Consider the following 144,179-nt stretch of genomic DNA (forward strand, 5'->3'; position numbering starts at 1 on the left):
CATAGGCAAGTCACTTAACCCCCATTGCCTAGCCCTTACTGCTCTTCTGCCTTAGAACCAATACACAGTATTGATTCCAAGATGGAAGGTAAAGGTTTAAAATAAATAAATAAATACATTAATTAATTAAAATTCCATGAGTTTCCCAAAATGTCTCAGATGCAATCTCCACTTAGAGTATAATGCCCACAGTCAACTGCTGCAAGGGTTCTTTTAGCCTATCCTCAGCCCAGTGATGATCACTTAAATAATTGGAAATAGGCAAAGTGTCTATATGCATGAATAAGTTTCTTAGTAGGTCCACAATTGGTACCCTCAAGGAAAACAGAAAGTATCCATGAATGTTCCAAATGGGGGAAACGTGTTCCATTTAGAGGAGGAAGAAAAGTTACTGGCAGCTAAAGGGATCAGGAATGACTTTCTTTAGAAGGTAACATTTAAGTAGTCTTGATGAAAATTTGAAATTCTAAAATTTTGAGGTGAAGAGGCATGGGATTCTAAGCATACAAGACAGAAAGGACAATGATGAGAGATAGAAAGTTGAACAGCAAGAGTAGTTTTGCTAGCCTGTCAAGGCAGTGCTTTGTGACAAGACTGGAAAGGTAGATTTTGACATGTTGTGAAAGACTAAATGACAAAAAATGATTATATTTAATCCAAAATGTAAGAGAAAAGCACTGAAATTTAGCATGTAAGAGAATGACATGGTTATATTTCTGCTTTAAGAATATTCTGTGTGGAGTTTTATAGGGGATAATCTATACTGAGTAGAGAAGATGGGGAAACCAGTTCTATAGTTAATGCAATATATGGGTGATAAGCCTGAACTAGAGTGGTGGCTATAAGAGTGGGAAATGAATCAGAAAAGAAGAAGAGATATTATGGTTGGATTTTGCAATAGATTGGTTATATGTGATGAGATTGAGTGACCAGACATGTCACAAAGTAAACTGGAGTACCTGGAAGGATGATGTTCTCAGAAGAACAAGGTAAGTTCTGACTAGGAGTACATTTTTGGGGGGTTTAGGATAATAACTTATACTTTGAACATAAATTAAAATTAGTTCATGTTCAGTAATCAGTTGGTGTTGGAAGAGAGCTATAATTTGTTTTGTCCTTCCTCGGTTGATATTCTCCATATTCATTTTTTTGTTACAACAAAAAAAGATCTGCTATAAATATTTTTGAATGTATTCATATTTTCCTTTTGGATCTCTTTGGTTAGTCAGTTTTATTTTAGAAATTTGGCTGTAAGAAAAGAGATATATTGCAAATAACTTACCTTTTCAGTTAAAAAAGTAACACATTTTTCCTCCATTCCAAATGTAAAACAAATATTAAAAATAGAATTCAGAGGAAGCCAGCATTTTAAATGGCCACAAGGAAAAATATATATTATTATATCTTATCTAGCAACTGGAAATTCCTCTAAAAATGACTGTTGAAGGACAGTAAAGTAGAGCTTGGCCGGGTTTGATTCTTTTCAGTTTGTTGATTAACTTGAGGTACTTTTCTGGGCTATTGGGACTTGAGAGTCATTTGCTTTGAAGGAGCAAAACCTAAGGGGTTAAGAGTGTTCCTGTGGATAAACCTCAGAGTTCAAAGCTTCAGAGCAGAAAATCTGCCCTGTGATTTGTACCTAAATCTCAGTGCTGAGATTCTTTACAATTCAGTCATTTCCAATATTTTGGCACCTTTCCTTTATAAACGTGTTTCTCCCTGATAGCTGTGGATAGACTATTTCTTTTTCCAATGTTTCTTTGTCACAGAACAGAACATAGTGGGTTTATTGAAAGGTTTTATTCTATTTTAGGACATCTGTGCTTTCCAGGGGCCATTGCTATATAATCATTAATATTAAAATAGCAATTTTTAAAGATTTTATTAAGTGAAGTAATTTATACTCCATCTATAACTATAAAATGTGAGCAGGAACTTATATTCTGGGCTAAAATGATCAAGCCTTTGAATTGGCCTCTCACCAAGTTGGAAAATTCTTGTTATATTAGTATATTATTAGAATATGATTGAGATAACTGTACTAAAAATAAAAAAGTTTAAAGGGAACATTGAAGTTAAAATATCAGAATGCCTAGGACATTAAAAGGGACAAACTAAAACAAATGGGAGGATTTGTTTCATATTGATTCATATAGAATGAAAAGACTTGACCATGCAAGTTATCATGGAGTTAGTTTGGAAGAAAATAAAACTGGTAGGGAAGGTCCTTTTTGAATGAATTCTTTTACCATCTTATTGGAGTCTGTATATACTAGATGTAAAAAAGCAAAATCTATATAAACAGCTGCCTGGGCCATTCAAGATTTCTGTTACTCATGTTAACATGAGGATTTATAAATGGTGACAGATGAAGCTAAAGGGATTTTCCACACTGAATATATAACAAATATGAGTAACCACAAGACTCCGAGTGACAATCAAATTCCTTGATGTTTGGAGTTGATTATGAATCAGGGGACATTAATGAAATCATCTAAACTCATGGTAGTATAGTGAATGGCTATCACCATGGTTCTGCTGACAATTTTTGTAGTTCATTCAATCCATCTCTCCTTACCCTTTTTGATGTTGCCTAAGAAATGCCAGGTGATTCTCTTATATTTTCAATTACTTTAGAATCTGACTCAGACTTTTTTTTTCACCTTCCCATTTTCTGTTGCATTAATCAAGGATTTCAATATTTATATTTATGCTGCTTCTCTCAGATTGATTTCTTAATTTCTCAACTATAACATTTCCCACAATCCATTTCAGCCACACTCCAATATGATTAAGCAGTAGAGGTCTGAATTGCACTGTCTTTGGGATTGGTAGTTGCATTTCCACTCACAATTAAATACACCTTCATATCTTCCAATCTCACTCATTCACATTTATACTATTTCCATGACCTTCAGGATTTTGATCCATACCATCCATTTCTGCCCTTTTCCCTCATTCCTGCTGCCCTTATTTTTGTACCCAACGTTGACATTGACTAGCCTTACTGTTATTATACACTTAAGGCCCAGCCATGGAGACTTTCTATAATCTCTTACTTCCTGTTCTCTTTAAATTCATGGGTTTAATTATCATCTCTACCCAGGTGACTAATTGCCCAGGACTTTTTCCAGAGCTCCACTCCAAATACCTTTTGTTTATTTAAAACCATGACCCAAACACATTTCAAGCTAAACTTTTCCACTAGAGAGTTAACATTTTTCCCAAACTCTCACCTTTCTTTGGAACTTCAATATTTCTCTCTAGGAAACAATCCTCTTCCCAATCTCCCATGTTCTCAAATGTGGCAGTTTCCCTGCCTCAAGTCTCTCTTCACTCTAGTCTATCCTCTGAACAGCTTAAAAAGTGATTTTCCCCAAATAAAGGCCAGATCATGTCACTCTCTTACCTAATAGTGTGAAGATGAATTTGACTCTCCCCTTGTCTACTTTTAAATTTAATCAACCAAAGTGAAGGCATTCCTACATAACCATAAGTAGGGGAGGTTCACAAACTACTTACTAAAGTGGTTTCTACCTCCAGAAGTGACTGACTGCCCCCTGTGCAGTGCTAAGCAAATTAAAAAGACTAATTGGTCCCCATAAAGTGGAGGAAGGGACAAGAAGTGACATGGAAAAATGGTTATAAAATCCCTGAACTTCCTGGCCAAACACACTTTCTCCTTCAGACATTGCCTTGGAGGAGCTTCTGCTTGGGGCTTTGGCTTGAACTGGGATTCTCACTCTTGGACTGCTTCTGGTAAGGCTGCTCTTGGATCTTCTCCCTTTGGATTATGGATTTGGTGAGTGAAAAAAGCTGACCCTCCTTTTCTGGCTTCTGGAGATATTAGCATCCAGAGGGACCTCCATCTTGGAGGAGACCATGTGAGTGAAACCCTTGCTTAATTCACCACTGGGCCCTCTGGCTGAGATTTCTAGAACCCTGACAGAGTAGAACCAGGCACCAGAGAAAATATTTTAGTGTGTTAGATTACATATTTTCTCTACCCTCTTTTACATTTCTCTATTTTCATTCTTTCCCTCCTTTTGTAAATAAAGCTGCTAAAAAGTCATTTTGACTTGAGCTCCATTAATTTTTTTTAAATCGGTGACCACATTCTTATATTTAGTCCAACCATAAATTTAATCCCTACACCCTACACTAGTTATTGGTAACTCCCTGTTGCCTATAGGATAAAATTTCGATTCTTCTTTTTTAGCATTTAAAGCAAAAAAATTTAGAATTTTAGTGTTGGAAAAGACTTTAGTAACTATCTAGTTCAATCCAGGTACATAGAGGAATCCTCCCTATGAGGCCTAAAGTGACTCTTCAACTTGTGCTTGAATGAACTCACCACCATTTGAGGCAATTCTACTTTTGAATAGCTCTTAGAATTTTATTTTAACTGATATCTAGCCCAGATTTGAGTATTTCCATTTTCTACCCATTGCTTATCTCTGGTATCAAATTGAACAAGTCTAATCCTTCTTCTTCATGATAAACCTTCAAAGATGTGAAGATAATGATCATATTCCTCCAATAAACATCTCTATTTCCTTCATATACACTTCAGCTGACACAGACATAAATCCCTTCATTATTCTGGTGGCACACAACTGAGTATTCTCCAGTTTATAAAAGTATTTCTAAAACTTTGGTAAAAAGGAGTCTGATGAGGGCAATGGATAGGGAAAACAACCAACCAACAAACAAACATTACCTATCCAATCTGGGAAGCTATAACTCTTATGTCAGCTATTCCTCCCATATCTAAAAATTGTTTTTTTACAAAGTTAAAAAGCATTGATATTTAACATAGATCTTTGGGGCACTGCACTGGAGATATTTTGTCACACTGAAATAGAACTATTATCAACTAATCATTGAGCTGCTCCATCAAACCAATTCTGAATTCACTTAATTCTATTGCCAGCTAGTTCTTCATTATTTGTCTCCACAAGAATAATAGGAGAAACATTATAAAAATTTATTTTAAATCTTCAAAGTCTATATTTCTAGAGGCAGCTAGGTAGCACAATGGATAGAGTTCAAGGCCTAAAGTCAAGGAGCCTCATCTTCCTGTGTTCAAATCTGGCCTCAGATACATACTAACTGTGTGAAATTTGACAAGTCATTTAACCTTCTTTGCCTCAGATTCCTCATCTGTAAAATGAATTGGGAAAGTGAAAGACAAAGAAAGCACTCTAATATCTTTGCCAAGAAAATTATGAATGGACTCAGAGTCAAACATGACAAAAATGATGGAACCACTACAACTCTAAAATTTCTTTCATCTATTATTTCATTAATCCTGACAAAAAAAGGTAACAATTTAAGTCTGAATGGCTTTTTTTTTAAGATTGGATTCATAATAAAATGTATATTGGCTCCCTCTCCTTTCATTGAATGAAATTATCATTAAAGAAAGTTTAAAACTTACCTGTTCTGCCTTTTTCCACGTGAGAGCTCCAACAGATGTCAAGACAGTCGATATCTACCATCATCACTATATTATTTCCTTTATGGAAAAATTTGTAAATTATTTTCTTAATTTTCCACTTAATTTATTTTCTAATATCCACAAATTATGTGGTATTTACCAATGAAAAAATAATTTCAATTTCTCCTTTCACTGAACTTTACAAAAATATTCTGTCATGTCTGTTTTCTGTCTCCTTGATTTTCTTATATTTATTCTTTAATATATAATGCTAAACTTGTATTCCTTACCATTTACATGTGATATTTTTAAAATAAAATATCTAGTCATGTTTAGCTCATGAATTCCATCTTACCAGTCAAAAGTTTATTAATAAAGTCAACTTTTATACTCCAAAGAAATAATAAGGAAAAAGATGTGTACAAAAATATTTATAGTCACACTCTTTGTGGTGGCAAAAAATTGGAAAATTGCAGGATGCCCTTCTATTGGGGAATGGTTGAACAAATTGTGGTATATGTTGGTGATGGAATACTATTGTGCTGAAAGGAATAATGAACTGGAGAAATTCCATGTGAATTGGAATGACCTTGGGGAATTGATGCAGAGTGAAAGAAGTAGAACCAGGAGAGCATTATGCACAGAGACGGATACACTAAGGCACAAACAAATGTAGTCGAATTCTCTACTAGCAGCAATGCAGTGATTCAGGACAATTCTGAAGGGCTTAAGTGAAAGAACACTATCCATATTCAGAGGATAAAATGTGGGAGTGGAAACAGAATAAAAACAGCTCCTTGATCACATGGGTTGAGGGGATATGATTGGGGATGTAGATTCTAAAAGATCACCCTAGTGCAAATATCAATAATATGGAAATAGGTCTTGAACAATGGCACATATAAAACCTAGTGGAATTGTGCATTGGCTATGGGAGGGGTTTGGGAGTATAAAAATAAATTGTTTTTAGTTTCAATATTTTCTCCCTGGATGTAGCTAAGTCTCAGTACCCTGTAAAAGAGTTATATTCCCAATCAGGATTCTCAGTTGGTCATTTGGCAATTTGGGGGTTATTATTAGTGTCCTGTATAATCTGCTGTGTCTCCCTTTTTGTTAATAATTCATCCATAAGAATGTCAAAGTCCAAACAAGAAGGATTCATATGATGGAGTATTCATCTTAAAACTGTCTATTTCAGCCTGTGTAAACTTTTTGTGGCACATGAGATTCACTATACCATGCTCTGGGGACACGATATGAGGGAACATATGAGCTTGTTTGCTTTCTATTGCTTCAGTTTCAATTTCTAATTTAGTTGCATCATGTCCTTTAGTTTCTGCCATTGTCCCTTTAGCCTTGAACAATTCCTCATATTGAGTTTGCATTCTATCTAGTTTAGTCTCTAGATAATTCACTTTTAACATTAGATCTCTCTTTGCAGTAGCTTGCTTGACACTTAATTTTAATTGTTTAAACACAAGTGCCAAATATTTGATCATCATGTAAAAGCACATGATAAAAAATAGTAGCACATGGACATAAGAGATTAGTTGTAGGAGTGTTGATGAGAGTAATGGCATTAGAAAGTCATAAGCAAGTATATTTTGTATATATTCTGGTATAATAGTGAAAATGAGAGAAGTCATATCTAACAGAGCAAATCCCATGGTGATTTTATGTAGCTAATTCACCAGGTTTTCTGAGAGTACAGAGTCTTTATATCAAGTTAACTGGGTTTTGTATGTATGATGGGTTTTGTATCCAGCTATAGTTCAGCTGACTGTTACCACAGCTCACAGGGAAACTGTCAACTCTAGCTTCTTCCATATACCCCTTGCTGAGATAACAGTTCCAACTGCCCAAATTGACAGTTGGACCCTTAAAATCAGACAGTTATGTTCTTTGTCCTATTTAGCTCGCCAAACTGTGAAAATAACTTGGTGAGTTATAAAAATAAAATATTTAGATGTAAAAACTGTTCAATATAGGTTCAAAACTGTTCGGATACTTTGGATAGAGGTATCTTCAGTGATGAAATGAAGCTCAAATATGAACTTCACTTCAGGGCCAGGCACAAGGATGCTAAAGGGACTCTTATGAAAATAAAATATTTATTGAGTTATATATTTAAGGATAAAGAAGGATCTCTAATTCTAAGGGATTCTAAATCCAACCAAATAAACTCCCTGGTTCTGCAAGGAACTGCTTCTCCTGTGTTTCACTGGCTACACTAATCCTCCTTGATCTGACTAACCCAAATTTATCCTATCTAAATAAAAAACTACCACTATTATCCTTATAAATCTTAACTTTGCCTTCAAATTATAAAATGGCAAAGGCTAACTGGTTGAGTCTCAACAAGAATCAAGTTAGGACTCTGAGTTTTTTAATACTTAACAGACTCAGAGTCCAAACCAAAGACCAGGTTTTTCTTTGGTCTTCTCAGAGTTAAACAACCTATAAAAACCACAATAGATAGTCAATAGTGTTTCCCAAGTTGAGAAAGGAAAACACTGAGCTCCTTCACATCTTTCCCTCAGAATAGAGAGAAGCAAAGATGTTACCTCTTCCATCCCTGAGAGAGTCCCTGTGAGTGTGTCTCTGCCAACTACCAGAGAGTAATTGACATAGAAAAATGGTTATAACTATCAACATCTGAAATCAACATGCTCTCTCAGCTCTGCTTCAAACTCCAGTTCTTTTCTCAAGCCAGACACTTTACTTCTTATCTCTAAAGTAATAAAAAAATATTTATTTTCTAATATCATCCTTATAGGAGGAGGAGAGAGAAAGAATATGAATCATGGAATCATGGAAAAATATTCTAAATTAATTAATTAAATAAAATAAAACCAAATAAAAAATAAAGTCAACTTTGCCTTCTTGTTTCATGTAAAAAGAAATGCTGATCATTTATGTGTATTTATTTAATATCTCATTATTTTATTGAAGTTGCTAATTGTTTCTACATTTTCTAGCATTCTCTGAACAGGCCAGGCCATTATAAAATTTAAAGAAATTAGAAATTTGTTTCTTCTTTATGGATTGCTTCTGCTTTATTTTTTCTATTCTCATTATTATAGATAACATTCCTAGAAATATATATTTGTATATATATAATATAAATATAATATATGAAACATGTTTGTCTATTTCATATTTATATATATAAATGTAAATATATGTATATATGTATATATATATATATATATATATATATATAGAGAGAGAGAGAGAGAGAGAGAGAAAAATATATAGTCAAAGAAACAGAGACACAGAAACACAGAGAGATACCTGTCAATAAGGACAGGGGTAAACCAAGGATATCCATTTCTTACACACACATAGCCCTAACATTTCCATTTACTAAATATAGGAACAATTCAATTACCCCTGACATTTATATCTTCAACAGAAATTGATGTTGTATTTTATCAAAAGCTTTTTCAGCCTCTACTGAAATAGTCATGTGATTTTAATCTGGTCACTTCCCTTACAACCATCTTGTTTGTTGGCCTTATATCCCCAGTACTTTACATCATGCTTTACTAATAATAACTACTTATTAAAAGTTCACTATTTATTATTTTATAAATATTAATTAATATTGTATTATAGTTATGCTAATATTGAATCACCCTGCATTCATCATACGAATTCAATCTGGTCATTTTGCAAAAAAATATTGTTGATATGCTGCTCTTTGATATCTTGAACTTTAGGAAATATCAATTATAGTTATGAGACTATAATTCTATACCTCTACTTTATTTTTCCCTGTTTTCATTATCAAGATCATATTCTTTCAATAGAAGGAATTTGTTGGTATCCTTGCCCCTTCCACCATTCACTCAAGTCAGCTTATGGTATTGAGCTTCCTTCATTTTAAAAAACAAATATTCAGTAACATGGTCACCTTTTAAATTTGATCTTTCACATTTTAATGTCTATATACATCATTAAAGCACAGCTATTGATTTAAGTCATTTGCTGAACGATTATCTTAAGGAATTGGATAAGGCTGTTTCTTATAGTTCCGTTGCAAAATTTCCTAGCAGAGACATCTAGGTTTCCTGTTATGTTTACTTGCTTGGTTCTATTAGTAAATTAAACTGGATCCATTATACATCCTTGCTACTTCAATAGCAAGAGATAAGGAAAGGAAAACAAATGCTGTCAATTGTGATAATCAGCAGGGAATACTATCAACTCTGAAACAAGTATCAGTAATGATATAGCAAGCTAAAGATTTAGGTGATTTTAGTGAGGCCTTGAAGCCTACTTAGAATTGAGGCTTGCTGATGTTATCAAACATTTTCAATGACATTCTTTACTGATAACTTTTTAATATAAAAATGAAGTACCAAAAATCAGAATGAAATTTGTGGAGTATTATCTTTGGGATCTGCCATGTGGTTGCTGGGGAACCTCTCCCCCAAATCAAAATGAAACAAACAAAAATATTGCTTGGATATTCCTCTCAAGTAGTGGAAAACAATATAAAACCGACATTAAGGCCATTATTGACTTTTTTTCTTACATTTTAAAAAATGTTAATAGCTATTTTATTTAAAAACCTAGATAGTAGGGAATATTCAAAGTTTTGGTAGTTTATGAGCACTTACTTACTATCTAATTTATAATTTGCAGTATAGTAGAGTGTTGGGACAGAAACATAATTAGAATATAAAAGCCCTTCTGACTTCTCCTGATTTGGACTCACACCTACCTATTCTTAGGTGTGGGATTATCCTCTTTCGGTTTATAGAGAATTCTATGCATCTCCTAGCACTAAAGCTTATATACCCTCACTGGTATAATTCATATTAAAATCAGTCAATATACATAATTAGCTCCTAGGAAACGTTTTTCCATGATAGTATTTTAGGAACAGAAATTACAGAGCATTCTGTTTTTTTCCTACCAAAACCATGGAAGGAGAACCCACCCATCAACACATTCTTGTGGAAGAATGATCACAAATATAAAGTATACTACTATTGGAGTGCACATACTGGTGAACATGTGGCCAAAGTAAGTCATAATTCTGGAACTACAGGACATACAGATCCTACCTCTCCTGTGCAGTTCTCAAAAACTTCATTCTTGACAGAGTGACTCAACTGATCTCCTTAGTCTATTCCTCTCCATTGTTTGATATTCAGCTGCCCAGACAAGACCTCTCTGGGGGTCACTTCTGGCTCCTTTATCTGCTGCCAGAGATTAAGCTCCTAAAATTTTCTTCCTTGAGAAGGTCTCCCTTGGCAAATTTCCTCTTTAGGCATTTGCTTTCTCAAAAAAGTTAGTCATTTGGATTAAATGTTCTCTAAATTTCTTGCCAACTTTAAAGACATTCTGTTACAGCAAAAATATTTTTTTTAGTCATAATTTCTTTTAGAATGTTTTATTGAAGATCTCTTCTCTTGAATATCACTTCCTAATGACTGCTCTTTCCCCCACTAAAGACCCTCCTTGTTACAATTAAGTACCATCCAATCTCAAAAATTGTTGTGAAATTACTGCTAAATAACCAAAAAATTGCTGAAATGTTTAAATAAAATAATGAAAAGTAATTTTAATATTGAATGTTTATTGAGGTGAGAATTAGAAAAGAGATTTAAGATAATTGCTTGATATGGCCAGATCATGGGACTGAAAGTTGGGGTCAAGGTATTTTCTTTAAGAATTAGACTGAGATCAATGTGGAAAGCAATAAATCCTTTAGTAGTCATATTTAAGAGAAGAATTCTGTGGCTTAAGAAGTAATGCCAAGGGCTGGGAGGACATAAGGGACAAAGGGACACCAAGAAACCACCTTAAAGCTTCATTTCTCCCTCTTTCCCACTTTACTACTAACCACAGCATTCTAAACTGAGGAAATAATAATCTCTCAAGCTAGGCAAGCAGATAGTATTTCTGATTCTGGATATGTAATTTTAGAACATCAATAAGACCAGGGATGAGAGTCCTCGGGCATGAGAGATGAAATCTATCATAATATTGTCAGATTATCCTTTCAAAAAGGCTGATTGTTTCTCCCAATTTTTTTAAAACCCTTATATATACCATCTTGGAATCAATACTATGTATTGGTTCTAAGGCAAAAGAGTTGTAAAGGCTGGGCAATGGTAGTTAGGTGACTTTTCCAGGGTCACACAGCTAGAAAGTGTCTGAGGTCAAATTTGTATCTAGGATCTACTGTCACTGCGCATGGCTTTCTTTTCACTGAGGTACCTAGATGTTCCTGTTTTGCTGTTTTTGACAGGACACTGGAGTTCAATGTGTGGCACCCCCTTGGTCAATATATCCTTTTCATATTAGAATACTCCAGGTCCGCAAAATAAGTTCAAGTATTTTATAGGTAGGAGCAAGACATCCTTTAATCATGTTTGATAGATTTTTTTTTTATCTTTGATGCACTAGAAAGTTATTAATTAGTGAAATCTTATGAGATTTAATATTTCAAGCATGGAAGATTCCTGACAGATTTTGTGAAAATGTAAGGGTATGCCAGGCAAAAACCAAGGCAGCCTGTCAAAAGAAAGACATGCACATCACAAAGACTTTTCCAATTACAATAATACTAAAGAGAATGGAATCAATATGCAAATTGTATTCATGACTCAGAAAAGGTCCTGGATGTGTTTTCTGTACAATTAAGAAATTTTGTAATTAGAAAAAGACCTTGGTCTATGAGAGCTATGGAAATCTGGTGAAAATTTTTTTTTTGTTTTTGTTGCATTTTTGTTGTGGTGGTTACCCCTCCCCCCCATAAAAGTTGAATGGGTATATGCTATTGATATATATTGGAACCATCCCAAGGTTCTAGGAGATTATATCAGCTCTGTTCATGGTCACAAAATATTTTCTCCTGATAGCTTCTGACTTGCCAGGTTTTGAAGTCCTGTCCCTTTGTGGGTCTTTCAAGGGCTCTCTTTCTAGCTTTTCATGCATTCTTTTTGCATGTTGATTTCTCACATTGGAATGTCTGAGAATTGAAATTAATATACAATAACTCAAGTATTATATTTATAAGATTTATTAAAATAAAAACAAAAGTTAAAAGGGAGTGAATTTCAACCATGGTCTAGATAAAGAAGATAAAGAGGGAGGAGCAACAGAAATTTATAATCAATAATTATAAAGACTCACATAAATGGAGGGAAAAGGATGATGGGAAATACAAAAGGAATTCTGGGGAACATACCCCTGGGGTTCAAAATTTTCCAACTATTTATTTGTGATCCTTCAGGGAGACAAGTATCCCCAAAGGGATCATTTTAAACATAACTAACTTATAAATTGCAATAATTTGTGGATAAGAGAAAAAGAGAACCAAACCAATGATTGCTATGTTGACAAAGATACCTTTGGCATAAGAGTATACATTCAAAATAAATGCATTTAACATCCCAAAGTTCAATTTAGCACATTCCAAAGTTTACTCTGGATCTTCTGGTGCAGTTTGTGGTTTCTCCATGCATATTCATGGCACCTTCTCAGAAAAGTTTCACCTTCTGGATTCTGGGAGGTGGGAGGTAGCAAGTTTCTTATCCTAAATTAGGCTCAAATTCAAATCAAAGTTCACAATAATAACATAGTCTTCCTCCTTGAGGAGGATAGTAACAAACACAGGGCTCAGTCAGAGATGCATGGCTGAGTTATGAGGTATTTGAATCAATTGGCAAAATAAAAAAAAAAAAACATCAAAAAATCCAAATAAAAGAGAAAAAATAACTTCTGGATGAAATACCAAATATCAAAGTTTTATGTCTAAAAATATAAATAAAGAAAAAAAACCCTATAATAAGTTCTTGATTCAGGGCCCAATTAAAATGATTTAAGCAATTATGCACTTACCCAATCAGTAGCTAGGACTACAGAAAATTTGCCATACTATGAAAGACAGAAAAGGGATTAGATTATGGGAGCCAGGTAAGAGCCAAAGGGAGGTACTTGTTATAATGTAGGACAAGATAGACCTGCCTCTGACATATGTCAAAGTACTGCAATTGAGAACCCAAGTAAGTTCAAGTCCTCTTGTCTTGGCTCAAAATTTTATTAGTCCTACTGGGATTGGTTGATTGCTTTGACCTTGTGCTCAATAGACACTATGCAGATTGCTTTATGCTTCTTTGGCACTATGCAGTGGCTCTTTTTGTATTTCCTTCTCCTGGAATTAGACAGAATCATTAAGCAAAGTCCCATAATTTTTTAAACAATCATTGTCATTATTTTTATAATCTAAAGCTTTTGGGGTATGCACTGACATTAGGGCAAACATATTTTATACTTATATTACAGCAGAATAAAAAAAGGTAAAGAAAATCTTCTCAATACTGGAGACATATGATTCAAATACAAAAAGGAGAGAAGAAACGAAACTCAAATATTATATTTCACATGCAAGGAAAATAATAATAAATATATATATATATGTGTGTGTGTGTATATATATATATATAAAGCTTACAATTAATGACACATTGTGTCAGCCAAGGATAGGTAGAATACAAAAGTTCCTCACCAAAAATGAGATCGAGTTCCTTTGAGACTTGGCCACGAACCATTGTGTGAGTGCAAATGATTTTCATGAAGTAACAGATTTATAAAACAGTAGTACAGTAGAAAATGTACATTTAAAGAAAGTGCCAAAAATCCTCCAAATTTACAATAGCCCAGTTAGTGACAATATCAAAGAAACACAATATCATATAGAATTCATATGGGTTTCTGTATAGCCACTTGCTATGACATTTAAAAAACCTATGAACTGATGGATGCTTATCACAAGTTTTACAGGTATAGCAAATCTTTCAACCTTCACAAAGATATTTTTAACAAAGTCTATTACTACCATTATTCCAAAATTTGGCAGAAGAGCCTAGAAAAACAAAACAAAACAAAACAACAACACAAAGCTCTAAACTGCTAATGAAAGTATTTTGGGGGATAAAACATCACCATAAAATCTAGATCGTTCTGGTGGAAGTAGATTAAACTGAAGATTTAAAAAAAACATGCAGAAGCTTACTTTGCCTTCATGTTCTATATAAAACTTTTATTGCAGGAATTTCTATTTTGTTCTCTACCTTTTAATTCAACATTGCTTTATATATAAATACATACACACACACACACACACACATATATATATATATATATATATATATATATATACCATCCATCTAGAAGCTACTAGTTATCTAAAAATCATTTCTGAAGACTCCTTAAAATTAATTTAAAATTTTAGCTCATTAAAATCTACAAAAGTTGTATACAGTTTGTAACAAGTTTTTTTGATGAAGTCCATTCATCATTATCTATGTGACAATTTAACAAAGGCAAAAAGGAAGAAAAGGCTGTTTAGGCAACATGTGACCTTGATGGATAAGGTGCCAAATGCAGTATCCCTAAGGAGTTATGTTTTTGCTACTGAAAAAGGTGTTTATGGGCTTGTACAATGATATTTTGTTCAGTACAGTCATAGGGGAAAGGTACAAATGAAAAACAATGTACTAGAATATATCTAATAGCCAAAACACAGTAGATTTAAATGATTCAGTGTAACAGAGAGATATTTATTAGATTGATATATGACCTTAAAACAATCAGCAAAATATAATAAGCATTGACAGGGTACAGGCAGCGAATTCAAAAATCCTTTTCTCCAGTTCCAATAGATTTGTTCACTATTATGGAGGTGAGTGAACTCAAAATAGTTAGCAAGCAATAAACTTCCATATATCTTTAATATTCATTAATATTCCCAGTATCTATCATCCATTTGCATTTCTTTTGTCACCCCTCTGGAGTTCCTCATACAGGCACTGGGCAGAATCTCCATTCTGCATGTTGAGAGTATTTAAAATTTTCAAAACTTTGTCAAAATATTGCAGTTTGGTCTAGTATTTAAGCAGCCTATCTTGTTGCTGGATATTCTTAAGGGGAAGTAAATAAAGTGGGAAATATTCAATGAAAATAAAAACTGCAAGTAAAAGAATTAAACAGCATTAGTGTAAGCTTTTCAGCTCTTCCAACTCAAACTGTTGTTTCAGAGTTTCAAGCATTCTTCCTAATAGTATTATTCCTCAAAAAAAAAAAAAAAGAAAGCAGAATGCATTTTATTTGCAGGGAAAACAAGCTAGGAGACTTGGAAAAGTATTGTATTTTTTTTTCCCTCCTCCCTAGACTCATAACTTTGAGGGAAAAGAATAGCATATTTGCATATGAGAGAAAGCATACTCCTTGGTGTTTTGGGTCATGAGAAAAAAAATCAGACTTATTCCCCAAAATTCTGACTTTAAATCCACCCATTTGGGCTAACTGCCCTCCCTGTGGGGAAAAAAAAATTCAGTAACAGCCTCATAAACTAGGGGCCCAGAGTCAGCTTAAAAAAAAAATCTGCTTGAAAACTAGATGGTGGTTGGGCTGAATAGAGAGGGTTTGCTTTTCCCCCAGCTGAAAAATGGTTAGGACAGGTATAAAACCCATGTGGGTTGGGGGTGAGGGGTAGGGATTGATACTTCACCTAGTTCTTAAGAATTTCCAGACTGTGTGTTGAAAAGACACAGTCCAGTCTCACTGCAAAGGGGTCTGGTCATGGACCAACAGAGGCTACAGACTATACAGGCTGTGTTTGGGGTGGCAGGAACAGTGGGGCCAGGAGGCAGGAAAAGCAGCAGCAGTGGCAGATAGAGAGTTGGCTCAAGCAATGGGAGTGAAAAGCAGCAGGAGAGAAAATGTGGCTTTCCAAAATTTATCTAAGTCATCTTAAAAATATTTGAGAATTCTGTACCTTTGTGATAAGCCAAATTGTGAGAATTAAAATTAATATACAATAACACAAGTATTATATTTATAACATTTATGAAAATAAAAAATAGAATTAAAAGGAAGCTAAATAACTCTAGCTGTGATCTCAATAAAGAAGAGAAAGAGGTAGGAGCTACAGAAACTTTTAACCAATAATATAAAAATACATGTAAACAAAGGAAAAAGGATGCTGGGAAATGCAAAAGGAATTCTGGAGAATGTAGTCATGGAGTTCAAGATTTTCCAACTATAAAATCATTGTTCTTTGAGGTCAAGTACAATCTTTCTTTATGCTTCTATTTGTATCCATAGTGCTTAGGATATCCCCTGGCACATATTAATGCATTGATTTGAATATTATTATTATAGTCATTTAAAATAAATTGTTCAACTCTGATAATGGAATTGAAATAGAAGAAAATGAGAGTGTAATTTAATTTGAAATATTAGTCATGAAAATGTAAAATGTTGAATGTCTACAGATCTTTATTTCACTGCAGCTGGCTTTAAAAGCATGTCTTAAGGATATTCTTTTAGAAATCCATGGTTATATGGGACATATAAAGAAAAAAAGGTAGAATATAATTTAGAAATGGTCAAAGCCATCAACAATTTAAATTAATCCCAGGTAAGGTAGAACAAGGGACAGACTAACAGCAATAATATTACATTGAATAAAAAGAAGTATGTAAGAACAATGGCTTTTAAAAAAAATTGAATTATCTGAGCAGAACCATAAAATAACCATGAGCTGGAATATTTAAAAGAGGTTAAAACAAGCATTTTTGTCACCGAGATTTCAACACAAAAAAACAAATTCTCCAATAGATAAAAAAGTCTTCTGGTCTATGCTTTCTCCTATAATTGACAGTTTATTTATCACCAACAACCATAACTAATGTAAATATCACCCCAAATCAACTAGGGCTTCCAACATTTCCAAAAAATGACATGGTGAATACTTAATCATTCTTTCCACAAGCATATGTGAAGAACAGTCAATGTGGAACATGCTGACTTGATGTTTGAGTAAGGTAGAGATAAAATAAATAAAAATGATCTCTACCCTAGGGGAGTTAACAATCTAGAAGAGGAAACTCAGATATAAAACTGGAAATACACATTTTGTGCATTAGAATATGCATAAGTGCATAAGTATGCATATGTACAATATGCATAAGTAAAGTACAGTGAGAGTGAGGAAAAAATAATGAAGGTAATAATGAATTTCCATAATCAGTCACCTGAGCCCCTCATTTTGAGGGGGTCTTGAAAAGCATTTAAGTGAATAAGAATTGTTCAAAAGGAAAGCATACACAGTTGACCATAGATTCATGGCTTTCTTTGAAGTCCCTCTCAGTAAGATGTATACAATGAAATGATAGTAGTAATAACAAGCATTTCAGGAGCACTTCAAAGTCTGAAAACCACTTTCCAATTTGTTATCTTATGTGAGTATCACAACTACTCTGCAAAATACATACTATATCTATGATTATTCTTGGTCTAAATAAATGAAAATGAGGAAAAGAGGAGAAATTACTTTTTTGGAACCAAAAGCTACCAAGAGGCAGATGAACTGAATGTCAAGTACTATACCATGCTATCTTCCCTAGAAATAAACTTACAGAACTTCAGAAACATAAGTCAATCAATCTATTAGTGATGGTAATAATAGACTTTGTTAAAAATATCTTTGCCAAAGTTGAAAGATTGGCTAAATCTGTAGAACTTGTGACAAGTATTCATGATTTCAAAGATTTTTTTTAATGTCATAAAGGAAGTACAGAAACTCATATAAATCCTAATGATAGTGGGTATTTTTGCTATTACCTTTAAATAGGGTTTTATAATTTTGGGGATTTTTGGAACTTTTTAGAATTTTTTTGGTACTTTTAGTAAACATCAGACATTATATACCTTTTTCTCCACAGGACATAGAGAGATTAAAAAAACTTCCCTCATTTGACAATGAGTCTATATTGTTAATAAATAGAGTTGAGAACATTTTTTTGTACATATAACCCCACATGGGTTGATGTAGACGATTTGCTCCAGGCCTTGCTAACAGAAAGGGAAAGAAATAAGATTCTTTCTCTTGTTAATAAGGCTTAGGGTGAGGGAACAACTATTTGGCCAACTGAAGATCCCAAATGGGACCCAAATTCAGAGTGAGGCCTGGTGCATGGAATAAATTTCAAAATATTTAGCAAGAAGAAAATGAAAATTCCTCCCAGTTTGTGGATAAACTTATTGAGGTGGGTGGCAGATTTATTGAGCTTGAGCTTGATAGGGAATGGTCCCTAAGACAAATCAGAATACAATTTATGAAAAACAGTTGTAAGATAGTTAGGAATTATTTTATGACTAGTTATCCAAATTGGCCTATGATGGACATTGAAGACATAAAAATAGTGGCAGTTTATGTTTTTGAGGGACATAAGGAAAAGGAGAACACTGATTTAGTGGAAGCATTAAGGAATGAAATAAAGGAATTGACTGCTAAACAGGGAGTAAAGGATAAAGAAAAAATTACTTTAGTAGTGACATTGAGGAAGGAAATAAAAGAATTAAGTGAAACATTTGGAAATGTTAAAGCAAGGAGAGATCATAGCTCACTTACAATAATCCACAATACAACCATTAACATGTTATTTTTGTGGAAAAGTAGATCATGTACTTACAAATTGTAAGAAGAGAAATCAGGAAAATAGAAATAGAAGATTCAGGAATAGTAATATTGATAGGAAGAAAAGTTATTATAATGAGGCAAATCAAAACTCACACCCAAATATCTGTATTCTGTGTGGGAACTCCCCTCAGTGTGGGGGACCCCAGAGGTGTGGACAAAGGGATTATGATGACTGATGGTACTTGGGAGGGAAAGGAACCTCAAAAAGTCTGGAAGTGATTTTTAAGCCTTGTCAGACTCCATTGCCTTATTGATGTTAACTGTTTCAGTTTATTCCCCTTCCCATAATGAAGTCTCTGTAACAAAATTCTATATACATGATGTCTATAATTAACTGTTAATCATTGTAAAAGCTATTAAAATTGAAATATTATGTTACATTGTCTTAATTTGTACCTCCCCTATGATTGTACTGAAGAATATCTTTGTAAAAAGTGTATAAACAGTATTTTGTTCCTTTTTTTTGCCTTTGTTAATTGTCACATATATGATAATGGATGGACTCCATCACATTGGTTTCAACTGGTATACGAGTTTTGGGAATTTAATTATCTAATAATTTAAATTGATTTTAATAAGTCTTCAAAAGTGATTTTTAGATATCTGGGAATATCCCTACCTCTAATCATTTGTTTGCCTGCCTCTGAGTTTTTTGAAAAAAGAGGTAAGGGTCTATTTGTAGTTGAAGTAGAGTGCAATGACATTGTTGTATTTTCCCATCTCTGCATTTATTGTAATTGTAATGGATGACATATCTGTAGTGATTTTCACTTTTTAGTCCTTGGATCCACATGAAAATGGTTGGGACATATTGGAGACATTTCTGTTACACTGTAACAGTCTCATACCAAGAGGGAGCGAGATTCCCAAGTGTCTTAGTTAACCTGTGATGTGTTACAGTCTCATCCGGAAGGTGGGAATGATTTTTTCTCTGAAACCTAGTAGCTTCGAAATGGATTTCTTATATTTGTAATTCTTCATCAGTACTACTGAGGTTTTTCTGAGTTTCTCTCCCACAAAATTTTGGAACAGTGGTAATAATAGACTTTGTTAAAAATATCTTTGCCAAAGTTGGAAGATTGGCTAAATATATAAAAGTTGTGACAAGTATTCATGATTTTTACATGTCACATAGCAAGTCATGTGAATCCTACTGATAGTGGGTTTGTTTGCAGTTATCCTTAAATGGACTCTCATAATTTTGGGGATTTTGGTACTTCTTAGCATCTGTATTATTTGTTGTACTACTGTTTTTTTAACATTATTTTATTTGGTCATTTACAAACTTTATTCATTGGAGACAAAGACCATTTTCTTTACCCGCTCCCCCCCCCCCCATAGCCAACATGCGATTCAACTGGGATCCACACATGTGTTCTTGATTTGAACCCATTTCCATGTTGTTGGTATTTGCATTAGAGTGTTCATTTAGAGTCTATCCTCAGACATGTCCCCTCAACTCCTGTAGTCAAGCAGCTGCTTTTCCTCAGTGTTTTTTACTACCACAGTTTGTCCTCTACTTGCAGATAGTGTTTTTTCTCCTAGATCCCTGCAGATTGTTTAAGGACATTGCATTGACACTAATGGAGAATTCCATTATGTTTGATTATACCACAGTGTATCAGTCTCTGGGTACAATGTTTTCCTGGTTCTGCTCCTTTTGCTCAGCATCACTTCCTGGAGGTTGTTCCAGTCTCCATGGAATTCCTCCACTTTATTATTCCTTTTAACACAATAGTATCCCATCACCAACATATACCACAATTTGTTCAGCCATTCTTTAATTGAAGGGCATCCCCTCATTTTCCAATTTTTGGCCACCACAAAGAGCGCAGCTATGAATATTCTTGTACAAGTCTTTTTCCTTATTCTCTTTAGGTTACAAACCCAGCAGTGCTATGGCTGGATCAAAGGTCAGACAGTCTTTTATTGCCCTTTGGGCATAGTTCCAAATTGCCCTCCAGAATGGTTGGATCAATTCACAACCCCAGGATCAATTCACAAGGAGTCTCAGGACAGGCTCAGCCTGGACTGGGCCTGTCAGCCACAGATAGCCTTTCCAAAGTTTATTCTTCTGATATTGGTCCTACATTGTGACATCTAATCCCATCCCCCCAAGAAACCTACAATTATTTTATGGGCAATGCACAATGTCTCTGGCTATGGTTGATCAGACCAATAAGAGCTCAGAAGACTCCTCCAGAGGTCAGACATAAATAGCACCTATGATTTGGGAATGGTGATGTCTTTAAATCTGTGCACCCCACATTTCTTTTTAACTATTAAAATCCTCTTTTGATCACAGAGCATAGCTCCTTCTTTGATGTGGGCACACCATGCAGGATAATACTGTGGCAATGTCTCCTATATATCACAATGGATCCCAAAGTTCTTCAGGGCCATTTTAAGATTGTCCTTTTGTTGCTTTTTCTGATCTCTGTTTAAGTGATTGCCTTGTTTAAGTTCTCCTTTTTTTAGGCAAATGTTTATTGGGCATTCAAACAATGTCAACAGTATATTAGAATTTTGTTCTCTATAGTAGTCTGCCAAAAGCATTTTGCTGAGGTATGGCCAAAAAGCATATTATAGCTTGTTGGAGCCACAGGTGAGAGCTGATCAGAAGGCAGACACCAAAGAAGGAAAGAAGTCATGAAAAAATGGCTTATCAAACCCTAACATCAGAAGTATTTGTCTTCCCCAAACAATCTGTAAACACAAAATAATTAGGAAATAATTAACAGAGGGAGAGTAGTAGAGTTAAGCAGGGTTGAGGAAAGGTCTTCAGTAAAATATGGGAATTTATTAGGGACTTGAAGTCAAGGAAGTCAGTAGGTAGAATTAAGGAAGGAGAACACTTTAGATATGAGGAATAGTAAAAGAAGAATTCCTGGCACTGATAGATGGAATGAACTTTTCATGGGACAGCCAGTAGGTCAGTGTCACTGGATCAAAGAGTAAGGGGTAAGAAATAAGATAAAGGAAAACTGGAAAGGTATAGGAAGGACATGATATGAGAGGCTTTGAATGTCAAATGGAGAATTTTGTCTTTCATTTTTGAGGTGATAAGGAGCCCCTAGAGCGGTGGTTCTCAACCTTTCTAATGCCATGACCCCGCAATACAGTTCCTCATGTTGCAGTGACCCCAAACCAAAAAATTATTTTGGTGGCTACTTCAAAACTGTAATTTTGCCACAGTTATGATTTGGAATGTAAATACCTGATATGCATTATGTATTCTCATTGCTACAAATTGAGAGGTTAAGAACCACTACCCTAGAGCTTATTGAGTAGGGGTTGGAGTATATGATTAAGTCTACAATTTAGTGGCTAATTGGAGGCTAATTGGAGGAAAGGTTAGGGTGAGGAAAGACTTGAGTCACATATTTCCATCAGTAGACTCTTGCAATAATCTAGGCATGAGGCAATGATAACCTAAATTAAAGAGTTGCCAATGCCAGGGGAGAGAAGAGACTATATTGAGAAAAAATACAAAAGTGAAATTGACAGACCTTGAGCCCCTACAACATGAAGATTTTCCCATCCTCCATCCTTATAGAGATTCCAGTGGGACTGGAGCCAATACAGAGGACTGAACCAGAGCTGCTCTATCACCATGAGAATTCTCTCTGACCAAGATTAAAATATCACCACAAAATGAATACAGGAATGAAAGAACCAACGAAGAGACAAAATGAAACAACTTTCAAGAAAAGAAAAACCCCAAAAGTAGGCAAATATCATCAGCAGATCCAGCAAAAGATTGTAACAAGGAGGGAAGAGCAAGTCACCCCAACTCCCAAGCCACATCTGCTGTCCAAGGTTTTGAATTTAAGCTTAAGGTAACATTCAGACTCTGAGATCCTGACTGGGAAAATAGTGGTACAAGTCAACCCACACCTCTTGACATTGCAAACCTGTGGAGAAGTCTGGAGTACCAGCCCAGGGCAATCTGTGATGAAGTGGACTAATTTGTGTTGGCCCAGAGACAAACCAGATTTCCAGTCTGGCCTTGAGGTAAGGACATAGTACACAGTTTGGGATGGCTGATAGTACTAAGTGCTAAGTACTGATCTTTTTGCCTAAAGCTCAGAGCATTGCTCCAAGACAGGGTAATCAAGAGTGTGTCTGATTGGATCAAGTCACAGCAAGACCAAAAACTTGAACCTAAGCTTGGGGTTAGAATTTCATCAGCTCTTAACTTGATTGAGGTCTGGGTGAGAAAAAAAAAACTTAGCCCAATTCCATGTGAACTGGAAAGACCTCCAGGAATTGATGCAGAGAGAAAGGAGCAGAACCAGGAGAATATTGTAGAGACTGATATACTGTGGCACATTTGAATGTAGTAGATTTTTCTCCTAGCAGCAATGAAATGATTCAGGACAATCTAGAGGAACTTAGGAGAAAGAATGCTATCTAAAAACAGAGTAAGAAATGTGGGAGTAGAAACACAGAAGAAAATTTTATTATGGATCTTGTGGTTTGATGGGTATATGATTAGGGGGATTTGATGTTAAAAGAGCACTCTACTACAAATATGAATAACATGGAAATATGTTTTGAACAATGATACATGTATAACCCAGTAAAACTGCTTGTCAGCTTCAGGAGGGGGGAGGAAAGAGTGTGCATGCGAGTGTGTGTGTGTGTGTGTGTGTGTGTGTAAAAATCATAAATCATGTGACCATAGAAAAGTATTCTAAATTAAAAAAGAAAACTCTATGACACTTACAAAAAAGCTTAACCCAAACCAGAGGCAAGTCCTTAATCCATAAGCATCTCAAAAGTCAATTGAATCAATAGGGGGAGGGAGATCCCAGAGCTCTCATCCCTCAGACACAGAAAATAAGCTGAGAATAATATAAAGCAAGGAATGAAGTTTAAAAGGGTACCCCAACATCTCAAAAACAGAGGTTATATATAATTAGATAGGAAAAATGAGAAAACAAAAGAAAAAATATCCAACCCTAAAGAATTTTTATGGAGACAAAGAGCAAGGTATAGACAGAGAAGGTTACAGTGAAAGCAAAGGAAACACACCCAAAGGCCAAAAGAAAAATATATATATTGGACCCAAATTCTTAAAGAGCTCAAAAAAAAGACTTCAAAAATGAAATGGAGAATCAAAAACTGAGAAAGTCTGATTTTAAAAATCATAATTGACCATATAAAATGAATGATTTTATGAGAAATCAAGAAACAATAAAGCAAAATAAAAGGAATGAGAAAAACAGAGGAAAACATGAAATACCTTATTGATAAAACAACTGACCTAGAAAAAAATCTAGGAGACAATATGAGAATTATTGGACTTCCTGAAATCCATGATCAAGAAAAAACCTTGGATATCATAATATAAAAAAATTATCAAAGATAACTGCCCAGAGATTCTTGAACAAGAAAACAAAATTGAAATTGAAAAAACTCACAGATCATTTACAGAAAGAAATCCTCAAATCACAACTTCAAGGAACATAATAGCTATATTCAAGAGCCATCAAGCTAAGGAGAAAATAATACAAGCAGCAAAATAGAAACAATTAAAATATCATTGAGCTAAAATCAGGATCACATCAGACCTAGCAGCTTTTACATTAAAGGATCAAAAGACATGGAATATGGTATTCAGGAAGGTAAAAGACTTGAGTTTACAACCCAGAGTGTCCTATCCAGTAAAATGGAGTATATTCTTCCAGGGGAAAAATGAATATTCAATAAGATAGAAGATTTCTAAGCATTCCTGAGGAATAAATCAGACATAAACAGAAAAAATATGATGTCCAAATACAAGACACAAGAAAAGTCCAAAAAGGTAAATAAGAAAGAAAATTTATGGAACTCATTAATGTCAAAATGTTTGTGATACATGGAAAGATGATTTCTGTAATTCTCAAAAATTACTCTTAGTAGAGAAGACAGAAGGAATTTACTAAGAAAGAGGGTGGAGAAGTAAACTGATTATGATGATATGATATATATGCTATGTATGTAAATGTGAAAATAAGGAATGATATGTATATATTATATGATATATATGCATGTAAATATGTAAAAAATCAATCAAGGGCTAAAAGTGAAGGTTGCACTGAGAGAAAAGGGGAGAGATAGAATAATATAACATTAAGAGGTATGAAAAATCATTATAGAGAGAGGAGGATAAGGGTAATGATGGACAGTGCTTAAATTTTACTTTCATCTTAACTGGTTCAGAGAGGGAAAAACAAGTCTACCCAGTCAGGTACAGAATTCTATCTTATCCTACAGAGAAGTAGAAGGGGAAGAAGACAAGGGAAGAGGTAGGTAATTGGAGGGAGGGGAAAGTGGGGTGGTGACAAAAAGCATCCTCACAAACTAATAGAAATCATGGAGGGTTTCCTAAGAATACACTTAAACTATTCTGTATTTCTATATATCCTAAGTATTTTGAGTTCTAAGTTCTGTGAAGATTAAATTTATCTCTCTCCTGATTGTGAAGATTAAATTGTAACCCCTGCCCATTTTTAGATTTAATCATCCAAAGTATAAACACCCCACTTAAAAATTGAGTGTGGCGATCTGTCCATTTTTAGATTTAATCACCAAAGGTGTAAAAGTCCCATTCACACTTGAGTGGGGGAGGTCTGTGACCCACCTGTGCAATAGTGAGTGATGAATCAGAATTAACCTAACTGCCCCTGGTCAATCTTAAATCAAAGCTTCACCTGTGATTGGTATACATAAAATTAGAGGAAGGCACAGGTAGTAATGCAAAAGAAAGTGGCTTCAAAAGGGAGTTACAACTTCCTGATTGAGTTCTACTTGGAGTTGTATTTGGACTAGAGGCTGAAGAAGAATCTGCTGACTGGACCTGAGACCCTATTCCTGGTGAGACTGTCCTTAAGTCTCTTCCTTTGGAGTGACACATGGTGAGTGAAAAGCTGACTCTTAACTGCTGGATTTTTCTTAAAGAGACTAGCCTCAGGAGGCACATATCCTCGAGAGAGAGAGAGACTCCCTGTATCCCCAGGTCCTCAGCTACAAGGGCTGAGGCCAGCTAAGGACTGACTGTACCTCCCCACATTGAGCCAGGGGTCAGGAATAAATTACTTAGTGCTTAGGCTAGATATCTTACCCTATCCTCTCTCTGATTTCCTACTTCATTCTTTCTATATTTTGTAAATAAATTGTAAATAAATCTCTTTGGAATAAGTTAAATTCCTGGTGACCCTATTTTAAATATAATCCAATCCAACCTTTTTATATAATTAACCCCTTTTCCCCCTTATAGTTCTCTATCTGGCTTTGAGAAGAAATACTTCGGTTATCAGTTAGACTCATATCAGTTGCTCTTATTTTCCACAGTACATCAGAAGCCTCTTAGTGTCTCAGGTTGTAGATACCTTATTAATATCTTTGTATTCTGTGCTTCGTTGTACAGTTTTTGATACTTATCTGATATTCAGTTTTATAGTGAGGACTCCCTGGTAAAAATGTGAAATTGAATGGACACTGAGGTCCTTCCCAAATCCCCAGTTTTATATTTGATGTATATTTGTATGTAATTATTATGTAATTTATATATTACCTAGCAGAAAAATAAATAATTTGGATGTCTCTGTTTAATACTCATTCTTCATTGACACTTTTAAAAAGTATTTGATTTGGTAGAGTGAAATGTACTTTAAAAACCCTTTATCCAACAGGTATTTTCCAGACATGTCAAAATCATGCAAGATCTGATGAAAGATGTGAAACCAGATAAAGCTTTGTTTAATTCCCCTCCCCATATAAAGTTTAGCATAAAAGAGGGAGCTATCATTTTTTTTTCAAATTCACTTCATACTATTGTGGAGAATGGCCAGAATAAGAAATCATTTCCTATTGATGGAAAGCTCTTCCAGATGCTTGAATCTGCAGAGGTCAATGTAGTGACTGCATTAAGCTTTGCAATATTGTAAAATCTAAAAAAAAAAAAAAACTAATAATCAGTCAATGGAGTATACATCATTATCCATATAGGAAAAGGAAAACCAAACAAAAATGGTAGAATGTGTGTGTGTGTGTTTTTCTCTCCAGATCATAACATGTGTTTGGGAGTAAAACTAAGAAATATTACATGAATACCCATGACCTTTTAATAATAAATTCTAAGAAAATCAAGATGTCTGATTGAATGGGGTGTTATAAGTCAAGATTACAACATTTACCAATTTAAATTTCTGTTTTTTCCCAATGGTCATTATTTAATTTGTCTTTTTAAATATAAAAATTTATTTTTACCTAAAAAACAGTACAGTTCTCTTCCCTATGATTTATATGAAATCATATTTAGAGATGACTATATAATAGAACATGGACATTGATATATTTGGACATCTGGGGTGGAAGAGAACATTGGCTGAAGCATGATGTGCCAAATCTAAAATCATATTTTTACTTTGCCAGATCACAGTACTACCTATTTCTTCCATTACAGATGTCTACTTATGGCAGTCAAGTATATTATCCACATTCTATTAAAGTCAGAGACAACTGGCAGAATGAGAACATAGAGAGAAAGGGACTATGAAAACACACATATATGAATGCCTTTATTCATACATATACATATATATATACACATGTATATATAGATCTATGTATACATAGACATCTACATATGTATGTATATACATATATCACATAAATATATTATATCTATACATCTTATATATACACACATGTATATACTATGTTATCCCTTTAGAATTATGTTTATACATCTATATATTTCTATGCATATATGTATATATATCTATTTAATATGTTCATGTGTTTATATACAACTGTAACATATATATATATATATATATATAATGTGCATTTTCTATTCATAGGCATGAGCACAGTTCTAGAGGTATAATTTGTAGTATAAATGTGAGATAGAGAGATAAATATATCTGCATATATCCTATATACACACAAGAGGATGTATGTGTGTGTGTTGTGTAAGAATGCCACTTTGAGATTTGGATCAAGCTTGTGTCTTTTAAATTTGCCAATTTATTCTTTCACCATTTCTCCTGACTATTTTTTCAGAGAGGACCTCAATATGTTTAAATTTTCATTTTTCCACTCTGGCATACTGTTAAACATGGATCTGTTTAAATATGCAGGGATGAAACCTGGGGCAGGGAAAAAGGCACAGGACTTAGTGTCACAGGACCTGACTTCAAGTCCTGGCTCTTCTACATATTGGGTATATAACCTTGGGCTAGTCCCATATTTCTCTGAAGCTCAGCAACCTCAGGAGGGGATTATTCTCAATGACCTCTAAGCTACCTTCCAGCTCTACATCTTTCACCTCCTGAAAGGGGTCTCTATTTCATCTCTTAATTTCTATGACAACTTGGGTAAGGGAACCAATGAAGAAGTAAACTGGGAACTGGTATTTTTTAAGCATGTCTTAGGCTTAGCACTTATAAACTCTGACTGCAGCATTACAGTGAAAAACCACAAAGCACATTTTGTACCCCAAAATATATATTTTAGCAAAGAAATGCACCATTTCTTTATCTTTATAGCAGTGACTTGGTTATCAGGTTGGCCAGGCATGAAAATTAAGCCACTAAAAATGTAAATGGGGACTTGGAGATAAAGATAAGGAAATGACAGATTTATTAAACAATTGTTTTCTTTATGTCTTTGAACAAAAGGAAGAAGATTAAAAGCTCCCTGACAAAAACCTATATTTCCTGCTGTAGAACAGGATGAATTAGGAAGCCAAAATGAAAGAAACACTGAAAACATCATCTATATTAATGTGTCTAAAGCAGTTGGAGCAAAGGACATATATCTATTAGCAGGAGTAGTATTAAACATAGAAACAGACAAAAGTTTTCTAACTAATTGTGGTCACACTGTTAGGTACCAGAAAGTGGAAAGCAAGCATTATATTATTCTAGAACAGGATATAATTAATATTATAAGAAATAAAGCAGAGTTTCTTGAGGGAATATTAATATATTTACTTTCCACGTTTCAAGAGTAAAATATTTGCTATTTTAAACAGGAAAAATAAGGTAATTATCTCATCTATGTTTGACTACATTTTTAATTGAAATTTCATACTCTACTATAAACATAATGTGATATTTGTATCTTTCTAAATAGTTGTGGGATATACTTATATAGCTTCAATAAACACATTAAAACAATTTTTCAGTCCATAATTGAGAAGAGCTTTGTCAATGTGACATTAAACATCTACATTTTTCCAAACATGTTGATGTTATGTTATACACCTAAATCATCTAAGTAGATGACTCAATATTTCATCGTTGATTGTCAAAATGTTAAATGCCTAGTATATGCAAAAAACTGGCTCTTATAGAGGGCACTAAAAAAGTATAAGAAAGCATCCCTATCTTCTTGAAGCTTACAATCTAATTGGATATACATATATCCCGCATTCATATGCATATGTGCATATATACATATGTATAAACACATTTACATATACATATAGACATATTCATAAATAAATCATTTTATTATATTTGTCAGATTCAAGGTTTAGATTTAGAAGGAAGCTTTGAAGTCATATATTCTAATTCCATCATTTTACAGATGAGAAAACAGGATAAGTAAAAACTAGTTCTTTAGACAAGGTAAAAAATAGTAAGTGATAAAATTAGAATTGAATTGAGGTTTCTGACTTGAAATTAATGACAATTTCCCTTGTATCATATTGGCTCTTTGCCAGAGGAATACAGTTTTTAAACTGAGAGGATGAAAATCTAGTGGAAGAATTCTGAAAAAGGAGAGATGCATGTGCGATAATAATTGAACAAGGTACATTCTCTGAATTTTCTAATTTGGTCAAGCTGTCCTAAATATATACTCAATTTTTATATATACTCAATCAATTAAAGCCCTTTTTTTAAGAGGAAGAAGTTTAGAAGTGGAAATAATTTATAAACTGTTAATGTATGTAACATATCTCCAATGTCATCAATGAGCATATTTTGATAAATGACAGGAGTGGGTTAAGTTTAACAAAAATTTACATATCAAAAAATGTAGCATTTAAATATTTTTGATGAGTTTGGTTTAGAAAATAAACTGGGGAATAAATAGGAAGTTTCAAACTATCTTGTTAAAAATATAGGATGACTCTATATGTATGTGCATAGCATAATGATTTAAGAAGCCATAGGGAGAATTTTTATTCATTTAAAATTTAGAAAAATAAAAGTATAAAGCAACTTAATTAAAATACTCAAAATGGAATGTGTCCTATATTGAGGACATAAATGCTGCAGGGGAACTTTGGTACATTGGTTTATTTTCAAATAACTCCTTTATGACCTGGGGGGAAAGCAAATCAAAAAGAAAACTAATAATTGGAATCTATGTTATAATTTAAAAACAAGTCTTAATTTTGTAGAGGAAATTTAAGAATTGTAATTTTAAAGTGAAAACAGATTCATTGGAACACAGGAAGCTCTCATTTAAGCAACTGAACAATATAAGAGCTATGGATATGAGAGAGGAGATAAAGTTGAAGACTGAGGAAATTTAGAAAAATGTAAAGAAACATCAAGAGATTATTAGATTGTGAGCTCTTTGAGAATGGGAGTTGTATTTTCCCTTTCTATCCCTGATATTTATTACAATTACTAGAACATAGTAGGTTCTCAAAAAATGAAACACAAAAGTTGTTGTTTTATATCTGTCTGAAGAGGCCAATGGCAAATGCAATTAACTAAAAAGGGAAATTTGGGTACAGCCAATAAATATTTATTAATCATCTGTTATTTGCCAGACACCCAAAACAAGAGGCAAAAAAAAAGATAATCTCTGTCCTCAAAGAGCTCAAATCTAATGGAGGCCACAAGAATCAAATAAATATGTACCAGCAAGCAACATACAGGAAAAATAGGAAATAATTAACAAAGGGAAGATATCAGAATTAAGAAAAAAATAGAGGACTTCTGTAGAAATTAAAATTTTAGTTTCTAAAGCCAGAAAAGCCATTAGAAGAAGATGTTGAGGGAAAGATTCTACCCGTGTCCCCCTGAGGGGACAGCCACAGAAAATTCCTGGAGCTAAGAGATAGTTTTTTATTGTATTAAAAAAAAAACTTAATGGAAATGCAGAGGCCAGTGTCACTGAATTAGAATATGTGGGAGGAAGTAAGGTTTATGAAGACTTAAAAAGTATTAGGAAAGCAATGAAATACTTTGATTTGCAAAAATTGGATTTTGAATTCAATTCTTGAGGTGATGGGGAGCTAGTGCAGTTTACTGACTAGAAGGATAGTATGGTTAGAATTTTGTTTTAAGAAAATGGCTTTGATGGTTAGATAGATTCTGAATTGGAGTGGGAAGAGTTGAGTTAGAGGATCCAATATCAGGCTATTTTAATCCAGGTATGATGTAATGAGGGCTTGTGCTAATGCTAGTCAGTGGGAGAGGAGAGAAGAGGTATTTTTTGAGAGATATTGCAAAAGTGAAATTGGCAGGTCTTTCCAACATATTGAATATGTGCAGTGACATATAGGGAGGAATCAATGATGATGATGAAACTGATTTTGAGAGACTAAGAGAATGGCATTGCCCACTATGGTAATAGGAAAGGTATGGGATAGGAGAATTTAGATGTAAAGATAATGAATTCTGCTTTGGACATGTGTTTAAGATGTCTACTGGGTGCTCAGTTTAATATGTCTGAAAGGCAGATAGAAATGGAAATGGTATTAAAAGTTTGTCTCAAGAAGTACAAAGCCTTGCCTATGCAACAAACTCTTAAGAAATTAGAATGGAACAAATAGAATTCAGTGACTACATAAAACAAAACCCAGTATGAAAACAAAGTTAAAAGACTGACAGAAATGGGACAGGTAAGGTATAGCATAGCAAAAATAACTAATCTGGAAAACATATAGAATAGAAAACCATTTAGGAATAATAATTAGACCACATGGATACCATGAACAACAACAACAATAAAAATCTTGGACATTCTCTTTCAAGAAATGTAAAAATAAATCTGCCTGGATCTCTTAGAACCAAAGACAAAGTAGAAATAGAAGGAATCCATAAGTTACATCTTGAAAGAAATCCCAAAATCAAAATTCCTAACAAAATCATAGCCAAATTCTATGCAAAAAAAAAATACTCCTAGTAGTGAGAAAGAAAGAACTAAAAAACTACATCATAGTTAGGATCACACATTATTTGGTGGCCACTACTATATAAAGTATCAGAGAACTGAGACTACAAGATTATAGTAGAAAAATAATAATAGCTTATAGTAAAAAATAACTTAGTAAAACTGAGAATAATACTTGAGAGAGAAAAATGAATCATTTTAGAAATTGAGGGCTTCTAAAAAAAGACTAGACATGTAGAATTGTTGAGGTTTAAACATAGGTAATTAAAAGAAAAATTAAAAGGTAAACATGAATGATCAATGATAAAGAGCCAAACTGCTCACATTCAGATTTGGGTAGATGATATATGTGTCACTTCTGAACCCTACCATCATCAGGTTTCAGAGAGAGTCCAATTATACAGTACCTGTGAGTGGGTCTGTTAAGGATTTACATTATGGGTTTAAGAGGAAAATTAGAAGTGGAGGGGATGTAAAATACACTAGGAATTAATACATATGAAATGAAAAGAACCAAATTACAAAATCAAAACATATCAGAGGAAAAGTAAGATATATTATATCAAAAAACAATTGACTTGAAAATGAATTGAGGACAAAAACATTTTCTGTGCACTCTCTCCTACATATACTGAATTAATTGATAGAAGTCTATCACCTAGCATTTTATATGTTATTCTATTTATCTATCTATCTATCTATCTATCTATCTGTTTGTCTGTCTGTCTGTCTGTCTATCTATCTATCTATCTGTCTGTCTGTCTGTCCGTCTATCTACACTCTCTCTATCATTCTGCAATTTGTGAACAATTGTGGCATTACTATTTCTTTTGCTGTACTATTAAGTAAATGGTACTCTATCTGAAAATATCATTATTGTGAGTGGCAGGCTATATAAATTAGAAACTCATTGATGGGATCTCAAAAGAGTAAAGTAATTATAGGAGTGTATTGTCCTCAAAAAGGTTACCTCTAAGAGAATTCCAGTGTCATTTGGAATTTTATATCTTAAAAGATACATTCACTATGATTAGGGAAAGTTGCAGAACATGAACCCAATAAAAGAGCATTAGATATTGTGTAATTAGAAATCTTGAACCCTTTAACTACATTACTCAGCACTCCACTCTCCTGTTGTTATGTCCTGAGGTAGTCTGTGTCAGCTTTGGTGGAACAGGCCATTTTAAGCAGGTAGATTACCTTGAGTACATAGTTTTATTTTGTTAGATGATTACCTTTTTATAGTATTTGGAGTTTATATATTAATTTTAATTTTTACAGTATCAACATACCTCATGTGATTCCTATATTTTATGTGTGGGAAGGCATATTAAAAGCCATGCAGATAGACCAATGTATATAGAATTATACTTTGTTTTTTTTCTTTTTCTTTGACTTCATTGATTTTGGACTACCTCAGAAATCTGATGACATTGGGTTCAGAAATGATGCATGTATCATCTACCCATGGTTGAATGTAAGCAGTTTAGTCCTTTATTACTGTTCATTCACTTTTTTATTTTTCCTTTAAATCCTATATTTAAAGCTCAAAGTTTCTACCCAGGTCTAAACTTTTCATTTCCCATCAGAATGTTTTCTTATCTTGGACTTTTATTAATCTGACTCATTGGGTAAGGTCCAGTTCAAGTGTTCCTGACCATCTCAAATGGAAGTAATTGCACTCTTCTCTGAATTCCTATGGGAATTTTTCCTTCATATTTTTTGGGTAATTGTAATTTTTTATCTGATGTGTCTCAATATAGTGATAATATCCTTGATTTAAAAGGAAATTATATAATCATTATAGGTGGGGTTCATTATTTACTAAGAAGAGAAGAATTAGGGGAATGTAAGAACTGCTTCTAAGTATCAAAAGGGCAAGCACATAGAAGACAAAATAATGCTATTTTAATTTGCTCCAAAAGGCAGAATTAGGTACAAGGGACGGAAATTTGTGTGAGACAGATTTATAATTGATACAAAGAAAAATTTTATAGTAATTTGAGGTATTTAGGAACATCGGGTTGTCATAGGTAGTGCCATACCTTTTAATTCATTTTACCTGCCTCCCCTCAAAAAAAACAAAAACAAAAACAAAACACTTTCTACATATTTTTATTTGTATATTTTAGTAGTAAATAAACTCTTTCATAGCAGGGATTACTTCATTTTTAAAAATATTGTTAGGATCTAAAAATGGTCTGACTCAGAATAGTTAATTAATGTATACCTGTTTTTGATTATTTGATTGTTAATGGATTTTGTTGAACTAGATATTTTTAAGCAAATTCTAGGTTACCTGATCATGTTATTTTAAAGGAGATTCCTTTAAAGGTATATATTGATAAGAATACTTCTGAGCTTTCTCTCAACTCTGAGATTATTTTGTTCTTGGGTCTCTGTCTCTCCCTCAGAGAATGCCTCTACACTTTCCACTTTATGAATATATGTGAAATTCTTGATTTTTATGAGGTTTAAGATGGGTCAACTTGGAAAATCACAGAACCACTAAAGTAGTCATAAAACCAAATCTATAATCAAGGCAAGAGACAGTGCTCAATATTCTGCTGCCACACATAGTCAAGAGCTAAAAACCACCCAGAGCCAAGAGCTCTGGGACTCTGGTCTCTGTCTCTGAGAGAATCACCATGTTAGATGATTCTCCAAATAACAATAGAACATAGGTATCTTATATACCTTTTGGGGAACTATGATTAATTGGTGTTACTCTCCAGCAGTAAACATTAACATGAATAGGTTCTTGTGACCTCTAGAGGGAAGCCATGAGGGGAAAAGTAAAAGACTAAAATGAAAGACACAAAAAAGAAAAGACACAGGCAGAGTTTGGAAAGCAGTGTAAGCCAAACTACTTCCTCCTTGCAGTTTATGGTTTGTATTTAAATATAAATAGACCGATGAGAGCTCAGTTAATTTGTAAAACAAAAGAGGCAACAAATGTTTTCATACAGGTAATACAAGATTTTACAAGCCTTTACAAGTTTTTTGGGAAAAGAAGTTGATTCCTAGAGTTGTTGAATGAAAACTCAGATATCTATGTAAAAATGTTTCCTGGAGGATCCAAATTTTACCTATCCAAGGATCTTCTTGACTCTAATCTGAATTGCAGGAATGCTTTTCTGCTAACCCAGAAAAGGGAGAGAAACCTTCAGAATTTTATAGACTGTCTGGCTTCTTCTTCTCTGTAGGAAGCCAAAGGGATACTTGACATCCACCACAGGTTAAGAGAAGTTCAATTTCTTTGCCAGATAATTTCATCCCCAAGCCAATTTCCTAATAGAAGGACTCAGTATAAATCAATATTATGAATTATTAAATATAGCCACAACAAGAAAGTTGCCTTTGCAACTGTGAAGGTTGGATTTGGCTCTCCCCTTATTGTAACAATGATGGTACTTAACTCTTCCTTTATTGTGAAGATTAAATTGTAATCCCCAGCCTATTTTTAGATTTTAATCCCCAAAATATAAGCCCAGTATTTAAAGTAGATCTACCCATTTTAATAACAAAAAGGTATGAACTAATTACAAAAAAGGTTTGAACTAACCATAAAAAGATATGAACACCCATTTCATACATTAAGTGGGAGGTCTGTGACCCAGCTGTGAAAGAGTAGGCAGTCCTGGAGAAAAGCATCTGATGTGATTGGTAAACGTAAAATTTAGGGGAGGTGACACAAGAGAAAAAGGTCTTTAAATAGTGGAAACAGAGACACACAGGGACATATTCAGTCACTTGGAGTTGGACTGGACGATCAGTCACTCAGTCTTGGACACTCAGGCTTGGACTGTGAAGACAGTTACTCAGAGTTGGACTGGAAGACAAAAATCTTATAAGATGCTGACCATCTGAGTTTCATGACCAGAAATAATGCAAACATCTTGAACCTTTCCCTGTTTGGAAAATAACCATCTTTCTCCCTAGATCAGATGAGTCTGAGGTAATGATCAGTGCTATCTGTCCAAATAAGAGCATTGCCTTGTGATTTGATCTTTAGACTAATATGGGCTTTCTGAAATGAATTAAACAATCAGCTTTGTAGTTGGGTAACTGTTGGCCTCTGGCCAAGCTCCATCTTTAATTCCTTTCCTTATCTACCTCTCCCACCTGGGACCTGGCTTTCGGCCAGGCACTCTCTTTTTTCTATCACGTCTCCGACCTGTGTGGTATTAATTGTGGATCTCAGGATGGATCATGCCTCTGCGACATCCTAAAGATCGGGGTTATGCTGTGGCCCTATTATAATCAATAAGGCCAGGTTTCTGACTCATTTCTGCCACCTCATATCTATAACTTGACTCCACCACGCCCCTCGGGGTATCCAAAACTTCTATCCTTTTTCTATCTTCCTACCTTGAGGCTTCTCGCGGGTTCATGGAGCCTCACCAAGAAAATGTATTTCCATCTTCTGTGCTATAAATGATAGAAGCTCAATAGATTCAAAGCTTCACTGTGTATTGATTGGAATCTTGAAGCCTTGGGATTACAACCCCCATAATTCACTTTTCCCTTTTCTGTTTGTGGGTCTCCTTAAGTTGAATGAGTTTTAGTTTTGTTTTTGTTGCCCATACTTTCTCTGGCTTAGGCTGGTGTGGAGAAAGGGAGCAGCTTTTTTTTCCCTCTGGTGTCACTTTCCCTTTGTCCTAAGTTGATTTTAATAAGTAGTATTAAAATAATACTTGGAGTAGAAGATATTAATTTTAATCTTTGCAATTGCACAATAACATAAGAGTATGGCTATAGTTTGAGGCAAATCACTATGACAATCTTTATATGTATGGAACATTTGATTTCCTTAAGAATAAACTGGATATTTTAGTATATATATTATTTTATTGATGTTAGGCGTTTCTCTACCAAAATCATTTGCAATGTCTCCATAACTTCTCATTTTGTTTGATTCTTATAGTTTTCAAACAAATCTACATACAATCTACCCATTGTCCTTAAGAATCTCAACTAATTTTTTCAATACCCATGGCTAACAGCTCAACAATCAGGGTATCACTTTGGAGTCACTCATTCTCAAGGCTTGATGGTAGCATCTTCATTTTTGGTTTTAAATATTCTTCATATTATACCTCTTCTTGAATATGTTATTGTTGTTAATAATCTATACCATATTTATGTCTGCAATCATTTTTCATCACCCTTGACATTATTTGAAATATTTATTTGATGATTATAGTCGATTTTAGTTTGGAGTCACATATATAACTAAAGAATAACAGTGGCACTAAAGAAGGCTTTTGTAGTTATGAACAGCTTAGGATCATTGAAAATACCATCCATTTTTTTAAAGTAATGCAACTTTACATTTTCCTATTCAATCTCAGACATATTCATTATAATTACATAGTGTTCATTCAAGAAATTAATAGTGATGAGTTAAATTGATAGATTTCCCATCATGCTCATTCAGCAACCAAAGCAAAATTCATTTTTCATCCACTTTATTTTTCCCATATAGATGGTTATATCTATTTCTCTCATTGGAGTTGTGGATTTCCTAGAAGAAGCTTTATTGATTCTTGTATAATAAAATTAGTACAATGTTATTTTTGAGCAGTAGTTAGAGAATCTTGCTGTAACAGGAGCCCCATTTTAAAAAAATGTTATTGTTTAGGCTGATCTTGGATGAATTCCAAGAGGCTGGGAAATAAATGATCTCCCAGATTTATGACTCATTTGATGTAACTACCTAGTTGTTCATTTGATAGTTATCTTGGCATTTTCACTTGTCACTGAATTATGCACATGGAAGGTTCTTTAAGTAAGTGGAGGCTTCAAGGCTATTTTTTTTTCTTCAGGCAAAAGAGTTTTTTGATTTGTTTGTTTTTACCTAAAGAATTATGATTTTTTCCAAAAAATAGTAAATATATATATATATATATATATATATATATATATATATATATATATATATATATATATATATATATATAGCATGTGTTTATAACATTCCAGTTCTGGAATTAGTTAGTTGGACCTACATACATTTTTAATTCCTTGATTTCTCAGCCTGTGGAAATTATTATACTGTTTGAGTTGGGGTAGGGAGAATGTATAATATTGGGGGGCTGAAGGTCTGAATTTTGGAAAAGCTGGTTTGGTTTACATTTATTATGTTTAGGCATGGATCTGTATAGTACAATATGAAGTAAAACAGTGTATGAAGTGATGATATGGCAAAATTTGGGGCTATATAAATTGCTTATATTAAGAATTATTCCAATGTTTAAAAAATCTCCCTACAGAAGTTCCAGGTTTATTCCTATCAACTAGTGTTGGAGTACATGACCTCTGAGATTCCTTTTCTGTTCTAGAACTCTTATTTTACAAATCTGTCCTCTACCCATAATTCAAAATTCTTATAACTAAGGATACATGCTCCTATAATTATGAACTTCTTTCCCTCTGATATTAAAGGCTACTTATAAATATAGTTCTAATTTGATAAAAATAAAGCTACGAATTCTGAAAATAATCCAAAATCACCAAGCTGTTTTTTTCTTTTTATTATTAGTTAAAAGGTCCACATACCAGCATTTGTCCAAATACAATATAAACATTAAATTTGCAGAGAGCTCATGCCTTGAAACCTATTATCCATTTTTGCCTATACTTCCCATTGCTAAACAAAATTTGAGCATTAAGTTATCATTAGTCATTGATATTTACCTCTTGTACATGTTGTAAACTTGATTAGTTTTGTTTTGCTTGACAAGAACTATAGAAGTAAAAAATAAAATTATTGTATTTGACATACACCAAAAAAAAAAAATTAGCTATGATTAGTAAAATAGAGCTGTAAAACAAAGCAGTTTTTGAAGGCCTTCCAAGGTAATTATACAACTTAGAAAATAAAAGCCCTGCCAGTCAGAGATGTTAATATTTGCTCTTCATCCTTTCTATATGACTTAATTTGTCACAGTTTTGTTCATTGTGATCTTGCCTTGTGGTTTCTCAGCTGTCACCTTTTTTGTTGTCCAAAGGATTCCATATACTTCAGCTTATCTCATCCAGAATCAAGCACTGTTTTCATTATTTTCTTCTTGGAAGTTAATGGCAAAGTTAGGATTTGAATTTGATTCTTCAGATTCCAAGTCCAGCATTTTGTTTCTCATTTTTTTTTTATTGATTGATCCCATATCCTCAACCTTGTTTAAAGAAAACAACTAATATCTGAATGAAAAAAGACTACATTTTTCTGTACTTCCTTATCTGAATGTCCTCATACCATAATTTATAGATGAAAATATAAAACCAATGTGAAACATCATTTGCTATGTTCCTTCAATAGAAATAAGAGATAACAATTTCTGAATTGCCATAGTTTCAGCTACATTTAGAAAAAAAGGATACAAACACTAAACACATAATCGAGTAGTACATTACTGATTCCATATGCTTTATGGATCCCAAAGAATAAATTTCCAAAGAAAGCTCTGGTATACAGTGCGAGGTTCATTGCCATAAAGTGTTCAATGATGCTCAGGAAAGAATAATAATATTACTATCATTACAACTTAAGTTTCTCACTCCAATTAAAAATAGAGGATTTTCATTACCCATTGCACAACTGAAAGTGTTTCTGTCTGATTTTCAGTTCAGGTGACCTCCTGTACTTAGCATTCAGAATTCTAATATGGTATAATGAGGCTATCAGGCTGTACTTGCATCCTATGTCATTCTCTATTGCTTGTATAATGTTCCCATAAAAGCATGAAGGCAGCAAACTTGGTCCATCAACTTCCATTTCAGCTGTACTTTTCATCCAAAAGTATCACAAAATATATTTTTTAAGGAATTAGCCTTCATCTAGCCATAAAATATAACTAGTTATATAAAGCTTATATGTAAAGCTCAAATTAATGACTCAACCTCTTTTAAAATATACCTTTAAAATATTTAAGTGGAAAATTTGTATATTTTCATTTCACTTTGATCTCTGCCTCTTCGTAATTTATTCTATGTTTTAAAATACAAAGAGACCTCTTCTTCTCCATGTTGCCACCTTTTTGAGTGGGGTATTTGGGTGGATTGGCAATAGAATTTCTGATTCTTTACTTGGCAGGAGCTGAGATCTTGTCTGCAACATAAGAATTTTGACTAGGAATATATTCACCTGGGCCAAAAATTGTTAGTAGAGGGTATTTTTTTCTTGTAGGACAGTTTGATTAATGTGTAAAAGTTAAAATTAAATTTCAATAATAATTTTATAAGAGATTTATTAATGATCATTAGAATTCAAGGAATAAAGAAGACACAAAATAAAGACCACATGCCCATGTTTGGTTAGCCATTTTTAGCCATCCCCATCCACTCACCACCATCACTGCTGATTCTACATCAGAGAGCAGGAGCCTCCCAAAGCCCACTCCCTTTATCCTCTGTCTACAGGAAGTACATAATGACAGGAAGTCAGTGGGCTCTTGGGATATGTAGTTCTTTTTTAGTAACAGATTTTCAATCATACAAAAAGAATGGTAGCAAGATCAAAGATGGTCAGTCAACTAGGCTAGAGGCTGACTTGCATTTGTGACACTGTCTACACAAAGAAACATCTTGCTTTTAAAGCAGTCATGTTGGGAAGAAGAAACTATGTTCTACAGTGTCTTATCTGCAATTCACATGTGTTATGGAAGGAAGGTGGTAACCAAGAAAAAGTACCCTGTGGGTGAAGATGGACAAAAGAATGGCATTATACAACCCAGAAGAGCACCTCCAGACATGGAGATAGTGGATTGGATAAAGGTAGAAGCATTCTCCTCATATTGGTTCTGGGGACAAATTTTCCTTTCAGCTAATCTATTTGGTTTGTAAAATAGCTAAAAATGGAAATATAAGACTCATGACACAATGGTGCTGTAATAATTAAAACTGGTTGCCAAATGTAATAGTTAAACTATGAGTCAGTAGACTGTTAGAAGCTCTTAATAATTTAATATAAATATAATAAAAGGAGGGAAATGTATGAGGGAAGTAGAAAATATTTCCTAGCATATCACCTAGAGCTCCTATCTGAAGAAATTCAGCTCACTCCCCAACAAAGTTCCAATCTCCATGTAGAAGTATGGTAGCCTCTTCAACAAGGGTCTCACCAACTTAAGTCTCAAGTCTAGGCAGCACAGAATGCTTTTTCAGCTTGACTCACTAATGCTGAATGTATCTTTCTAAAGTGCCTCACAGAATGAATTTCAGAAAAAGCCTCCTTTTTAGCCAAATTCTTCCTAAAATGCCTCCAAGAATGGAGAGCCCTTGGTCTGGCTTTTTTTAGGCAGTTTCTCCATGTCACTTCCTGTCTCTCTCCCACTTCAAGGAACCAATCACAGCCTCCAAAGTTGCCTAGCACTGTCCAGGGAGGGGCAGTGCTTGTGGCCTTTTAGGGCTTGAAACTTTGTTAGTGGCTTACTAAATGTTAAGTAGAGGTACTTTAATTTCTTGAATGATTAACTTAAAATAGTCAAAGGGTGTAAAAACTCCCTTTCACAGAGGGATATATTGCTTTAGCTCTTAAATCTAGAATTGTGATAGGATGAGGCAAACTATTGCTGGAATGCAAACCCTATAACCCTGGAGTGCAAAAGAGGATGTGAACTCCGAATAAGCTGTCATGGTGGGATGGAAATGTGTTATATTCCAAGGTCTACGACTTATTACCTATATTACCATGGACAAGTTACTTTACTTTTGGGGGATTTGGTTGCCTCTTCTGTTATTTATTGGATTAGTCCAATTCTAAAGGCATTGATTTATTTTTCCTCTGGATTGTGTGATCTTCTTAAGGGAATCTAAACAGAAAAAAAATTGTCTGTTTCAGCTCAGGACTCCTTTATTTTCTTTATAAATATGTTGGTTCTATTTTTGTATGTACTTTTGTCTTCTGTAAAAAATAAAAGTTCCTAATGAGTAGGGATTGTTTTATCTATGATATTCATAAGTTGCCACCTGGCACAGTAGCTAGCAAAGACTGAATGTATATAGATTAATTGTTGACTGAACAAGTAGGTCCTGTGGAATCAGTGATGATATCTCCAGGAGAAACCTCTTCTTTTGCTGTGCATTGGAGTGTAGGAAAAAGAATCTACTAATTATTCAATTGGCATTCTACTAGTTATACAGATGAATCCCCTATTAAAAACAAACAAACAGAAAAACAACAACTAAAAAAGTACCTCCTTTCCTGTTTATAGTCATTTTTTCACCTAACTATCTCTCTTTCATTCCAGGAAATAGTTTTTGCCAGGAGCAATATGTTTGCAAAATTTTCTTTTCCTCATAAAGAAATATATTTCCCCTGAATATATGAATGACATTTTCCCTGTAGATTCTCTTTTAAAATATTCAGTAGGTAAACTTTCCCTGAATCTATACTTTCTCATTTTTAATATATATGTAGAATTATCCTTAAAGTAATAAATGTCTTTGCAAATAAAATAAAGCTAGTAGGTAAAATTATATTTTAGCCCTGAATGGTCTCATGAATCAGAAAAAAAAATTCTTGCTGATTATTGGTAATTTAGCCCCATTATTGCAAACATAGTAAACAGAAAGTCAATGGAATCTACATAACTACAATTAAAATCCCTTTTAATATTTATGCTAACTGAATTATTTCCTTCTGAGATGCTACTGCCAATGAATAACACAACTGGGATCATTAATAGAGAGTGTATAGGTTTTGGATTCTGTGATTTAATGTCCAACATTCAGGAATCTCTGTGGTCTTGATGTGGTCCTCCCTTAGGTTGACACCTCCATTCTGACCAATTTTCAACTGTAGTCTTTAGAAGTTTTATATACAGATAATGCCTGGCATTCCCAACAGGTCTGTATGATTTGACCTTCATTTTCCCTTCACATCAGGACCTTAGGTAATTCCATCCATTACCTTGGTTTAATTTGTCAGCAGTAAATGATATTCTATTCTCTTTTATTATCCTAGAACTTTTCCAGATACAGGATATCTTGTTAAGCCAAGATTGGATTTCACAAAGTAGCTGTCCTTGATGAATTCAGGTCCCCTGGCCCAGGTGAATTACTTCCTAGAACACTGAGATAACTGGCAGATATGATTTCAAAGTCATTTCAGAAATCTCTCCAAGATTGTGGAATAGAATAATGAAGAAATGGAAAAGTCTGGATTTCCAAAATAAAATGGAGAAACTATAATCCAAAAAACTCAACTTTAATTCCTGCTAAAATTTTAGAATCCATTACAGATTATAAATATATAGAAAATTAGACCTTGCATGATTTTGTGTAATCAAAACTAGACTATTCCAGGCTAACGGTACTTTAATTTTTAGTTACATTAGTAATTAAATAGACTGGCTGAATACCAAAGATACAGATTACCTAGAATTGGCAAAATGTTTGAGAAAATCTTTTATTCTTTCCTCATTGAAAAGACAGAAGGGTAATGTTTGGAGTATAGTATATATTAGGTTATTGGAAATGGTTGAATAACTGGATGAAAAAATGCAGTAATTAAGAATTCAATGTTAACTTTGTTAGTTCTCTTTTGAAGTCACCTAGGAATCTGTACTTAATTTTAGTTGACTTTTTATCAATGACAGAAACAGAAGTAAATAAGATGCTTATCAATTTTGCAGATTGAACAAAACAAAGAAAATAGAAACAATGGATCAAATCTAAGATTAAACAGGTTGAAATATTAATTTCTTATAATATAAGGAATGTCCTATGACAGCCTAGAAAGCTAATACATGTAGAAATTAGAGTGCATTAAAGAGGCTTATATTATGACTAAAATTCTCTGGAGACTGTATATAAACTTAGAATTATTAAGGAAGATGAGAGAGAGGCAGAGAGATAGAAAAAAAGAGAGGGGGGTGCACAGAGGGAGCTAGAAGGAGATCATGATTACCTGACTATTCCTACTTAATTTGTTCCCCAAGGTACTGCTCCCCTTTCCCAAGGATCTCCACTCCAAAAGAGAGTAGGTGCCTGCTCTCTCCCCTTTGTTATAGAGGACCAATGATGTCACTCCTTGTGCATCTCTTTGGTTGGACAGACTTGACCTTAGACTGGGTCAGAGACAAGTCTTCTCAATGCTAAGAGTCACATAGCACTAAGAACCAGTTTCTTCCCAGAGCCAGGATGCTATAAGACATCTGGCATCATCCTACCATACACATGTATGGCCAGTCAAAGGATGGGGTTGATATCAACCAAGAATGGGTTTTCAAATGGAACAATGTGTTCAAATTTATATTCAATTCATACACAGATGACTCTGCCCTGGTTAGAATACATTCATATTATTGTGCTCAGGCCTGTGTGACACATGTCTGGAGAAACAAGTGTGAATCTTAAAACTACTCAGACTGTACCTTAGAAGATTTGGTTAAGCAAATTCCCTTATTGTAACAATGGAGGTACTTGATCAGAAATGTATTGAGAACTTTTAAAATTACTCCACCCTACTCAGTGCCTTAGGGGAAGATAAAGTTGCAAACTCCTGACTGAACAATGAAAAGTTCCTAACTCATACTTATAGTAAAGCTAGAACCTTAATGTAGGTCTATTTTTAGATCTAATAAAAAGGGTGCTAAGTACCTATAAAGGTTAAATTAGCACCTAAAAGGTCAAGCAACTTACAAAAAGCAAGCTCTCTCCTTCCCTTAATTCCTTCATTTATATTAATTAAAATCTCCATAAATCCCAACTGACTTCGGTATTTTCATATTTGGGAATTTCTAATGGCGACCACTTATTCTTTAGATTTTTTAAAGTCAAAACACTAAAAATTATATTTACAGTTTGGCCAAAACCTTTACAGTTTTGGCACTTACAATTTTTAACATTTACACAAGAATAATCTGGGAAATGACTAGAGGAAAACATCACAGATGATGATGAAGGATCTTAAGTCCATACTAAATGCAAATAGTTATACTAAATAAAGATGATTGGCCTCTATAGACTTCTGGTGGTGGTGGTGGTGGTGGTGGTGTCAAGAAAGCTATCTTTAGTATCTGAAGGGCTGTGCTTATGGTAGTTAGTTATCAATAGTTGGACTCTTTTTTTCTTTGGATGCTCATTTAAAAAAAATAAACAAAATTATTGGCTTTTTGCTGGAATCTCAGTTCATACAGTGCTGGAATGTGTTACCTTAGGTTTCAGGAGGGGTGTGTGTGTGTGTGTGTGTGTGTGTGTGTGTGTGTGTGTGTGTGTGTGTGCTTGTCCCTGGATCCTATTTAGTTTTTATAGTTCAGAGTCTGATGTAATCCTTAGGTCCCCAGTCAAGCCTTAGTCCTTGGTTGCTTTTAGGTGTTCTGTATCTAGGACTGATAGTTCTGCCAATGTAACTGCAAGCAGGTGGGTCACTTTCCCCTATGAAAGCAACCAGTGACTGACTCTCCCGGGAGCAGTCACAACTGGTAAGACCCCACTCCCTCAGCAACCACACTCACTGGTGCATGCTCCTTCCTTACTTCTCCTCTTCTACTGCCATAGGCTGGGGTACAATATGAATCCAGTCTGTTTCTTGAGTTTCCCAAGCCCTTTGCCTGTCAGCTTGAAGTCTTGTCCTTAGGATCTGGCTCCTGGGGATTCTGTGATCTCTATTCCCTCAATCCCCAGCTGCAGGTCAGTGGCACTCTCCTAGTTGAGGTCACTGCCACAGCTGTTCCCAGGGCCCTCTACCTGCAGATGCCCCGGGGAATCCTCCTGGATGTAAGCCATAGTAGGACTTAGCAAACAAGATGAGGTTGCTGGTCTTGCACTCAGTGGTTGTTCTTGGAGTGAACAAGAAGAAAGAAAACTTTCTTACTTGTTGATTCGAGGTGTTCAACTTTACTCTGACTCCTGTCTGTTTTGCCAAATTTTAGCCTTGATTCTATGGAGTTGGTTGTTTGTTTGTGGTGGGGGGGGGTGGTATTAGGAGAGCAGAGGGCAAGGAAGCTTCATGCCCTACTCTTCTCTGTCCTCACAATGAATCTCCAAATACTTCTTTTTGTTCTGCTTTGTTCTCTTCTAATTACTGCCAGGCCATACAGATCTTTCCACATTTCTTTGAATTCTTCATATAGATCATGTCCTTGGGACATAGAGATATTCCATAGTAATCATATACTCCAATTTCTCAGATAGTGAGGAAATAGTCCCTTCCCTTTTAAAATTATAAATAGTAGAATTATGAACATTTTCATACTGATGGGTATTTTGACTTTTGAAGCAGTCATTGTTTAGTGGTGAGAGTATAAGATTTAATATGAGCAAACCTGTATTTGATCCCTAGTTCTTCTCCTTCTTTCCAATCTGATTGTAGACAAATCTCTAGTTCATTCTGGACTTTATTTTTCTTACATGTCAAATAAGGATATTGATTTAGATTCTAAAGATATTTTTCCCCACACAGCTCAAGATTATACAATGTTTCTTGTAAGGTATTTAAATAAATTTGAAATTAGCTATCTTACCTTTTGATTCTTGTTCTCTTTATATTTACTCTCTATATTCTTGTCTATTTAGTTGCTGTCTCCACATTAGAATATAAACTCCCTACAAGCAGGGGTATTTTCATTTAATATTTGTGTATCCTTAAATCCTAGCACAGTCCTATACTCAAAATTTCAACCACCAGATGAAAGATTATCTCACAATTCCGTCCCTTATTCCCCTACCTTTAACCTTTTTAGAGGCAGATAATTAATGAATGTTCAACCTTGAACATGAACCCATTCTTACAAATGCATGTCATTTTATTTCATTTTTCACTACTTTTATGTTGTCTAAATGCCCTCTTTGGTCTTTTGGTCATAAGATTTAAATTAATCAATAAATATTTATTAAGCACTTACTATATACCAGGTACTGTGCTAAATTTTGCCTATCGTTAATCAGAAATTCTTATGGAGAAGAACTGTGCAAGGGAATCTTTCTTGGTGCCAAATAAGGAAATCTGCCTTGCCAGATAAGGTAATTTGCCTTACTAAAGAAGCTGGGTGAACATAATAGAATTCTGGGGCTAAAATCCAGAAGAAATGACTTTTAATTTTGCCTCACAAAATAGCTATGCAACTTTAGACAAATTGCTTAACCTCTGTCTGTTTGAGTTTCCTCATCAGTGAACCTGGAATCATAATAAAACCTGACTTGGAGGGTTGTTGTAAGGTTAAGATTAGATATTATCTGTAAAATGCTTTTAAAATCTTTGTGTCATATAAATAAATATTAGCTCTATTATTAAGATCTAGTGCCATTTCTGGCAAGTTAGATACTTTATAAATGTTTTTGGATAATTTAGTCACTTGATCTTCTAACTTCTAGTACAGTGACTGAGGACTAAAGATAGGTGGGACATGAGTAGAAAAGGAGATGATTAAAATCATAATTTTCTTCATTAAATAAATATGACTCTAATCCCCAAAGTTAATAGGAAGCAGTGGGAGAGATGGTAAGGGGAGGTTATATTAAGTTGCCTCTTGTTTCTGGGAAACTGTCTTTTGTGCCTGGAGCTTTACAGACCAGACTACTGCTTCATGGATAAGTACTAGAATTAAACTTTAGTGTTAATCTAGTCTTCAAATTCACTAGAAAGCAATTTGTTTGAAATCTTGGGCTTATGCGCTCTTTGTGGTGGCAACAAAATCAGAAAATAAAGGGGTGTCCATCTTTTGGGGAATGGCTGAACAAATTGTGGTATCCGATGATTATGGAATACTATTGTGCTGAAAGGAATGATGAACTGGAGGATTTCTATGTGTCCTGCAAAGACCTCCAGGAATTGATGCAAAGAGAAATAATCAGAACCAGGAGAACATTGTACACAGAAACTGAAACATTATGGCACAATCAAATGTAACAGACTTTTCTACTAGTAGCAATGCAACAATCCAGGACAACACTAAGGAACTTAAGAGAAAGGACACTGTAATGATGGGAAATAGGAAAGAGAACCATTGGGGGTGAATGGAATGTTGAGAGATTAATAGATGTGGCAGGAACGACAGTAGGAAACTGGACAAGGACTTCTGGGAAATTCTCCTGCAGGGTCTTGTATTTGGAGACACAGAAGGGAGTGGAAGGAGGAGCTGTTTCTCTGAGCTATTTTCAAGACACCTTTGGAGATTTCCCTCACAGACAGAAATCTTAATATCACTGGTTCCTGTTACAAAACTGAATCACTCTGAAGACCTTCATTTCATGAACAATTGAGATACCGGACTTAAATCACTGAGTGGTGCTCTCTCCTCCTTTCTATACCCACCCCCACTTCTGCCCTGCCTTACAGGAAGACCTTTTATTTCTCTAATTAGATTATCTAGAAATATAGGATTTGATAGACTCAGGGAAGGGAAGGCGGACTTGAGAAGTGGCAAACTCCACCTACTCAGATGATGGACCTTTAAAATTGGATTTCAGAAATTAGGATGACCTGTTCAACCCCCTAACCCCTACCTACTTTTCCTTTACTCCAATTCACAATTAAAACACATTTGAGCAGTCAGATAGCGAATTCAATCTTATTCATTTACATCAAGTGAATAAGCTCATTGGCAGACTCCATCTTGCTGCCAGTTTTCAAGAAGACACAAAGGGGAGGCTTGTGAGCACCCCAAAGTAGCATATCCGGATTGGGGTTCCAAATACCTTTCCTTGTAGAGAAGACTTCCCCTCCACCTTTGAGGGCCAGCATGGCCATTAAAGGGCAATCCTTCACTGAGGGGAGATCTCTGTTATTTCACTCTTAAGTAATCAGGAACTCCTGGAGGGAGATAGTGAAGGAAGTCATTTCATCAACTCTTGCCTCACACTTCCTTCAACCCCCATTCTCCATCTAAGGAATCCCCAAATTACAACACTATCCACATTTAGAGAAGGAACTGTGGGAATAAAAATACAGAAGAAAAATATATGATTGATCATGTGGTTAGATAGGGATATGATTGGGGTTTTGGTGTTAAAAGATCACTCTATTGCAAATATGAATAACATGGAAATAGATTTTAAACAATGTTAAATGTATAACCCAGTGGAATTGGTTGTCAGCTCTAGGAAAGGGAAGAAGGGTGGGGGGAAATAAGAAATCATGTAACCATGGAAAACTGTTCTAAATAAATTAATTACTTTTTTAAAAAATCTTGTGTTTAGTCCTTTAAAGTTCAATTCTGTAGCAGTTACAACCAGCTCACATGCCTCCTCATTTTCAAGAATCTTAAGCATTTAACCATTTAAATTTAGATGCAATAATGGTAAAGAGAAATCCCAGGGAAATCATTGAGATTCTCAAGTTTTCAAAAAATAAACGTTTTTCAGTGTCAAGTTCAAAAAGCTAATTTTGATGATTAAAAAGGAGCCCTTGACTAAAATCAGGTCTTGCCTAGACATTATAAAGTACCTATAATACTTAATTCCCATCAGTCCTCTGCCACCAAAATATTTCTCAAGAAAAATGTCATTTGGGAACCAATGATTACAGATATTTATCATTTTTTTTTGTTTTGTCTCATCAAATATAATTAAAGACTAAAAAGTAATTGAATTATTTTTTTTCTCAATGTGGTAGAATCCTAGTGTGGGAATTCCCTGTATAAACATGGATCATATTTGTTTATGTCTTCGAGAATTCAAAAAGAGTTAACTTGAGATGCATGAAATTTTGACCCATATAATGATTTTTCAGTTATGATGATTCTAATGCAGGGAATAGTGCCAAAATTGAAAAAGCAAAAGAAAACAATTTCAGTTCAAATGGAATATTATTACATTTAATAGTACAGTTTGTAGCTATATTCCAAGATGAAGCAAAAATGGATCCATGATTTAGAAATAAAGGTTGATACCATAAACAAATTAAGGGAGCCCAAAGTAGTTTACCTGTCAGCTCAATAGTTGAGGGATGAATTCAGGTCAAAATAAGACATTAAGAACAGCATGATATATAAAATAGATAACTTTATTTAAATTAAAATTTTTCCTCCATAAACAAAAGCAACAAAACCAGGATTAAAAGGCAAATGACAAACTAGGAAAAAATCTTTATAAAACTCTCTCTGACAAAGGCTTAATTTTCCAAATATCAGGTTCCTTTAGGGTTTCCCACATAAAATGAATTCTCCAAAGAAAACACAGATTTTAAAAAACAGAAATTTATCCTTAATCTGAAATCCATTATTACCTCCTTCACAAGGTTTAGCAGGCCTGTAGAAGCCATTGCCCGGGGTGTGGCCACTGCAGCATGCTAGCAGCTACTAGGAGTCACAAGTGAGAGCTGGGTTTCAGGTGAGCATCAGAGGTTGGAGAGCTGCCCTAGCAGGGCATGACAAGCCCTCCATACCAGAGATACTACTCCTCCCTGAGCACCCCATGCACCCCATATACCCCTCATCTTTTGAGGGTAGCCATCGGGTCCTCCCTGACCCCTGGTGAACTAGGGCTTTGCTCACCCAGCATATGAAGACTGCTTGGGCCGAACAGATGGAAGAAACCAATAAGAAGGTTCAAAGGCTGAGAAGGCGACGCAGCAAAGCACTGTGGAGTGCTCGGGGCGTGTTGGAGCACAAAAGACAACACGGCCACCCAGTGCAGCTGAGGAAGTCTCCAGGTCTAACGACTTTTCGTGCCACTGGACCCAGGCTTCCAACGCCGAGAGAGTGGGACTGTCTCTGTGCATCGACTTTTCCACTTAAATCTCCTTCATGCACAAGTGTCTTTGTGCACACTCATCTACACCACAGATGAAAGCGCACAAAGACAATCGTCATCCTTGGTTACCAAGAGACTACTACTACTACTACTATAGAGAACTGAGACAAATTCATGAGAAAAAAAAAGCATTTCACAATTGACAAATGGTCAATCGGTATGAACAGGCAGTTCTAGGATAAAGAAATTAAAAAATATCTTTAATCATGTGAAATAATATTCCACATAACAATTGATTAGAAAAATTCAAATTAAATTGGCTAACATGATAAAAACAGAAAATGATAAATGTTGGAGGAGATGTAGAAAAATCACGACACTAATAACACTGTTGGTGGAACTGTAAACACATCCAACTATTCTGGAGAGCAACTGAAACCAAGCCCAAAGGGCCATCAAACTGTGCAGACATTATTACTCAGCAAAATCCTCATTGGAGGTCTTTAAACAAAGGTTGGTTCAGATATTGGTTCAAGTAGATGTTCTTAGTAGAGCTTTTCAACTCAAATTCTATAACACTATAAATTCTGCTACTGAACATTGAACTTGCATTCAATCAGTCTTCTAGCTTTGCCTTGCAGCAACTAAAATGTATGTCTTTAGTCACAAGACCAAAATTATATCTTTCCTAACAGATTAAAGTTCCTCTTTAGTAGACAACTGTCATCTTCCCTAAAATGAAAAGACCACTAACTTTTTAAGACCCTGCACTTTGAAAACATGACCATAAAATATTGATCATTGATTTTCCAAGATATGAGTCACTGTTTTCCTTTAAATATGTTTCAGGGATTGCATATGTGTGTAGGGTAAAATAAAATTAAAAATACATTATTTTAAAATATATCAAATTATATAAACACTTTTTATGAAGCAATCTATCTCATTTTGATATTCTAGAAATAATAAATATTAGGGAGGTAGGGAATGTATAATTTTATCATTATTATCTTTCTCAAGTAAATGCCTGTCTGAGGAAAAGGAAATACATGTCATTCTAGGAACTTTAACTTGTTGCATTCTAACCTTAGGTGCAAGACAGTATCCTCAGTTAAGTGTCTGAGCACACGCAAAAAAGCTCATCATTCAGTTTAAAAAAATAGTTTAATGCTAAGCTCTCTCCTGACACATTAAATATGATAGGCAGAAGTGGCAGGGTGCTAATTACTTTAGTGATGTGATCCATTTTCTAAATGGAGAGAACATCAATAATTCATCAGGAGTGGCTGCTAAAAAATTTAATGTCTGACAACCCAAGCCTAGCAAATCAGATGATAATCTTTTGTGTCTACTATTTGGCATTCAGAGACTTTCTTTTCATTATAAAATATAAATGTATTGTTCCTTCTTGCGGCAGTTTAGATTATAAAAGATGGCAGATGTATAATGTGTCTCGTTTTGATTGTTTGAGGTACTAAGGCAGGCCCAGCAGAGAAAAACGCAGATGTCACAAATTTAATGAAAATGAGTTTTACAAATACTTTTAATAAACTCTGAATGCTTTCTGCTAATAGGAGCTCAATTATATGAAACTAACAACAATGATGTAAATAGCAAATTAAGGATCAATCAGGTCATCACATTATAGAGAGGAAAGCATATCTAGATTCTCAATTTATTTCCCCATTCACATTAGTCATGTTCAAAACTTTTAAAGATTATAGACCCAGAGAGTGGAAAAAGGCATTAGAAATGAATATGACTATGTGGCGCAACTATTTGTTGTCAGACAAGAACATGTCCATTTAAAACATTTTACTAAGGAGTGGAAATCAGTATTATAAATGAAGCTCCTCCAATGAAAGGACACAAGTCCTTGCAAATGTTTAAATTCAGTTAATTGTGATAAATTTTAATTCAACTAAAATCATTTTCTATTCAAAATGAAGATAATTTAATTAAAGTACCTCACTAATAGATAAAATAGTTTGCTATATTAGGTAATAAGAAGAAATAAAAAATCTTAAAGTATAAAAGAAGCCCCAGTTGTATTTTAAAAATTGAGATTATCTATCTATCTATCTTTCTATCTATCTATCTATCTGTCCATAAATACATTTTTGCCATAATAGGAAGCAGGAAATGGGAGCCTAGATTAAAAAAAATATATATATATATATATATATATATATATATATATATAGATTGTTACTTTCCTTGGGGAAAAAGGAATATTAAGTTAATGCTATAAAAGAACAAGACAGAGAAATATTTCCTCTTGTTAACATTTGAGAAATTGTATTTGATATATATATATATATATATATACATATATATATATATATATTAAGCCATAATAAGAAAAGGCTTCTAATCACAAAAATAGGAGAAGGGAGTATGGAGAATTCCCACATAGCAACACAATCCAAAAAGATAGTGTCAGTAAATTGTAGGGGTTTTTTTTCCTGTAAAGGTTCAAATAAGATTTTAATGTTGGTCTTAAACAACTATTTCAAAATATGGAAGGAACTGAACACTTTAATTCTAAAATGCTTAAATTATCAGTGTTTCAGTCCATATGATTTTATTCAGGTAAAACCTACAATTTTTGGGTAATTCTTATTTGTAATCCTTCATTAAAATTTTGATTGGGCCCTAAACACATAAACTTCTACTTCCTAGCTTTTTTCTTTGGCACTTTTGCTTTTTTGGGTAAAATTAATTTCTCATTCTTCCTGTCTCTTGTTTTTTGTTCATTTTAGAAAGATAGCTAAAGAGAACATCTTTAAATTAGTTTTAGAATTATGCAATTATGACAGCTTCATAGGTTTTCTAATGAGTGGGTAGTTATTAATTGTGTCATCTTGAACTGTAATCCAAGCTTTTCTCCCATTTAAATACTTCTTAAATGAGATTTTTATGATATCGCCAGGAATTCTTGACTGAGACAATTTAATTTATTTTGCATGGTACTATTTATTAAGCACAACTTAGGTGTGATTTTCCAGATAAGGCCATTTCTCATTCCTTAAGTTGTTTGCACATTCCCTATTCAACTTTCTTCACACACACCCCCTTTTTAAAATCCTGACCTTCTGTCTTAGAATCAATATTGGTTCCAAGGTAGAATGGTACTAAGGGCTAGGCAATAGGGGTTGACTTGCCAAGGGTCACATAGCTAGGAAGTGTCTGAGGTCAGATTTGAATGCAGGACCTCCCATCTCTCACCCCTCCCTCACTCCCCTCACCCCCGCCATTGAAGTTGCTTTGTATATACTTTATATTTCTAATATGTATATATTTTTTCAAATAGTAAAAACTCACTTTCTTCCCTCCTACTAATCCCACCCCTTCATCCTGAAAATATATATTTTTAAAAATCCCCATTGTAAACATATATAATTAAGCAACACAAACTTCCACTTTTGTCATGTTCAAACATACATAAAATTCTGAACTCTGAGTTCCTCATCTCTTTATCAGGATCTGAATAGAATGCTTTATCATTAAACTTCTGTAATTGTTGTGGATCCGTTATGCTGATCAGAGTTCCCACTTCTCACAAAGGTGTTTGTTTTCATTCCAGAAAAAAAAAAAAGAAAAGAAAAGGCGGTTTCCAGGTCCACCTTTGGTAAGCTGGCCTTCATTTGCCAATATTGTTTCACTCAACACTGCTATTTTGATGCAGCAGCTGCTGAATTCTCTCAAGAAAGAATCACTTGTCTTTCAGGTCTACTCAGTTTCTCATTGTGCATGCATATGAACACATTTATTGTATCAATGCTTAGTGAAATACTCTTCACAAACATTTTTGAACATTTTCTTTTGGGTTTCAAACACAGGATTATCCCAACTGCCATAATAGATAGATCAGGAATGGGTTAAGCAGATAATTTTTAGGACACCTTTTCTAGCCCTTTCCTTATGCCAGGAAGTGAACAATGTGGTTCTTTTAAAAAAAAAATCCTTACCTTCCACCTTATAATAATTCTATTGGCAGATTCTAAGGCAGAAGAGTGTTAAGGGCTAGGCAATGGGGGTTAAATGACTTGCCCAGGGTCACACAGCTAGGAAGTGTCTGAGGTCAGATTTGAACCCAGGATCTCCCATCTCTCAGTCCACTGAGTCACCTATCTGCCCCCAGTGCGATTCTTTAAAAAGGCTGCCAAGACCTATTTGTGATGGAAAAGAGCTGGAAATTAAAGAACATGTCCATCACTTGGGAAATGCCTGAACAAAGTGAAGTATATGATGGTGATGGAATGCTTTTGTGATGTAAGAAATAACAAATGAGATGATTTCAGAAACAGCTGGAAAGATCTACATGTACTGATTTAGAGTGAAATAAGCAGAAGCAGGAGAACCTTGTACACAGAATGGTAATATTGTGGCATGATCAATTGTGGAGGACTTAGCTACTCTGAGCAATCAAATGATCCAGGTCAATTCTGAAGGACTTACAACAAAGAATGATATCTACCTCCAGAGAAAGAACTGTTGAAGTCACCATGCAAATCAAACTGTACTATTTTAAAACTTTAGTTTGTTTTTCTTTTTTCAGTTTGGTGTTTTGTTTCTATGATTATTTTCTTTAAAAAATAAACAATATGGTAATGTGTTTTGCATGCTAATATATGCATAACCCAGATCAAATTGCTTACCATCTCAGAGAAGGAGGAGGGAAGAGAAGAAATGAGATAATTTGGATCATGTAACTTCAGAAAACATATGTGGAAAATTTCATGTAAAATAGCTTTCCAAAAAATAAATGAAAATAAAAAGGGCTGCTAAGACACCCAGGGGGCTGAATTCCACTGCTGCTTCAGTCTAGTGAAAAAACAAAAACAACAATCTCATACTTCGGGCCTCCTGTGTTCAGCATTGTGACTAAAGCTTCTATTACTCATGTCCGCTGCTTTATCATTTGTCTGTCACCACAGGACTTCAAGGTGGGTCAAATAATAAGAGCAAAAACATTTAAAATAATGAAGTAAAAAAGATATGTACAAGAATATTCACAGCTGCACTCTTTGTGGTGGCAAAAACTGGAAAACGAGGGGATGCCCATCAATTGGGGAATGGCTGAGCAAATTGTGGTATATGTTGGTGATGGAATAGTATTGTGCTCAAAGGAATAATAAAGTGGAGGAATTCCATGGAGACCTGAACAACCTGCAGGAAGTGATGCAGAGCGAGAGGAGCAGAACCAGGAGAACATTGTACACAGAGACTGATACACTGTGGTACAATCGAACATAATGGATTTCTCTACTAGCAGCAATGCAATGATCCAGGACAATTCTGAGGGATTTATGATAAAGAATGCTATCCACATTCAGAAGAACTGTGGGAGTAGAAACACAGAAGAAAAACAACTGTTTGAATACATGGGTTGAGGGGTATATGATTGGGGATGTAGATTCTAAATAAACATCCTAATGCAAACAACAATAACATAGAAATAGGTCTGATCAAGGACACAAGTAAAAGCCAAAGGAATTTCTTGTTGGCTATGGGAGGGGGTGGGAGGAGGGAAGGGAAATAATATGATTCTTGTAAACAAGGAAAAATATTCTAAATTGACTAATTAAATAAAATTTCAAAAAAGTAAAATAAAATTAGAATAATGGACTTTAAAAATAATGAAGTAGTTAAATAGTAAAATGTGTTATTCATCCTTGTTTTGAAGAGAACTAAAGACCAGAAAGCATGGATTTAAGTAAGGCAGAGTTGAACAAAGTCTTCAATCTCTATCTCTTCCATAACCATTGAAGTCTAATGGCAATACAAAAATCAAGATGACTGGCAAGGTAGTGGATGTAGTGAATGACCTTAATGTCTATAGTGTCTGACCCAATACAGAGTGCTCCACAGTGCCTTCTTCCACCTTCTTCATGACTGTTGGAACAAATTGCTCTCATCTATCCATTCTACTAGGAGAAAGTCACATGCCCTAACTCACTGATGGTTTTGAGGTTTTTCAGTTACTTTCAAGCTGGCTTAGCCCATTTTACCAAGTTGTGACTTCTGTGTATGCCACAACTTCTTGGATCCACAGGTGAAATTTGGATGTGTAGTCATATAGAAAGTTTAGCAATAAGGAATCTAGGTTGCTCAGTGGATAGAGCAGCATCCCTGAAATCAGGAAGGACTGGGTTCAAATCTCATCTCAGATACTTCCTAACTCAGGTTCTTGGACTGCTAACCAAGAACTTTTCTTACTGTGCTGTAATACATGTCTTAGTCCAAAGTCCTGACTGATAGTTAAGAAAGCCATTTAGGAAGGAACATTTTAGCATGAATCATTTAAAATAGAAATTAAAGAAAGGTTATGAAAAAATCTCAATAAGAAAGAAAAAGAGTGTTCATTTTCTATGACTAAAAAAGTACAATCTTTTTTTCTGTCTCCAGATCCAAATATTCAGCATCTGTTCAGAACTCATCATCCAGAATAATTTTATATTTATATGGTATGATTACATAGTGAATTAATAAGTGATTTATGAAACTAGGAAATGGGGCAAGCATATCTGATTCTTTGACTAGGAAAAGGCTATGATAGAGGTAGGAAGTGGGACTGCAATCACACTTTAATAAGGCTCAGAGGGTGCAGACACAAACAACAACTGGGATTCAGAAGTGGAATGTAGGGGAATGGGGTATGAGATAGGAGAAATGGAGGATGGCAGGGCAGTGAAGAGGATGGGGACAGGGAGAAGCACAGATATTTATTCATATGACTAGAGTTAATAACACTTAGCTATATGAATTCAATGGAGATAGAAGATGAACTGGGGAGGCAAATGTTGGAGGTCCTATTTTTATAGATTTTAGGAATAGACTAACTTACATGTGCCACCTTGGGTTAATTCATTAACATATCCAAATCATCTCAAAGTAGTCAGTAAAATTTTAAAGCTTACATGTCCATATTATCTCAAAATTATTCAACAGTCATTTAGTATTCTCTTAGTTCTCTTACTGACAAAATTGGGGAAGTGATGATCAACAAGACCAGAAGATTCCATTTTAAGACAAAAGGTATATATAGCATTAGAAATTGTCAAGACTTCCTAATTGATATTGTACTTGAGTTCCTGGTTTTCAGTATACATCTGTTTAAGGATACTAAAGTATCATCAATTTAATATGTCGATCCCTCATTTTCTTTTGTTTAAACCCTATATAAACTGCTTTTGAAAGATATCTTGGTTTGAAGAAAGAGCGATAAAACTAAGAGATGTTATCCTGACCTATAATGGATTTTTATTCATTAGTTTTAGAGTACTCTTCTACTTTTTTGAGGGGGGTATGGTTAGTGATTTTGGAGGGAGAAGAACTGTACCTTCACGATTATTTCACCTCACAATTTTGTGTCTCACTATTTAACCAAAAATCCTGGGAAAACTGGAAAACAATATTGGAGAAACTGGACACAGTCTAACACTTCTCTAAGGGAAGTCAACACGCATGCATTATTAAGACATAAAGGATGGAACTGTCAAAAAAAAAAACTTAGTTTAGTTTAATTGCCAGATCTATGGGAAGGAGAAGAATTTACATCCAAATAAAGTACAGTTCTTCTCCCTCCAAAATCTCAGATTTCCCCCCATTGTAATGGATACATTCTTTTCTTGTTATTCCAAATATTTCATCTACCAGCCACCAAAAACTTTTGCAAATCCAGAAATCATAAGATAAGAAACAAAACCAGGTAAGATTATTTCCCTCCAGGATTTTTTGGGGGTCTTTGCCTATATGTAAACACTGTGTTTTCTTGAAATCTTTGGAAAAATCTGTGGAAAAGCAATTCATTGAAGTGACTACATTAAGTTAAAAATATATATTTTTTTGCAAAAACAAAATCAATGCAAATATGATTAGAAGAGAAACAATAAACTGGGGAAATTTTCATACAAAGTTTTTCTGGTGAAGGTCTCATTTTTCAAATATATAGAGAACTGAGTCAAATTTATAAGAATACAAAGCATTCTCTAGTTGAGAAGTGCTCAAAGATAAGAACAGATAATTTTCATATAAAAAATTAAAAATATCTTTAGTCATATGCAAAACATTTTCCAAATCATTATGAAATTAGAGAAATGAAAATTAAAACAGCTCAGAGTATCATCTTGGCTAATATGAGGAAAAGGGAAAATGATAAGTATTGGGGGGGGATGTGGAAAAATTAGAACACATACCCTATTGGTGGTGGTGTGGACTGGTACAACCATTCTAGAGAGCAATTTGGTACCATGAACAAAGGGCTATAAAATCGTTCATACTCTTTCACTCAACAATGTTACCACTTAGATTGTATTCCCCAAAAGAGCAAAGATAGAGGAAAGGGAACTACTTATTCATAGTAGCTCTTTTTGTCCTAGCAAAGAACTGGAAAAACTGAAGGGATGTCCATCAATCAGGGAAAGGGTTGAATAATTTATGATATATGATTATAATAGAATACTATAGTGCCTTAAGAAATGACAAATAAGATGAATACCCTCTCCCAAAAAATATATGGAAAAACTTATATGAAGTGAGATCCAAAGTGAAGTCAGCAGAACCAGAAGAATGTTGTACAAAGTAACAGCAATAATGTATGATAATCAACTGTGACCGATTTAACTATTATCAGCAATGCAGGGATGCAAGACTACTCCAAGGGACTCATGAAAAAAATAATCTATATGCTGGTATAGAAGGAACTGACAAAGCCTGAATCCATATTGAAAAATGTCATTTTTCATTTCATTTCCTCTATTAATTTTTTATCTAGTGAACTCGATTTGTGTCTTCCTTCACATGATGAACATGGAAATATGAATTTTATAATAATGAATATACAATATATACCATATTACATGAAATCCTGGTGCAAAGGGAGAGGTAGGAGGGAGGAAGAAAAGCATGAATTACAAAATACCAGAAAACATAAATTGTACTGACGTTATCTGGGGGGGGGGGAGAATTATGAGACTATATTGCCTAGGTATAGCCCTCAAGTCAGTGATATTTGGGTACAAATTCTGTTTTATTACTTCTTAACTACTTGATGGTGGGTTAGTCATCTTCTCCTGGAACTACATATTCCTCATTTATAGACCTTAGGTCTACATGAGGAACAAATGAAATATATGCATAGCCCTTTATGGAATTTCATGCTCCATGTAAATATTGATAATATTATTTGGTGTACCCCACTTCCCATTTCTGTCCAATCATTCATTACCTCTTTTAAAGCTAAATAATTCTTTTCTGCTAGAAATTCTGTGGTTTCAAACTGCCTATTGGAGAAGAAAAACGGAACATTGGAAGAGCAGTGGATTTTTGTGAAAAAGATAATGATCTAAATTTTGTATATGTTGAGTTTGTGATGCCTACAGGACATGAAAAATAGGGATTGTTTGATGTAAAACTAGAGCACAGTAAAGAGACTAGGACCAGAAGGATGAGGCAACTAACATGGCAAAGGATTTTTTCATAGCATCTGAAGCCCGGCTGAAGGAAATGGAAATGTGTGGCTGCAATAGAAAGCTTAATAAAGTAGATTTGGCATTGGATCTTGAGTCAGGTGATTGTGAGCTCAAATTCTTTTGGACTCCTATTAACCATTTATTTTCTCTGTGTCTCAATTTCTTTGTCTACAAAAATAATTGGACTTGTGACCTCAAAAGTTCCTTCCATTTATGTACTTTTTTTGACATGATCACTCTCTTAAAGAAATGGAAAGTGTTAGAATCACAGGATCACCAACTGAGAGTGTAGAAATCATCTAATCCAATAATTTCATTTAAGAGTTGAGAAAAGAAACCGAGGTCTAGAAAAATCAAGTACATTTCCCAAGATCACACAAGTGGAATGTTTATAATTAAAATGAAAGTCTCCCCTATCGGTTTTCTTTGGTTTGTCCAAGAAGTCAGAACTTGGATTAATGAGGAGTTACACAGTCAGATTTAGGTTCAATGTCAGTAGAAATTGGGTAGTAAGTAGGTAATAATTTAGCAACTGGTAGGAAAAATAAATGTCTTATGATACTGAAATCTTATACTCATTTATTTTCAACCAACAAGCATTTATTAAATCCCTATGATTTATTGAACTCCTTTATACTAACAAACATTATTGCACTCTTTTGGTACTAACAAAAATAAATCATCTCTGCACTCAGATAGCTTACAATCTATTAGGAGACAAAAAGCATAGCAATAATATTTATATAGTATTTATTATTTCTAGGCACTTTGTTAAGTATGGTACTTTTAAATTATTAACTAATTGATGATAATTATTAATATGATGAAGTAAATTATGAGAACTAGTGATTTTAAATTCATTTGATCTCCATGACCACCTTGTGAGTTAGGTACTTTTATCTTCGTTTCATAGATGGGGACACTCAGGGAAATAGAAATAAAGTGACTTGCCCAGGGCAACATTTCTAGTAAATAGCTGAGGCCAAATTTGAACTTCGGTCTTCCAGACTTCAGGCACAGACAACTGGCTGCCGCCAACATGTATACATAAATATAAATAAATAAATATATACATAATAGATTATATCCAAAGTAAAAAGAAGCTATTGGAATTTGGAGAGAGATTTAAAAAAGCTTAATGTAGAAAGTAATACTTCCAGTGAACTTGCCAAGAAACTAGAGATTTTAAATTTAAAGTAATGTGGGGATCCATTCCAGACTTAGATGAAAATTTGTTCAAAGGTAGAATTGGAAGGTGGAGGTTTCTGTGTTCATAATAGCAAGAAAGACAGAAGGACTCTAAAATAGACTATGTAAAGAGGCATAATGCATAAGAAGGCTAGAAAGATGGGGAAATGCCCTGTGAAAAATAGCAAGAAAGTCAATTTGGTGTAAACACACATGCACATGCACATACATACATATGGATACTTATATAATCTTGTGGTTCTATTTAGTATTCTGAACTTATTGATTTCCTGGCATCAGTACCGTGATTCTTCCTTAAAACAAAGCTACTATTACAGTAATCACAATAGTTGGGTAGGTTTAACCTTTGGAATGATCAAATTGATCTCTTTCCAGAAAGACATTATCACTTAAAAATTCCAATGACATCAGTTATATATCTTGATGGCCTTTAGAGGGAGGGTAATGTCTCCTTTCAGGATCCTTGGCTCTGTTTCCATGGAAAATTTTGCTTAAAGACAGAAAAATTCCTGGTAAGAAATATTGAAATTTCACATCAGAGAAAGAGGAAGAGAGGCAATCAATAGTGATTACTTTCCCAAGGTCACGGAGTCATGTGGCCAGGATGGCAGTTTAGCTCTCCTCATCATGGTGAGATCTGTGTAATTTAAATTCAAGTTAGCCAGATCGTATTTAAAAAAAGATTTAGTGGGTCATTAGCTTACAGCCTATAAGCTTTGATCTCTGATGCTCCTGCATTTTTTTAAAGACACAGAACAATGTGTCAGCTTTCAACCAGCACATGTATTATGAAAATACATCATTACTTAGTAAATTTCAATTGCAGTTGGTCTACAATTACCACCTTATTGAAAATCATTCAGGAAATGCAGTGTGGATTGGAGCCTGACAGTTTAACTGGTATGCTATTCATTGACTTTGCAAAGGCATTCAATACCTGGATTACATGTTATTAATAGTTGAGATTGACTACTCAGGCAATTGAACTCAAGGTCTGCAATGGTTTTTCTCACTTCTGTCAAGAACACAATCCTTTGAGTGCTTAAAGCACTCTATCTGGAAAAGGATACCAGTGACTAATTAGCTCATTCAAAGAATGGCTTTGATCTTGCCTAAAGTGGGTCAATGTTAATAAACCCTTAACTATGTGCTGTTCCTTGTGCATGAAGATGATGTTTTTGACCTATGATTATTAAGATTTTTTTCTTTGAGTTTTCCTTGAGTTTTTTCTTTAGTATTTTGATGATGTTGCACTGATCATCTCTCTTCACATTCTTGTTTATCTTGTCTTCAGAACAAAAGTGTTTAAGGAAAGGAGTCTGCTCTGGAATAAGGATAAAATCTGTGGCCACAGAACAGACAAAGTTAATTGAACAACATCCATGAAGTGACTTGGAGAGATTTTGGTCTATTAGCAAAGGTAATGTTAATAATATTTGCCCTAAAGACAAGCAGCTCAAAGTGTTTCCCTAATATCAGTGGAGTAGGAGGTGGTAACGATCTCCACACAAGGGAATGGCTAGAGATGGGAAGTGTGGTTTCAGGGTATCTACTACATAATTCCTTCCTATATTAACTAATTATTTATAACTACATTCAGACCTCCATTTTTTCTGCACAGTTGAAGGCTTATAAGAGTTGTTAGCAGTTCTAAACATTTGAACCCAGGGACAAAGCCCTGATTGCATTATGCCAAATATGCTCTTTTTCTTTACATTACTATCAAAGAATAAAAGATTGAATGTATTAAATGTAGCACTTTAAGGAACATGAGAAAAATTCTGATATATATATAAATAAATATATATATATATATATATATTTGCCTTATAGCTTTGCCAGAACATTTAATGTTAAAATGATCATGTATCTATAAATCACAACTATAGAACTCAGACCTGAATATATAGATATATATAGATATATTTATATATACATATATGCATATATATGTATTGGTAGCAGATCTTAACTCTCATTCCACATAGAATACTGGATTTGGAGCCCTGGATTTGGAATGAGAGGATTTACAAATCAAATATTATGTCTGTGATTTACTAGCATATAATCTTACTCAAGATATTTAATTTTTCTATGTCTGAGTTTCCTGTCTACAAAATGAGAGGTTTGGACTAGTTGGTCACTGAGGATTCTTCTAATTCTACATGAGCAATTTTATGATAGAAAAGCACTTACCATGGGGTTGTTTAAAAGATATAAAATACTACTAAATTACTGAGAAGGTTTTAGGAATTAAGCATTGTTTGAGATATATTTCATATATCCTTCCTTATACAAAGTTTCTTCCTTTTCAAAGATAAATCAATATTTTGAGGGAATATCAGAGTATGGGGATTTAAAAAGGGGAAGATGGTGATTTTTTTTTTTTGTCTATCATCCAGAGGACTACAAGAGGTGGAGGTTTGAGATAGTTTAGGAAAGGAAATGGAACCAGGAGACAGGAAGAAGTAGGGAGAGAAGTGAGGAGGTGTTTAGTGATGAGTAGATGGATGGAAGTGTGAACCTGATGGAAGGACATAATGGATTATCCTTGAAAAAGTTGTGGTATAAAGGGACTACCTTCACTGAATGACAGTTTTTTTTTTTTCCAATGGAGTTTTTCTTTCCCTCTTGGGAAAAGGGGAAGATGAAATCCTAGGGGTAACTGTCACCCAGAGTAATGGGAAAAATAGTGAGAGAACTGATGGGATGATCTTGGGGAAGGAAGCTGAACATAAATGGGAAGGAACAAATCCCTGGCTTTATTATTAAAATGACAGACAATTATTATATATGAGGATATTCTTTTCATCATTTATACTTACTAACATATCACTGATCTATTATATTCAGACGACTTCATTTGTTTGGCATAATTAATGAATAGATGTTTCACATAATTGAATTTTTCAAGTAACTGATGTTAATGCTTCACCTGTCAAAAAGTGTTTGTTTTAAATATCTTTCTGGAAGAATTTCTAACATGAATTATCTCCTTAAATAAAGTATATTCATTATGTTTTAACTTTTACTTAATGACTTTGTGGTATCTTTATTTCCATCTATTATTTCACTACCCTGAAAAGCAAATACAGTTCTGTGGCTACTTGGTACTCCCCCCCCCCCCAGCTTAATCCTTCACTTTGGGGCTATTATTTCTAACTTCTCAGTGATGTCATTGTCCTCACCTCTACCACATCTATTATTCTAGGTTCTACTTTGAAGCTTCTTTTTCATAATGAAAAAAAAAAAATATATATATATATATATATATATATATAAACATGCATAGGATTTCAGGGAGTTTAAGTATTTAAAGTAAACTAAGGAAAAGGATCAGGAAACAAAACTGGATTTGGATCAGAGGAGCCACACTCAAAGTTATGTCTCTGCTGTATTTTGTAAATTCTTTTTACTTCTTGAGGCTTCAACTTCCTCATCTATGAGCTAAGCAGAATTCATGAAATGATCTCCCATATTCCTTCTAGCTCTAAATCTCAAACCCTCTAGTGGGTACAGAATAGCTGACTTGAATGTTAGTTTTCTCCCAACTATTAAAACTAGTTCTCAAAGTACAGTGGTACCTTGATGCACGAGTTTAATTCTTTCCATGGACAAGCTTGTAACTCAATTTGCTTGTGTGTCAAATTGATTTTCCCCATTTAAATGAATAAAAATGCAATTAATCCCTTCTGGCTCCAAGAAACCACACAAATATTTTGTTTTATACACTTTTAAATATGAAAATGTATTTTATAAATAACAAGTAAATATATTTATAGATGATAAGAAAGAATGTAAAGAAATAAACTTGCTTATGAAATGTTATTTAACTTCAAAGTCAGGCAAAGATGCTAGTGGAGAAGGTTTTTATTTCCTGTGTTATCACTTATTCTCTACCCACCTAATGCTACATTTAAATGCAAAATTGACCTTACACATTACTTATGATATGTAACTTTTATTGCTAAACTTAATTGCTATTTTTTTACTGTACTTAATTATCATCATTTTCTTGATTGAATTTTGGCTGTTTTGCCCTACTTTCCTCAATTTCACTTGGAGTCCATTTCAACAAAAACCTTTCCATGGAAGTTTCCTCCCTTTCAGAATGTTTCAATAAAGTATGAAAAAAAAGTTGTCCTCACACAGCTCCAATGCATGACTTGTTGCAATTTTTTTCTGGGTGTGTCTTTTCAATAAACTGTTCAATTTTTTTTTTCCAGAATCCTCAACATTTCCTTAATCTCACTTATAATGATTACCTCATGCACCTCGGGCTCCTCCCAAAGGCAGAAGCTCATGATTCAAATATCTGCTTATTTGGATCATGACTGGTCATATCCCAAATAGCTCGTGACTTAAGGTGCTTGTGTACCAAGGTAACACAGTAGTTTTATTTGCTTATTAGCCCAGAGATATATCCAACATTCCAGTATTACATACTGAGTTAACCAGGGACCTGATCTCATATTAAGAATAATGTTATTATATAATATTTTAATATTCCAATACTAGAATTTTGTTGGTGAGTATATTCTTTCCAATTAAAAGATTGTGGCCTCTCAGTAATTAATATCCTAGATAATTTTTGACAACTCTCCAATGACCAGCATAATGATTGGTGTTCAGATGATAGGCACACAATTAATCACTGATCCCATAATATTAACATATATTTTTCCTTCCTGTTTTTCCTTTTCTTCTCTGTCTCTATCTCTGTGTACATCTCTTTCAATCTGACAATCTACTTATTTCTTTTGTCTATACAATCTATTCTCTTGTACCCAAGGACCCAGTATTATATCTAGATGGAATATTTATGTAACAGAGAAGTAATTCTCCAAAACTAGAAGATCCTTTTGCCCCATTATCCTAAGTGAGGTTACACGTTTTTATTCTAAATTTTACAAAAGCAAGCAAAACAAGCATTTCCATATATAAAAGGGTTGTATGCAAATTAAATCAGAATTATCCTATATATTTAGTTTGCTTTTCTTCATATTTGCAGAAAAAAATATCAAACACAAGTGTCCCAGCCCTTCTGCACCCTCACTGTGTCACAAAAGACATCATCATGAAGACCAACATGTACATATAAATTGTTTCATGTTTCATCTTTTTATTAATTTTCTGGAGGTAACATTCACAGTTTATTCTTCTAGCATTAATTCTGTGACTATGTATCATGTTCTGGTCCTACAAATTTCACTGTTCATTATTTCATGTAGTTCTTTCCAAGTTTTTTTTTCCTTTTTTTGATCATTCTGCTGAGCATTTTTATGGCATAGCAGTACTCCATCACAATCATGTATAACAATTTATTTAGCCATTCTCCAATTGATGGGGATCCCTTCAATTTCCATTTTTCACCACCATGAAGAGAACTACTATAAATATCTTAAAACGTGTAGGGTTTTTTTTTTCCTACTTCCCTGATCTCCTTGGGAAATAGACCCAGTAATAGTATTGCAGGGCTTGAGGGGATACAGAGTTTTATAAGTCTCTGGGTACAATCTCAAGTTGGTCTCCAAAATAATTGGATTAGTTCACAACTCTGCCAACAGTGTGTTATTTCCTCTTTTTTCCACATCTCCTCCAACATCTGTCATTTTGCTCTTTTGCCCTTTTATTTAATCTGATGGGTATGAGATGATAGCTCAGAGATTTTTGCTTGAATTCTAATCAGTAGCAATTTAGAGCACTTTTTTTTTTGTATACCTACATTAGGCTTTGATTTCTTCATTCAATAACTGCAGTTTACATATTTTGCCCATTTGTCAACTGGAAGATGGCTCTTTTTCTTATGCATTTGACAAACTTATCTATATATATATTAAATAGTGTCTGAGAGTCTATCTATAAATATTTTCCCCAATTCAGCTTTCCTTCTAATCTTGACAGTATTTGTTTTATTTGTACAAAACCTTTGTAATTTAATGTACTCAAAATTATGCATTATATATTTCACAATGTTCTTTATCTGTTGTTGATCCCTCTCATATCCATAAATCTGATAAGTAGAATGTTCCTTGTTCTTTTAATTTACTATGGTATCTGCTTTTATGTCTAGATGAGGTATCCATTTTGATCTTATCTTAGTGAATTATGTAAGATATTGGTCTATACCTTGTTTCTGCTTTCAGTTATTCCACCAATTTTCGCCAAATAGTGATTTCTTATCCCTAAAACCTAGATCTATGATTTTGTCAAAAACAAGATTAGTATAATTTTTTCCTGCTGTTTTTTGTATGTCTCTTCTGCTCCACTGATCTACCTTTCTATTTCTTAGCCAGTACCAGATAGTTTTGATAATTACTGCTTTAAAATACAATTTAAAGTCTGGTTCTTTTAGACCTCCTTCCTTTATATCCACCCCCCCCCCCAACTAATTCTTTTGATATCCTTGATCTTTTTTTCTTCCAAATGTATTTTTGTATTAATTTTTCTAATTCAATATTTTTTGGCACTCTAATTGGGATGGCATTGAATAAGTTGATTAGTTCAGATAGGATTGTCTGAGGTTACATTTTTACGGTGATGTCACATCCTGCCTTCTTAAACTCTTTTCCTACCACAACTATAGAAACTACTACATAACTCAACTGTGTCCTTGCTTTAATTTAGCTCTAAAACTTATTCTAGATAAAGAATCATGAATACAAATTCATCTTGTTTAGGTTCAGAGGCTCAAAAAGGAGAGAGACAGATGTTACTTCTAATTATCAATTATGAAGATGTCTTAATTTCACTGCCCCAAATAAATTTTCAATTGCCAGATGCTGTATTTATGGGAGGTGATATCAATTCCATATGTGTTCTTTTTTGGTGCTTATAACATCAATCATTGTTGGCTGACTTTAGACCTGGTAGAGTGTCATTTATGGAGCAGTTCAGAGTCTGTCTTGTTTGTTCAGCTTTTCAGGAATTCTCTGAGGAAAGCTCAGATTATTTGAGAACCTTAATATCTATAATGTACTTGAGCTATTCCACACACTGCTCTTTGGCTAAGTTCTTGTTTAATATGCCAAATTACCAGAAATATTAAGAACAATCATCTTTTTTTCTCATATCCAAAGAAGAGATGTCCAAAATTTCACCCTCTTTGTAAAACTTAAGCATATGAAAATAATTTTATTTAATGTAAAATGTGCCAGTGTGAAGTACTGGTGTGGGATCCATTCTCAGGACTGTTTGAAAAGTCAGTTTAATAGTCTTTCCTTAAATAGAGGACAATCCCTTGTTTGATATGTTACTGAAATACACAGATGACATGGACTAAATGTGGTTTGCTTACAGCGCAAAAGGAAAAATTCATGTAATATGATTCCTAGCAAAACCTATCTCCCCCAATTGTATTTGATATGGGGTTCATATGAAGGTATGTAGTCTAAAGTAATGACAGATCTGTGATTTCACCAGAGGAGGGAATTTACAGTGTGAAACTCCAGCCACCAATGCAGATCATTCCCCGTTATGGAATAAAAATTCTTAGAGCTTCCTGGAAGCAATAAGAGGGTAAATTGATTGATCCTGGTCACAAAAGAAGTAATTGTCAGAAGTGGAACTTAAACCCAAGTCTTCTGGATTTCAAAATTAGTACTCTATCCATTGGGCAATATGAGTTCTCCTTCCCTACAAAATCTAAGCTTCTTTCAAGATTGACCCTAGACTTTACTAGTAGGATGGAATGAATACTTAATTACTTTCTGGATTTTAATTTCTGATTATTGGGACTCTACCATCATGTCTCCATGTGGGTATCTCACCCTAAGCTTTTTCAGTCCTCTTTTTTATTTTGTCTTTCTCCATTAGAAGGTAAGCTCTTCAAGAGAAATGAATTTATGCCTTTTGTCTCTCAAGCCAAATATTTCCTTTATTCATCTATAGACTACACTTAGAATTAGATTTAGACTTTGGCTATTATTCTCTTCATGCTTTTCATTTTGTTTTTTGTGCATTTTCTTTCACCGTTAGAATAGCTTTTTTTGAGAGTAGTAGCTGTTTTTGTTATGCTCAGATTTGTATTCTCAGAAATTAGCATAGAGATTATTTATAGTATTTGATAAATATTTAAGGATCATTTAACTTTGAGAATATTTGAGATCAACTAACTTCTATTTGAAGGAAGAGAAAGAACTCATAAGAGCAAAGTTCTAGAGCTAGAAATTCCTCAACTCTATTTTTTTCTTGCAAATCAAAAAATTGAAGCTAAAAGAGTGAAGAAACTTAATTAGGTAGTGTAGTAGGAATTTGAACCCAAAGCATCTGACTCCCAATCTATCATTACTTTTATCTTAAGGGCTTAGCACAGTATCTGGCACAAAGTAAGCACATAATAAATTCTTATTGCCTGCCTCCTACTTCTTCCAGAACTATTCTGTTGATAATTTATTTTTCTCTGCCTCTCTCTCTCTATCACTGTCACTGAATTTCGTTTGTCTTTGTTCCTATGTCTCAGTATCTCTGTCTCTGTCTTGCTATGCTTACTCCCTCCACCCTTTTTCAATTTCTCTTTCTTGCTTGCTTCCCCACTACTTAAAATAAACTCATTCTCCCCATCCTCATGAACAGTGACAGATCCCTCTTTCCTTATTCTTCTTGTTCTCTCAAGAGAATATTCTATATTTAATGTTAAACTTCTTAAGGGACTAGTGGACTGAAGTTGTTAACAAATCACCTAAGAATTGTCAAAACTTGATGACATTTCTCAACTTTAATCTTCCTTGATTTGTCTACCACATTTGATATTTAATAACTACCTCTCTTTTCTGGATAATTTCATCTCTAGGGTTTTTGGTGGAATTGTTTTTATATGGTTCTCTTTTTAGATACTGAATTTCATGCAACTCACATTGTGATTAGTCCATAGTTTTTGTTGAATAATGATTTAAAGATTTGCTAATCCATTATTCTCCTCCTACTACCTAGATATAAATGTCTCTTAAAGGTTTATTTTTGACCCTCCATGTTTTTCTTTCTCTATATATTCTTTCCCTTAGCAATCTTATCCATTCCCAAATTGGTCTACTCTTCTACTTCTGTGCATTTGTGAAAATTTCCTCTTCCATTTAAGTTCCCACTCATCAGCCACTATTCTATGAAACCTTCTCTGATACCCTCAAGTAAAATTATTTTTTTTTTCTCCTCAAAGATTTCTACAAAATTTTTATTTGGGTTTCTTTTGTATCTGAATTTACATAACACCTTGAGAGAGGTAAAGGTGGAAGAGTAGAAAGGAGATCTAGATTTAAAAATTAGCTGTGGCAGTTATAAGCTGCTCATACTTAGGCAATATAACCTCTCAGATACTATGCCTGCAAAAGGAAGACAATGGTATTTTTATAATCCACTTCAAAAGAGTTGCAAATTGTTCCATAGCACAGTAGGAAATGGGTAGGCTGCTCTTATCCATCCCTGGTATATAAAGATGAGATATGTTTACTTATATATGTAAATCTTATGTCCCCGAATTAGATAAGATCTTTTGGGACATAAGCCATATTATTATCTCTTTTAATTTTTATTTTTTTGCTTTTTTTGCTTCTAACTCTGAACCTGTCACATGTTAGTTATTTAATACATGTTAACTAATTGTTATTAAATTTAATTAAAGATCTTTCGCACAGGGGGCAGCTGGATAGCTCAGTGGATTGAGAGACAGGACTAGAGACAGGAGATCCGAGGTTCAAATCTGGCCTCAGACACTTCCCAGCTATGTGACCCTGGGCAAGTCACTTGACCCCCATTGCCTAGTCCTTACTGCTCTTCTGCCTTAGAGCCAGTACACAGTATTGACTCAAAGACAGAAGGTAAGGGTTTTAAAAAAAGATCTTTCACCCAAAACCTATTCCTTTTGAATTTCTATATTTCTAGGGCGAATAACATCATCATTTCAGTTTCTCAAGTTCAGCTCCTCAGTCTTGTACCATACCTAATCAATTGCTAACTTTTCTTTCTTCTTCTCTTACCTATACCTCTTAAATCTTTTCTTTTCTCTCTGTTCACTTAGTCACTATGGACATCCATACCCTCATCAACTCTCTCCTATAAAGGGAAAAAAATTATTCAAGTTAATATGACATCTGTCCTGTTTTGATATATCATCTTTACAACTTCCAAAATGCTTTTCCTAAAGCACAGAGCTGACTCTATCACCTCACTATACAACAAATTTCATTGGCATTCTCTTATTCAACTATAGATTCTTTTCTTTGGCATTTAAGTTCTTCACAACTTGACTACAGCCTACATCAGACCCTGAGAATCCATAATTCCTCTTTATACACACGACTGTACAGCCAATCTAACATTTTATGCTTTTCTCCATACAGAGTATTTTGTATACTATCTCTTTCCCTTTACACAGACTATTTCCCTCTGTCTGGAATGCCTTTTGTCTCCATCTCTGCTGAGAATCACATCTCCTTTAAAACACAGCCCACATATTACCCTGTACATGAGACCTTTCCTAATATCCCCAGGTATTAGCACCCCTCCCCTGCAATGCACTGTGTATATATTTCAAGATCTACACATTGTTTACCTTGATAGAATAGATGATACTTGAGGGCAGAGACTGTTTCCCTTTTGTTTCTGAATATCTAGAATCTAGGACTGTACCTGGTACACAGTAGGCGCTTATGGAATAATTGATTGAATTGAGAAAAGTATATAATTTTGAAAAATATCAGATTAGTACTAATTCTCAGGTAGGGTGAAGAAGATTATTTTTTAAAAATAATTTATGCACAGGTGGAAAAAAACCAGGAGAAAACAAAGGAAAAAAATTGGGAGAAAACAGCAGATAGTAGTATGAGTCAGGCTAATCTGGAGGAAAGAAACATTTTTGCAACAGAATGAAAATTCTATACAAATCTATCCTCCGTCAAGAGGAAGCACTGGGGGAGCATTACTTGGAAATGTGTTAAAGGGAATAAATTCCAGAGGGCTTTGGTATTTCAAAATGATTGTCAGTCAATGTTTTCAGTGGTGCCTTAAGGGAAAGCACTTCAATTTGTGTAAATCTGATATGGCATTCACTAGTTCCAATGCTGCTGCTCTGGGAAAGCCCCCAGATATTTTTATTAACATAGCTGCTCAGGTGATGGCAGGCTGATATCAGCAATGGAGATGTGGAGACATCAGTAGGAGTTGATGATGTTAGCAATAGCCAAGGTTATAGTAAAAACTTTTAAATGGAGGGTGTTATAAAGGAGGCAAAAGATGGTGCTATGTTTTTTTTTCTCACTTTAAATAGAGCATAGAGATAAATCTGAAAATGTAATATATTATATAGCCCAGAGAAGGAGCTTAATAAATATACATTAACTTAACTTGGTAGGAACCATCTAATACAAATTTTTCATTTATAGATATGGAAACTGAGTCCCAGGGACCCAAAGTCATATTGGCAGAGGCAATCTGATTTAAACACAAATACCTTTTCATTGTACTGTACTACTTTTCAAGATTAAATGCTTTAGGTAAGGGGGCAGCTAGGTTGCTCAGTAGAGAGTCATGCCTAGAGATGAGAGTTCCTGGGTTCAAATTTGACCTCAGACACTTACTAGCTGTGTGACCCTGAGCAAGTTACTTATCCTCCACTGCCTGGTCCTTATCGCTCTTCTGCCTTGGAACCAATACACAGTATTGATTCTAAGATGGAAGGTAAGGGGTAAAAAAAAGATGAAATACTTTCAGATCACAAAATTTTTAATAAATTTTTATGTCAATCAATGAAAAAGTTCACAATTGTTGCTGCAAATTTAGAATTTAAACAATGTAATTTATTACAGTAGTCAATAAAAGTGAATAAAATTTTAGGGAGCTAAGATAGAGGATTAGGAGATAGTTGTGAGCTGAAATCTCCAATTATTTCTCTCCAAACATTTTAAAAATAGTTTCTCAAATAAACTCAAAAATAGTGTCTCAAATAAAAAATTAGGGGGAAGAATCAACAAAAGGTTTGGGTGAGACATTTCTTTGAGCCAGTATGTATAGAGGTCTATCTGGAGTCCACCTATATAGTGATAGAAATAGCATACTAGGAAGGTCTCAGGCTGGAGATATTAAGAGGACTAGACAATTGATCAGAAACAGATTATAGGAAAACTTTTTCTGACACTGGTTATAGCTGGTACAGGTGGATAATAATTGTGGATAAGCAGTTCTATGCCACAATTGCAGGGCAAGGAGTAGCAATAGTAGTCCATCACAAAATTTTCACTGCAAAAAAATTCTTCAAATTAGTACTGTACAAATAGAAGCTAATGATCTCATAAAAAATCAAGAATCAATAAAAGAAAGTCAAAAGAATGAAAAAAGAAACAAAAGAAACTTCTTAGAAAAAAATTCTGATATGGGAAATAGATCAAGGAGATATCATTTAAAAATTATTGGACTACCTGAAAGTCATAATCAAAGAAAGAGCCTAGATATCACATTTCAATAAATTATCAAGGAAAACTTCCCTAATAACTTTGATCTAGAGGATAAAAGAAAAATCAAAAGAATTAATGGATCACCTCCTGAAAGAGATACCAAAGTGAACATTTATAGGAATATTATAGTCAGTTTAAGAGCTATAGGTCAAAGAAAAAGTATTTCAAACAGCCTGAAAATCATTCAAATATTGTAGAGTCACAGTCAGAATCAAATAATACTCAATTTTCATATTAAAGGAGTGTATGATTTGGAATCTGATATTCTGGAAGGAAAAGGAGCTAGAATAACAATCAAGAATACCTTACCAAGCAAAACTGAGCATAATAATTCAGGGGGAAATGGATATTAAATGAAATAAAGGACTTTCAAATATTTCTGACAAAAGACCAAAGCTGACTAGAAAATTAGACTTTCAAACACAAGACTCAAAGGAACAACAACGAAAAAGATAAACATGAAGAAAAAATGAGTCAATAAATTTAAGCTACTTACATTCCCATATGACAAGAAGATACATGTAACTCCTAAGACCTTTATCATTATTAGAAGTGTTAGAAGCAGTCTGTGTAGACATAGGGCACTAATGTGATTAGATTATGTTGGAATGATCTCCAAAAAAATTGAAGGTGTTAGAAAGAAGGATGCACAGGGAAAAGGGCACCTAGAATTAGGAAAATTTTCTCATAATACAGAGACATGCAAAGAGGAACTTTTACAAAGGAAAGGAAAATGGGAGGAGGAAGAGGGATAATAAAGGGGAAGGTAGATTAAGGAAGGCATGATAAAAAGTGAAATAGGCTTTTGATCAAGGACAGGACAGAAAGAAAGATAATTAGAAGTATAAACAGAAGAAAACAGAGTGCATGGAAATACATAGTTGGTAACCATAATTTTGAATGTGAAGAGGACAAGCTCACCCATAAAATGGAAGAGGATATTATAATGGATTAGAAAATAGAATCCCATTCTATGTTGTTTATAAGAAACATACTTGAAACACTCAAACATATTTCAAGAATTGAAGCAGTATTTAATATGCTTCAACTAAAGTAAAAAAAAAAGTCAGGGGTAACAATTCTGATCTCATACAAAGCAAAAAGCACAAATAGACATAATTAAAAGAAATAAGCAGGAAAACTACATTTTGCTAAAAAGTACTATATAGAATGAAATATATATATATATACATGTATATATATATTTTACATCAAGTTTCTCTGATATATCAAGGATTCATTCCTCAAAAATATATTATATATAAAACTTAGACAAATTTAGAAAAATAAGTGATATTTCCTAATTGATAAATGGTCAATGGTATAAATGACAGTTTTCAGAAGAAAAAAATTAAAGCTATTTAGAATCAAATGAAAAAGTGCTCAAAATCACTATCAATTAGAGAAATGCAAATCAAAACAACTGAAGTATACTAAACTTATCAGAAATGACAATTGTTTGAGGGGATAAGGGAAAAATAAGTACAGTGAATTATTTCAACCATTCTGGAGAAAAATTTGGAATTGCCCAAAGAGCTATAAAATGGTGCATACCTTTGATGCAGAAATTCCAAAGAGAACAAAGAAAAAATGAAAATAGCCTATACATATGAACATATGGATGACAGCTCTTTTGTGGTAACAGAATTAGAAACTAGGGGAGTGGTCAAAAATTAGGAAATGACTGAACAAGCTGAAGCAAATGATTATGATAAAGCACTATTGTGTTACAATAAATGATGAGGAGGGTGGTTTCAGAGGGGAAAAACAAAACAAAACAAAACAAAACAAAACTTGGCAAGACCAATACAAATTGATGGGAAGTGATGTGAGAATTGGAGATCATTGTGCCCAGTAATAGCAATATTGTAATGATGAACAACTCTGAAAGACTTGGCTATTCTGATCAATACAGTGGTCCAAGATAATTCCAAATGGTTCATGGTGAAAAAATTCTATCCACCTCCAGTGAAGGAACTGATAAACTGTGAATGTAAATTGAAGCATATTTTCTTACTTTTATCCCCCTTGCTTTAAAAATACAGATAATATAGAGATATATTTTGCATTGTTTCACAAGCTTAATTAATATAAAATTTCTTACCTTAGTGTTTGGGAGGCGGGGAGAGGGAGGGAGAGAATCTGGAACTCAAAATTTAAAAATAAAGAGTTAAGTTAAAAAAATAAGACTGAAAGAAAACTGGAAACCGAGAAGATGACTGTCAATTGGGGCTAAGTAGAATGTTATACAAAAAAGTTAAATGATAACAATAATATTTTAGTGTATTTTGCTTCAAAAATTGACAAACATAATAAATAGAGAAAACCCTAGAAATAGTTACATCATCTGATGAAAAGTGAAGTATGCAGTCAACAAAGAAATATAAATGATGACTACAAAAATGTAAATGAAAAGAACAAAAACCATACAAAGATAAAAATTGAATGTTGTAATGATCAAGCTTGGTCCCAAAGACAAGACACTTTCCTCAATTCCTTTTCAGATGTCAGTGTCCACAGATATTTAATTTGCATGTAACATCAAATCTCTTGCTGTTTTAATTGTTTTAATTTTCCCTCCCTTGTCATTCTTTTTATTTATTTTTAAAGTCATTGTTATATGGTATAGTTGTCTGGGAGGGAAGAAGGAAGAGATACTTAAAAAATGAGATTAAATACTTAACAAAAAAGAAGCAAAAATAACAACCATATCTATTTTTAGTAAGGAAATAAAGGAAATAAAATGAATCCTACAAAAAAGTCAGTTTAAAAGCAGGTTGTTACCTCTTTTTTTTAAACAATATGTTATTTGATCATTTCCAAACATTATTCATTGGAGTCAAAGATCATTTTCTTTTCCTCCCCCCTCCCCCACCTCTCCCATAGCTGACATGCGGTTCCACTGGATATCACATGTGTCCCTAATTTATTTATTTTTATACTTTTTATTTGGTCATTTCCAAACATTATTCATTGGAAACAAAGATCATTTTCTTTTCTCTCCTCCCCCCCACCTCTCCCACAGCCCACATGCGATTCCACCGGGTATCACATGTGTTCTTGATACAAACCCATTTCCATGTTGTTGGTATTTGCATTAGAGTGTTCATTTAGAGTCTCTCCTCAGACATGTCCCCTCAATCCCTGCAGTCAAGCAGTTGCTTTTCCTCCGTGTTTTTACTCCCACAGTTTGTCCTCTGCTTGTGGATAGTGTTTTTCTCCTAGATCCCTGCAGATTGTTCAGGGACATTGTAAAGCCATTACTAGAGAAGTCCATTACGTTTGATTGTACCAAAGTGTGTCAGTCTCTGTGTACAATGTTCTCCTGGTTCTGCTCCTCTCACTCTGCATCACTTCCTGGAGGTTGTTCCAGTCTCCATGGAATTCCTCCACTTTATTATTCCTTTTGGCACAATAGTATTCCATCACCAACATATACCACAATTTGTTCAGCCATTCCCCAATTGACGGGCATCCCCTCATTTTCCAATTTTTGGCCACCACAAAGAGCGCAGCTACGAATATTCTTGTACAAGTCTTTTTCCTTCTTATCTATTAGGGGTACAAACCCAGCAGTGCTATGGCTGGATCAAAGGGCAGACAGTCTTTTATCGCCCTTTGTGCACAGTTCCAAATTGCCCTCCAGAATGGTTGGATCAGTTCACAACTCCATCAACAATGAATTAATGTCCCTACTTTGCCACATCCCCTCCAGCATTCATTACTTTCCTTTGCTGTCATGTTAGCCAATCTGCTAGGTGTGAGGTGATACCTCAGAGTTGTTTTGATTTGCATCTCTCTGATTATAAGAGATTTAGAACACTTTTTCATGTGCTTATTAATAGCATTGATTTTTTTATCTGAAAATTGCTTATTCATGTCCCTTGTCCATTTATCAATAGGAGAATGGCTTGATTTTTTGTACAATTGATTTAGCTCTTTGTAAATTTGAGTAATTAAACCTTTGTCAGAGGTTTTGATGAAGATTGCTTCCCAATTTGTTGCTTCCCTTCTGATTTTAGTTACATTGGTTTTGTTTGTACAAAAACTTTTTAATTTGATGTAGTAAAAATTATTTATTTTACATTTTGTGACTCTTTCTATGTCTTGCTTGGTTTTAAAGTCTCTTCCTTCCCAAAGGTCTGACATGTATACTATTCTGTGTTTGCCTAATTTACTTATAGTTTCCTGCTTTATGTTCAAGTCATTCACCCATTTTGAATTTGATGTAGGGTGGGAGGTGTTGATCTATTCCTAATCTCTCCCACACTGTCTTCCAATTTTCCCAGCAGTTTTTATCGAATAGTGGATTTTTGTCCCAGAAGCTGGGGTCTTTTGGTTTGTCATATACTGTCTTGCTGAGGTCACTTGCCCCAAGTCTATTCCACTGATCCTCCTTTCTGTCTCTTAGCCAGTACCAAATTGTTTTGATGACTGCTGCTTTGTAATGTAGTTTGAGATCTGGGACTACAAGGCCCCCTTCCTTTGTATTTTTTTTTCATAATTTCCCTGGATATCTGTGATCCTTTGTTCTTCCAAATGAACTTTGTTATGGTTTTTTCTAAATCAGTAAAGAAATTTTTTGGAAGTTCAATGGGTATAGCACTAAATAAATGAATAAGTTTGGGTAGGATGTTCATTTTTATTATATTGGCTCATCCTACCCATGAGCAGTTAATGTTTCTCCAATTGCTCAAGTCTAATTTTAGTTGCGTGGAGAGTGTTTGTAGTTGTGTTCATATAGTTCCTGTGTTTGTCTCGGGAGATAGATTCCTAGGTATTTTATTTTGTCTAAGGTGATTTTGATTGGGAGTTCTCGTTCTAGTTTTTGTTGCTGAGCTGTGTTGGAGATATATAGAAAAGCTGATGATTTATGTGGGTTTATTTTGTATCCTACAACTTTGCTAAAGTTGTTGATTATTTCGATTAGCTTTTTGGTTGAATCTCTAGGATTCTTTAAGTAGACCATCATGTCATCCGCAAAGAGTGATAACTTGGTCTCCTCCTTGCCTATTTTGATGCCTTCAATTCCTTTATCTTCTCTAATTGCTACTACTAGTGTTTCTAGTACAATGTCAAATAGTAGAGGTGATAATGGCCATCCTTGTTTCACTCCTGATCTTATTGGGAATGCATCTAGTTTATCCCCATTGCAGATAATATTAGCTGATGGTTTTAGGTATATATTGTTTATTATTTTTAGGAATGACCCTTCTATTCCTATGGTTTCTAGTGTTTTTAATAGGAATGGGTGTTGTATTTTATCAAAGGCTTTTTCTGCATCTATTGAAATAATCATGTGTTTTTTGTTGGTTTGTTTGTTGATATGGTCAATTATGTGGATGGTTTTCCTAATATTGAACCAGCTCTGCATCCCTGGTATAAATCCTACTTGATCATGGTGGATGACCCTTCTGATCACTTGCTGGAGTCTTTTTGCTAGTATCCTATTTAAGATTTTTGCATCTATATTTATTAGGGAGATTGTTCTATAATTTTCTTTCTCTGTTTTTGACCTGCCTGGTTTTGGAATCAGTACCATGTTTGTGTCATAAAAGGAGTTTGATAGAACTCCCTCTTTGCTTATTATGTCAAATAGTTTGTATAGTATTGGGATTAACTGTTCTCTGAATGTTTGATAGAATTCACTTGTGAATCCTTCGGGCCCTGGGGATTTTTTCTTAGGGAGTTCTTTGATGTCCTGTTGGATTTCATTTTCTGATATGGGATTATTTAAGAATTCTATTTCTTCTTCTGTTTGTCTAGGCAGTTTTTATTTTTGTATATATTCGTCCATATCACCTAGATTGGTATATTTATTGCCATATAATTGGGCAAAGTAATTTTTAATGATTGCCTTAGTTTCCTCCTCATTGGAAGTGATGTCCCCCTTTTCATCTTTGATGCTGTTAATTTGCTTTTCTTCTTTCCTTTTTTAAATTAGATTGACCAGTACTTTGTCTATTTTGTTTGTTTTTTCAAAGTACTAGCTTCTAGTCCTATTTATTAGTTCAATAGTTCTATCACTTTCGGTTTTATTAATTTCTCCATTAATTTTTAGGATTTCTAGTTTGGTTTTCTTCTGGGGGTGTTTAAGTTATTTGCTTTCAAGTTTTTTAATTTGCATTTCCAATTCATTGATCTCTGCCCTCCCTAGTTTGTTAATATATGCACTCAGGGATATGAATTTACCTCTGACTAGTACTTTGGCTGTATCCCAAAAGGTTTGAAAGGATGTCTCACTATTGTCATTTTCCTCGGTAAAATTATTAATTGTTTCTATGATTTGTTCTCTAACAGATTCTGGAGTATCATATTATTTAATTTCAAATTAATTTTTGATTTGGTTTTCCATATACCCTTACTGATCGTTATTTTTATTGCCTTGTGATCTGAAAAAGGCTGCATTTATTATTTCTGCTTTTCTGCATTTGTATGCCATTTTTCTGTGACCTAGTGTATGGTCAATATTTGTGAATGTGCCATGTGGTGATGAGAAGAAGGTGTATTCCTTTTTGTCCCTATTTATTTTTCTCCATATGCCTATTAACTCTAATTTTTCTAAGATTTCATTCACTTCTTTTACCTCTTTCTTATTTATTTTTTTATTTGATTTATCTAAATTTGATAGAGGTTGGTTCAGATCTCCTACTAATATGGTTTTACTGTCTATTTCTTCCTTCAATTCTCCTAGTTTCTCCATTAGAAATTTGGGTGCTATACTATTTGGTGCATACATATTGATTAGTGATATTTCTTCTTTATCTAAGTCCCTTTTAACAAAATATAATTACCTTCCCTATCCCTTTTAAACATGCCTATTTTTGCTTTGGCTTTGTCAGATATCCTGATTGCAACTCCTGCCTTCTTTCTATTAGTTGAGGCCCAGAAGGTCTTACTCCATCCTTTAATTCTGACCTTTTTGGTGTCTACCCACCTTATGTGTGTTTCTTGAAGATAACATATGGTAGGGTTTTGGATTCTAATCCATTCTGCTATTCGTCTACGTTTTATGGGTGAGTGCATCCCATTCATGTTCAAAGTTATGATTTTCACTTGTGGACTCCCTGGCACTTTGATATCGTCCTCTAATTCTGACCTTTCTTTTCTAGCTATAAACTTTTAAGCCAGCGATTTACTTAAAATCAGTCCCCCTAGACCTCTCCCTTGATATGTTTCTCTTTCTATCCCTTCCTTTTTTGTTCCCTCCCCCTTCCCCTTCTCTTTCCCTCCCTTTTTGTGTTCCATCCCCCCTCCCCCTTGGTTTTCCCTTCTCCCTCCCCCTGTTGGATAAGATAGAATTCAAGATCCCAATGGATCTGGATGCTCTTCCCTCTCAGAGTTGATTTCACTGAGAGTAAGGTATAAGTAAAAACTCTCTTCCTCTCCTTCTTATAGGAATTTTCTTCCCTTCCCCTTCCCATGTGTATGTTTGTGTGAGAAAGATAATTTTATTTAGTTTTTTTTTTCTCTCCCCCCCACTATTTCTCGGAGTATATCTTAGTACCATCAATGATTCCCCTCTCCCTTTTTCTTTCTATCCCACCTTTCTCCATACCATCTTGATGCCCCAAATATTCCCTATGCATGATAATTTTTGAGAGTTCCTCATTACATTTTCCCCACATATTAATATATATAAATTGATATAAATGTAGTTCTTATAGAAAAGAGTTTGAATAAAAGAAAAAGATGACATTTTTCTCCTTTTCCCTTTCCTTCATATTTGCCTTTTCTCGTTTCTCTTGCTCTTTGTTTTTTGATATCGAACTTTCCACAGAGCTCTGGTCTTTTCTTTGCAAAAACTTGGAAATCTTCTATTTTGTTGAATGCCCAAACTTTCCCCTGGAAATATATGTAGTCAGTTTTGATGGATAGTTGATTCTTGGTTGAAGACCCAGCTCTCTTGCCTTTGTGAAAATCATGTTCCATGCCTTACGGTCATTCAGAGTGGAACTTGCAAGGTCTTGTGTGACCCTAATTGGTATTCCTTTATATCTAAATTGTCTTTTTTCTGGCTTCTTGTAAGATTTTTTCTTTTGCTTGAAAGCTTTGGAATTTGGCAATTACATTCCTGGGAGTTGCCTTTTGGGATTTAGTGTAGAGGGTGTTCTGTGAACTCTTTCAATGACTGTATTGCCCCCTTATTCTAGAATCTCTGGGCAGTTTTCTTTGATATCTTGTAACATCAAAATTATTATGTATTTCTGTTTTTTCTGGTAGGCCAATTATTCTCAGATTGTCTTTCCTTCCTCTATTTTCCAAGTCTATCACCTTGTCAGTGAGATATTTTGTCTTCTCTTCTAATTTCTTGGTCTTTTGGCTTTGCTTTATTAATTCTTGCTCTTTTGCAAGATCATTGTCTTCCAGTTGATTCTGATTCTGACATTTAAAGCCTGGTTTTCCTTTTCAGTTTGGTCAAACTGTTTTTGTAGTTGCATTTTTTCATGCTTCCGATTGTTGAATTCCTTTTGCATTATTTCCCACTTTTCCTGCCAGAAGGCTTCCATCTTTTTGATCATTTCTGATTCAAATTCTTCAAGTGATTGTGGAGATTTTCCATTTCCTTTGGAGGGTTTCAGAGCATTTGCTTGTGTTTCCTCTTCTATCTCATCTATATTTTGTATTTTTTCTCCATAAAATGTGTCCAAAGTCACCCCCTTCTTCTTGCTTTTCTTGGTGTTTGGAGGTTTTTGTATTTCTGTACTGTTTGCCATCTCTATCTGAGTGAGGAGTACTGGCTCTTCGTGTATCTGTCTAATGGTCCGAGGCTTTAGCCCCAGCCAAATTGTCCATTTTCCACAGCTGTGCTGTCTTCCCGGGGAGGCCCAGGGTCTGTCTTCCCCTGCCTGCCGGAATTTTGGGAGTTACTGCTCTCAGTTCCCTCTGATGGCTTCTCCTCTGTCTTCCTTCCATGCTCTGGACCTGGCACAGCACTGTCCCCAAGGTATCTCAGTTCCTTTGCCGGCCCTGAGGTTTCTGTTCTTTCAGAAGACCCTGCTCTCTAAGGGGGGGGGGTGGTCATGGCCTCCCCGGACTCTGAGTGCTCCTGATGGGATTAAGTTCAGCTGGTTTGGGCTGAATGAGCCCTGAAGCAAAATAACTCCTCTACAGTTTGTGTTGAATGCCCTGAGACTAGCCCAGGTTACTTTCACGGAATGGCCTTTGGAGCAACCCCTTTGCTGGCCCTGAGCTTTCTGTTCTTTCAGAAGCTCTGAGGGCTCCTGATGGGATTGGGTTCAGTTGGTGCCCTAAAGCTGGAACATCCCTTGAGACTCAGATGGAAGGACCCAGCCATGGGGCTACAGGCTTCCCCCTTCTCTCTATGTTTCCCTGCCATCTGTGTTGGGCACCCCGGAGACTGGCTCAGGTTGCTTTCAAGGTGAGTCCTTCAGAATAGGCAGCCCTGAGGCCCTTTTGCAGGTCCTGAGGTTCCCGCTGCTTCAGCAGGCTCAGCACTCTGGGTTGGGGAGGATGGGTCCTAGCATCTTCCTTCTGCTTACCCTTTAGATCCGAGTGATCTAGGGTTCTGGCTTTTGGGGGGCCATACCTTTTGATCCAGGTCCAGGAGGAGGGTACCCCGTGTCTTTCCTGTTGTTCAGTTTGAATTTTGGTGTCCTAGGAGCATTCAGTTTGTGATCGGTAAGGAAGGATTTTCAGAGGTCTGAACTTTTGCTGCCTCTAAGCCGCCATCTTGACTGGAAGTCCCTGTTAACTCTTTTAAGATATTTAAAGTAAATATCAAATTGAATTAAATTTAAAAGTTTAATTAGTCTTGGCCATCTATCACTGAAACAGATCAATTTTTCCTTATATATATATATATATATATATATATATAATATATATATCCTATATGTTCCTTATAAACAGATCAATAATTTCCTCTAATGATCTATGTTCTTTATTCTTTCTGAAACATCCATTTAACTCTTTTTAGTTGTATTAAGACTAGACTTGGATTTATTAATATGTCCTGCAATAGTTTCCTAAGGGCTCTAGATCAGTGAATTACTTTGAGTTTACTTACATGTACAAGGTATTAAACTACCTCCATATTTCAATGAAGGTGTGGTTTTAGTCATGCAGGATGGGTCTTTCATGTGTGTCTAGCACAAAATGACTTAATATCCTTTGTAATTACTGATTATTTCTTTGTAGAATCTTTCTCCACAAAGAATATACACAATAACCTAGAAGATTGTTTTTAGTTCCTTTATAAAACCAATAAAAATAAACAAACTGTAAGAATCAGACCTGTGATTTTACTGGTACAGAAAACTATCCCTTAGAAAATGTTATGACCAAATCAGGTATCAACTCCTTTGAAACTTAGAGTCTTAGAGAAAGTTGCATGTGGCACAGAAAAGTTATACGATGCCCTGTATCTAATACTCAATACATGGCTAAAGCAGCAGAGCTTGAACACAGGTCTTCCTGACCTTCTTTGTCTATTATACCACTTATAACATAATAACCAATCAATATTGCCTACAATTATCCAAAATCCTGATGGATTTTTTCTTTGCAAGAAATGGTGGTCTAAAATAATCTTGATCTTAGCTCTTCTTTGCTTTCCCTCTACTTACTCCAACTTGATTATTTTCACTGGTAGGATTTCATGGAAAACTGTTGTGACAAGGTGGTTTTGCTTAAGCTATGGATGCTGAAAATTCTTTGCCCCCATGTAATGGGTAAAAAAACAAAACAAAACAAAAACTTACTTTAATTCACTCTCTTTTTTTATTGATATGGTGAAAAGCACTTGTAATGTAAATAATGTCTTTCATTTCCCAGCATGTGGTTAAAGCTTTGCTTTTGTAATCATTTTAAAGGTCATCTCCACTAGACAGCATTAAAGAAAATCATCTTTCACAGATGTTTTGTTTCTACAGCCGACTACAGAGAACCACCAGCATGTTACTCTGAGTTTGTTACCTTTGGGAGCTTTTATTATTTAGCTGTCTTCATTAAAAATTCAAAGCAATGGATTGGAGAGGCAAGCTTGAATGGTTTCTGTCCATTTATGGTGCTAAGCAGTTGTGGAAAAATGGGATAGGTTGCCCTTAGGAGCAATCAACTTCAGGTTGTTTTTTTTTTTCCCTTATTAACAGCTACAAAATTTGATCAAAGGTTTCTGCTATTGTGATATTTCTCCTACTGTATGTAGTCCAGAAAACTAAGTTGCTCAGAAAACTAGTAAAAAGAAGCAACTTTAGAGGTATATTGAAACAAACAGATGAAATGCTAACAGACTAATTGACTTTAAAACTCTACTATTGCTAAAAAACTTCCTCTCATGTTTAGATCACACAAGATTGGCTTGAAATCAGACTTGTGTGCCAGACATTTTTCTAGGCTCTGATAGATCTAGATAACGATTATGTGGCAAACTGGATAGAAATTTGGCTTAAAATTCAGAAGCATCTAAATTCAAGATCTGCCTCTTACACATACTGGCTCTGTGATTCTAGACAAGTCATTTAACCTCTCAATGTCCCAGTCAATTTTCTAAGATTGTCATAACGGACAGTCTGCATTTGTAGAGGGAGTTTCCTTAACCAGAAGTTCCCTATGACCAGGAAGCAAGTTCTACTCTCTATTCCTTGGTATCTCAAAGAGAAACATATTTGGAAACAGTGAATATAATTTTCATGGAATGCCCAAGAGGCAGCATGACATAATAATGTATTTGGTCTGGGTTCAGATGCCAAATTCCAGGTGGCTAATTAGCCAGGCACTTCTCTTAGCCCTTCAGTTAGAGATGGGTTACTCTCTATAGGAATAGGAACTGATGAAAACTGCATGTCTTTAATCTCAAAGTTCTGAACTTGAGATATTCAAATAATCTTATCTCTGAGGAATCCAAAGTTTTGAAAAAACTATTGATCTGGAAATTCATGCTTTTCTTGCCTTATGGCCAGTGGCTCGCTCAATGATGTCAAAGTTCATAGAGTTGGAAGAGGTCAGGTGCCAATTGTTAAATACTATGTTTCTACTGCAATTTGTTTTGCCCTTTGAGACTTGACTTTTTATTGCAGTGTCAACCAGGAACTACATGAAACATTTTTTAACCTGACAGTTAAAACAATTCAATATAAATGTCCCTTTCTATCTATCCTGTCCTATGTCCTCAGGATAAAAAAAAGCTATAGATCATGCTTTCCAAAGAGCACAAGCTCATGGACTGACAAGTTGACCTGCCACAGAAACTGATAGAAAATAAGAACTTGTCCTGTAAAGAAATACGGCATGTAAGTGATCATAAGGCTTTTACACAAAACAATTTGTTTTTTATAGCTTAAAAGACCAAATTCTTAAACTTTGTGGTCATGAAGTCCCTTAAGAGTTACTTATATAACAGCAAAGGGTTTAAGGAAGGACCAAACAAAGTAAGGTTTGTCTTCCCTTAAAGATACTACAACTTTTAAACTTAGAGACAGCTCTCCACTGATTAGCGCAACATTGGCAATCTACAGCATGGATTACTGTAAGCTGGAGATAATTGGCTATGTGAATTAGACAATAACTCATAGCATTTCTTAACATTTCAATTTAGGATGTAAGTTAAGCTATTCTTACTTGATAAGCTAGAAATTAACCTGTGCAAATTCTTTCAAATACTGCTAAGCACAGTAGCACCATAGCAATTACTTGTCCATAAAATATGTCTATAAACAATGCTTAACATTGCTACAACTAAGACAACTAATTAAAAAAAGAATTGCTATTTATTGTAATTTTAAAATCTATAGTCAGTCTTTTCCTAATGTATAAAAACCATTGAGTTTTTTTTTTAATCTGCAGTTATTTACCATCTCAGAGGTCAATAGCTTTTAAGACCTTACTTCCAAAAGGAGAACTTCTTCATTCTCTGTTATTTCATATATATTCTGCTAGGAATACTTTCTCTGATTTCTGTTTTGATATCAGTGTGGAAAAATGCTAGGAAAAAAGTTTAATGTCAATTAAAAGACAAAGTTTCATTCACCTCCGATAAAATCAAAGAATTTCAGAGTTTAAGGTACATGACAAAGTCATGTAGTTTCACCCTCACCTGAATGAGAATTCCATTGACTACCCTGTAAACAAGTAATCATTCTTCCTTACCTTAAAATTCATGTTGGGAGTGGAAGGTTGGAACTACTTGCCAAGATATCCATTTTCCTCATTGGCATTATGTTTTTTCTCTATTACATCAAGTCTAAGTTTGTGACTTTTAAAGTTTCCATGCATATTTACAAATTCTTCTCTCTGAGGCCAAGGAGAAAAAAATATAAACTTAATTCCTTAATGTAACCCTTCTAATACACGTAGACATTGAATATGCACTTCTTTTATTGTCCAAGCTCACCATCTCCATTTCGTTCAACCAACTGTCATAGTGCAAGATCTTAATGCCTCATCTTGTTGACTTCCTCTAGATGCTTTTCAGTTTGCCATTAATCATTCTAAAATGTGAATCCCAGAATTGAATACAGAAGTGCAGATTGCTTCCCCCCATTTTTATTTAGAATATTTTTCCATAATTACATGATTCATAATTCTCCTATTTCTTCCCTCCCCTCTCCCAGAGCTGACAAACAATTCCATTGGGTTATACGCGTATCATTGTTCAAAACTTATTTCCATGTTATTCATATTTGCAGTAGAAAGATCTTTTAACATCAAAACCCTAATTACATCCATATCAAGCTACATGAATGATCATATGTTTTTCTTCTGTGTTTCTGTTCCCACAGTTCTTTTTCTGGATATAGATGCCATTCTTTCTCATAAGTTCCTCTGGATTGCCCTGGGTCATTGCATTCCTGCTAGTAGAAAAGTCTATTACATTCGATTGTGCCATAACACATCAGTCTCTGTGTACATTGTTCTCCTAATTCTACTCCTTTTGCTCTGCATCAATTCCTGGAAGTCTTTCCAGTTCACATGGATTTCCTCCAGTTCATTATTCCTTTCAGCACAATAGTAATCCATCACCATCAGATACCACATTTTATTGAATGATTCCCCAATCAATGGACACCCTCTCATTTTCCAATTCTTTGCTGCCACAAAGAGCAAGGCTATAAATATTTTTGTCCAAGTCTTTTCCCCTATTATCTCTTTGGGGTACACCCAGCAGTGGTATGACTGGGTCAAAGGATAGGTATTCCTTTAAAGCCCTTTACTCATAGTTCCAATATCCCTTTAGAATGGTTGGACCAATTCATAATTCCATCTGTACTGTATTAGTGTCACAATTTTGCCACGTCTCCTCCAACATGTATCACTTTCCTTTGTTGCTATACTGGTCAGTCAACTAGGTAGAAGGTGGTAACTCAGAGTTGTTTTAATTTTTATTTCTCTAAAAAGGAGGTGTTTAGAACACTTTTTCATGTGCTTATTATTAGTTTTGATTTCATAATGTGAAAACTGCCTATTCATGTCCCTTGATCATTTGTTGATTGGGGAATGGCTTGATTTTTATATATAAGGACATATATAATATATAAGGACTTAGTTCCTTATATATTTGGGAAATTAAACCTTCGTCAGAGAGTTTTGTTATAAAATATTCTCCTAGTTTATTGCTCCCCTACAAATTTTGGTTGCATTGATTTTGTTTGTACAAAACTTTTTTAAATTTTGATATAATCAGTCATTCATTTTACATTATGCAATGTTCTATATGTTCTCTCTGAGCCAGTTACAATGATAGTGAAGTTTAAGTATTGCCCATCTCTACCCTTATTCTTCCCTCTATTTATTGATTTTTCACATCTTTTTATGTTATATAATTTACCCCATTCTATCTCTCCCTTCCCTTTTCTCTCAGTGCAATTCTCTTTTACTGCCCTTGATTGATTTTTTATATGTCATTCATATGCATAATAGGATTTTGGTGGGGAATAAACAAGAGGGGAACATATAAAAATTATATTTATTAGTTGGGAAGGGGAGGGAGGAAAAGGGGTTAGGAGAATTATTAGAAGTTATCTTAAACTCTAATTTCTATAAATCTATCTAAACCTATCTTATTATAAACTAAACAATAAGTTTCCCCAATAACCAAGTTTCACAAGTAGAGTCCAATCCAATGGGCTAGGATCTTCATGTGATAACTATCCAAACAGGTCCAGTGGAGATCCTCAATCTTCTGTTCAAGCTGCCAGCAGCCAGTTCAAAAGATTCCTCTCTTCATTTGGTATCAGGAAAAACTAGAAACCTGTTTTTCAAACCTTCAATGAAGGTCCTTTAGGAGAGAAGTGCCCAGACAGTTGGGACTTTAGAACCTTTCCCCAGATCTTCACCTTAGGTGCCCATGTGACTATCAGACACATGCTTCTGTCAATCACTCTGACACATGCATTACTCAGTCTGTTGCAAAACAGTCCTTTCCCTATCATGATACATATCATATGCATACATACATACATATCATTACATTTTCCTATGTAATACATCATCATATATCATCATATACATCATATCATCATAATTGGCTAACTTCCCCACCCTCTTCTGAGTAAATTCCTCCTATCTTTTCTACTAGTAAGAGTAATTTTTGAGGATTACAGAAATCCATTTTCCATTTGACACATAGTTTAACCTTAATGAATCCCTTAAACTATGTGTCCACGTGGAAAATTATTTCCCTTCATGGACTTCTTTGGACTTCAATTTGTTTGTTTAGGTCTGGCTTATTCCTCAGGAATGCTTGGAAATCTATCTTATTGAATGACCTTATTGAATGACCATCTTTTCCCCTGAAGGAATATACTGAGTTTTGTTAGGTGACTCTGGGAGGTAAAGCCAGATATTTTCCCTTCCTGACTATCATATTCCATGTCTTTTGATACTTTAATGTAGAAGCCTTTATGTCCTGTGTGATCCTGATTATATATCCATGGTACCTGAATAGTTTCTTTCTGGCTGTTTGAAGTATTTCTTTTTCTTGGCTTGGTACTCTTGAATTTATCTATTACATTCCTGGAAGTTGTCAATTGAGGATTTCTTTCTGAAAGTGATCTGTGAATTCTTTCAATTTCAATTTTATTTGCTTTCTGGGCAGTTATCTTTGATAATTTCTTATAACATGATGTCCAAGGGTTTTTCTTCATAATGGCTTTCAGGTAGTCCAATAATTCTTAAATTGTCTCTCCTAGATATGTTTTCTAGATCAGCTTTTTTTCATAAGATATTTCATGTTTTCCTCTGTTTTGTTTTGTTTTTATTGCTTTGATTCTTCTTTATTGTTTCTTGATTTCTCACGAAATCATTAGTTTCTATATGGTCAATTTGGATTTTTCAGACCTTATTTTCCTCTGTCAGTTTTTCATTCTCCTTTTTCAAATAGCCCATTTCTTCTTGCATCATTTTATTTCTCCTTGCATTTCTTTCCTTTCTTCTTGCCTCACTTTCATTTTTCCTCCCCCCCCTTTTCCTCTGCCTCTCTTAATTGATTTTTAATTTTTTTCTATTTCTTCCAGAATCTGTGTCCAATCCATATTTTTCTTTTGGACTTTGGTGTGTTTCCTTTGCTTTCCCTGTCCCCTTCTTTGTTTGTACTTTCCTCTTTGTCTCTATAAATATTCTTTAGAGATAGGTGCTTTTTTTGTTGTTTGATTATTTTTTGTATCTAATTATAGGTTTTCTGGGCTCTGTTTTCTGGGAAGTTGGGGTACCCTCTTAAACTTCAGTCCTTTCTTGATGCTATTTTCAGCTTATTTTCTGGGTTGTTACTAGTTTACCAGATGGTGTGAGGTCTGAGAGCCCTGAGAACCCCTCCCACTGCTAACTCAAATGAACTTTGTTATGCTGATAGCATAAGGGTTAGGTGTAAGCTTTTGTTCTCAGTCTGAGCTTCATCAGGTCCGAGGCTGATCAAATTCCAGCCCCAGGCTTAGGCTCAAGTTTTTGGTTTCAAGGTTTTCTTGATTTAATCAGGCACACTCTTGATTGCCTTGTCCTAGAGCTCTACCTTTAGTTTTGAGCAAAAAGATCTTAGAGAAGCTCCACCCGAGAACTGTGTGCTCAACCCAAACTGTGGATTATGTCCTCATCTTAAGTTCAGACTGGGATTCCTGGCTTTGCTATGGGCTCATGTGGATTTTCCTGGGCTAGACCTCTGAAATTCTCAACAGGTTTGAAATTTCAAGGGGTAGGAGTTGGCTTGGACCATTATTTGCCCAGACATGATCACAGGGTCTGACTATTCTCTAGGACATGAATTCAGAATGTGTGACAGCAAATGTGGGATGGGGAAGGTTGTGGTTTGTTCTTGGCTTGCTCTTCACTCTCTGCTATAGCTTCCTGCTAGTTCTTTTCTCCTGTTACCTCAGTTGGACTCTGCCTACCTTTTGGGTTTTTCTTTTCTTGGAGGTTGTTTCACTCTACCTCCTTGTTGGTTGTTTATCTCCTGTATTCATTTTGTAGTGATAGTTTAATCTTGGTTGGAGAGGATTTTTGTGGTGAAATGGAGATGCTGCTGTAGTTACTCCTCTGTCTTGTCTCCATCCTCAGAAATCAGTAATATGCTTTTAACAAAGAGTATAGAGGGAATCTTATTCCCTTTGTTCTGGGCACTATAGCTTTCTTGCTGCAGTCTAAGATGATTTGGGATTTCTTGGTTGATTCATTATCATAAAGGACTGGAAACATTCACTTCAAAGTATATGCAGAGGAATTTATTTTTCATTTAATTGTAGATATTCTACTATTTGTTAATGACTACAAGACTGACTAAGAAAGAACAGTGGGCTTTTGTTCCATACATGTGGGCATAAAGGGTTATAAAATTATAGATGATGGTCAATAGGGATCATGACACTAATTATACCTTTATAAAGGGATATTATGCAATGAGAACTCATTCTTTAGCAGAGCGGTAGAATGCCCTCCCTAATGCAATATACTACATAAAGGCTAGGTTGATCTTACTTTCATATATCATATTTGTATTAGGCAGAGCCTTTGAACTCTCTTGTGTGGTTCTTTATTATATGAAGAAAATGAGATTTTCACCAATATTTGCAGAAGGAAGTTTCAGTATAGGGTTGTCTACAACTGAAGGGTTAGGTTATGATTTATGTATTTCTTGATTCTTTATTATTTTCTTGACACATAGATAATGAATAAATTATAATGTACTGGATTCTGGCTTGAAGGATTTGGACTTTCTCTGCCAAATTCATATGTTGTGACTTTGGACAAGTCAATTTACATTAGCAAGGGTTCAGTTTCAAGTTTAGATTACATGATTGTTTCCAACTCAATAATATCAATTAATTAATCAAATAACACTTACTAAATACTTGTTATTTTAACACTATGTCCTTGAGCCAAGTTTTGGAAGTAGAAAACCAAAAAGAAATAGTGTTTTCTATTAAAGAACAAACTTTTTTTTTTATTGGAAGCAATACGTATTCATATCAAACTAATATTTGAAAGGGATATGGTCATTTGGCTGAAGAGAATTGACGTTTTCAACATGTTTATTTTTATATTACAAATATTTAGAGATGATACCCACTTTATGAAGTGACTCAAAGTAATATAGTTAGATATAACTAACAATGAAGAATACAGTGATTTAATTTGAAAGTGCAAATAGTATTTCATATTATAACTACCATCTTGTCTCTCTATTTTAAACAGAAATATTATTTTTGCGAGGTAGCAGGGAGTCTCAGTGGATTGAGAGTCAGGCCCAGTGATGGGAGGTCCCGGGTTCAAAGCTGGTATCAGATACTTCCTAGCTGTGTGACCCTGGGCAAGTGCCTTGACCCCTATTGCCTAGCCCTTCCCGCTCTTCTGCCTTGGAACTAATATGCAGTATTGATTCGAAAGTGGAAAGTAAAGGTTAAAAAAAAGAAATATAATTTCTGTTACTCCTACCTCCAATCATATTAGGAAAAATAACATGCAAATAATAATTAAGCAAAACAAATTCCCTCAATGACTATAAATATACATACAAACATATGTATAAACACACACATATATGTGTATATAGATGAACACAATATTAATATAATTTGTAATTCAATGTAATAACAACCAATACACCAAAATATTAATTTATGGAAATAGAAAAAATAGAATTTATATGAGGGGCAGTTCAAGAACCTCAAGGGAAATAAAGAAAAAAGAGAGGGATAAAAGAGGACCTCGCAATGCAAGATTTCAAGCTATATCAAAAAGAAGTAATTGCTAATATATTTCATTACTGGTTAATAAAATTAAGCTGTTGATCAGTGGAAAAGATTAGGTTTACAACAAACAGAAGCAAGTGTATCTAGTAGCATAGTATTTGAGAAACAAATACCTCAGCTTCTGGTTTAAGGACTCATCACTTAAAGAAAATCTATTGGAAAAAATAGACAGTTGTATGAAAGAAATTAGATTTTGAACCAAAACTTAAACAAAGATAAATTCTAAATGTATACTTTGCCTATATATTAAAGATCACATAATGAAAGAATTAGAAAATAACATTTAAAAATTTAAGGTCTATGGATAGGAGCAAAGTTCATGACCAAACAAGGTATAGAAAGATAAAATTGATCATTTTGACTACATTCAATTAAGAAGTTTCTACACAATCAGGGTTAATAAAAGTGAGATAAAAATTAAACAATTAACTGAGAAACATTCTCTGATATAGGTCTTGTTTCAAAGATATACTGTATAAGGAACTAATCCAAATGCATAGGAAAATGTTATCGCCAAATTGATAAATTATCTAAGGTTATAAGGCTAGCTACGTGGCACAATAAATAAGGTACTAGACTTGGAATCAGGAAGATGTATCTTCATGAGTTCTAATCCAGCCTCAGACACTTATTAACTGTATGACCCTTTGCAAGTCACTTAAACAGTTCCTGATCTGTAAAATGAACTGGAGAAGGAAATGGTTTTGCCAAGAAAACCCCAGAAAGGATCACATAGAGTCAGACATGATTGAAATGCCTGAATAACAAATACTAGCTAAGGATATGAATAGGCTGTTCTCATGTTAAAAAAGAAACAAAACAAAACAAATAGGCTATCTATAGCTATATTTTTAAATGTTCCAAATTAATACTAATTAGAAAAATGCAGCATCCACACTTTACTATTTGGCCCTTCAGGCATCCCTGTAGTAATAACTTCATCATCCTTTCTGTCTCTATCACCTTCTGGCTTTCTTGCCATCCTCATCAAAATCCCATCTTATATAGGAAATCTTTCTCAATACTTCTTCATTCGAATAACTTCCCACTTAGTTATTTACTATTTATCCTATATTTTGTTTGTTTGTACATTTGTTTAATTGATGTCTCCCCCATTAGATTATGAGTCCCTTGAGGGTAAGAACTGTTTGCATCTTCAGCACTTAACACACTGCTTGGCACATAGGCATTTAATAAATGCCTATGAACAGACTTAGTTATCAATCACTTTGCCTCCTGAAAGAGATGGATTTCTTTAAGCTATCCACTGAGGAGGGGGACAACTGGAAGGAAAGTTCTAATTGTAAAATGCCAAATAATCTCAACCACTACTTCCATCTCACTCTGAAACTTCTGGCTCATCTTATGTCTAGGATGATCTAGATTGATTTATTTCCCTATATCTGGGGGGAGGTATAATAATATATCACAGAAGAATATTTTATTCTGCTGGAATACCTAGGCAGCTTCACTCATTAGGAGGACCCTCTTCTTGAGGCTTGTTTTTCAACTCACTCTGGACTACTATTTCATGAAGTGCCTAAATCTTTGTGATACATTCCGTGCTTGGCTGAACAATCTGGACCTCTCCTTCTTCTCACCAGAGTCCCTCATCCTTGTTCCCTGCTTCTAGCTGCTCTATATGTGCCCTTCCCCATCTTATTAGTATATAAGCTCGAGAGCAGGCACTATCTACTTTGCTTACATTTGTGTACTCAGTGCTTAGTCTTTAGCTGGGCATATAGCAATCAGTGAATAAACATTTAATATCTAATAGACAAATATTCTGTTCTCTGACTTTCTTCTGTATCTAGCTGACTATAGCCAATTTGCCTAATACATTGAATTCTCTAAGGAAATGTGCATACACGCACACAATTTTTGGAGAAAAAATTTTAAGCCATCTGTCCATTTAAAAAAGTGAATATGCTCTTTAAGGAAGAAAGATTGGAGATCTAGGATCAGCATGAGAGCCAAAACAGGGTAAGGGATGAGGAACTGGGAACATTAACAATTGTAAATGATGTTCTGTGTGGTATCCACATAGTTCAACTATAGCCTTTTGTCAACACCTTGCTTGAGGTCAGGCAGCTGCCTGAACTGTGCTGGAGACCCTTCAATACCTCTGTTCTCTTGCCCTGTATGATTCATGTCACAGAGGATATTGCGCCTCCCCTCTCAGCATTAATTCTGAGTTTTGAGGGTTTTTTTTCTTGTTCTGCATGCATCTAGTGGTTACAGTCTATCTCCTTGGGTAAAGGGAGTTTCCATAAGCAAATACAGGAGACACTCACAGTAAGTAGAGAAAGGAATAATAGGAAATAAGTAGAGAAAGGAATAATAGGAAAGTTGTATTCTAAGATGCATAGGTGAGGAGGAAGTAGATTCTAGTTGTGAGGAAAAAAATTCTATAAAAGCATATAATTGGGAGATAAATTGTCATGCATGTGAAATAGTCAGTATGCCTGTTTTTTTTCTTGGAATTTATAGTGCATGACGGGAAATAATTATAATTATTTTGGAAATTGGCTAAAGCCGAATTACATATATTGTCAAACGAAAACAGAAGAGTTCATATTTTGCTCCAGAGGCAAAGAATGACTGGAGGTTTTAAATAAAAATACCCTGATAAGATCTGCATTTTGAGAAAATCATTCTGGCAACTCTGTGAAGGATGCTTAGGACATGGATAAGACTGGAGGTTGAGAGGTCAGTCAGGATATTCTGGGTCTATTGTTAAAGTATTACAGGTGAGAAATCATAAGAATCTTACTGAGAAGTTAAGTCATCTGAGTGGAGAAAGAGGATACATATGAGAGATATTCTGATCATTGTGAAGATTAAATTTAACTCTTCCCTGATTATAACAATGAATATACTTAACTCTCCCTTGATTGTGAAGATTAAATTGTAACCCTTGTCTATTTTTAGATTTAATCCCCATAAGTGTAAACACAGTACTTAAAAGTTAAGTATGAAGATGTGCCCATTTAGATCTAATCACCAAAAGTGCAAATATCCCACTTAATCATGAAGTCAGAGGTCTGTGACCCATGGGTGAGACAATGGGTAATGAATCAGAATCGACTAACTGCCTTCTGGGCAGTCCTAGAATAGGACTTCAGCTGTGATTGATAGACATAGAATTAGGGGAAGACACAGAAAGTGATGTAAGAAAAAATGTCTTTAAAAGAAACTGTTACTTCCTGTGAGAATTCAATTCTTCATGATTTCAAGTTGAGGCAGGTGAAAAGGGGCAGAAGGATATCCTGACTGGACATGCCACTCTATTTTCCTGGTGAAGCTGATAAAGAATCTGATGACTGAACTGGCATGTGGTGAGTGAAAGGTTGACTCTTAAATGTTGGTTTTTCTCTGAAGAGATGGACCTCAGCAAAGACTGACTCTTGAGAGAGGCTTCCTTGACTTTTGCTAAGGCCAGCTGAAACTAATTATCCCTGCCTGTAAGGGCCAGGAGTAAATTACTTAGTGCTCAGACTAGGTATCTTACCTTATCCTCTCTCTGATTTCTTGCTTTTCTCTTTTTACATTTTGTAAATAAATTGTAAATAAAATCTCTTTGGAATTAATTAAATTCCTGGTGACCACACTCTTAAATAATCAAGTCCAACCCTTTAAAAATTAACCCCATTTCCCCCTTATAATTCACAAGGCTTTATAAGTGAAAATTTACCAGGGCAAGGGAAAGGGAGGAGGTTGGAATCAGGTTGGACAAAGGTATGGACTATGGCTAAAGCAAGTCTTCCCTCCTCCTGCCAATGCTATCCTCATTCTTTTTACTAAAATATTTTTTTACTGTAAAAAATACCTCTCACCATTTTTTGTTCCTATTGAGTCCATTGGTACATATTTCTTTAATTTTGAACTTTTATTTTTCTCTTTTGAAGTAATAAAATATGGAAACTCTTAAGAACTTCTAATTGAGAAGAATAGGGACATCATTTAGTGCTAAAATTTTTTCTAGTCATGGGTAAAACACTTCACTATTAAAGAGAAATAGGTATATATAATTATAATAATATTTTTTCTATTTTTAGCTCCCAATGATATATTCAAGAAATTAATTTATAATTCTTTTTCATTCCTATCTGTGAATTAGGGTTCTCAATTAAATATTTTATATTAGGTACCTGATGGTTTCTAGTTAATTTGTTATTTGGGACAGAGTAAAATTCCCCTCTATCCATCTTTAGAATTTTATAACCTATATGAATATATTTAAAAACATAGCCATTTGGAGGAATAATTAGTTATACTATTCATTCTATCACATAAATATTTGACCAGAAAAGTACATTATTAATACACATGTATCATGTGTATATGTAAATATTAAATATGTATAAATAACTGGATCATGTACAAAACATGTATGTAAACACATATTTATTTTATAATAATCTATGTATACACTACAGTTGGAAGATTCTCCATATTTTGAGTTAGGAATATATTTAATTCTTGGCTGATTTTTTAAATTTTAGATTGATATTCTTTAGCAAAGTATTTTCAATAAATACACTGCCAGTTACAAATATTCAGTCAACACATTAGTGATTGGGGCAACTATTTCTTCTGTGAAATGAGAATTTTGTGAATAACGAAACACTCCAGAGCTTCAAGGTTGTATAATAAGTGGGAAAAAAACTGCTATGTTGTCAGCTATTATGAGTAAAGTGAATCTTGTATAACTGAGGACTGTTAGAAGTAAACTGAATCTAGTATGGGCCAAGTTGTTATAGGTAAACTAATTATGGGTGGTTGATGGATCTCAGGAAGCAGTTTGATCCAACCTAAATTTATTTATCTTCTATGAGGAGAAGCAGGGACAGGACATAGGATTTAAGATAGGATAGGAATCTCTTAAATAGAACACTAAGATTTCTAAGTAACACAACCGGCCCAAACTGCTCCTCATAGAGTTTTAATTTATTTTGATTTAATTTATTTTGGAAGCTGTTATCAAGTTCTTTAAAGACTTTTTTAAACCCTCTCATTCCACTGCAATAAATGTTGATACTTGCTATTTTTTATTTTTTTAATACATATCATGAATACTGAACTATGAAATAATTAACTAAGGGCACCATGGAATAATGAATCTCATGGCTTTTAGATGCCCAATTCCACCAATATATTTATGTGACTTTCAAATGAAAACTTTTGAGCCATTCTCCTATTTCCTTGTAATTTTTTTAAATTTTCTAGTTTAATTCATAATGAAAGAGCCAAGTTGGATTTGATTCAGTTCTTCCAGGAATATATCCATTTAGTCACCTGGCACAGATTTCAAACTCAGATAATAACATGTAAGATAATGTTTATAAATCTGTCCTCTTTCTATAAAATAAATTTGATGAAATTGTCTCTCCCTCGATCATTTAATCTTATAAATTAATTGCGTGATCTATTTAACAATAAAAACAGACATTCAAATGAGTAATGAAGCAAAAGAAAAAAACAGGAGAGATTCCTTAGCATCTCAATAGCACTTATACAAATATATACTGCTATATAGACACATATTATAGACAAATATAGACAAGCATAAGAAAAATGGACTTAGGGTTTTTTATTTTATTTGGTCAATTTCAAACATTATTCCTTAGTTATAAAAAATCATATTCTATTCCTCCCTCCCATCCCCACCCCTGCCCTTCATGTACCAACATGCAATTCCACTGTGTATTACACGTGTCCTTGATCAGAACCTATTTCCATGCTGTTGATGTTTGCACTAGGATGTTCAGCCAGAGACTACATCCCAAATCATATCCCTTTGACCCATGTAATCAAGCAGTTGGTTTTTTTCCATGATTTTACTCCCACAGTTTGTCCTCTGAATGTGGATAGGGTTCTATCTCATAGATTCCTCTGGGTTGTTCAGAATCACTGCATTGCCACTAATGAAGAAATCCATTATATTCAATTGTATCACAGTGTATCACTCTCTGTGTACAATGTTCTCCTGGCTCTGCTCCTCTCACTCTGCATCACTTGCTGGAGTTTGTTCCAGTCTCCATGGAATTCCTCCACTTTATTATTCCTTTGGGCACAATAGTATTCCATCACCAACATATACCATACTTTGTTCAGCCATTCTGCAATTGAAGAGCATTCCCTAATTTTCCAATTTTTTGCCACCACAAAGATCACAGCTATGAATATTTTTGTACATGTCTTTATGCTTATTATCTCTTTGGGGTACAAACCCAGCAGTGCTATGTCTGAATCAAAGGGTAGGCGGTATTTTTAGCCCCTTTGGGCATAGTTCCAAATTGCCTTCCAGAATGGTTGGATCAATTCACAACTGCACCAGCAATGAATTAATGTCTCGACTTTGCCACATCCCTTCCAAAATACATTACTTTCCTGTGCTGTCATGTTAGCCAATCTACTAGGTGTGAAGTGATACCTCAGAGTTCTTTGATTTGCATCTCTCTGATTATAAGATATTTAAAACACTTTTTCATGTGCTTATTAATAGTTTTGATTTCTTTGACTGAAAATTGCCTATTCATGTGCCTTGCCCAATTATCAATTGGAGAATGGCTTGATTTTTTTGTATAATTGATTTAGCTCTTTGTAAATTTGAGTAATTAGACTTTTGTCAGAAGTTTTTGTTATGAAGATTGTTTCCCAACTTGTTACTTCTGTTCTAATTTTGGATACATTGGATTTGTTTGTACAAAAACTTTTTAATTTGATGTAATCAAAATTATTTATTTTACATTTTGTGTTTGTTTTTAAATCTCACTTGGTTTTAAAAGCTTTCCTTTCCCAAAGGTCTGACATGTATACTATTCTGTGTTCACATGATTTACTTATAGTTTCCTTCTTATGTTCAAGTCATTCACCCATTCTGAGTTTATCTAGGTGTAGGGTGTGAGGTGGTGATCCAAATCTAATTTCTCCCATACTGTCTTCTAATTTTCCCAGCAGTTTTTATCAAATAGTGGATTTTGGTCCCCAAAGCTAGGATGTTTGGGTTTGTCATCGACTGTCTTGCTGAGGTCACTTACCCCAAGTTTATTCCATTGATCCTCCTTTCTGTCTCTTAGTCAGTACCAATTTTTTTTTTTGATGACCACTGCTTCATAGCATAGTTTGAGATTTGGGACTGCAAGTCCTCCTTCCTTTGCATTTTTTTTTTATAATTTCTCAGGAGATCCTTGATCTTTTGTTCTTCCAAATGAACTTTGTCATGGTTTTTTCTAATCTAAAAAAAGGTTTTTGGTAGTTCAATTACTAAATAAGTAAATAAATCTGGGTAGGATGGTCATTTTTATTATGTTATCTCATCTTACCCATTAGCAATCAATGTTTTTCCAATTGTTTATATCTAGTTTTAATTGTGTGGAGAATATTTTGTAGTTGTGTTCATATAGTTCCTGTGTTTGTCTCGGGAGATAGATTCCTAAGTACTTTATATTGTCTAGGGTTATTTTAAATGTAATTTCTCTTTCTAATTCTTGCTGCTGAGATGTGTTGGAGATATAAAGAAATGCTGATGACTTATGTAGGTTTATTTTTTGTCCTGCAACTTTGCTAAAGTTGTTGATTATTTCAATTAGCTTTTTGGTTGATTTTCTAGGATTCTTTAAGTAGACCATCATTTCATCCACAAAGAATGATAAGCTTGGTCTCCTCATTGCCAATTTTAATACCTTCAATTTCTTTTTCTTCTCTAATTGCTACTTCTAATGTTTCTAGTACAATGTTAAATAATAACAGTGATATCAGGCAGGCATACTTGTTTCACTCCTGATCATATTGGGAATGCATCTAATTTATCCCCATTGCAGATGATGTTGGCTGATGGTTTTAGATAAATACTGTTTATTATTTTTACGAAAGATACTTCTATTCCTATACTTTCTCGTGTTTTCAATAGGAATGGATATTGAATTTTTTCAAAGGCTGTTTCTGCATCTATTGAGATAATCATTTGATTTTTATTGGTTTTCTTGTTGATATGATTAATTATGTGGATGGTTTTCCTAATATTGAACCAGCCCTGCACCCCTGGTATAAATCCTACTTGATCATAGTGAATAATCCTTGTGATGACTTGCTGGAGTCTTTTTGCTAGTATCCTATTTAAAATTTTTATATCTATGTTCATTAGGGAGATTGGTATATAGTTTTCTTATTCCATTTTTGACCTGTCTGGCTTTGGAATCAGTACCATATTTGTGTTATAAAAGGAATTTGGTAGAACTCCCTCTTTGCTTTTTATGTCAAATAGTTTGCATAGTATTGGGATTAGCTGTTCTTTGAATGTTTGATAGAATTCGCTTGTGAATCCATCAGGCCCTGGGGATTTGTTTCTTGGGGAGTTATTTGATGGCCTGTTCAATATCTTTTTCTGATATGGGATTATTTATGAATTCTATTTCTTTTTCTGTTAATCAGACAATTTATATTTTTATAAATATTCATCCATATCACCTAGATTGGCATATTTATTGCCACATAATTTGGCAAAATAGTTTTTAATGATTGCCTTAATTTCCTCTTCATTGGAGGTGAGTTCTCCCTTTCCATTCATGATACTACTGATTTGGTTTTCTTCTTTTCTCTTTTTTTATTTAATTGACCAATATTTTGTCTATTTTGTTTATTTTTTCAAAATGCCAGCTTCTAGTCTTGTTTATTAGTTCAATAGTTCTTTCACTTTGGATTTTATTACTTTCTCCCTTAATTTTTAGGATCTCTAATTTAGTTTTCTTCTGGTGATTTTTAATTTATTTGCTTTTATTTTTTTTATTTCTATGTCCAATTCATTGACCTCTGCCCTCCCTAATTTGTTAATATATGAACTCAAGGATATACATTTCCCCTGAGTACTTTTTTTCTGTGTCCCATAGATTTTGAAAGGATGTCTCATCATTGTCATTTTCTTCAGTGAAATTATTAATTGTTTCTATAATTTGTTCTCTGACTAACTGATTTTGGAGTATCATATTATTTAATTTCCAATTAATTTTTGATTTGGCTCTCCATGTGCCCTTACGGATCATTATTTTTATTGCTTTATGATCTGAAAAGGTTGCATTTATTATTTCTGCTTTTCTGCATTTGTTTGCCTTGTTTTTATGACCTAGTACATGGTCAATCATAATGAATGTACCATGTGCTGCTGAAAAGAAAGTGTATTCCTTTTTGTCCCTATTTATTTTTCTCCATATATCTATTAACTCTAATTTTTCTAAGATTTCATTCACCTCTTTTACCTCTTTCCTATTTATTTTTTGATTTGATTCATCTAAATTTGATAGTGGTAGGTTCAGGTCTCCCACTAGTATAGTTTAAAATCTATTTCCTCCTTCAATTCAAAGAGTTTCTGCTTTAGAATTTTAGGTGCTATACCATTTGTTGCATGCATGTTGATTAGTGATATTTCCTCATTGTCTATACTCCCTTTAATCAGGATGTATTTACCTTCCCTATCCCTTTTAATAAGATCTATTTTTACTTTGACTTTGTCAGATATCATGATTGCAACTCCTGCCTTCTTCTATCAGTTGAGAATCAGTAGGTTTTGCTCCAACCTTTAATCCTAACCTTGTGAGTATCTACCCACCTCAAGAGTGTGTCTTGTAGACAACATATGGTAGGATTTTGGATTCTAATACAGTCTCCTATTTGTTTTTGTTTCATGGATGAGTTCCTCCCATTCACATTCAAAGTTATGATCATCACTTGTGTGTATTCCTCAGCATTTTGATATCTTCTCCTAGTTCCGTCCTTTTTTTTTTCTTTTGCTATATCCTTTTAAACCAGTGTTTTTTTAAATCAATCTCCCTAATCCTCTCTCCCTTAATATGCTTCCCTTTTTGGCTCCTCCATTTTTGTTCCCTTCTCGGTTTTTTTTTTTTTGGATCTGTTAAGTTCCCTACTCCCTTTTTTGTACTTCCTCCTCCCCCTTAATTTTCCCTTCTAACTTTCCCTATAGGATAAGATTGAATTCAAGACCCCAATGGATCTAGATGCTCTTCCCTCTCAGAACTGATTTCACTGAGAGTAAGGTTTAAGTATTACCTATTAGCACTCTCTTCCTCTCCTTCTCCTAAGATTTTTCTTCCCCTCCCCATTCCCATGCATATCTTTGTGTAATAAAGATTATCATATTTATATCATTTCTTATGTATCTTTTGGTGCAACCTTTGATTCCCCTCTTCCTTTTTCTTTTTTTTTTGCATATCATCTTATATCACTTATTACCCCAATCTCTTCCTGTGAATGATTCTTCCAATTATTATAATAGTAAATATATTTTTTGAGAGTTACTAATAACAGTTCCCTATATGTTAATATGTACATATAATTTGATCTAATTGTAGTCCTTAAAGAAGAACATTTGAATAAAAAATCATTTTCCCTCTTTTCCCTCTCTTTCTAATTTACCTTTTCATGTCTCTATTGATCTTTCTGTTTGGATTTCAAACTTTCCACTTAGTTCTGGTCTTTTCTTTACAAATTCTTGGAAATATTCTATTTTGTTGAATGCCCATACTTTCCCCTGAAAGCATATAGTCAGTTTTGATGGATGGGTAACCCTTCATTGAAGACCCAATTGTCTTGCCTTTCTGAGTATCGTGTTCCAAGCCTTGCCGTCCTTTAGTGTGGAAACTGCCAGGTCTTGTGTGATCCCGATTGGTGCTTCTTTGTATCTGAATTGTCTCTTTTTGGCTTCTTGTAGAATTTTCTCCTTAGCTTGAAAGCTCTGGAATTTGGCAATTACATTCCTTGTAGTTGTCTTTTGAGAATTTAGTGTAGAGGGTATACTATGAACTCTTTCAATGTATATTTTGTTCCCTTGTTCAAGAATATCAGGACAGTTTTCTTGGATGATTTCTTGTGGTATGATGTCAATATTTTTGTTTATTTCTGACTTTTCAGGTAGACCAATGATTCTCAAATTATCTCTCTTCCCTCTCTTTTTCTGATCTGTCATCTTGTCAGTGAGATATTTTATGTTTTCTTTTATTTTGTCAGTCTTTTGGCTTTGCTTTATTAATTCTTGCTATTTTGGAAGATCATTGTCTTCCATTTGTCTAATTCTGGTCTTTAAAGATTGGTTTTCCTTTTTAGTTTGGTCTATCCTGCTTTTCGTGGCTTCTAGCTGTTTCTCCAATTGGGAGTTCTTGTCCTTTAAACTGTTATTTTCTCTTTGAATTATTTCCCACTTGTCTTGCCAGAAGGCTTCCATCTTTTTTTAAAAGCTTCAATTTAAATTCTTCAAGATCTTGTGGGCAATTTCCATTTTTTGGAGGGTTTTGGGTTCATTTGAATTTCCTCTTGTATTACTTCTGTAGCCTGAATTTTTCCTCCATAAAAATTTACCAGGGTCAATGCTTTCTTTTGGTTTTTCTTGGACGGAGGTTGTTGCTCCTGAGCACAATTTTCCAACACTGTGGAGGTTTTTCCTAACATTTTTAGTCAGAAATATGAGTGAGATGGGCAGGCTCTCTGTTTATGGAGCTAAAAAGCAAGGATTTTTCCTGAGGCAAGCTCTTGAATCTCCGCAGCTTCTGCTGTTTGCTGCCCATCTCAGTGTTATCTTTCTGTGAGTGCCCACAGTCTGCATTCCTCAGACTGCTGGGGTCTCAGGTGTAGCTTCTCTAATGGGTAGGTCCCTGGTGGAACAAGTCAACTCCCAGGGACCTAGAGGTGCCCCTAACTCATTCTAGAGGTGCCCCTCACTCACTGATTCTGGTGCATGCTGGCTCTGACTCTGGCTCTGTAGGTGGGGTGGGGGAGGGTAGATCTGCTTGTGGTTTTGGTGGGAGCTTTTTCACCCCCTTATGGTTTGGAAATGCCCAAATCCCACATACCATCAGTGCTGTGCCCTACTGTAGAGTCTCTTCGTTCTTATGAATTTGTTCTTTTTTGGCCTTTTGATGTAGTCTATATCGGTGAGTGCCGAGGTGAGGAAGAGTCTTGCATCTAGACTGCCACCATGTTTACCCAGAAGTCTGGAGGTAGGTTTTTAGGAGGGTGGGCAATTATATTTCTGTAAAGTAGGATTTCCTATTTTGACAAAGGAGGGAGGAGCTATTTAGCAAAAACAATAAAGAGAAAAAAGATATTATATGTAAAATATTCATAGCATCTACTTTTGTGGAGGCAAAAATACTGAAAATTAATGATACTCCTATTAAATGGAGAATAGCTGAACAAATCGTGATAAATGGATGTTATGAAATACTATTTTGCTATGAGAAATGAGGAGGGAAATGGCTTGAAAGGAAATGGAAAAATTTGCATGAAGAGTTCAAGTGAGCAGAATCAACATTGTAAGAATAATTTTGAAAAGCTTAAGACCTCTAATATATGTGACTCTAGGCAAAACATTTAATCCCTGTCTACCTCAAATTTCTTATCTATGAAATTGGGATGATATTACTCCTTACTGCACATATTTGTTTTGAGAATCACACAAATTCTTAGTTTAGCATCTGACATATATTAGTTACTTAGTAAATGTTTCCTTCCTTCTTTCCTTCTTTTTTTCCTTTCTGATGGAAGAAGATGGGAAAAAGATGAGTGCTTGAGAATTAAAAAAATATATTTGGAGACTTGAAAATGGAGGTTTACAGCAGCCTTTGAAGAAGGTGGGATGAAGTGGTTGCATTCTTCATAAGTCTAAACAGTTGAGATTCTTCCCTGTGCTAAAACTAGACCTTTCTCTTTTATTTCAAAATTTAAAACTTCAAGATTATTATTATATTATATCCCAGTGATCTCTTTTTAAGCCTGATCATATCATGGTCTTTTTTAAATGAAAATAAAGCACTTTAAAAAACCTAAAATAAGCCTATGATCATATTCCCTTACTTTCCTCCCCTTAAAGAGACAAAGATTGGATCATTAGTTCTAAGACAGCCTAATAGGAGAGCACTCAAGTATTTATCCCAAGTGCATTGATAGTATAAAAACTGCATATATTCAAAAAACTTACTTGGAATTGTGAAAATTGCATAATTTTCATGGTAGTTATATCTTTATTATTACATTGAAAAAAGAATACTAGTTTTTGTCAATCCATTCTCATTACTATTAATATCAGAAAGTTGTTCCTGGAGAGGAAATTCAGAAAGAATGAAATCTATGTTGCATTCTAAATATCTGTATTTCCTCAATGCTATTTTGTAGCATTTATTTTTCCCCACATATGTCTTTTTTTTTTGTTCCAAAGAACAGCAGAAGCTTAGATGCTTATCAAGTGACTCTTTTACTTTAGAAAATTGACCACACTCAAAAACCTTCTAGAAACAGTACTATTTTCCTTAAAATTGCAGATTAACTTAAATAAGCACTGGGGACAGAGACCTTACTTTTTGTAAGTGCCCTAAAACCTTTTCACAGAAGTGACATCCTTATAAAAAAATAAACAAACAAATGCATATTCCAGTACATTCTTATGTAAAGAGTTACTACTGGTAAATAACTAATAGCCAAAAATGTTTTCTCCTCAAAACTAGCATGGCTGATTTAAATGTCAAAATGGAATGTCATCATTTTTAATAACTCACGACACTATTATATTTCTAGCTTCTGTTTTTAATATGTTCATTGGTAAGTATTAAAGTATGAAACATACACAAAAATTGATTTAACAGTGGCCTTTGTAAGAAAAACATCATCAATAATGAGGTTTAATAATTTAAAAAAAGGCAGAAATCCAGAATTTCCAAAAAGACTGCCACTAGAAATCCTACACAGACTTATATTTTATTGTTGAGATTCTATAAATCTTTTCCATAAAATGGTCTAAACTAAAACAGGAATTAAGGATGGTTTGGAGAGAAGGCAGGAGTTAATTTTTCTAGGAAAGAGGGACAATTAAACAGAAAGTGAAAAGTTTATATAGCTATAGAAGAGAGCAGACACAATTGTCAAGGCAAAGCGTATTGAATTCAATGACAGAAGTTAATACTGGGTTGTAGCATAAGAGGAAGAATTTGGAAGGATAGACATGTGACAAAATTATGTTGTGATATTTTAAAATGTTCTTCACTTGAGCAATTTCAAGTATAATCCCTTTGATTGTGACCAAGAATGAGCTAGGTAAGATGCTAGGTATGCAGATATGAAGATGCTCAGTATCTCCTCTTGGCTGAAGGTTTTGAAGTTAAGAACTATGTCGGCTTCATCTAAATGTAAGAAATCAGCATTAATATCAATAATACTTTCCATTTAACAAGAGCTTAGGACCTTTGAGTCTGTTTATTTTAAGACTTTAAAAAAGTCCCAGCTCCACTTTGATGAATATACTTTCTCTTTTGGATCAATGCACTCCCCACCCCAACCTAAGTGAAATATGTGTCTTGAGACTAACTTTCCCTTTGCAAACAGATAATTTACCATGTTGCAAAAGTAAATTTTATTCTAAGCAAGAAACAAAGAAGAAATCCTTTAATGAGAAACCATTGGTCCTCGAAATGGATTTGTCTTTAAAATTACTAAAAAACCCCAAGTATAAGAACCAACAGTCTTCCCACACTATATTTAGTCCTTCTTTGGTTACTGTTCTTTGTTCCCCAAAGGGTTGGGGCAAAGAACTTGAGAAAAGAAAGATGATGTTTTTCTTCTCTCACCAATGTGTGATCATTCCTCATTGCTTTCCCAGTTCTATGATACTGCCAATCTTTCCATTATTTTCTTAGGCTAGGGAGTAATAAATTACCCTTTTGTGACATCTCCTCTTTGTAAAAGGAAAGCAAGGTCAATTAAGGTCCTTGTCTTCACCTTGGCTACTAGTACTCCTAGTCTTCAGGCTCTTCCTCTTTTTTCCTTAGCTTCTCCCAGTTTTTAGACCTATTCATTACTAAAGGAGTACATAAATCTTAGGTTCAACATTTCTTATTGTCTCCAACTTTCAAAATGACCGAGAAGGAAAACAGATTCTCAACATTTCCTATGAACATTTTATTTTTAATATGATAAGATGAATCGTCAAGACTAAATTTATTTCTTAATAATTCTAAAATAAAATGTGTTATGAACATGTAATATTTAAATTATTTTCTTCAGAAGTTCTTATGAATAATCAGTGAGATATTGATAAAAAGAGACATTGAATCCATGGCAGGGATAGATGATGGTGTTAATAGGGAAGTTATGTCTAAACATGTACTAATATAAAAGTGAATATTTCTATTAGCAATTTTTTGTTAAGATAACTTTAACATCTTATAAAATCTCTTAGAGAGACAATGTTACATAGTGGATAGAAACCCAGTCTTAGAGTTAGAAGGAGCTGCGTTCAAGCCTTATCTCAGATACATATTGGCTGTGTAATCTCTGGACAAGTTATTTAATCTCCCAGGATCTCAGTGAACTGTGATATAAATTATGGCACTGGTTCACCTGAATTGGTAGTTATGGATTCCTCAACATGAATTCTCTACACTAATTAAATTATTGTCTTAAATAAAAATGAAATGCTATCTCAGTTGTAGGGACTCACACTCAGTATGATTAAGTGGATACATGGATCACTATACTACACTATTATTTCATAACACTGAAAGATCAGATGGTTAATGACCCTCCCTGACAATCGGTTAGTTAATGAGTATTTATTAAGCACAGACTGTGTATCATGCACCTTGATTAGAACTGAGTATATAAAGAAATGGTAAAGAAAGTCTTTACCCTTTAAGAGCTCACAATCTAATGAGACAATATCAATAACAACAAAACAAACTATATAAAAGACAAATAGGAAATAATAAAGAGAAGTTATTAGAATTAATGGGAGAATAGGGTAGGCTTACTGTGGAAAAAATTTGGGATTTTAACTGGGACTTGAAGGAAACCAAGGAAGCCTATAGGCAGAGATAAGGAGGGAGACCATTCCAGACATGAGACAACCAGAGAAAATGACCCAAACTAAGAGGTGGAATGTCTTTTTTATGTAATAGCGAAGAAACTAGAGGCACTGGATCAAAAAGTACATGGTGGGTAGTAAAGTACAAGGTCCCTTATGGGGGAGGGGACTAGAAAACCAAGCACAAAATTTTGTATTTAATACTCAGGTAATAGGGAACCATTAGATTTTAGTGAGTAGGGAAGTGATATGGCTGGATTTGTGCTTTAGGAAAATCATTAGCTTTGACAAATTAAAGATGCCTTATTTTTCTATGCCAGTCCTGTACTTATATAATTAAAGTAATAATAGTAGTTCATCAATTTTTTTTACTTCTATTAAAAACAAATGAAATGAACTTCTTCTTTGCTCCATGAAGATAGACAATCATGGGGGAAAATGTTGTTCTCACAACTAATATGGAAGAAAACCTATCATACTTTTATTGTAAAAGGATATGTTGTGAGCTTATGTATGCATGCCAAGAGTAAGAAAGATACATTTTATAAGTGAAGGACATAATAGAAAGGTAATACACCTTGAAAGTCCAATCTAAGTACTGAAGAACAGGTTAAAAAAAAAGGATGCTGAATAATCTAGTTTGGGTCAAATTTGTTGGAATTATTAAACCATTTTCTCTTTAATTGTAAATGCCTGTCATTTTATGTACTTTTAAAAGATTGATTTGGAAGGACTGTCAGAGCACTTTTACCTTTTGTTGCTACTAAGCTACGCTCCATTTAATTGTAGAAACAGAAACTACGAGGCTCATTCAATAAGAAGTCATTTTGGCTGTCAATATAACTCAGTTGTCTCAAATCTATCAAAGAACTGCTAGGAGCCCCCAAAATAATTTGAACTCAGGCTCTTAGTGGAAGACCAGTCACATGTAGCAGAAAATTAAACATTTAATTAGGACTAAAACAATTTGCAAATGAATAGAAAAATGCATTTTAACAGCTATTCCTGGAAATACAGGAGCAAAGTATCTAATTTGAGTGTGTTGGAAACTGTTTACAACCACCCACAGGTTCACATGTTAACACATGCACACATCCACACACATTTATATACACAAGATCTCCAAACTTGTGACTGAAATGAAAAGACTTCTTTGCTTCAGAACTGAAATGTCAGTAGTTGTAGTCTTCTGTTATGGGCTCTTTGATCTTTCTCAGTATATTTCCAGTTTACCTCAGGGCTGGGTGAGGGGCTGGAAAATAACTTCCTCAAAGACCTGTGGGGGCAGTCTTTCATCTGAACACTCATTTTGGCCAGTTTCACCTAAGAAATGACTGGTTCTCTCTTCCCATCCCCTAAATAACCTTTCTCATATTTAGAGCAAGAGGATAGATGCAAATAATTTCTGAAGGCTTTTAAAGTTAAAATATAAGCTCTATAACTTCATACATTTTCTTTGTTATATAGTACTTGATTCAGACAGGGAAACCTAGGTTTGAATACTAGCTTTGTCACTAGCTAAATGCCACGAGGCCTATCTCTGACCCTCAGTTTCTTCTTAGTTGAATTTCCCTAGATGCCTAGAACAGTATGGTGTTTTCATGTGTAACTCAGGCCCCACTACTTCCTTCAGAAGCTGAAAGCACCCTGCCCAGGTTAATTAAAATCCCCTCACCCATTCACACACAGAGAATGCATGAAAGCATTTTTTCTCCAAAGATTATTTATATATTTCTCTAGTAAGTTACCATTATTGCTGGAGGTGGGGGGAATCTTTCTCAATTACCTCCTTATTTGTTAAACTCTTATAGAAAGTAAAAATAAAAAGTTGGAAAATATATGTGGGGGAAGTAGTTATGAGGACAGATAGAGAGAAGGAAATAATTTGCCCCAAGGAAGAAATGTTAATCCTTTCAGTCAGTGGAAATTGCCTGTATCCCATTGGCTGAACTCAAATAGTAGATAATATTGTGCATAATTTCATTTAGGTTGATCAAGGAACTCTTTAATTTGATCAGGAACTCCACTGATTTTCTTCTTACATAAGTCAGATACTATTTAATAGAGTATTCAGTTCTTCTACTGGATGATCCTTAGCATATGATAAATATGATCTAATTTTCTAGCAACCATTATCACAAAATTTTAGACTTGGTGCTCCCCCACCAAATTGAAATGTAATCTTGGCAAAGTTATTTAGCTACTCTAAGTCTCAAGAATTACCACCTTCTCTTGATAGTCTGTAATTCTGTATCTCTTGAATTATTGACTCTGATAACTGAAAAATTATATTACTTTTTCACTTTTGTGATAGAATACATATAGGATATATGAATCAGCCAGTCAATCAGCTAACTAGTGTGGATAAGGGGCTACTGTATTCCAAACATTCCGCTAACCAGTGTTGATACAAAGAGAGGTGGAAAAAACAAAACAAGTACATGAACTAAAAAATAGATGGTTTCAACGAGTTCCTGGTCCAAAAGGGAGACATTATACTAACAATTGTGTGTTCTCTAAGAGAGAAGGAAAGGAGGACTCCTAAAAAGGACTGTGAAACACTTTTCATAAAATGTGAGAATTTAGCTGAAATTTAAAAGATCGTAGGTGGCAGAGAAGAGGAAAGACACTTTTCTAATCATGGAGATAAGTCAGCAAAAGTACATGGAGCCAATAAATGGATTTTTTTCTTTGAGGTATAGCAACAAATGGACAATTGGGTAGGAGATGGATTGCAGTGGTGAGGGACTTAAAGAAGGAAAACTAGGAGGCTATTTCATTCATCCAGATTTAAGGTGATGAAAGCCTGCCCCAGGTTGATTGCACTGATCGAGGAGAGAAGTGGGTGTATATGAGATGTCAAAAAATAGAAATAGGATAACCACTCATTGTATATAAGGTGGCAGAAAGAATGAGGAATCAAAGATGACACCTAGATTGTAATCGTGAGTAACAGGGATGATGATGATTTGGCCACAGAAAAAGGCAATTACGTCAGTTCTGAGCATGATGATTTTAAAATATCTATGGGACAATGTAATTCAAAGACAAAAGATAGACAACTATCCTAAAGTCAGTTATTGATGCAAGAGAAGGCAGGGAGAAAGATTAGAATTAAAGAATTGATCTGAGACTCATTTTCATAAAAATTATAATTGAATCCATGAAAGATTAGGAACTCATCATTTGAAATGGTACAGAAGGACAAACAGGACAGAACCTTGAGGGACACCCATTGTAAGGAGTAATGACTTAGAGGAAAATCCAGCAAAACAGAGAAAGAACCATCAAACAGGTAGCAAGAGAAGGAGAAAACAGAAGTATCATGAAAATCTATAGAAAAGAGCAGTATCAAAGGAAAAAAAAAGATAGTCATCAATGTCATAGACTATAAATACATCAGGAAGGATGAAGATTAGAAAAAAGGTTTCTGGGTTCTTTTACCTTTAAAGTATGAGTTACAATTAATACATTATGCAACAAAGGTCAAATTACAGAACATCAACAGGAAGACAATGTTGGTGGAGCTGTGATTATGGAGAGCAATTTAGAACTATATCTGAAGTGCCATAAATCTATGCATACCCTTTGACTTAGCAATACAAATACTAAGTCTATATTCCAAAGAGAACAAAGATAGGAGAGAAAGACCTACTTTTACAAGAATATTTAGAGTAGTTCTTTCTGTAGTGGCAAAGAACTGGAAACTAAAAGTATGTCCATCAACTGGGTAACAATTGAACAGGTTTTGATATATAATTGCTATGTAATACTATCAAGCAATAAAAAATGGCAAACAAGATAATCACAGAAAAGTCTGTGAAGGCTTATATGAAGGAATACAAAGCGAAGTGAGCAGAACCAGAAGAATGTCTTTCACAGTAAAAGCAGTAAAATCTGATGATCAAATCAAGGAGAACTCTAAGTGACTCATAGAGAAAACGACTATCCACCAGTATAAAAGGAACTGATACAGTCTGAATAAAAATTAAAGCATACAATATTCACTTTATTTCCTTCATAAATTTTTCTCTACTACAAAAATATCTTCTTTCACAAAATGACAAATATGGAAATATGTAATGCATGATAGTACATGTACAATTTCTATTGTATAACCTCCTATCTTGGAGAAAGACAAAATTTGGGAGGATGGGAAACAACTTGGACTGTAAAATGTCAGAAAATTATTAAGTCAATTATTTACATGTAATCTGGAAAATATAAAATATAGAGAAAAAGGCCTATTTTAGACATCTATATGTGCTGGCTGCATATGGTCCTCATGGAGACTGTGTGGACAAAGGTAGGCAAAGATGAGATTTAGTAGGTTTCTTCAATGACTGGGTTTAGGAGGAGGAGAATGGGGTACAATTTTTCCAGAAACATTGGCACTTATACCTGGTAAAAAGAATGATTAAATAATGTCACTTATGTGTACTAACTATATATCCAACTTTTCCAATTAACTCTTTATTTTTTTACAATTAGATAAATTTTAGTTTCTTTAGTTCAATGATATAAATAAATCACCATTTATGATATAGTACTCAATAACTGTTTGCCTTTATAAAAAACTGAAACATGCAGAGACTTAAGTACTTCTCCCTTGAAAGTATACACTGTTCAGTATCACAGAGGAAAATTTTTATTAAAAGAAAAGAATTAAACAGAAATGTCAATTAATTCCAAAGAATTGGAGAATTCCAGTTACTTGTACTTGTTAGTATGAGTTACCATTTTCCTAACTTTCTTTCCTCTCCCTATCTTCAGTCATTTTTATCATGTACCAGGTTAAAAAACATACAAAACTTTTTTTCCCCTCAATCTTCCAAAAAATTTAAACCAAACCAAACAACTATTATCAACCTTTCTCTTCTCTTTTTGTCCCTACTTTTGCGAAACTGACTTTAACTTGCTCTGGTTCTTATTAAATCTCTATTCTCTTTCTAGCTCCATCTAATATAATGCCTTGTCTACAGGGAAGAAATCATATTGTCCCCAATTTATATAACCTGAAGGGGAAGAGAAGAGCAAATATCTCAGTGCTTGTTACAATTTTGGTTATACAAATTCATTTTCAAATTTCAATTGCAAATTTCCACATCTGCAAAATGGGAACAATAATGATTTTCTTTCTCCCTGGTTTTCATGACTCTTGTGAGAATAGAATGAAATAATATATGGAAAAGACTATAATTTAGAAAGTATTATCTAAATGTCAGCTGCCAATAACAGCAAAAATAATACAGGGGAAAAAACAAGTGGTTCACCAGCTATAAATAATAGAAACTTTTATCTAGGTCTGGACAGTGACTTTTTGTAAACCTTTACCTTTCATTTTAAAATAGTTACTAAGTAGTGGTGAGGGCTAGGAAATTGGAGTTAAGTGATTTGCTCAGGGGCACACAGTTAGGAAGTGTCTGAGATCAGATTTGAACCAAGGATCACCCATCTATAGGCATGGATCTCAATCCAGTGAGCCATCTAACTACTTCTTGACAGTTTTTGCTTGGTTCTCTTTAGAAAGAAATATAGACTTACTTTGTATTTGGAATTTCCCCTTAAAATAGAAAAAAAATGAAAAAAAATTAGTTGCCATGATGATTTGCCAGTTACCTAAGAATTTCAACTCATCTAAAAATACATTTAATTGAGTAAATATTTTTTTTCACAGAAATTGATGAGTTGGGTTATAAAATTTCTTTTTTTTATGTTCACCATAGAGATCACCCTAGAATAATATAACTACTGCAACAAAATCCTCATTTATTTGTATTATTTACATTTATGAAAATTTGCATTTGTTCTTCAATAAATTACAGTGGAGGAAAGTATGGAAAACAGATGAAAAGTGACTTACTTATTAACACATTTTAATAGACATTATTATAGTCTAGTTTTCAAACTCAAGTTTTTCACCCTGGGGTCAGGACTCTATTTATTTTGTCTCTTCTCCAGGACTGCCCACTCAATGTACAAAATGGGTGTTTACACTTTCTGTAGTTAGTTATACCTTTTGTGGTTAGTTAACAACATTTTTTGTTAGTTAACACCTTTTTGTAGTTAAAGTGGGTAGATCTACTTTAAATACTGAATTAATACTTTGAGGATTAAAATCTAAAAATAGCTAGGGGGTTACAATTCAACCTTCACTATCAAGGAAGAGCTAAGAACCTTCATTGTTGTAATCAGGAGATATCCAAATCCAATCTTCACAGAACATAAACATCAAAATGGCTATAGGATGTTGTTTTACAAATAGCTGAGGAAAGAAGAAAAGTGAAAATGAAAGGAGAAAGGGAAAGATATTTAAATGAAAGCAGAATTTCAGAGAACAGCAAGGAGAGAGTAGGATTTTTTTAATTAGCATTTTAAAGAAATTGATTAAAATCATGGAATGGGAAAGACAAGAGAGCCCTTCAAGAAAATTAGAGATGTCAAGGGAATGCATGCAAAATGGGAATAATAAAAGATGAAACTGGTAGAGAATTAACAGAAGTAAAAGTGATTAAGAAAAGACATTAAAAGTATTCAAAACTATACAAGAAATATCTTAACATCAACAAAAACCACAACTGTATGGTTACTGATGTAGTGCCCTATATTCTCTGAAAGTATTGTACTCAATACTCCAACAAATTTGGAAAACTCAACAGTAGCCACTGATTCAGAGAAGATCAGTTTATGCCCAATCCTAAAGAGCAATGTCAAAGGATGTTCAAATTACTGAAAAATTGTGGTTATTTCATATTCCAGCAAGATTATGTTTATGATTCAGCAAGCCAGGCTTCAATAATATATAAAGCAAGAATTACCAGTGCAGACTGATTTTTGAAGAGGCAGAGGAACTAGAGACCAAATTGCTTACATTTGCTGTATTGTGAAAAATAAAAGCAAAGGAGTTCCAAGAAAAAAAAAAAACTACTTCCATTTCATTGACTATACTAAACCAGATCATCTTATTTGTCCTATGAGGAACCTGAATGTGGATCAAGAAACAACAGTTAGAAGCAAACACGAAACAACTGATTGGTCTACGACTGGGAAAGGAATACAATGAAATTGTTTAGTCACCTTATTTATTTAGTTTATATATAGCATACCTCATGTGACATCACAGTAGATGGCATTAAGTTGGCATTAAAGCTGTTGGGAAATATATACATAATCTCAAATATGCAGAAAATGAAGAGATTGCACAAGCTAGCTTGAAGTGTAACAATAATATAAACAACAAAGAAACAAAAATTAAAATCATGACAAATAGTCTCCTTATTTCCAGGCAAATAGAGAAGTAATTGAAACAATGTCAGATTTTATATTCACGGGCTCAAAGATTACTGCAGATAGTGACTATAACCATGAAATCAAAAGATACTTTTTGGAAAGAAAGTTATGGCAAATCTGGACAGTATAATGAAAAGTAGAGACATAATTGTGGTGACAAAGGTTTGTATAGTCAAAGCTATAGTATTTCCAGTAGCAATGCATGCCTCTGGGATTTGGACTTTAGAAAAACAGCATGCTTCAGAATTGATATTTTTGAATTGTGGTGCTAGAGACTTTTAAAGGGCCACTGGAGATTAAGGAGATCAAATCAGTCAATACTTTAAAAATTTTAGTCAGATATTTATAAATATATTTCTGAACATTGAGGAAAATAGAATGCTTCCATTTATTCAATTACTTTATCAGAGTTTAGGTCTTAGGATCACAGATTCATAGATCTAGAGCTGAACTCTTTCATTCTAAAAGTGAGGAAAATGAGGATAAGAAAATTTCTGACTTGCCGGAGATGACAGAGGTAGAAAGAAGCAGACCTAATATTTGAACTAAGGCCATCTGACCCCAAAGTTAACAAATTTACCACTGTGCCATATACTGAATTGCTTAAATATTTATTGTTTCATAGAAACTATAGGAGATAACACTAAAGATCAGAGCTCTATATTACTGGGCTCTTTCTCACCTATAACAGAGAAGGGAAGATAGCCCTAAGACAAAGGCCTTTGAAACAGAAGCTAAGATACAAATAACAAGCAAAATGCAGGTCTCATAATTCTTCAAAGGGAAAATGAGTAAACAATAACAAAAAAAGCTTGACCCTGGAAAATTTCTACAGAGAATAAGAGGAAAAATAGAAACAACAGGAGGAGTCGAGAAACAAGCAAACACATGTAAACTCTTTAAAAATAATAGAAACTGGCCACAAGCTCTGAAGGAACTATAAAAGGAGTTCAAGAACAAAAAAAAGACAGATAGAAGAAATAGGAAGTAAAGTGGTAAAAATTAAAGTAATGCAAAAAGAAAATAAAGTTTAAGAGGCAAAATTGATCAAATGGAAAGACAGAAAAAATTAATTAATAAGCAGATTAAAACCCAGAATTGACCCACTGGAAGAATAGGCATAGAAACCAGATAATGAAAAGAGTGTCATGAAAAGCAGAACAGACCAAAAAAATTAAATTAATTTTAAAAAGAGAATCAAAAGATCATGAATAAAAATCAGTCTTTAAAAACCTGAATTAGACAAATAGAAGCTAATTATTTCAGGAGACATTAAGGAATAATAAAAAAAGCAAAAGAATGAAAAAATAGAAGAAAAAAATGAAATTTCTTATGAAAAAAAAAACTGACCTGGAAAATAGATCCATTAAAGTCAATTTGAAAATTATTGGACAATCTGAAAGCCATGACCAAAAAAATATCCTACTTATCATATATCAAGAAATTATCAAAGAAAACTGCCCTAATATTCTTAGATAAGAGGGCAAAATAAACATTGAAAGAATTAAAAGATCATCACCACTATATAAAATCCTCAAATGAGAAGTTACAGGAATTTTATAGCCAAGTTCAAGAGCTTGCAGGCCAAGGAGAAAATACTGAAAGGGACAAGAAAGAAGAAATTCATATATCATGGAGCTCCAGTCAGGATTAAACAGGATCTGGCAGTCCCAACACTGAAAGACTACAAGGTCTGGAATATGATATTTCAGAAGGCAAGAGAACTATGTCTATAACAAATATCACCTAACAATTTAAAAATTACATTATATACTTTCAGGGAAAAGTATAGACATTTAGTAAAATAGAAGAATTCTAAGCATTCATGAAAAAAAGAACATAATTAAACAGAAAACTTGATATCTACAAAATTCAAAAGGAAAAAGAAAACAAGAAAGCAAAATTTTTTATTTTATTCCTATATAAAAATGATATTTCTAACTCTTAAAAATTGTTTTTATTATCATAGTAGATAGAAATACACTTAGGCACAGTGTGTGGTATTAAGTGGTTTATGATGATATGTAAAATAATTAGGGGGAAAATGGGGATTATACTAAGAGAAATGCAAAGGTTATTATACCACATAAAGAATGTGTGTGTGTGTGTGTGTGTGTGTGTGTGTGTGTGTGTATAACAAGAAGGAGAGGATGACGGTGGTGATAGGTAATACTTAAACCAGGAATCAGTTTAGAGAAGGAAAAACAGCTAGATTTATGGGGTATAGAATCCTATCTTACTTTATAGAGAAGTAGGAATGGAATAAGAAGGGAGTGAATGGGGAAGGGTGTAAAATGAGGGAGGGGAAAGGGAAACTGATTAAAAGCATAAAATTATTGTGGAAGGAAACAGTGAAAGGGGAAAGTACAGGATTAAAAGATGAAATCAAAAATATGGGAAATACATAGATGGTTATCCTAACTGTGCATATAAATGGGATGAATTCACCCATAAAAATGTAAGCAAATAACAGAATGGATTAAAAACCAAAATCCCACCATATGCTGTTTACAAGAAACACACAGGAGGCAGATAGAAATGGTCATCAACTGAGAAAAAGAAGACAGGAAAAGCAATCATGATTTCTGACAAAGCTAAAGGAAAAATGCATCTGATTAAGAGAGATAAGGAAGGTAATTAGTATAAAAAATAAAGAAATAAAGTAATCAGCATGTATGCACCAAATGATATAGTATCCAGATTTTTTAAGGAGAAACTATTGGAGCTTAAGAATTAAATAGATAGTAAAACTATACTAGAGGGGGACCTCAACCTTCTCCTGTCATATCTGGATGAATTGAACCAAAAATAAACAAAAAATGAAGTAAGAAAAGTGAATGAATTTTATAAAAATTAGAGTTAATACATAGCTGGAGAAAAGGGAATAGGGATAAAAAGGAATATACTTTATTTTCAGTAGAATACAGTGTTTATAAAAAGATTGACCATATATTATGGCATTAAAACATCACAAATTAATGCAGGAAAGCAGAAATAATAAATGCAACTTTTTCAGATTATGATGCAATAAAAATATAATTAATAAGGGTTCATGGTGAGGCAAATTATCAAATTCTCCAAAATTGCTGGGTTAAAGAATACATCATAGAAAAATTACTGATTTCACTGAGGAGAAAAAAAATGGAGAGACACCATATCAAAATTTATGGGATATAGCCAAAGGAGTACTCAGGGGAAAGTTTGTATCTCTGAGTACCTATATCAATAAAAATAGAGAGGGAGGAGATCAATGAATTGGTCTTGCAACTAAAAAACTAGAAAAATATAAATTAAAAACTCTCATATAAAGACAAAATTGGAAATCCTAAAATTCGAAGGAAAAATTCATAAAATTTAATGTAAAATAACTATTGAACTAATAAATTAGAGTAGAAGTCATCATTTTGGGAAAAACTCAAATGAAATAGATAACCTGTTGGCTATTCTAATTTTAAAAAGAAAGAAGAGAATCAAATTCACAGTATCATGAATAAAAAGGGGGAATCTCACCACTAATGAAGAGGAAATTAAGGCAATTATTCAGAGTTATTTTGCCCAAAATATGACAATAAATATTGCAATTTAGGTGAAATGGATGAATATTTACAAAAATGCAAATTGCCCAGATTAACAAAAGAGGAAATAGAATACTTAAATAACCTCATATCAGAAAGAAGAAATTCAACAAGACATTAAGGAATTCTTAAGAAAAAATCCCCAGGGTTGGATGGATTCACAAATGAATTCTATCAAACATTTTAAAGAACAAATGATGCCAATATTCTACAAACTATTTGACAAAATTAGCAAACAAGGAATTTTACCAAATTATTTTCATGACACAAATATGGTACTTATTCCCAAGCCAGGAAGACCAAAAACAGGGAAAGAAAACCTTAGATCAATCTCCTTAATGAGCATAGATGCAAAAATCTTAAATAAAATACTTGCAAAGAGACTATAGCAAGTTATCACAAGGATTATTCACTATTACCAGGTGGGATTAATACTAAGAATGCAAGGCTGGATAACATTAGGAAAACCATCCATATAACTTACCATATTAATAACCAAAATTATAGAAATCATATGATAATCTCAATAGATGCAGAAAAAGCCTTTGACAAAATACAACATGCATTCCCGAGGAAAACAATTAGAAGTATAGGAATAAAAGGTAAATAGTATGGGCAAGATCAGGTTTAGATCAACATCTCACACCCTATATCAAGATAAATTCAAAATGGGTAAATGCTTATATATAAAGAAGGAAATTATAAGTAAATTGAGGGAACAAAGAACAGTATACCTGTCTGATCTATGGAAAAGGAAAGAATTTTAGACCAAGCAAGAGACAGAGAACATCATAAAATGTAAAATGAGTAATTTTAATTATATTAAATTTTAAAAGTTTTGTACAAATAAAACCAATATAACCAAAATTATAAGGGGAGGAAGAAATTGGAAAACATTTTTATAACAAAAACCTCTCACAAAGGTCAGATTTCTCAAATTTTTAAGGAATTAAGACATATTTATAAGAAACCAAGTCATTCCCCAATTAACAATTGGTCAAGGAATACAAATAGCCAATTTTTAGATGCAGAAATCAAAACTATCAATTATCACATGAAAAAGTGTTCTAAATTCTTCCTGATTAGAGTAAATTAAAATTAAAATGACTCTGAGGTACCACTTCACACCTAGCAGATTGGCCAACAGGTAAGTAAAGGAAACTAATAAATATTGGAGGGTATGTGGCAAAATTCTGTCACTAATACATTGCTGGAGGAGTTGTGAATTGATCCAATTTTTCTGTAATGAAATTTGGAACTATGTCCAAAGGAGGACTTTAAAAGAAAGGCATGTCCTTTGAGTCAGTAACACCACTACCAGATTTTTACACCAAAGAGATAATAAAAAAGTGTTATACAAAAATATTTATAGCCATGCTCTTTTTGGTGGCAAAAAATGGGAAAAAATAGGGTGTGTCCCTTCATTGGGGAATGGCTGAACAAATTGTGGTATATGATGAACTGCTTGATTTCTATATTAACTGGAAAGACCTCAATGAACTAATGCAGAGTGAAATGAGCAGAACCAGAACATTGTACACAGAAACTGAAACATTATGGAATGATCAAATGTAATCTACTCTGCTACTAGTAGAAATGCAATGATAGAGGACAACCCTGGGGATTTATGAGAAAGAATGCTATCCACATGGAAGGAAAGAACTGTGGGAATAGACATGCAGGAGAAAAGCATATGTTTTATCACTTTTTAATATAGGTAAATTATTTGGGATTTTGATTTTAAAATATTACTCTATTAAAAATGAATAATATAGATATAAGTATCAAGTGATAACACGTCTGATCCAGTGCAATTGCTTGTCAGCTCTAGGAGGGGGGAAAGAAGAGGAGATAGAGGAAAAAAATGAATCGTGGAATCATGGAAAAATATTTTAAAATAAAAAAATTACATTTCTGTAAAAAATAAAATAAAACATTAACTTTTGATAGTATAAAAATAATAATCTCTCTTTTCATATTATTTAACTGATCCCTTGCCTCTAGTGAAAGTTCAGGAAGCTTAAGAGCAAAGATGAACAGTCCCTGTAAATACTGTTTAGGAACATTGCTTTTACTACACCTTTATTTTTCTCTTTTTTCCTTCACTTTGGATTAAAATCCATCATTGAGAAAAGAGCATTAGTAGCAATTAATTCTCCATGCATTTAAATTGTCAACATAAGACACATCACTCAATAGGCTACATAAATCCATAAGTTTTTCCTTGCTTATTTCTAATGAAGCTGTTTATGTGGTTCCAGAGAGTGATGTCCTTATAACGAAGAACTTGTATGGGATTCTTCCTGAAAAGGCTGCAACTATGCCTGATGGGTATGTGGATATATGGGATTTTGTTTTTCCATTGTATGATCCCTAGTTGCAATGAAATACAATGAAAATACATCTCTACATATACTTTTGGTTTTCTTTAATGAATCACTTGGAGAAAAAGATGTTTTAAGCAGATATATTATCTACTGAAAATAATTTTCTTCATTCTTATTATGTTGATTTAACAAGGAAAATATTATTCCCATCTTAAACCCTGTCTTTCTTCCTGTCTACTATTTCTCTTCTCTCTCTCTCTCTCTCTCTCTCTCTCTCTCTCTCTCTCTCTCTCTCTCTCTCTCTCTCTCTCTCTCTCCTTCCCTCTCTCTCCCTCCCTCTCTCTCTCTCATACATCACAAGCCATATTTTGATGAATCCACAATCTAATCAATATTGATATTTCCTCCAGACTGGAACTCATTTAGGCCTGCCCAGCCAATGAAAATCCTATCCACATTCTATGATAAATCTTTCAAAAGGTATTTCTTCATCCATTGTGAATAAATCTCTAGAGACCATTCTCAAATTCATTTAAGAATTGATTGTATAGATACAAATAGAACATATACTTGTCTCTGATTCTTGCTTCATGATTCACCGCATCCCCATCAGTCCTACATCTTGAGGATGCCATCCTATATACCCCTTTTTTCTGTAAAATTCCTCATTTACAATGTGTTATTGACCACTCCAGCCTGCCGTGTGTCCCTCAATAGGCCTTTGGTACCTATGAAATTTTAATTTTATAAAATCTGTGAGATGCAGATGCAACCACAATCTTTACCATAAGAAAACCTTAAAATCCTGGAATAGTCTCAACTAACTATAGGAATATTCTTTTAGGCAGTATATTCCAAAGCAGACAACTTATTATCCTAAGAATTTCCAAACAGTACTGTCAAACATACTTCTTATGTTGGTCTCTTCTGATAAGTCATTATATAAGATATAACTATAAAGTGAAGATTTAAAAAACTGGATAAATAATATATATCCAAAATGCCATATCTCTCAAAATAGAATAAAGTGTTGGCAGCTAAAATATAGAGGAGGGGGCTGATAGAAATGAAATATATTATGCTTTTGGGTAAACACAAAATTGGTAGCTGATTCTATATGATAGGTGAGGAGGAAGGAAGAGACAAAGATAAAATAAAGATTTTTAACACAGAACATCTGGAGGATGTCACCACTATCAACAAATTAAAAGGGAAAGTGGAAGCAAAACAAAATAAAACAAAACAAATGATAAGCTCTACTATCTACATCTCAGATATAAGATAATTGGGATCATTAATGTAGAACATAAAAGAATCCTAGCTGTTATCTAGTCCAGAATCAACATCCAGGCTCTATATTATCTTAGAATCTGCCAATTAACATTTATAGTGTATTGTATTTTTTTTCATCTCTTTAAATATTTCCCAATTGCATTTTCCCCTAAGGCCTTTATCTTCTGTCTTAGAATCAATACTAAGTATCAAATCCAAGTCAGAAGAGCAGGACAGGTTAGGTAATTTGGTATAAATGATTTGCCCAAGGTCACACAGATAGGAATTGTCTTAGGTAAGATTTTAACCTAGGATGTCCTATTTCCTGGCCTCACTTTCTATCCACTGAGTTATCTAGATGCTCCTCCAATTATCTTTTTATCTGGTTCTGGAACTACAACTTGACATCTCTGAAATTTAACCCCCTTTCTTTGTATATAAGAAAACTGAACCTAGACAGAATACATTTCTTACCAAATGCAATTTAGGGAGGTGTTCTGGTAAAGAGTAATAGATTTGAGTGGCTTTCAGAAGATAAAGCTTTAAGAGTCAACTTCATGTAGTAACAGCAATAAAATATAATGAGCAACTGTGAATGGCAGTTATTAGAAATTCAAAGCTTCAGGACAAGTATGAGGGATGGACTCATGCCGAAAAAGACTATCCACAGCCACAGAAGGAACTGATAAAGTCTGAGTGTAAATTGAATCATGACATTATTTACTTTATATCGTTCATGAATTTTTCTCTATTGAAGGTGATATGTGTCTTCTTTCACAACATAATGAACATGGAAATACATATTGTATGATAAAATATGTACCATCTGTATTATATTACCTGCTGTCTTCAGGAAGAAGGTTGGGTGGGAGGGAGAGAACATGGATTGCAAAATGTCAGAAAATAATTCTCTTGTTTTGACATGTAATCTGGAGGAAAAAAAAGTCACCTGTATAGAGGAGAGAGACATGACCATAGGAACAAATGAGATTGACAAAGGAGAGAAGTGTTAGAGATACCACAAATTTAAGTGACGACAGGCCAGAGACATTTTCATCTATAACTTTATGTCATTTACTAACAAACAAAAAACACGTATTATGTTCCTGTTATGCCCCAGGTACTCTGCTACTGCTAGGTAGTGCTCAAATACTTTATCTTGGCAATGCCAAAGTTGATTATTTTGTGGAAAAGGAAACTTGCATTTTTTATTTCCTATCCTCAAATTCTCTTAAACAGTAGAATATTGATGGGTCAAATGGACTAAAAGTGGCAATGTGGTAACACTAGATTTGAAGATAGAACAAATAGATTCAAATCTCAATTCATTGATTGACTATATTTGTGATATTGCCCAGTTTTCTCCCCTTTCCTGGTCTTCAGTTCCTTCATCTGTGAAATGAAAGAATTGAACTCACTGATTTCTGCAACGTCCTTTCTGCCCTAAAACCTTTGAGTCTACGAGCTTGAGTTAAACTACCAATGTGTAGTTTTTTATGATGTTAAACAGTCTATTTTTTCATGGCATCAAGCACCAAGACCAGCAGAACCAAGAGCACTTTCTACCCAATCAAACAATTAAGTACAATGATCGACTGTGAAAGACAACTATCAAAGCAAAACAAAGATCCAAGACAGTTCCAAGGGACTCATGATGAAAAAGGCTGGGTACCACCACAGAATGATCTGATGGGATTTGAATATAGATTGAAGCACAGCATTCTTCACTTCATTTACCCCATGAATTTTTCTCTTGTGTAAGTTATATGTCTTCTTTCACAACATCATGAGCATGGAAATATATATCGTATGGTAAAACATGTTCCACCTATATTTCATTACTTGAAATCTTGGTGAGGAGTTGGGAGGGAGGGAGAGAAAATGATTATTAAAAATTGTAATGACATATAATCTAGAAAAGTATATAATTAAAAAAACTCTAAGGCAATATGTACAGGGATGTCCTGGAACTTTCTTTTTCTTTTCTTGCACTAAGAAATTACAGAAAGCCAGATTTTTTTTTTTCTATAGGCTTAGTTGTCTATAGAAAAGTTATAGCAGCTGTTCAGATTTTAAGACTTCCAGATTGAGGTGATATTTCCTTTAATAACTGTTGTTGATGGATGGGAGAGATGTGATTTTTGGCATAAGATCATTGTGTATCCCTTCTGGACACATTTGATATCTTAATTAGAAAACAAAACACTATGGGTTCTAATCATGCTTATGAATTAAGCAATTGAATTCTTCCTCCCCCACTCTACTGTGATCTGATTTTGGCCCCCCACTTTCCTGTGTCAGGAGTTCTATGTGACAGCAAGTTGGGTATTACTGAAATGGCTTTATAAAGCACCCTTAGCTGCCAGGACTGACATGTAAGCCCTAGGCTACGCTGCCCTCTCTTGTGAATTGGATCACTGAAAGCTTAGATCCTCTTTTGCTCTAGGCTAGGTTACTATAACTCCTGCCTTCTGGAGCAACTCTTTATGTTCAACTAGAAGCTAAAGCAGTTATTGAAGGAGACATTTCAGAAATGGGATCTAAACAAACTATGCAAAACAGATTGGGTTCTGGTTCTGGGGAGTGATATTGAGTTTTATTTTATCTTCTTGGAAACCACATTTCTTCTTCTGACTTTCAAAGGAAAATTGGATGACCATTTTTGTTATTTTCTTTAAGCTGATCCATTCAAAGGCTCCTTGTATTTCTCTTAGGTGATCCTCCCCCACCTAAGATGTTCCCTCTACCTCATCCAGCCATCGATGACCCCAGCTTGCACTCACACTAATGTTCTGTGCTCCCCACAGGCGCAGATGACTTTTCCTAGTCCCAGGATTCAGGAATATGCTACACCGAGCACTGCGGCACTCTAATATTATCGCTTCTAAGTTCTGATTGGTGTGTTATCTACTAAAATTAGCCAGCCGGACTATTTTAAGTTAGAAAAAGGATTTCTTGAAAAGACATATGAGAGACAGTTGGTACAAATCACCATGTTCAAGTGGAGGGTTCTCTCTCCCCTTACATAGATAATTTCCATGACAAAAGTGGGTTTACACTTCAGGTACAAAAGTAGTGAAGCACAAAAATGAAAAGAACCCCTTGACAAAGGAGGCATAGCATCTGCCATAAGAGCCATTGGTTTTGTGCCTTCCTCACCAACTACCCACTAAACAAAGCTCGCTATTGGGCACCACCGCAAGCCTTTGAGGTTCATTTCTTGGTAAGGTCAGGCCTGGAGAAGTCACTAGCGGTGGCACTCTAAAACTTTCTTTAGCTGATTGTTGCCTCTCGTTTAGCCATCTATGCTTTTGGAGCATCAAGTGCTTCTCCAGTGGATGCTAGAGCTTCTGTGTCTCTGTCATCCTAAGGGACTGATCACACTTCCTCCACCTGGACGATTCCTTTTCAGAATACTTGTTTGCCTAATGTCAGGTTAAACACACACACACACACACACACACACACACACACACACACACACACCCCAAAAGAAACAAAGGCATCTAAATAGCTGACCTTGTGGGTGCACCGGAAGAAGGGCGGGCAATCGCCCCCTGATCCCCAGTGCGCCTTCTGGAGCGTTCTGCCTCATTCTCATGCTTCTAAATCAGCGAGGGGCAGGTCACTCCTACAGTATTTTTATGGATTTTGTGCTAAGCATACAATCAGGAGATTTAAGCCAGTAATGAGTCATGCTGGGCTAGAAGTTTCAAAACCCCTCAGAGCTCTTATATAGTTGTTTTGACTGAGCCTGGCAGGGAGCATTTACAAATGCTTCAAGGACTGGTGATTGAGCATTAAATGTGGGAAAGAGCCCCATTACACTGTCAGATACCTTAAAACTTGAAATATACACTTCAGTGAAAGTTTTCCTTCAGTGAAATGTATGCTTCAGTGTTGGTTGTTACATTTGCTGTGTAGATTTCCTTTTTTTCTAGAAATTAATCTGGTTTTGTGAAAAGGGTATTAATCACACATCTGGAAGATCACATGATAATAGAGGAAACAGGAAAGGAGTCTGATATAAGGGGTAATGTGGAAATAGAATCAATAGGATTTGGTAAATGAAGATGAGAGGGGAAAAAATCCACAGTGTCAGACAGCATACTGGGTTTGGGGGATATAAAGACAGAAATAAACAACTTGTTCAAGGATATTACATTTTCTTAGGGAAGACACACACAACTATAAGTACAGAAAGAATAAATATGAAATAAAAATAAGCTAACTTCTTGGTGAGGGATATACTAGTAGCTGGGGGGGTAAAGAAGTACTTTATGTAAAATATATAGCTCAATCTGGGAAAAACAGTAAGGAGGGCTGGATAAGAAAATCAAAGTTTTCTGCAGGGGAAATTGAGTGGTGCTACTGACATGTCAGTGGCAGCACAACTATAGAAATAAAATTAATAAACTCTATTTGAGACACTTTAAATTTCAGTCCTAACTGTCACTGGTCAATTGAATTGGAGCTTTCATAAAACTCAGAAGCCAGCCACAAAAAATCACAGTAAAGTAAAAGAAATTATAGAATGAGAATTTTTTTATCAGAGGTCCCAGATTTAGACTTGGTAAAGATCTCTCAGAAGCCATATAATCCAAATACCTCACTTTGTAAATGAGGAAATTGAGAACAAGATAAAGCAGAATGACTTATCTACAGCCACAAAGATAATCTCAAAAGTAGAATTTAGATTCAGCTTTTCTGATTCCAAGGTCAAATTCTCTTCTCACTGCCACAATTCTCCTGTTTTAGATAAAAGTAGCTGAGTTAGACATATATTTGATGATAATTAATTTTAATCTCGAAGACTAATCAGATTAATCATAATCTTGCAGGAGAAACAAAAATACAAAGCATCTTAAAGTCAGGAGTCAGTCTCAAGAAGCCATATAGGTGGAGATACCTAGCAATGAAAAACCATAGGAATTAGTCTATTTATAAAACCTGGAAGAAGCTACAAATCTCTATAGTACAATAACATTCTGAGATGATTGAGGAAATGACAAGAGGAGAGAGAACCAAACGACTAGTTCTTTTTTCTTCTTTTAAACTGATGCTTCCTTAGACAATGATATCAGACTTTCTAAAGAAGAAGATCCATACAAAATGCTCCTAAGGAACACTTGACTACAAAAATCCAGTCAAAGAATAGAATTTGGTTTTATTTACCATCAATTATAATGCCAGAAACATGACTTCCTAGTTATGGCTAGAAATACCTAATAAGAGGCCCTGGAAAAATGGTTATCTAGAAAGTAATTTCCATAAGCAAAACATTATTGCGCTTAAATTTGAGAGGACTCTCATCTAGGTATAAAATTATAATAAAATGAATAAATCCCAGTTCTATTGTCAGCAAAGGGTATGAGAAAGAAAGAAATACCATAGTAAAGAAGCTATCCATTAATTAATTGAATATGTCAATGGATCTATAATCCCTTAGGTTATCCTTTTGGTATTGCATTAAGCTTCATCTATGACCACTGTATGTCTTGTCTATATCCATCAATAAATTTGATACTTTGGTCTCATATGATGTATTTGGGATTTTCTGTAGTTTTTCAGGAATTTAAAAGATACTAAAAATGAAACATAGGTGTTATCTATTCATTATCTATACAATGGCCTCATATTTGATCCCAAATGGCCAGTTGATCTTTTTTTTTTTTAACCACACATTTATACTGACATCTTTCATTCGCTTATCCTTCATAATTTATTGTTAGTGATGTTACAGGTTGTACTTGCTCTCCATTAGCCTCTTCATTGATCTTTGGGTAAGCCTTTATTTTAATCATTCAGAGACTAGTATTTTAGTAATACTACTGAAAGAAGATTGGAATACTATATGGGCCTTTATTTTAGGGAGAAGCTTTATTTTACAAAAAGAACTTTCCCCAAAGGAATATGATTCATTCCCTTCCTATTAATTTCTGAGATGTGTCATTTTTAAAAGGTTTGTTGTTAAAAAGTGATGAAAAAACCTTTGAAAGTTTCAAAAGCTTTAAATTTCATCAAGAATTACAGAATACAGCATGTATATACATATACATATTTACGCAGATATGTGTGGACAGACAGAGAGAAAATCTCTCTAAGTTGTTATTTTAACTATATAGTAATTTGAGCAATATAAATTCTGCAAATGTGTGATTTTTCCTGTGAAGATAGGGCAAACATTTTTGAGTAATCACAGGTCTTATTTTTAAGATTCTGCAATGATCTAGAAATTAATGCAATTAGCACAATGTCATTCTCAAACAGGAGCACTTTGAGGACTTTATAACCCATAGGCAATCTATCTTTCACTTGGAGTCTACAACGAATCTCCTCTGTGGCAGTGGCAGATACCTTTGTAGAACATGAATCCATTTTTAACAATTCCTTGATGGAGATTAATGAACAGAGAGATATCAAATAAGGTTACAATAATTATTATATCCTTCAAGAAAATATATACTTTTAATATAGGCATAAGAGACACCATATAGGAGGAGAATTTTTAGAAAAATTTTGTTATGCTAATACATAAGTTTATTTTGCTTTGTTTTTCAGTCAATAAGCAATAAGCACAGTGACATCTTTCCTCTCAAAATATTTTTAATTTTTCAGTGGAAAAAATATGGATAGTTAAGTAATACTTCGTAGAAAATCTTCCTATTGCTATCTGACATCATCAGTATGTATACAAGTTTTTTTCATACAAAAAATTTAAATTGCTGGAAAAAGATACAGATGGTTTGTATATCTTGATGTTCTTTCAGTAACTTCCTACAGTAATAATTAAATCTGATTCTTCCCCCTCTCTTGCCTTTAGTATCTTCCCTTCCCTCATAAGCCCTGAGAATTGTTCATTCTCAGAGTGAATCACTTGTAACAATCACCTTGTATCTGCTTGCTTCTTTTCTTTTCTAAAAAAAATTTTTATTTTTCCAGACTAAGTGTCAATATAATTATTAATATTTTTCTGACATTTTGCAGTCCATGTTCTCTCTCCCTCCCAATCCTAATCCCTCCCCAAGAAGACAGGCAATATGCTATAGATTATGTATATACATATATATTACCCATATAATATATATATACACATATGCATTAATAGGTTTTTCATGCTATGAAAGAAGACGCATATTGCTTATAGTAGAGAAAAATTCATGAAGGAAATAAAGCGAAGAATGGTATGCTTCACTTTGCATTTAGATGGTGGTAGATAACCTTTTTCATCATGAGATCCTTGCCTTGTTGATTACAGTTAAGTCATTCACAGTTGATCATTATACACCATTTATGTTACTGTGTACATTTTCCCTGGTCCTGATCATTTCATTTTACATCACTTCACATAAGTCATTCTCGGTTTTTGTGATCATCTTGTTTGTTATTTCTCATGGCACCACAGCATTCCGTTAAAATCATATATTAGAACTTGTTTGGCCATTTCCCAATTGATGGGCATCCCTTCAGTTTCCCGTTCTTTGCCACCACAAAAAAAGCTGATATGAATATTTTTGTACAAGTAGGTCTTTCCCCCCTACCTTTAATCAAGATTCTTTTCTTTCTTTTTAAAGGAATAATTAATAAAACTTAATTAAACATCTATGAAGTATTCTGCACTGTGTGAGAGTGAGATAATGAAAAAATGAATGATGATTGCTCTTGTTTATAAGAAAACTACTATTAAAGTTTTCTTTCACCTTCAACTTCAAACTGCTTCTTATCATTTTTTTTGTTCTACCAGTACTACCTGTATGAACATATGCAGAACTCTGATGCTAAAGTTAAAACGTGGTGGTCCTACTATCATTGAGGACAAAAAATATCTTATGAAAATAGTTGCAAATCTTTTGCTTATTTCTTTTCCTCCTATTTCAAAATCATATTGTCTGGAGATGATTTTGCTTAGTCAAGTCAATTCCTGGAATTTGTTTAGATTGATTTTTAACAAAGTCAACAGGATAACAATGCCTTCCTTTTCCTAAGTTACAAGGCCATTTTTCAGGTGAGGATAGGGTACTGATGCATTTCATCTTATGTGAAAAGTTTATATATATATATATATATAAAACAGAAATGTACAATCCAAACAATGACAAGAATGACACTTTACATTGGCATTGCACTATAGATTCTCTAAAGAGTTTTCGGAAATAATGTTTTATTACTGGACTTCATATAATTAAAAAAACAACAACATGTGGTGATGAATTGCTCACTCATTTTCAGTCATATTTGAATCTTTATTAGGGTTTCCTTGGCAGAAACAGTGGAGTGGTTTACCATTTCCATTTCTGCTTCATTGTTTACATGTGATGAAACTGAGATAAGCAGCTTTAAGTGATTTTACTAGTGTCACACAGGCAACAAGTGCCTGAGGCCAGATTTTAACTCAGAAAGTTACGTCTTTCTCTGAAGGAATGATAAAATGTCAATGTACCATAAGTGCCCGAAAACCTAATACTTTCCCTCTACCAGAAGGTTCAGAGAAGTCAAATTAGCTTCATTCATTAAATTTTTTTCAAATTAAGAATCTGCTCTATTCAATACATTCTTCTATACCGTACAATGTATACATTCTTTTAAGTACTATGGGTTGATGTATCATCTGCCTCCTTAAAAAAAAAAGAAAGAAAGCAATACTAAACTTCCTTGAATCTTCTAAAATGGCAGGTCCAATTGGAGAAGGGGGGCTTGATCTTAACTATCAATCATAGCAGAGAAAAAGGAAAGTATTGGGAAATATCTCTTTTATATGCTGGCTTCTGGTTTGAAGGCCCTTCCATGCCCATGGTTGTGGACCATGGGACAAGTCGTGCAACTGAATATTCAAAGATATTTTCAAAGAGAATTGTAGTCTCCTGTAACTTTTGAAATGCAGGTTTTTTCTACATATAGAAACATTTCTATTAAAATTCTTTCGAGTTCTTTAGAATGGTTATGGACAAGGAGGGACAGTTACACATGTCCTTGGAGTCTTCTGCCTCCTATATTTAGGGGACCCCTATTTCTGTGTTTTCAGGTCATGTCATGGAAACCCTTCTGAACCATACTATAACTTCATCAAAGTTAGAGCATTGAATGGATAATTAAATATTCTTTATTTACTTTTTCAATATTCACCAACTGAAGATTCATGTGCTTATCTCCACCAAAGTTAAGTGGCTATAGTAAAAGTGAAAATGACCATATATGGCATTAGCAGAGAACTTCCCTCTTTTCTGGGCAGCTTGGTGATACACTGGATAGAGAGCTTAGCCCAGAGATTTTTTCCCTCAAATATAATATATTTCCCTTTCAATATTTCTAGGGCTTTGTCACAACTGTTTTCTCTACATTTTCTATATGAAAATTATGTCATCTGGTCACACTGATCTTTAGGCTTCGTCTAAATAATACTTGCTATTCTGGGCCTGTACTACATGGGCATTGATTTTGTGTTTGCTCCTGTAAGCACACAAAGGCTTTTCTTTGAGAGCAGCCATTTACCTCTTCAATAAACACATTTTAGCCTCACCTCATCAGGTTCCACACAGTTCAATTTGATGCTCACCATAATAAATAATTAGTAGCACAGTACAAATCATGTTAAAGTCTAACCAACAATGGCAAGGGATTCCTAGATGCATAAATAAATGGAAACATATCAAATACTTCTCTGAAGGCTACACAGGAATACTAATAAGATGAAAAGGTTCAATGTTTGGGAAATTAGTGCACTCAATTTAAGCAATAGCCATTCTGACATTAATTCACTTTGATATTGTAGTTCATTCCCTTTGCTGATATTTATTATCATTCTGCTTCTATAATGGCTTTACAATTGTACTTGCTCCTTGTCATTTATATATAGCTAATGTTACAATTGATTATATACTGAGATATCACTATAGGAGAGGACAGTCAATCAGGGATGCTCCTAGTGGGGTATGAGGATAGAATTGCATTTAGAAGTTGACAATGAACCACCTTGCTACTCCAAAGACATCTGGATAATATGTCATGGAGAAACAAGAACTCTCTCTCTTTTTTTAATACTTACCTTCAGTCTTAGAATTAATACTATGTAATGGTTCCAAGGCAGAAGAGCTGTTATAGCTAGGCAATGGGGGTTAAATGACTTGCCCAGGCTCACACAGCTAGGAAGTATATGAGGCTACATTTGAAGCTAGAGCTTCCCTTCTCTAGACCTAACTCTCAATCCATTGAGCAACCCAGCTGTCCCCAACAAGTATTTTCAAAGGCCAAACTATTGCAAATCTGTCATAATGAAATTTATTTAGTTTGTGAAAGAAAGGGTGGGGAAGAAGAGATGTTAGGCTATTTACTAGAATGAAGGTCTACAAGGTTTTGTGCTGACATCATTATTGTATGCTTGAGAAATCTGGACAATCTCCTAATGCCATGACAGAAAATTGAACTGCCTCCATTTGGTTTGTCTTAGGAAGATTTTGAAGTTCACCTGGCAAGATAACGTACTAGACACTGAGGTCCTTTCTTAAGCTAAAGTGCCAAGCATTAAAACTCTACTTCAGAGATCACAACATTACATTGGCCACATTGCTGCAATGTCTAAAAGAATCTATTTCATGGAATGATCACTCAAGAAAAGCACTCACAGTGGACAGAAAAGGTTCAAGGATACTTTTAAGATCTCTCCAAATAACACTGGTATCAATTGTTAGATACTGGACACATTGGAATGGGACCATCTTCTTGTACAAGCAAAATAGAATTGTTGTATTCAAAAGAAATGTGAGATTCAAAAATGTAGAGACATCTCATTTCCAAATATCCATTTGGACTATTTGTGCCCAACCTGTGGTAGAGCCTTCTGAGCTCACATGGGTCTGATCAGCCATATTCAGACATACCATATATTGCTGGCATTTTGGTTTTCAAGAAGTACCACTATTATTCAAGTACTATTCAAGTATTCAATCTAGAACAATTTTCTGTCTCAGGGGGGTCTTTCAGCAATCATTTCTTTTTTCCTCTCCTCCCCCCAATACTTTCCCCCCTCACTTTGTATCTTAGAATCAGTACTATGTATTGGTCCAAAAGAAGATTATTAAGGGCTAGGAAAAGGGGGGTAACTTACCCAGGGTGACACAGCTAGGGAGTGTCTAAATTACATTTGAATTCAGGACCTTCTATTTCAAGGTCTTACTCTCAATCCACTGAGTCACCCCTATTTCCAGTTCTAACATTGGACGTGAACCAGTTCCAACTTATTCATTTTTATTGATACAATTATACAGTTTTGATCTCACTGTTTTCCCTTATCTCCTGTGTTTTTGGCTGCTCTGAATGCTATTTTACCATACTAAATGCTATGTAGTAGTTTAAAATGGTAGACTTTAAAAACTGAGCTTATTAGAAATAGGCATTCAGAAACTCAAGAAACAGACAGGAATTATTATAACTTAATTATGTAGAATTTATTGTGTTTTTGAGAGTGTCAACCCAATATTTATTTTTTCCCCAAAATACCATGCTTCTACTATATTTACTCAGATTCAAGACAGAAAGTCTTTATTTTTTCTTGCTTTTCTCATTCCTATTGGAAGATTTAAAAAAATCACACATAGAAGACTGGCATTGTAACCATTAAAAATGTCACAAACTTCTAGGGAGCACAAGTTTCAAAACTGACATCTTGCCTGAGTCTTGTCATTTGCCTAAACAATATTTTACTTGTGCAAATCATTTGTTTGACCTTATTAGCTTGGTTCTGACAGAAAGGCAGTGATCAGGGCTAAATTAAAGCTGAAAAAGAATGACAGTGACCCATACTTTATGATATACTGGTGCCCTATCTGCTTTGCTTCCCCCCCCCCCCACAATTGGAGTATCTTTAAAAAAATAAACCCAAATTTTCCAGAAATGTTACTTAAAAATGTTACTTAAAAAAAAAAAACTTGAAAATCCACAAGGGAAAAAAATCAATTAATAAGGTTAATACAAATGCTTAAAATTGGAATATAAACATCCTCTTAATTATCTAAGAGTACACTGGTCTAAATGGTGCTAGCCTAAATGGTGATGTTTCCTTCCTAGTTTCTAAATGAAAGCTTTCATTCTCTTATACTTTCTTTTGTAGGACTTTTAATCATCTAGTTAAAGGTGCAATTTATATTTCTTAAAGCAAATACATGACTAATGGCTAGGCTGCTAAAGGGATTAGTAATAGATTTTAGAGCTTTTCACCTCCAGGTCACTTGCTATAATCTACCATGGAGCATTACTGACTTCCATTCTTTGTACTTACTCAGAATTGCTAAGTGGGTGAGGAAAGAAAAGTTGATTCCATTTCAATTGGAATGTATTTATACCCCCACAGGATATCTTTAAGTAATTCTGCTAAGCTAAGGAGTAATTTCCTTTAGAAGAGGTTTAATCACCTGGTTTAATCTGAGAGAGAAGAATTAAATAAAATTTTGGATTAAAAGTGATCTCAAGGCCATAGAGTTTATTCTGTATCTGAACAGAGTTCCTCTCTACCTCATACCCAGCAATAATTATATTTTAGCCCCTCACTAAATACCTCCATTATTTCTCATTCTGTTAGTGCTCTAATTCTTAGGAAGCTTTCCCTTCAATCAAATCTTAATTTGTTACTTTCTATTTCTACCCATGTCTTTTAGTTCTGTCCTCTGTGGCGAAGGAGAGCAATTCTTCCATATGACAATTCTTTGATAATGGGAAGATAACGATCAGTCCACTTCTCCAAAATTTTGATTTTCCAGACTAAACACTACCTATTGATTCAATCAATCATTACATGTTCTCCAGACCTCTCACTCTCTTGGTCATCTTCTTTTGTTTAGATTCTAGATGTCAGCATCATTTAAAAAAATGTACTAATGTAATATTATAGCATGGAGGTTGCTATGCTGAGGAAATGTACAAAGGATAAAAATTAGCTCCCTGATTATGTCTAATACATTTCCCACCTGAGCTGCCTAACATTAGATTGGCCATCTATAAGAACATGAAATATTGTTGACTTAGATGGAATAAACCTGCTTGAATACAAAGATTACTAACACACAAAGTATTGTCTAACTGTTCTATATTCATGAAATTGATTTTTAAAATGTTACCATACCATTTTTCAAACTTTCCTATTATATTTCAACATTTTATTTAGCTCATAATTTTGTGGTTTCTGATTATGTTATTTAATATATCACTCATATTCCCAATGTTATTACATTTTCTACTTTTGGACATAGAACATCTATATATTGGATTAAGTCATTATTGAAAAGGATGACCATCATAACAAGAATAAATCCCTGAGACACTGTACCAGAGACACTTCTCCAAGTTGAAATACTAATATTCATTCTGGGTTTGGTCATTTAAACAGTTCTGAATCCTACTTATTGTAGTATAATTTATGAGATTTATCACCATTTTGTCCATAAAGAGATATTTGAATTGTAAAGTGCTTTGTGGAAATTGTGGTATGATATTCTCCTACTTTATTGATCTAGTATTTGTATTAAAAAAGAAAATGAGGTGAATGTGCCATGATTTCTTTTTATGAAATTACTGACTTTTATTGATACAAACATCCAACTTTTCAATGTTCCCAATGTATTCCTTTAATGTAGGGAAAATATATTAAAAATGTGAAGTAAGAATTCTGCTAGGAATCAAAGTCAAATGTGTTGGACTACAGTTTGAAAATAATACTGCCTTTCCTTTTCTGAAGTGGATCAATATTTATCAATATCTAGAACTGTAGTATCTCTTCCTTTATTCAATGTTTTAAAAGACCATTTTATAGTGACTTAGCAAGCAAATTCAATCCTCTTAGTAACCAGTATATATTTCATCAATGTCTAATGACATGGTAACATTGATTACAGTTAGTTGTTTTCTCATCACCTTACTTTCTTTGGACTTTATTTAAACATTCCATTTTATCCTTACCAATCTGAAAAATAATTCCCTTGGTTGAGTGAAACTATATTACAAATACTATATTATTATTTCATTATCACATCATATTTTTGAATCTTTATATTTTACCTTTATACATCTTAGCTCATTCTGACCTTTAGAACTATGGAAACTACAATTCTAGGATGGTATTTAAAGGGTTAAATTTTGGATCTGACTGTTACAGAATGCTATAGTAAAGGAAAATATTTCATGTCAACCCAAAAGTCTGAAAAACAGAAAAAAGATGGCAAAAATGTTGCTGATAAACTGTAGGACTGTTGTATAAGAGAACTCTGGATGCTGAAAACAAAATGTCTTCAGAATCAGAAAAAGAGCTTACATAAGTATTATGTCAAATGAGAAACAATGTTTGGTACGGAGAAGAAGCCTTAAAAGGCATAAAAATTGTGGTAACTTTAAGGGAATTTTGGCATCTTTCTCACAAGCTCCCTGCAGGCATGTATTCAGCTTATAGATATGCATTCTGACTACTGAATGTGGCAATTGATAAATCTCCCATTAACTTGAGATATTTCCTATCTCCTTATTTTTATGACACAGCACACTACACTTTGTATTAATTGTTTTCTCTTCTGTTCATTCTCCCCCCAAATTTAAAATTTCTGATGAGTTTCCACAAAGTGGGTCATATGGGACAACTTGTATTTTTCCTTATTCATAAGAATAATTGTCTTTGTAGTATTATAATATGAAGTCTTGAGAGATGCTATCTATGTTCTCTAATTCCAGTTTCAGTTATGAGATTCTAACAAACTGAATTGTTGGATGTCTCCTCTTTCAGCATCTAAACATATGTCACTTGGTTTCCTATCATTGTCTATAAAAATTCTAAACAAACTAATCAATTTCCCCTTATATAATTTCTATTATTTCAACTTTAGAAAACAATTCTTTTTTCTAGATCAGACTCAAATGTGGAAGAGCAATTTCCCTTATTGCTTCCTCCATTCTGAATAATGACATTATCATTAAGAGAGGAAGACATTCAGCATTTATTATGTGATTGCTACATTCTAAGTACTATGCTAAACAGTCTACAATTTTATTTGGAGTGGAATAAAGATCATAAGTGAAGGATCATAAGTTGCCAATAAGCCCCCCATACCACCAAATTTTCTACAATGACCACATAAAATTCACCAAACTGAATTCTGAGCAGGAAAGTCAATAAATCTTTTCTTTTCTTTTTTTTTTATGACTTAGGGTAATAGAGAAATAGAAATAGAGATAAAATGGCACCAGGCACACATAGTATAAGTCATGAGAAGTTGAATACCCAGGAATGATCAAATAATGCTAAAAACTTGGCAGAAAGAGATTGTAGAGGATCCCTGGACTAGAAAAGAGAAGAAAGGGTCTCTTCTTGCTTTGTTATTTATTACTGAGTTCCAGTTTAGAGTTCCCAGGAATAAAGAAACAACTACAGTCCCAAAGAGCACAGAATCTACTTTACTAGCAGGTAGCAGTGACTAGATCTCTCTCCTTATTACACCACTTTGAAAATACTAAAAATTTCAAGCTTTGAACCAGGCTAGAAAAGCAGCAAAAGGACATAAAAGAGAAACTTAGGTCATTAAAGCCCAACTCTAACATACAGTAAAAGTAAAAAATTTGACTGGAAATGTGAGGAAACAACCAAAAAGTGTAAGTTAAAAATTTGGGGAGACTGAGGCAAGATAGAAATTAGTTTCTCTCTGCAAGGAATATTATATTTTTATGAAGTTTATTGAAGATTAAAATATAAAGAAAAGACAAGTAAGAAAAACACGTCTCTAGGCCCAGATAGCTTATTCACAACCACTCACATCTTGCCTGCTAGTTGGAGAGCTGCATGTTCTCCAAAGTGGAAGTAAAAAGAAGGGCCGAGCCTATTCACAACTAGGTTAAATACCTCATCTTGCTCTCAGCCCAGGTGAGAATTCAGTGAGATTACAAAGCATTTTGGGGAAGTGGAGCAAGGACTTCTGGAGATTGAAGTCCTGGATTCGAGTTAATTTTTACAAAAGAACCTGATCACCAAAAGCTAGTATAGTGACAGGGAAGGTCAAGGTATAAACTGAGAAGATATGACTTAAAATACCTACAAGCAAAACCTCAAAGAAAAATGCAGATTGGACACAAGTCCAACATGAATTACTAGAATATAATCACAAAAGTCCTAATTGGTGGATGCTATTATGATTCCCATTTTACAATTGAGGGATCTGATGAAAGCTAATCAATTGCTCTGGTTTTGTCAAGATTTTTATCTACATATCTGTAGTTTTTTCCATTACTTTTTTGCCAAATTATGAAATAAAGTTGAATGAGATTCCATTGATTAGTCCATAACTACAAATGCTGAATAAGTATTGTGAATTGAATTATGATAATATGATGGGTCTGGATTTAAAATTATATTTTTATCACTTAAATCAGATCGCTAACTGATGGTAACAGTGGCAATAGCAACAACCACAGCAGTAGTATCAACAAGGTTGATATATCTCTATAAAAATATTTTTATGTGATGCAACATGACTGACAATCATGAAACACCACAATCTCCATAAAGTTGTTGTAATACAAAGGGCAAGGAAATCTGCATACTAGATATACATAGTCTGCAACACATTGACATTGGATTATATTCAAGAAATAACATGAGTAATATCATCTAGTTAATGTATTGTTGGAAAATGAGGTAGTCTATATATTTAAAATTAGTAATAACATCCTAATAATCTTCTGATCTGATAATTATTAAAAATTGAAAGACCTATAAGAAGGCTTATATGTTGGGGTGATTTTCTGCTTGAGACTTATGGGAAAATACCAGTAAGAATCACACAGGACGAGAAAGTATGATTGAGTTGCAATTATCACATCTGGAATGAATACTCAATATCTATTACATAATAGATTCATTGATTCAACAAAGTTATATTGAACTTGTTACTCCTGATGGCATTCAATTCCTCTCAGGTGGGTAGACAACTATGGATGCCTATTTTCCCCTTCCTATATACATTTAAATTCCTCCTAATTGGAAAAATATACAAGAATCCCAGAGAATATAATCTGTTATATCTATCTCTTTTTTTGAGTCACAGTTTAAAAATCTATTTCTTATTCTTGGTGTCTTTTAATTACCTTTTGTGGGAATAACTGTGTAGTTTGTGCATGCATTTTCATTATTTTACCCTTGGAGAAACACAAACATTTCATATTCTTTGAAATTCAATGCAAAATTTTCCTTATCCTATCATTTTGCTGGGAACTAGAACTATAGCTTTCCATCTTTCTTATCAGTAGCTTTCTTGGACTAATTCAAAGTGAATTTACTCTGCCAAACTCCATTTCCTCTATACACTTTTAGGGACTGAGGACTCCCCAATGAGACTTCATTTGTTAATGGTGGGTTTCCAGCCTTATCTGTCACTTGGAGAGCTAAATTGCTCATCAATCCCTTAATGGCAATTAGTATATTTCTACCAAAGCCCCAAAGCAAACATAAAATGCCTTATGCCATTTTTTACTCTGAAAAGATTCTTAGCAAAAATTCAGTTGTCAACCTCATCACCTCATGCCATTTCTTCTCTACTCCTCCATGGATCATACATTAAATAGTGCCTTGTTTTTAAATGTTTTGTTATATATTTTCTTTTCCAAATAACCTCTAGATACAATTTTTAATAATGATCTTTGATTGTGTGATCCATGCTCTTTTTCTTCTACTGTTTCCTTTCTCCTCCTCAAGAGATTAAGTAATATGATACAGGTTGTACATATACTCTCATACAATACTTATTTCTATGTCCATTCTTTTGTGAAAGAAAATATTCACCTTTACAAGAAAAGGAACCATGAAGAAGAAAAAATTTAGAAGATGGAATGCTTGATTCTGCATTCAGATTCCATCAGTTTCTTCTATTGTAGTGAATAGCCTTTTTCATCATGAATCTCTTGGACTTGTTTTGGATCTTTGCATTACTGATACTTCCAAAGTCATTCAGTTGATCATTATACATTATTACTGTTACTGTGTACCATAGTCTCTTAATTTTCCTCACATCACTTTGCATCTCTTCATTTAAGTCTTTCTGGTTTTTCTTTTCTTTTTAAAAAATAATCATCCTGTTTTTCATTTCTTATGGCACAATACCATTCCATTATAATCATATACCACAACTTGTCCAGCCATTTCCAAACTGATGAACATCTCCTTAACTTAAATATTTTTTTGTCATGAGAAAAAGAGCTGCTACAGTTTTTTTTTTTTACATATAGCTCCTTTTCCTTTTCTTTGATCTCTCTAGGATACAGAAATAGAAGTCGTATTGCTGGAATAAAAGGGAGTGTACAGCTTTTTAGCCCTTTGGACATTTTCCTCCAGAATGGTTGGACCTGTTCAAAAGTTCATTTTATTAGTGTAGCAATTTCCCCCTCATTTTTCTAGCACATGTCATTTCTGATAGGTATGACAATGTGCCTCAAAATTGGTTTAATTTGCCTTTCTTTAATCAATAGTAATTTCTAAGAGTTTTTACCTTTTGATAATAGAAATCTTTGATTCACTCTTATGGAAACAGCCTATTCTTATCCATTAACAATTTATTAATCAAATTATAAATTTGATTCCAATATTTATATATTTGAAAAATGATGCTTTTATGAAAAAAAACTTCCTGGCATTTTAAAATATTGATTCTTTAACTTTCATAATTTTAGCTAAATTATCTCTATCTCTTTTAATTAGGTATATATACATATATATGGCTTTTTCTTTATGAGAGATCATAATTTCTACTCTTGCCTTTTTTGCTATAGCAAAAACATAAATGATTCTGTTCTAACACAATTTTAACTTCATGGATCTGAGAAGTTTTCCATGTTTAGGCTCTTTTTTTATTGTAACTTTTGGGTAGTTCAATAATTCTCAAATTATCTCTCCTTGATCTATGTTCTGTGTAAGTTGTTATTTCTTGACAAGATGGTTCATATTTTCTTCTTTTCTATTTATTCTTATGACTCAGTTTTATTGTATCTTGATGTCATAAGGAGTCACTAATTTTTATTTGCCCGGTTCCAATTTTTAAAGTTTAAAAAAAATGAGATTTTGTACCACTTTTTTTCTTCAATATGACCAATTCTGATTTTTAAGAAAAAAATTTTCTTTAGTGAATTGTTGTACCTCCTTTTCTGTTTGGTTTATTCTGATTTTTTAAGAAAATTATTTTATTTAGGGATTTTTTCTTCTTTTTCCATTAGACCAATTTTATTTTTAAGATGTTATTTTCTTCAATATTTCCTGTCTCTTTTACCCTGTTGTTCTTTTTTCTTCTTTTTTTCATTTCTCTCATTTATTTCCCCAATTTTTCCTCTGTCACTCTTTTCTCTCTTTAACTCTTCTAGTATTTCTTCCTAGGATTACATTCATTTAGCATTTTTCTTTGTGGTTTTGCTTGTAGCTCTTTTCACATTCTTATCTTCCTCTTTTTTTCACATTTCACATATTTTATTCTGGTTGATGCATTTACTATGGTTCCTCTAGCAAGTCAGTTTATATCATTCATGTAAGAGTTCTGAAGACAATGGGAGGCCACAGAGGTAATTGGAGTCAGAGAATGGGAAAAGTAACAAAGGTGGAGAGGAAAACATCACCTTTGTACACCTATATACACACTTTAGCAACTAGGTGGGACAGTGGATAGAGTTCTAGGCCTGGAGTCAGAAAGACCTGAATTCATATCTGGCCTTCCTCAGACACTTAACTAGTTGTCTGTCCTTGGGCAAATTTGCCTCAGTTCCCCACATTTTAAAAATGACCTGTAGAAGGAAATGGAACCTCTTCAATACATTTGCCAAGAAAATTCCAAATGGTATCATGAAGTTAGACATGACAGAAAATGACCAACCAATAGTACATCTTTTTTTTTTTGAAAATTGTATTTAATTATTTAATTTAGAATATTTTCCCTTGGTTACAATAATCATGTTCTTTCTCTCCCCTACCCCCATAGCCAAATGCACAATTCCAATGAGTTTTACATGTGTCCATGGTAAAAATCCATTTCCATATTGTTGATGTCATATGATGAGTGATTATTTAGAGTCTACATCCCCAGTCATATCCCCATCGACCCATGTAATCAAGCAGTTGTTTTTTTTTTCTTTCCTGTGCTTTTGCTCCCACAGTTCTTCCTCTGGATGTGACATGTTCATTCTCATAAATCCCTCCAAATTGTTCTGGATCATTGCATTACTGCTAGTAGAGAATTCCATTACATTCAATTGTATCACCCTATATCAGTCTCTGCTCCTTTCACTCTGCATCAATTTCCTGGAGGTCATTCCAGTTCTCATAGAATTCCTCCAGTTCATTATTCCTTTGAGAACAATAACATTCCATCACCAACAGACACCTCAATTTGTTCAGCCATTCCCTCATTTTCCAATTTTTTTTTGCCACCACAAAGAGCACAGCTATGAATATTCTTGTACATGTCTTTTTCCTTATTATCACTTTGGGGTATAAACCCAGCAGTGCTATGGCTGGATCAAAGGGCAGACAGTCTTTTAGCATCCTTTGGGCACAGTTCCAAATTGCTCTCCAGAATGGTTGGATCAATTCACAACCCCACCAGCAATGTATTAATGTCCCAATTTTGCCACATCCCCTCCAACATTCATTTCTTTCCTTTGCTGTCATGTTAGCCAATCTGCTAGGTATGAGGTGATACCTTGGAGTTGTTTTGATTTACATTTCTATGATTATAAGAGATTTAGAACACTTTTTCATGTGATTTTTAATAGTTTTTTTTTCTTTATCTGAAAATTATCTATTTATGTCCTT

The sequence above is a fragment of the Monodelphis domestica genome, chromosome 6 (genome assembly GCF_027887165.1).
Source record: "Monodelphis domestica isolate mMonDom1 chromosome 6, mMonDom1.pri, whole genome shotgun sequence".
NCBI lineage: Eukaryota > Metazoa > Chordata > Mammalia > Didelphimorphia > Didelphidae > Monodelphis > Monodelphis domestica.